Source organism: Amia ocellicauda, chromosome 2 (genome assembly GCF_036373705.1).
Source record: "Amia ocellicauda isolate fAmiCal2 chromosome 2, fAmiCal2.hap1, whole genome shotgun sequence".
In the NCBI taxonomy this organism is placed as follows: domain Eukaryota; kingdom Metazoa; phylum Chordata; class Actinopteri; order Amiiformes; family Amiidae; genus Amia; species Amia ocellicauda.
The window spans coordinates 43,202,415-43,346,593 of record NC_089851.1 but is presented as its reverse complement, the minus strand read 5'-3'; the positions used below and the strand labels follow the sequence as shown (position 1 = coordinate 43,346,593).

At 37.6% G+C, this 144,179-nt stretch overlaps 1 protein-coding gene across 1 annotated transcript; it reads left to right on the top strand.

Annotated features, from left to right (window-relative positions):
* Window positions 1-50,394: 50,394 nt before the first annotated feature.
* Window positions 50,395-108,818, top strand: LOC136771584 (cadherin-7). Its single transcript, XM_066723987.1, has 12 exons — window positions 50,395-50,778; window positions 74,688-75,073; window positions 76,191-76,485; window positions 78,102-78,221; window positions 89,378-89,545; window positions 91,279-91,466; window positions 94,506-94,759; window positions 96,589-96,725; window positions 98,918-99,039; window positions 100,013-100,130; window positions 100,696-100,947; window positions 103,270-108,818. Exons 2-12 carry the CDS (start codon window positions 74,867-74,869, stop codon window positions 103,758-103,760), a joined length of 2,352 nt encoding a protein of 783 aa, XP_066580084.1. The 5' UTR covers window positions 50,395-50,778; window positions 74,688-74,866; the 3' UTR covers window positions 103,761-108,818.
* Window positions 108,819-144,179: the final 35,361 nt, after the last annotated feature.

Here is a 144,179-nt window from a genome sequence, read left to right as displayed (position 1 = left end):
ATCACTTAGATCCTTTCCTCTTGACATCTTGATCCAAAATCGAGGTCAACTGGGCCTGCTCCGCATTTGTATACATGCCACAGAGCATGACAGGATGTTAATTGCTTAATTGCATCATGCAGTACACCTGTTTGAAGTCATCTGCATTTGTTATGTTCCTCCACTCATTTATTCAGGTTTTTCCTTTAATTTGTCACCCGTCTGTGTATATAAATATATATATATATATATATATATATATATATATATATATAGAGAGAGAGAGAGAGAGAGAGAGATAGATAGATAGATAGATATAAATAAATAAATATATTTTGAAGGTCAACATCAGTCAAGATGTGTGACTGAATAAGGAGTTGTGCATGTTTTTTTTCCTTTCTTTCTGTTTCTTTCTTTTAACCAGGTTTAACATTCTGCGGTGTAGTTATGTGGTTGACTCCCAGAGATTAATAAACTGACTGATACACTGTGTGTTCATAAAACAAACAACTAAAAATGTAAGTGTTATACCCAGTGTAAGATATTTCCTTAAAATACTTTACAAATAGAACAATAAAAAACGTGATGGAAAAAAGAGAGACCTGATGTTTTATTTTTAAAAGGTAAAGGTCACTAAATCAATGTCCATTTTAAGAATTCACAAGATTTTTATATCTGGAGCTGCTAGTGGCAGACGGGAGGATATTACTCCTCTGTCCCTGGAGGGAGTTCTAGACAATGATTGAGTTCAGGGTATTTTCCCTTCAGTGTCTGTATTTAATACTAGTGAACTGAGTACTCTGAGTAACATATACAAAAATAAATACATAGTTAAGGAATTAAACCCAATATAGATAAAGAGGATTATATTTATTTTATCCCCCCTTACCATAAGTAAGTAAATGCTACTTATAATAGGTTGGTCAATTCATACAAAAGTAAAAAATAAAATAAAGCTGTTATACACTTAAATGGTTAGATTATGCCTTAACTTAGATATGTGCAATACCAAAAAACTAAAATTGTGACTTTAACCCCAATAAATATGTATTTTTATATAAGCTTAACTTATAGGTAGAGCTATATCATATAAAGTAATATTTTTATAGTATATGTAAGAATGTTTTATAGCAGATGTCTTATAGCAGCTAATAAATGGCTTGGCAGATTATGATAACAGATTGATGTTGGCATGTAAATGTAGTGTTATAAAGTATGCCATTAAATTACGATAACATATTGTAGCAGGACATGCATTTTGTTTATATAATGTATAATAATATATAAAAATGTATGACACTATTAAAACATGTTAATATATTGTGTATAGTTGTTTATGATGGATACCTAAACTAGTGTTACCGACAATAGATTCATTCATTTGTATTTTTTCAGATATGGAATTTAATATTGAGAGATATTTGTGGGTTTTAATTCAGTGTGATAAGTTAATGTACACCAGATTTTATTTCTGTCACTGTTTTAAAAAAGTTAATTATATTGCATTTCATATTATGAATATTGTTTAAATTATGGAAAATATATTCATTCAATATTCATTAGATTCAGAAATTATTGTCAGAAACATGTTTAACAGTGTCTGCTGCAAGTGGAATTTTACCAAGACCCCAGTGACCCGGTCACTGTATGCTTTACAGACCATACAGACAGAGTACAATCCCAAAATACAATCAGACCATATTACTCATTAGCTTCAGGACAAGATGGCTTGCCACAGCGTCTACAACTATGCCATAAGCAATCAGCCTTCTTGTCTATTCTTAAATACATAAAACTGCAGTCGCTTCTGCAAGACTAACTTCTGTCCTAGATACCAAATGACTTTTTGACCCATTAACAAACTCAGGCTGATCAAAAGCAGACGTACGTTATAATATTTTCAATTCAAATCTGCTTGGTGTACATGTTTCTTATATGGAGTTCTTTTTATTGGACTATGTGTATAAATCTCTGTCAAACGATGGTCTGCCCTGAGTGTCCTGGCTCTTCAAAGGCCTTTGCAAATAAACTGACTGATGTTTCCTGACTCCGGATCTGAATCCATTTGTAAAAGAAAAATACTTCTACTTGGTTTTCTGAATAGTAGTGCAATGTTAGTGGTCATGGAAACACTATGTGAGAGGTTTTCCATGGGTAGAAGTAACACATGGGTGGCAAATAAATACCTGTCTTTAGGACTGGCATGTCAATTGTGATATGGCCAGTGGGTCAATATTATTATATCCAAACCTAAATAAATCTGGTCAAGATTGGATTTTATATGTGTTTCTATGAGTATAGAAGTGTGCATGCATGTGTCCACATCTAAGTCCACATAAACACATATTTGGCTGTCAAAAATGTTTGCTGGCAGTGATAAGCAGACTCCATGAAACTGTTATTGCTATGGTGTATCATGCTGTATAAAGCTTCCAAAATTCAAAAAATCATCAGTGCTCAACAATATATTTATTTAAAAGGCCACTTGCGAATCTGGTAAGCTGGTTATCGGGTATAAACATTTCCATTAAACATCATTGTCTCAAATCACCTGTAAATAACTTTCATGCTAGTAAAAATATGCTTTTACATAGATGGTAATTAAGAAGTCCACTCTCTGAACCAAAGCATACTGCCTGCCAGAACAGAAAAAAATAAAATACAATTAAGACTGAAATATAAATTAAGTGGTCACTCTGGAGAGAAAATATTGAAGTGTTAATCTTTAAGCACAATTAGAAGCTATGTACCCGTTAACGTCTATTGATTTAATTGTTCACAGACCACAACAGGGAGACTTTATGAAGCCTCTGCAAAAGCACAGGTTCTTTAATATGCAAATTTCCCTTTTCAAGCAGTTTAAATGGAAATTATTAGAAAAAGTAATACTGTATTATCTGTCAGTGGTAAAACAGAAATATCAAGGGGAAATAAATGAGTGAAAGCCACATGTGAGATCATATTTCATCACTGACTTTATTCGTGGCCATTGAATAAATGCAGTTCTTTATTTCAAATTGCTTAAAATGAGAATTAATGCATAGTTAATTCCAAGTATAGAAATCCCCATAAATTATATGCTGCAATTGACTAGGGGTGCAGCATCTATGCTCTAGTTCAAAACTTTGACAAAATAAAAATTATTCTGTGTGTGCCTCATACACTTAAATTGTTTAGTCATTGTAATAATGGACCTGTTTTGACCTTTGACCTTTAGGCAGTTTATAAACTGAAATTATTAAAAACTCCATTACCCTGCCGGTGATTTAATACAAATTGAATAATGCATGCATGTGTATTTCAAAGTAATGTTGTCGGGACATTAGTAATATATTTACCATTGAAATAACATTTAAAATATACAGCTTTTGCATGTGAGGCATCACTTTAGCCTAACAAAGAGATTTGTAGGCAAACAAAGGAACAAGATAGAACAGACACAAAGTCTTTAGTATCTGGCACCTGGTAGCTTTGTCATTGTGCATCATTCAGAGCCGAACACAGATGTTGGTGCAGATTACAGTATTTTTATAATATTTACACAATGGGTGCAGACGTTTGATGGAAAAACAGATCAATTACAATATACTTTGGAGTGATCATTTCATAAGGTCTGGGTATTATTTTATAACAAAAATGTATTGTCACACAAGTTACATGGCAACTGGTGTAACAAGAGAGTCAAAAAACAGTCATTAAAAATGAGGTAGCCTTGGAAGATTTATTTGAAAGTGAAACAAACCAGTTGGAAAATAATGCTATAAATGCAGAAGTGATATAGTTGCATTAAATTAATTATTAACCTGCAAATTATTTCTTGTTTTGGAAATTGCATTTTTTATTACTTGTAAAAACTACCAAAACCTTAAAGCAGGAGGCTTTTTTTTTTTTTTTTTAAATGTATACTGCAGGAAATATCAGGATATTTTCCAGATCTAGCAATCATCTCAGCTAGTTTGTATGCATTTAAACTTTACTAGAAACTACATCCCTGTGTAGGCTGGAGAATGCTTTTTCAAAGTCAATGGAATTAATGCATATTGTTCACAACTCTGCATTGCTGCCTTCTGTGAAGTAAGCTGTGATTAATGCAACTTGGTTTCCCCCCTGAAGCCAGCTTGTTTGTTCCTGGGGTTTTTGATGTATTGCTTGTGTGATATATTCCATTGGCATCCTTCAGAGGAGTCTGCAGTGGCGAGAAAAGCGACACTTTCTTTTCCTCAGTTGTCATTTGTTAGGTCTTTCTTATATGGTATCTGAGATCTATTTTCTGACAGTTGTTGCAGATTCAGTTCAAAGCAAAGCAAAAAAAAAGGCAAGGAATTTTTCTTTTCAAAATAAATAAATTAATATATTACAAAAGATATGAATACCACAGGGTGGCATAGCATTTCCTGTGTGGACTGAATGGAAGTCACCTATGAATGACCTTGACCTCCGCACCGAACAGCACTGCCAGTCTGACAGGGTTTGGATTGCGATTTGGCTCAAATACACAGGAGGTATTGGAGAAGGGCATCGATCTGGCTCATCACTTAGCAGAATGAGACAAACTCCTTCTGATTGAAATGCTAAATGCTGATTGATCACAAGATATTTCTTTCACACCACAGTTTGTTAAACAGGTCCCAGATCCTTCGATATGATGTCCTCTTACAATCCGTGCTCTGGAGCGATATATATATATATATATATATATATATATATATATATGAAAAGGGAAATGTATTCTAGTATAAAGTACACAATAAAGTCATGAATGTTGCCTTGGGATCCTCACATCCCAAGTGCATCTGATATGCATTGTTATATGTGTGAGGGAAGTTGTTGTTGTTTTCTTTCTGAATTACTTGGCTTTTGTTTTTTTTCATTCCATTATGCAGAAAAAATATCCTTAAACATGTGATTGGCTGCAAAGAATGTCATGTATGCACAATACATATAAATATATGAATATTTCTGAGTTGCCAGCTATAGAATAAAAATCATTCAAATAAAAGTTGAAAGCTATGATTGTACATCACAATTATGAAGGGAAGCTGGGCATAAATTGCAACCGAAACATTTATGGCATGAGAGGATAGAAGAGGAATGCTTCATGTATCCTTTGGTATGATGCAGCAGTTTAAAAATAAGTATGGCTAGGAGGTGCAAAGAAACATTAGTTTAGTGGTAATTAATTACCGTCCGTTCAAATATGGTAATATAAAGAAAACTTCTAAAAAAGTATCTGAGATGGTGCTGCCCACAAATAAATGAAGAAACACCATTGTTAAACCATGTTTAGCACAGAGAAGTGCATTGAAATTTCAGTATGCTTTTGACTCTAGCATCGTTTAATGGTCTTCTTTTTTATAGTACAAGAATATTGTACTTCCCCCTAAAATGACTGGTGCAGGGATGTATTAGAAGCAGAAAGGTATGAAAAGCAATTATATTTTAGCTGTTATCACATTATACTGGAACACTACAATAGGGCTGATCTTCTCTGGTCCAAGGAAAAGTAGCTTTCCATCTTCAAATTACCTACAACTGTAATTGTAAAGGTTAAAATTAGAATGTATATAGTATATTACTTAAAAGTACATATTACAACAGACCCCAATAACAACTCTTATAAGCATTGACTGTGGTAAACCAAAATAAAGTGTACAATCCATAGTAAGTCATGTCACGCTCAGTACATGTATGGTAAAAGCATGGAAAAATGCCAAGTCACCATAGGGATTCATACAAAGGACAGAGAGTTTACCACAATTGATCACTCTTGTACTAGTACGATGCCTTTACTTAACTGTATTTCTGCACTTTGTTTTGCACTTATGTCGCCCTGGATAAGGGCGTCTGACAAGAAATAATAATAAAAAATAATAAAAAAAAAAAAAAAAAAAATAATAATAATAATAATAATAATAATAATAATAATAATAATAGTGTGCTGCTGAAATCCTGAAAAGGAAAGTTTCTGTGGTTTGTGAGGGATTGACTAGTTCAGTTCCTCCCAAAGAGGGTATAAGTTGTTTAAATCACTTTTCGTCAGTAGAGGCCATGACATGTTACGCTCTCCTTGGCTGTTATGTAGGTTTTTCACCCCTGCTGCTGTGGATAAGCTTGTGTTTGGTGATCTGTGTGCCTTAGCTCCAAATATATACCAGTGCACAGAAAAGTGTTGCTAGTATCTAAAGAAAAAGGGTTCTGTGTCAGTATTGGTGTTGCGCAACCTGACTTGAATGTTTTTTTTTTTTTTAGAAGTTGTCTTTTCCTTATCGTTCATCATTATCTGAAACTGGTTCAAAAATACCTCCTAGTGTATTTTCTCAATATTGTTACAGTGAACACCCTTCTTGAATGTTCTGTTGAATTCACAAATGAAAATAAATAAATAAATCAACCCCTCCTATTTTAGTTTTAAACTATACCCTTCCTTCACATTGGTCTGTTCATGTTCTGTATAATTCATTGCTGGTTATAGAAGGAACATCCTCTTCTCACTTCTACTTTTTCGTCAAGGTAGTTCTATTTCTTAATTAAAGCCTTTAATTGTTAATTGAAATGCAGTATTTTTAAACAGATAGAGCATAGTATATGATAAACTTCCTATTAATCACTTACCTAATTGCTTCGTATCAAAGTTAACAGGACTATAATTAATTATCCATAATGGTTTTAATCTGAACACGTCTTAATTTAGATTGAGAGTTCTCCATGGTTAATTAGGCTATTCACAATTCATCAACAGAACTTTTTACAAGACTAACTTCCCAGCTCTGTTTTGGTTTGAAACCTTGGTTGTTTTTGCATCACAATGCAATGCGGTTAATATACTTGAGGAAATAAGACATTTTTATCATCCAGCTTGAAATCCAGAACAATTGTCCATCCGGCACATGTTTTTTTTATTTACCAGACGAGTTCTCTGGAGTGCCCCTGTGTCTCATGATGCTTGTGAACCAGAAGTTACATGATAATATGTTCTAAACCCTTGAGACTCGTATAATAAGAAAGCATATGTAACAGACAAACCTTTATATACAAAGCATATTGTACAGGAATTCAATAGAAGAACATTCAGAAAGCCACCTAAGCTAAATGGGAATAGTGGAAAATTGCTATACCACATTAACACAAAATCCTGAGAAGATATAATTTACTTTTTTCTTTTTAACCTGGCCCTTACGATATTGTAAGTTGCCACACTATTTATAAACCTTTTCACACCACAAACATAATGACAACATCTTATATTTGTAAGATTGGCTGTTGGTTGTTTTGCACACCTTAATACAGATGTATCACAAAATATTATAAATGCCATGTAATAACAGTGTATCCATAAAGCATCCAGTTATTTTAAATAACCACTCCATCCAGTACAAAGGTGGCCGGACACAGGATGCAAGGCAGGGTACACCCCCTACAGGACACCAGATCAATGCAGTATACACGCATACTCAATCTGTAAATCACTTTCTTGTGTGTGTGATTTTTGATTACAAAGTTAAGTGAATGGACAGTGCAAGGTAATAATATTCAACAAGTCCTTCCACATTTGTAATTTAGCATTACTGAGAAATCAGGGTAGGGATTTAATACACAAACTAAAATGTTGGTTTTAATTACTATGTTTGAATTCTTTTTTGTTAGTTTTTTCTTATTTTCGTTTTTTTCAAATGTGGAAAAAAAAACGTGGTTTGCAGCATGTGAAATTAACATCTGCAAATTCACTTATTTGCTATTGGAAGCTCAAAAACAAAGGGATAAGAAAACTTTGGTATCTACCTAGTGGTCTCTGCTACTTCATTCCATCAGACTTTGGAGTCTTAAGGAGAAACAGCAAAGGATTCTCAGGATGGCAGCAATTAATATAAGATCCAGCCTACCCTTAGATTATCAGCATAATTATGTCTTATTGGGTGTAAGCCTGACAAGATAATTCTGGCTTATTATGTTGGGTCAGTGATGCTTCACCCAGTCGCACTGATCTGAAAGGTATAAAAAGTGCATTTACAACAACTTTAGGGGTTGTTTGGTGTAATCATATTTAAAACCAAGTTGATGCACAAATACGAAACTCAGAGAGAGAAAAAAACTACTTTTCCACTGGCAAGGAGCTGTCATTTTTGTTTTGTGCAAATAGGGATGCTGGACATGTATGTGTCCTGAGTCATACTTCACTACAGGACTCCCTTGAGGTTAATTGATTTTCTGAATTAATTAATTTCACTAAAACAATCTTAAAGGTAGGGTATGCAATCTTTTCCAGAAACATTTTTTGTTATACTGGTTGAAAGTCTCTTCACATCCTGATAGCAATCAATAATTTAAGTGGTCTAAATGTAATATATATATATATATATATATATATATATATATATATATATATCTTCTGTGGAAGGGACAGGACTAAAAAAGGATCGACCAATCATTGCATTCGGTCCGAATGTAATGATAGGATGTCCTTCCTGTCTGTCAATCTATATTTGCATACCGCCGCGCAACTTGTTCGCGCAGACAATCACACGTCATCAGCGTGGGAACCTTGACGCTGTGCAGAGCGAGCGCCAGAATGGAAGGCGAGCTGCAGCTACTATTTTTTAAACACATAATAACCGTAAATAAGTTGTTTACGTTTGTTATTATTGTAATGTCTAACCTGTGAATGAGACATGAGGTAATCTGAAAGCGTTGCGATCGATTCCACCAACACGTCTCTCCTGGCGCTGAGACTCTGCGCTGTGTGTGCGCATGTGTGACAGAGGGGGGCGTGGCTTTGGAGACGCCTCTGAAGCGAGGGCGGCTCTATGCTTTTCAAAACTGCTGGCCTCTCAGGATTGCATACCCTAGCTTTAACTGAAGCGGTTTCACACACATCTGAGCTGCTGATCACTTGAACATATGTGGAGGACATAATGTACTGGATAAATCAAGAAGGGTGCCGGTACAACCGACAGCAATCTGTGGGGTTAATAGGTACCAACAGAACTGTCTATTAGAAATCAGGGTCTCACTGTCCTCAAACAAAGGCCTACTCACAGTGCAGAAAGCAGCAAGAGGAACACCATCTGAAAACACCAAGGGGACGGGGAAGTGAATCTGATCTCTGAAATCATGAGACCAAATGGAATTAAGAAAGCTCAATGTTTTATCACCTACTGCTGGATCATTTACATCCCAAAACAGTATTATGGCCAAATATAATACAAATGTACCAAATATATATCTGTACACTTCCATAACTTAATGGCAACCATTGTAATGTAAAGTTCATGATTGTGACTGGCTACAATTAACATCCTAAAAATAAATTAATTGCATTGATCTACAGGAGCTCCCCTGCAGAGGCCAGAGAATTGCAGTTTAATATCTTTGGTCCTCTCATCTAGAAGGCAGTATCCTTAATGCACATTATAACTGTCCATGATCATGTCTGACCCTTGGTGTACACATTCTGGTTCTGGGACCAGATGGGTTTGCACTACTTAATTATTTTGCATAGCACAAACGATGGCCAAAACTTGTTTTGTTCATCAACAGAGAAGATCAAGATCCAAGGAGAGCACAGTTACCGGGCAGCAAGCCATTTTTGATGTTGACATGACGACTTAGTGTCCCATGCTGTCCTTGCCCTTGTCACACGACTTTTTAAGCTTATACAGCTTGCGATGAGAGGTTGTCCTGTTATCATTAGCTAGAGGCTTGAGTTTAATGCAGTGTGGCTGCTGAGTTTGCAGCAGTGTTAATTACACTTTCCTAAGCATCTCATTTCCAGTAGCATTGCCCTTTTAAGAGCCTGCCCACCTCCTACCCATTGCATTACCCATTCAAGATGGCTGCTAAATTCAGATCTCTCCACTTGCACCCTTTCCAGGGTCACTTTGTGCATCTTTGCATGCTCAGCTCCCATGCTTTGCAGCTTCAGCTTAAATTGTATCGCCACACTTTTATATTACAGAAATGCACCAAAGTTTGGAAATCCTCCCAACTTCTCACATAAAGCCATGCACAATGATATTGAAGATTTGAGCTGCGTTGATTATCAAAAGCATTAATTTAATGTGTATTTACCTCTGTAAAAATAGTTATTAATTTATTAAAAAACACAGACATCAAAAAACATTATTCAGATCCATAACAAACCTCACTCCTTTTATTGTATGTGAATGCAGGCCGACCTGGTAATGACCAGGGTTCTGACACAGACTTCAGACCAAAGCAGTGTCAGACAGTACATTTTGTTTGTAGGGTTGTCACTTCGTTCAGAGACACCCAGATCTTCTTCCATTGTGCTAAACACACCCAAAGACAAGCCCTTGGAAAAACATGTTCAAAACAGTTCGATCTGAGCTACAGATACAGGGCTCGGCTTTTCTTAGAGCTATGGGGATATTGAGCTCTTTATTAGGAGTGCTTGTTTGTAACCTGGGTGAAGAAAAAGAGTAATTATATTAGCTAGAGTTTTAATTAATTTAGTTAGAAGTGGATTCATTGCCAAGCATATGCACACGAGGGCTGACCTCAATGAGATTAAATGTCTTTGGCATCTCTAAAACAATAGGCAGGTCAGTTCTCCTTTTCCTCTGCAGAGATAACAACATCTCTTCTCTCCCTTTGAGGGAGAGGGGTATTGCAGGGGTAAGTGCCCTGGTTCTTGCCTTTGGATATACAACTCTTATCTGCGCGTCTTATTCTAATGATTTATAAATTGAAGACATTGCTGGTGGCAGGGCCCCAAGGCATTTTCTTACAGTTGAAAAGTGTATTGTATTTGTACCCAGTTCATAAAACTGCAATAAAATCACACATAATATTTACAGGAGATTCTGGCTAAGCAGGAAGAAGTGAAAAAGGCGAGAGCAAAGACACCTCAGGGACAGCCAGCTCTACAGTTCACAAACAACATTATGTTCGAAGCAGGGTCATCTATCTCTTTCTAACTTCATGTAATTTGTACTATCATACAGGATGATCTGGCATTTCTGTACACGTGGGGATTTGCTTTGGGGAGCACAGGCTTCTCATTAAATACCCACTCAAAAAGACATGCTTTTGTTCTGTACACATTATTCTTCATTAGAGCGAGATAACTTTAAATGCTGGATTTTGTATCTCGGCATTTAGCCTGTTCATTATTTACCTGTATTCCCTTAATATTTCACAGTGTTTCATTCCAGTGAATTAAACTGCACTATCAGAGAATACTATATTAATAAGAAAACTAAGGGTGTGTAATTATTTCAAATTCTAATTGCATTGATTTTATTTCTACTTCGAAAGGGGTCTAATTTGGCACAGATTTAGCTTTGCTGCACGCAGGAACTGGAGGGTAGTTGGAGTTGTCAAGAGGTTCCAAATATAATCATGGCATTATCATCCTGCTTTAGCTCATTAAAAAGGGAACACTTGCTTTTCATATTATAACCAAATTATAACCAGACAGTATTGTTTTCCAAGCATTTCATTTTAATAAACGATTACACCTGATGGGAATTCAGGTAATTAACTACAATGACAATTAGATTTCGAAACACAAGACAAGCTCGAGTGAAAATAAAGTTGCTGCAGTAAGAGGCTCTGCAGAAGTGATTAAAATAAAAATATTAATTCAGCAATTAACGTTTTACCACAAATTTATCTTCCTTCCCATTTTCACCTCTGACTTTGCACAGCCTTTTCAGGTGTATGTTAACATATTCAATAAGACCTTCCTCAGATCATTTGATGCTGTCATGTCAGATCTTATTGTTTTGTTTTCTACTGCCTAATCTAGACTGATAGCTGTACCAGGGATAATTTTGTCATGGTATAATCAAGTCTTCTGTTTGATCAGTAGCACTTATATTATCTTCTAGTCAGATGAAGAAAACTGCTTTCTGCTTGAGCAAGTATCTTTTTATACCTGTCTTTTAAAAAGTAATTTCACTGGTCTGGACTGGATTGCTATACACTGAAATACAGTATATAGCTATCAATGCAATGCAATATAATACTGCAAATTCAGACTCACATTCTGCAATATATTTGCATGATTTATGACAAATGTGATTTCCATACTTACTATAGCATAGGTTGAGACCTGTGGATTCATTAAAGTAATTAAAAAACAAATAAACAATAAAAAAATGAGAAAACATTATGTCAGTAACCAAAATAAATAAACATTCCCATAATTTAAATAATTATTATATAAAACAAACTCTACAGGATCTCAATTTTAATAAGATAATTGAGTGTTTAATGTAAAGTTAGGGGCATCAGGAGCCTTTTAATATTACATTAAGGCAGGGGAAAATAAGGCGCATTTTATAGCTGAAAGTTATCCTCTAACCATGATCTGATTTTTAGTTTTGTCTTGATTAATACCTGTTGCCACATAAATCAATTACAAAACTCTGACAAATCTTTAAAATTAAACATATTTTGAAAAAAAAGTTCTTATTTTTCTAGAAATAAGGTTGGTTTGAGTTTTAGACTTGCTGAATAATTATTTAGGTATTAAATCCCCAAGTATCCAAAATAATTGGTACTTGGTTTGGATAAGTCAGATTTTTAAGGTCACAACCATAGATTCCTAACAACATGACTACACAGTTTTAATTTTAATGAGCTTTGATGAAAACATAAAAGTAAAAAATATAAGTCACACTGATGTTTATAATAGCTTTCAACATAGTGAATAGTTTTATTTATTTATTTTCTACAACTAAAACCTTAATGCCTAAAATAATGGTGTCAGATTTTACTTGTGTATTACACTACTGAGGAACAACTGAAAGCTTACTGAACTGCCTAACAAACAAACTGAAAAGAAAAAGTGTGACATGTGCATTTTACCTTGAATGGGATCCATTTGTTGTGGGGAAAATTCAGATAATAGCAGTACCAGGCAGTGGGTAATTAAAAGAAAAAAATGAAACGGGGAAAATTACGTCAGATACCCAATTAAATATATATATATATGAACTGCTTCAAAAACAAAATGAGCTACTCTTACAGTAGAAGTGGATTCCTTATGAATGCAAGTGAACAATAAGAAGGGTCTTTGATGTTGCTCTAAATAAAATTAAAAAAACTCAAGGAAAACCAGGCTTCAGGAAAACACATAATTATGGTCCTAATCTATTAAATGCCATGCTAATACAGCCAGCATTGCATGTCCATTCATTTGGATTTGTGTGTTTGTTTGTTTCTCTTTATATCCCTCTGATGATTTTGCTCTGAGCATGATGTTGACGGCAATGATAAGGAATGATCTCTTAGGGTTGTTGATTTTTAAACATGTACAAAGAGATATCAAAGAGTTTTTTTCATTTATTTTTTTCATTTAATTTTTTTAACAAATCATGAATATGGTCTGTGCTCTTCAGAAAACTTGCACTTTAGGGCTCCAAATGTGAAAAGGATTATGACACCAGGATGTCTTAGAAATACCGACTGTGAAGAGCTTTAAAGAAATCCAGAATGAACCTTTCCATATGAGTTTACCCTGGTTAATTTACCATAGGGTTTTTGTACTTTTAACATGGTTTTACATTGGTTTTCTATGTTTTTTTTTTTATTACTATGGTACACTACACTCTGTCATGAAAATAACAGGGGCCACAATATGCCACAGAAATATTGATCACAGTATTCCATGTTATGCCCAGGGTCCAGTGAAATGAAGTACAGTCAAGGAATGTTGAACCCATGGGAAAACACTGTAAAATAATAGCAAAACCATGACAAAAGTTTGTAAATGGCATAAGGGTTGTCAATGCTTTGAAATGGATGTTGTATGTATTAATATATGTACGTGTTTCTGGGCTGCTAAAGAGTGTACAGTGTGGTCAGGATCAATCGAACCAATTTGCGCAGTCTGGCCATTCGCAGTTTGTGAGAATTTCTAAACTCTTGAATTTTGTATCAGGTCACAGACAAACAGTCATAAAATACCTTTAATGAAAGGTTGCAAATGCAACCCCGGTTATCTGAAAAAGGAAGTACTGCACAAGGGGGAGGGGTTTCTGCGCACTTCTGTGGGAAACCTATAGAAATGTCACTGTATCAAAGCTGCCATTGGCCCATGTTGCTGTCACTCAGATGGGTCCCTTCCCACTTCCTGTTTGTATAAAAGGTGACACTTGCACAGGAACTTCTTTTTTTTTTTTTTTTTTTGCCGGGAGCCAGGACTGCTGCGCGACCTTGCAACCATTAGGCAGTGCTTCCTTTTTCAGATAACCGGGGTTGCATTCACAACCTATCGTTATCTTTCAAGTCGTGGCACTGCCCAAGGGGGAGGGGTTACTGTATAACAAAACTGTCGCAAGGGAGGAGGCAGCAAGCTGATAAGGGAACCACAGGGGCCCCTTGGGGCAACACCTGGGCTGCCCAGCAGTGAGGACCACAGTTACTCTCTTACTGGGAACTGTCTACAACCAGCATGTACAAAGCGGGGCTACAGAGGTAAACTCTTACAACAGTCATCCCCTGCTCAATGATCTCACAGCTAGAGTGGGTCACAGACCTGCTGACCAAGGAACTATATACACAGCGAGGCATAGTACTGCAAGGAGGGAAACACGGTTCAATATAGCTCCATCCAGGATGCGCTAACAAGGGGAAGACTGGAAAATAAAGGTCAGTAGCCCATGCCCAAAGGCTACTGGGGCTCGACTGAAGCCAACACCGGGTTCCCAATGGTAGGGACTGGTCTTGTCACATCCAACCTGTAGAACCATACAAATGTGAGCGGCGAGGCCCAAGCTGCAGCTGCACAAATGTCTGTCAAGATGGTGCCCTGGAAAACAGCCCACTATATGACAACACCTCGAGTTGAGTGGGCCACCAGGTGTCCAGTCCTACCAGGGTCCACAATCCAATGCGAGAGGCACTGCTTTCAAAGTGCCTGGCCCTGTGTCCGCACTCCATAAGACACAAACAATTGGTCAGGGTGCCGAATGTCCTTAGTGCGTTCTGTAAGAGAATTTGATATGCTTGGTTTTTCAGTCAATCTAAATAAATAGTTGAACTGAAAACTCATGGTCAATTGGTTTCTCTTTTAAGATTCTTTTTAGAGGGAAGATGCGGTCAAGTCACAGATGTGCAATAATCATTTATTTTGACAAAAATAGGAAACTAATATCATTCAATTATATTACTGAAAATAAGTAATATTAAGCTTCTGCTGGATTACAGTAAGAAACATATAATACCCATTTTCTCCTTTGTACTCTCACAGGGCAGCTTTAGGTCTGGTGTAGCATTATGATGGGTGTATTTTGATAAGAACATTTTAGCTCTGAGCTGAAGCACTGATCTAAAGAAGACCTCTCCCCCACAAAGTTATCAGATTTCCTTAAAGCGTGGGACTGGTTTACATCAAAGTGACAGTCTTGGGAGGATGGCACAGAGAATGGACCAAATAGCTTGGAATCCCTGTGGTGAGATGTCTGGGGAAAGGGGCCTGTAGGTAATAAAAACTATTTGAAGTGGACGAGAGCCGAAATCCCGACACAGAGCTACGAACCCGGGCCAACCGGCATTTCCAAAAGATGGCATGGATTGACATCAGTCATAAATCAAGCCCCCCTCCAATAGGACACTGGGGGCTGAAACCGAAATCCAATCAAGAACTCAAGAACCAATCATCTATTGATCTGACAGGCGTATAAAGGGTAGCGCATGGCATCTCTCTCTCTCTCTCTCTCTCTCTCTCTCTCTCTCTCTCTCTCACCTGAACCAGTAACTCGCTGCCACAGCTCAACCTGTAGCTCTGTTGCCTGAACAGGAACCAGAAACCAACCAAGTCTTAGCCGGCAACAGAAGAGTTAAACTGGGAGAAGGAGATTGAGCCGTACGAAGAATTCTTTTAAAGGACTTTATTAAATAAAGAACTTTACAGACTGCGCTGCCCGCCTGTGCCCACCTGATCAGTGGAGTTTTACAGCTGGACAATTGACTAAGTCGACTGTATTTTAAATAGCTATTGAGTCTTAAGAAACTCGACCCTTGGAACCAAACAGGGCCCTGTTTTCCTCAAAGACTTTGTCTTCAAATAAGTACGGTGAGAGACCCTGCTTACAAAGAAGATTTTGTGCACAACCTTGGAGCCTTCAAACCAGTGGAAAATCTGTTTGGAAAAGACTCTACTTTCGCGAAACCCCAACTTCCAGGTGCATCAACTGAGTGGAAGTTCTTGGACAAAGCCGAACCGAACTGCCTTTGTTCCAAACCACACGGACCTCGTGCCGTGTGCTGTTATCTGAGCCCGAAGCCAGAGAGGTCTCTCTGCGACGAAGTTCAGATAAGTTTAACAGTTTGGAGTTTGTGATTCATGACATTTGAGAAATCAATTAGAAATGTTAATCTGTGATTCATAACTCTAGAATGTGTACTATCATTTAGTTTTGCTTAAATATAAATGTGTGTTGCATTAAACTGTTTTGTTGATAATTTTAGGAATAAAATCTGACACCGAGAAATATCTTCTCATTCCTGTTTAACTGTTTAGTCTGAAACTGACACATGTTAATAGACATTAGATTATTGGTGGCCCTGCCTATCCTTAATCATTGAATAATAATCAGTTAAGGGAAATTGTGGTAACAAGTAATGATAGGATCTTTCTCGGCACCTAAACGTAAATGAGACTGATACATATATAACGAGAAGTTACCTGACATAAATACTAACCTGCGTAGTTATTTGATGTCCGACTAACAATACTAATGAGAGACTCACCTTCATCTTACTAAGCGGTATTGTAGTCAATGTGTTTATAACCTTTTTTGTTTAACGATTTGTGTGATATCATATGCGATCCCATGGTCTTTGATTTGGTCACGGAAGTGATTTGTCTTTGATTTGTTGATCTAGAGTTGAATTTTAATTAGTTTTTCCCTTTTGTATAATTAGTGTAGTGCTACATTTAGTCTTTGTTTTTGAATAAATTTGACAATTTATATCTTTGGAATTGGTGTCTGCGTCCAATTATTACAGAAATTGAGTTCTACAAGATTCCAGGATTCGTGATAAGGTGATACTATAAATTCACTTCTTTAATTTAAATGTATAAGTGTACCTTACGCTACACTGGTCAGCCAGGAAGCGGTGTGTCTCTCTCTGTGTCTCCTCTCCTGCTCTGTCTTGTGTTGTCTCGTTGACGAATGAATAAGTTAAGAGACTAAACTTCTCTTTGTTTTCCTTTTATAAGGTTTCCTTCCAACCAATCGCATTTTGCCACCACCATGATTTGGGTGCTTTATTCTAATGTAATTTAGAAGTGTGGGGGTCCTTTGGTCTTCTGGACATACAGATAAGGTTACCAGGGGCTACCAGAGGCTACCAGTGGCTACCAGTGAGCTTAGAAAAAAGGAAGGAAGTCTGTTTCCTCTACCAAACCAGATTGTATTTTTCTATGGGAAATTCTATACCTTCTAACAAATAATATTTTACAGTTCCGAATAGCACCTGAGGGCCACACAGGGCAGAGCAGGTGAAGCTGACTCTCTTGCGCCGAATAGCCATCCTGGAGCCATCTCCTGCAAAACGGACACATGGTGGGTGTATGGACAGGGCGTGTAACTCCCTACAGAGGTGATTGCAGAGGAGATTTCCAGCAAAAACACGTTAATGTCTTATGTGACACCTGCTTCAGATCAGCTGACTGCAGTGCCTCAGATGGGGCTTGGAAAAGTACATTCAGCACTAAATCAAGGCACCGTGCGGGCAGTGAAGGGACATATGAACATTAGAAAGTTTACAAATGAGAGGAGGCCATTCGACCCATCGTGCTCGTTTGGTGTCCAATACAAGGATCCAAAGATGACACAAAGAGTCTCATGTCTCGGGGACAGCAAAGAAGCAAAAGAGGAAGATCCTGCGCTGACGTCACGTTTTATAGAACAGGAAGTGGGACGGGACCTGTCTGAGTGAGGAGCGCAGTGGCCAATGGCAGCTTTGATAGATTGACTTTCGATCAGGTTCCCATGGAAGTGCGCAGAAACCCCTCCCCCTTGGGCAGTGCTTCCTTTTTCAGATAACCGGGGTTGCATTCGCAAAATCTATTCTTCTTGTGCTGACATTGCTTCCAGAGGAAGTTTGGAATTCGGTATTGATTGTTGCAACCGAGGGCTACACACTTTTGTGGGCCTGTGTGGTCTACCACTTCGCGGCTGAGCTGTTGTTGCTCCTAGACATTTCTACTTCACAATAACAGCACTTACAGTTGACTGGGGCAGCTCTATCAGGGCAGAAACTGACTTGTTGGAAAGGTGGCATCCTATGATGGTGTTGAAAGCCACTGAGGTCTTCAGTATGGCCCATTCACCTGCCAATGTTTGTCTATGGAGATTGCATGGCTGTGTGATTGATTTTATACATCTGTCAGCAATGGGTTTGGTTGAAATAGCCAATACTAATAGTACACTTAAAATAAGCTATATTAATTAATTGGAAACCATAATTTCACATAAATAACATTTGCAAATTGTAGGAAACAAAGGTATACCGTGTACAAAACCTTTCCCTTCCTTTTTTAGATCCAAAGTGGGATCCCTGGTTCTGCTCCTTTGCCATATTTATTATAGAAGAGTATAAGCACTGCAAGGAGAATTAAAGTCAGTAAAATTATTATGTTTCATAGCGATCAAGTGTAACACACTGCACACTCTGAAGGTCTGTACAGAACTGAAATGGCTGGTCTTACTGTGAGAACTGTGATTAATGGGGGGCCTCAGTAGGCTGTTTCAAATGATCCTATAGACTTATTGTACGGTGCGGAATATCGCAGTTAGGTGCAAAGATTTTTTAATTAGTTTTGATGAGCCAGTCCAAACTTCGTGACTGCACTGTATATGTTTAAACATACATGTATGACTGTATGTTTCTCCCTGATGCATCCCACAAAACAATTAAATCGCCAATTCTATGAGTATTGACACAATGTCATTGAGCATTCTTGCACTTTGCAATGTGCAGTCATTCACACATAATCAAAAAGTCTAGATGAAAACAGATAAATCGATAACATACACTGGTTTTGTTTTTAATTTGACCAGCTCTGCCAGTAGATTATTTTAGAAGTTTCTGACAGCCTTTAGGTTTTCTTTGGGAGGTAGGATGGTGGCGATAAGTAATACAAAAATAAAATCAGGTGAAATCAGGTGTCAACTTTCCATCATAATGGTGGGGTATTAGGGGCAGGGATCTCCCAGTCAAAAAAACTAAAAAACAATCAGCAAATCATAAACAAAAACAGCTGCCATTTAGTCGTTCTCATACCAGCTGTCACCCCCTGTCTTCTCAGTATTGAAGGGGACTTCATCTTTATGGATGACATCACTGAAGTGCATTGTTCAAAGCCGTTGAAGGAATTTGTACCCAAACGAACATGCCAAGGAATATAGGAAAAAAATCTGACAGCATACCCCATACATTGCTAAATTCAGGAGGTTTGAAAATAATCTTACTCTAGTTGTCTCCTACAGGTGTCAAGAAGGACCAAAGCACTATCAAGCAGTTCTTTCAACTTTTGGCACTACACACATTGTAAACTTGACAAAGAGAGCATTAAAGCAAAGTGATCCAAACACTTAAAAAATATATAATAAAATGTATACTAAATAAAAAGGGAAAATTACATTTCTTGTAACTGCATGTCTCCAGTTGTGATTTGCTTTTTGTGAACGGTGGCGTTACGCAATCTGATCTTTGGCATGTGTCAGTCTATAGAAGCCACAACACATTTTGAGCCAATACTAGTTGTTAAGTAACCTTAAAGGAAAGCTACAATGTGTGTGTGTGACTTCTTACTAATGGTTACAAAGGTGGCTATTGCAAAAAATGTTTTATAAACATTTATTGTGGTCTCATATGCTCAATAAATCAAAACTTTAATATAAATATACCTTTTTAATAAAATTTCAACAATATTCATGATAGAGACATAATAACTCCACCATGAGTCTCAGAAGAAATCCTAAATTATATAACAATCCGTATTTCTCCCTAATAGAATTAATAATTCCAGTTCGATACCCACGACCTTTCCAAATCCATATTTTTCTTGTGTTACGGGTCTTGTATGTTTTCATATGCAGGCATGACAGGAAAAGGTCATTTCACTTCGCCTATCAGCTTGGTTTAAGCACGTCACATAATACGGTTCGATTTATGCATTAAAAGGAGTGACAAATGGTCAGGTCTTAAAATTCTCTTGACAGATAAAAAGGTGCAGAATGACATTTACACTCCCTGTGCAAGCCAGAATGTGCTATTGGAGGTATTTTCACCACAGATAAACTTTTTAGTTATTTAGTTTACAGTTTTGCCAATTATATATATATATATGTGTGTGTGTGTGTGTGTGTGTGTGTGTGTGGAGCAGGGAGGCACAGTAATACAGTTTAAATTATTTACTAAAATTATATGACTTATTTTGCATATAGATTTGTTCTATGTTTAATGTAGCCAAATCTATGTAAAAAATGATTGTGCGTAGATAGCTCAGGAAAGAATATAAATATGATTTGGGCTCCCTAAAACATCACTGAGTACAAGTTATTGCTTATACACACAGTAAAACAGTCTGTCTGTTTTATAATGCCTCTATTTAAAAAAAGAAGACAAAGAAAGAAAGAAAAAAAATACACATTTAGAAAAAAAAAGCAGGAGGCAGATTTGAAAAGATTATAGAAAAGCAAAAATTTACAGTGATGGAAAATAAGCTTTTAAACATTTCAGGAGGCATTGGTAGTAAGGCATTTTTTTAATGAATTCAAAAAAAGTACCATGTCACTGAAGAATAATCCCCCAATCAAGTTTTAATAGTGTTTTATGATTTAAATATTCCTAACTATAATTTTGTGAAGTCCATTTCACTTTGATTAGGTTTTATTTGAATATACTGTATATAAAATGTATCAAGTTAACTTAATGGTTGCATTGCTTTGATGAATATTCCACTATGAATTTTGATCTAGTTTCCATTGTGAGATAAGAGGCAAAATGCTTCAGAATTCCAAATCAATGCACACACACACATGCATATATATATATATATACAATTTGCTTTAAACTTCCTTTAAATATGTCTTACTCATTATGTAAACTATTTAAACTAATTAATGGATAAATATACTACTAAATCATGCCAGCTAGCAGAACTTTTTAAAAGATACAATGAAACGGCACATCAAATATAGAGTTCACAACAATTCATATCTAGTAGTTGAACTGTGTGTTCTTTTCTTGCATTCCTTTTCTTTCATAATCTTAAAATCAGATATTTTACAAAATACTTTTCAAGATGAACTAAAAGCTGCTGAAAATAATTGTATTTAAATGTTCCTGAGCAATACGTATAAATAAAATCATTTTTGGCAAATCAAACAGATAGACGAGAGTTACATTACCTCCCATATATATATATATATATATATATATATAAATATAAATATACTTTAAGCTCTCCAATGTTACATATATGGTGTTGTCTTATTTCACAAATAATATCATGCATATAGATGTTTGAAGACATTTTTAGTTTACTACACAGTAGAAATTAATCAATGTTGCTGATGAAAACACCCAAGGTTGCACATTGATCGCTCTATCTGCTTTTGTATGTTTTAGCAAAAAACATTGTTCACTTGTTCACTACTGGTGGCTGTCAGGATTCTGCATTTAGCACTGATTAGTATGGCAAAGGGAACCTCAGCCTTTTCAGTTGCAGTCTCCGTAGGTCCACGCCCTTTCCCATAATAATTCTGATGATCTGTGACTGCGCCTTTGTTGTCTCTGTCCTAGAGAAGCCTGGCTTCTGTCAAATTATTTCTAAAGCACGTGCATTTATACAAAGATATGAGCAACTCATACACTCCCTTGAGTCACTGTGAGTTATCATGCAATGTTAAATGTTGTTGTTGTTGTTTTCTAAACTACCAAATAAAATTAAAACAAAGTATTAGGGAATAAAAATTAAGTAGATGTAGATTTTATTTTCTTTAATTTTTGATTGCATGTTCCTGATTGTTTTATTTATTACTGATTAAAGGTTGCCTTTGTATTGACTTCTGTCTTAAGATGCCTTTAATATGAAACCTCTTTTAATATTTTTGTACTTATGATCCTTGGCTGGTTTTACACTGCCATCACAATTATCATTTTTAAAAACTTTTGATTGTTTTCTGTAGCTCCTGTTTTAGATCTTTATTTTATTCATCGTTTTCTTGTTTGTTCTATATGTGGGGGGTTTAAAAGGGTTTAAAAATGTTTTAGTTCACTCTAATGGATGTAATTGTAAATTTTGTATTTACTTTCATCAAATCAATTCTTAATGAAATGCTATGCTGTGGGCTCTAACCCAGGCCCGACATTGGCTTCCAGCAAAGCTAATGCAGGAGCAATTTGCTTGTGACACAATAAACTCTGAAGACAATAAGAAACGACATTCCTGCTCATGAAAAACCTGTTTCCATAGGCTATGTAGCCCTTTCACAGCAAAATTAAAAACCTTCAAAGTAAGGGGAAGAAAAGAAAAAGGTTTTGTGACACTAAAGCTTCTATCGGGCAATCTTAACCAAACAGTAGCAGATGTCACTTGACATAAGCAAAAAAATAAGCTACTGTTACCCCTGCCTGCTTGTGTCTATTCAAAATCCTGCCTCCAAAAAAGACAAGGCACTTTTCTGCTTCAGCCAATCTGTGTATGAAAGGTTATGTGCTCTGAAGAATGAATTAAGGGGCCTGATCTTGCTCAGTCAATAGAAGGTTGGGATAATGATCTGTTTGTTGGGGCGGGGGGGGGGTGAGGTCACACTTCATGTTCACCCGAGCATCTGCTGATGATTACTAGAGCAAAGTGAAAAGATTTAAAGTCACCGCCAGGAAGGCCGCAAACTTCTTTAAATGCAAATCAAGCCCCCCGATCCCTGAACAAGTTGTTCTTTGGCAGCTTACAACGTAGCGTGGAAATAGATGTTACACTTATTTCGTAGATAAACAGTGCAACTGAAAGAAGGACAACATACTTCTGTTGTGATGGCATACATAGCTGCGCGGTATCCTTGCAGGGGGGTTAATCCTACAAACAAGAGATCTGCTCTGAAATATAGTTACATGTGTGTATGTCTGTAAAGTAATATCAAACAAATTACAAAAGAGGCAACCCCCGGAAATGTATTTGATAGTTAAAAATTCCAGATTTCGAAGTCTTGTAAACAGGATAGTCCACCTAGATTTCTGCAACATAGGATGGTAAAGCTCATTCAGAAAGTCTCAGCTTTAGTTTTGTCGTTGTTCTGTTCGTGCTGATTAATGGGGTTGAGCATATTCTCTGTAAAAGTATGAATGTACTACATGCAAGTATTTAACTAGGTGGTCACTGGATTCAGGTTCTTTTCATTCACGTCAGATATTGTTTTGCTACTATTGAAACATAAACACGAGAGATTTTAAAACAGATACTTAGGTAGTGCTACATTGCATATTTCGTCTTAATTGTTTATATGAAAAGCACTACAAAGAAAAAAAGAAGGCTGTGAGAACTTGCTGGTTTGTGTCCATAGTAGGAAAGTGGTGTGCATTTCTTTGGCTGTTTTTTATAGGGATTGCATTTGATCCCTTTAATTTAAAGCAACAAATAGTATTGCATATGGAGAAGATGTGTTGAGTTGTATGGCTTTTAATAGAATGACACTCATTAATAAAATAAAATAAAATAAAAAGTCACACATATCCTCCCCCAATAAAAACACACAATTGTGGGAGGTAATGTAACTCTCTTCTATCTGTTTGATTTGCCAAAAATGATTTTATTTATACGTATTGCTCAGGAACATTTAAATACAATTATTTTCAGCAGCTTATAGTTCATCTTGAAAAGTATTTTGTAAAATATCTGATTTTAAGATTATGAAAGAAAAGGAATGCAAGAAAAGAACACACAGTTCAACTACTAGATATGAATTGTTGTGAACTCTATATTTGATGTGCCGTTTCATTGTATCTTTTAAAAAGTTCTGCTAGCTGGCATGATTTAGTAGTATATTTACCCATTAATTAGTTTAAATAGTTTAAATAATGAGTAAGACATATTTAAAGGAAGTTTAAAGCAAATTGTATATATATATATACATATATATGCATGTGTGTGTGTGCATTGATTTGGAATTCTGAAGCATTTTGCCTCTTATCTCACAATGGAAACTAGATCAAAATTCATAGTGGAATATTCATCAAAGCAATGCACCCATTAAGTTAACTTGATAAATTATATATACAGTATATTCAAATAAAACCTAATCATATATATATATATATATATATATATATATATATACACACACACATTGTGACAGTGTGGGGGGTTGTATCCACACTGTTGGGGTTCTGTAAAGCGCGGCTCAGGAAACAGACAGGGAAATTAGTGCAAACGTGGTGATTTATTATAATACAGTGCTCTCGTACTCCAAACAAAAGACAAAACTAAAATATATATAATCATATACAGTGGGGGAAAAAACTATTTGATCCCCTGCTGATTTTGTACGTTTGCCCACTGACAAAGAAATGATCAGTCTATAATTTTAATGGTAGGTGTATTTTAACAGTGAGAGACAGAATAACAACAAAAAAATCCAGAAAAATACATTTAAAAAAAGTTATAAATTGATTTGCATGTTAATGAGGGAAATAAGTATTTGACCCCTTCGACTTAGTACTTGGTGGCAAAACCCTTGTTGGCAATCACAGAGGTCAGACGTTTCTTGTAGTTGGCCACCAGGTTTGCACACATCTCAGGAGGGATTTTGTCCCACTCCTCTTTGCAGATCCTCTCCAAGTCATTAAGGTTTCGAGGCTGATGTTTGGCAACTCGAACCTTCAGCTCCCTCCACAGATTTTCTATGGCATTAAGGTCTGGAGTCTGGAGGCCACTCCAGGACCTTAATGTGCTTCTTCTTGAGCCACTCCTTTGTTGCCTTGGCTGTGTGTTTTGGGTCATTGTCATGCTGGAATACCCATCCACGACCCATTTTCAATGCTCTGGCTGAGGGAAGGAGGTTCTCACCCAAGATTTGACGGTACATGGCCCCGTCCATCGTCCCTTTGATGCGGTGCAGTTGTCCTGTCCCCTTAGCAGAAAAACACCCCCAAAGCATAATGTTTCCACCTCCATGTTTGACGGTGGGGATGGTGTTCTTGGGGTCATTCCTCCTCCTCTAAACACGGCGAGTTGAGTTGATGCCAAAGAGCTCAATTTTGGTCTCATCTGACCACAACACTTTCACCCAGTTCTCCTCTGAATCATTCAGATGTTGGCAAACTTCAGACGGGCCTGTACATGTGCTTTCTTGAGCAGGGGAACCTTGCGGGCGCTGCAGGATTTCAGTCCTTCACAGCGTAGTGTGTTACCAATTGTTTTCTTGGTGACTATAGTCCCAGCTGCCTTGAGATCATTAACAAGATCCTCCCGTGTAGTTCTGGGCTGATCCCTCACCGTACTCATGATCATTGAAACTCCACGAGGTGAGATCTTGCATGGAGCCCCAGACCGAGGGAGACTGACAGTTATTTTGTGTTTCTTCCATTTGCGAATAATCGCACCAACTGTTGTCACCTTCTCACCAAGCTGCTTGGCGATGGTCTTGTAGCCCTTTAAGAGAGTGCTCCTAATCTCAGCTCGTTACCTGTATAAAAGACACCTGGGAGCCAGAAATCTTGCTGATTGATAGGGGATCAAATACTTATTTCCCTCATTAACATGCAAATCAATTTATAACTTTTTTGAAATGCGTTTTTCTGGATTTTTTTGTTGTTATTCTGTCTCTCACTGTTAAAATACACCTACCATTAAAATTATAGACTGATCATTTCGTTGTCATTGGGCAAACGTACAAAATCAGCAGGGGATCAACGACCATGTTGTTGTGGACACTGCACACCCTCTTATTGATTTTGGTGCATATTACTTAACCCATTCATGGTTTCATAATTCCATTTAGGAAAATTTTGTATTTCTGTGTGATTGCAATATAAAACTTTCCATATTTCAAAGTAGTATTAAACAATACCTTATTGACCTGAATATTAGACAGCTTTGAATTTAAACCAACCTCACATTTTTAAAGAAGATAATTAAAAAAAAATAAAGTACCCTATTATATCAGACAGATAAGACAACTTGAGCAATGTATGGGGGACAATACATGTTTTGTTAACTAACCATTAGGGCAGGGATAAGCATCCAATTTAAAGTGGCCTATTGATCCTTTGGCAGCCACACAGTGGGCCAATTGCATACACCTGCCCTTTGGGATTTCTAAATTATTAGAGAAAGACCTTCTCTAACCTGCCCTGACCCCAACCCACCAATCATGTTATTATTACTGCAGACTTATGTGCATGCTTATTTGGTACAAAAACATAATTAGCTGCTTTTGTGACAATGTCCCTCTCCACCCTTAAATGAGAAATTGACAGAGAAAACAGAAGTATGACTGGAAGGAGAAGTATTTGTGTATTTTACCATAATTTGTGAGAGCTAAACCTTTGCAATCCCCTACAATTGGATTTATAGCTGTGTAAATAGAAATTCAAAGTGATTTTTTTCATTTCCTGGCATCTTACGGGCCAGACAGCACAGTTCAGCAGCCTAGATTTGGCCTGGGGGCTGCCAGTTACTGACCACTGCATTAGGACATGTCATTGATATAACTGAATGATCCAGTAAAGCTCTGAAAGTTTTTTGTAATCCAAAAATCCAGATTTGTATTCCAATATGATACTTTTTTTTTTTTAGGCCCATGAAATTATATCCTCTGAGATTGAGTATTCAAAAGCAGCAGTTTTTTCTCATGCCAGTGTCTAAGGATGCTTTCGAATACACCAAAGTTTTTAGTAGCACAACAATTATTTGATGCTTCAGCTTCTCTGACAACCAGGATCTTTAGATTTGCATCATAACTTCTTAATCCTTTTGATATTTGACACTTCTTAGATCTACTGTTTAACCATTTTCCAAAGTACAGCTGTTCACTTATTCAATTAGCAACAGCCTTGACTTGACTCAGAGTTGTGTTTCTAAAGTTTGATTTTAATTAAAAACAAGAACAAATTGGTTTTATATTCAGGACAATAGAGTAATAATAATAATAATAAGAAGAAGAAGAAGAAGAAGAAGAAGAAGAAGAAGAAGAAGAACACAATTACAATAAACTATTGAAAAAGAAAACCTATTATTATATATTTTGTAATTTAAAAAAATAAATAAATTAATGTGTGTATCATTTTGTAGTTGGCAATGGGGAGACTATGTTTATGTTTAATGTACTTTTATTATAATACAATAAACAGGCATAGCACATGAGATCAACAGACATGTTACTGACTTGTTTCTTTAATCATTCCGTCTAGTATTCTCACATAATATGTATAAACATATAGATGTCTTGACAATGTGTAGAATGGGGATCCATTGTTTTACATGGAAGACATTAGGATAAAAGGAGCACTTTACAGGTAATAAAACATTTTTTGTGTTCAAAAACTGTATATGTTTTAAACTGGATCGTTTTTATCTTAAAACAATGGTAGAGTAACAAATCAAGCTTCCTTCTGGCTCTTCTTTGCCATAGCTAAAGATCAGAGATGTTACTGGGCTGTACACATGAAAACTAATTGCATATATAGATTCCCTTTACAAAGCAAGCCCATCAAAACCCCAATGCAAATAATGGAACAATTGTTCAGATTAGCAGTGCTCTGCCACTGTGACAGATACAATAATGTTCACAGTCAAGTAGTAGCAATCTCACATTATAGCAGCAAGCATATGATTGGACTGATTCATATCAGTTTTACTGAAAAATAAAAATAAAAAACAACAACATGCAGAACTCCAGTGATCCTTTATCTCTGTAAAATGTGTTTGCCAAACAAAAAGTGTGCGCTTCAAAAAGTGTCACAAAAAAGCAATTGAATATTCCATTCCTTTATCTAGTTCGCTCCACAAATTGAGAAATGGTCCAATGAACTGAACAAGGAACACAGAGAACATTTCCTCTAATCCAAAGTCCTTGTCAATAGTGAAGAGACTGATCATCAAGTTCAGCGCAGAGTGTCCAGTGTTGCTTATGCATACCTTGTGAAAAGATGATTTTTACATCCACATTAAAATCTTTGCTTATATTACCATTTTAAAATGATATGTTGCATCCAAAACATCTGTTTCCACATATTGGACCTGGATAACTCTGTAGATCCCTTTGAAGGGCAGGCAACTGATGGATATTGTGAGGCCTACTTTTGGAAGCATGTCTGATAGGTCTGCAGGCAAAGGCATTCTTCGTGGCCAACCTCTCATCAAGAAGTGAAAATATAAAGCAGCAGAACAGGCATGATGCCAGAACAATGAAGTAACAGAGTTAGAACAACCTAATCCATTCATTTATGAGCATACAAAAAAAATTGCAGGAAATCAAGAGGGAAAGGCATGCAACAGAGGCAGGAACATCATGGGTAATTCCCAAGTAGATGTGTTTCCATGTTAATCAAAGAAGCCCACATCCACCACGCACTATGCTTCACTTCTTCAAGTCAAGTCTTCCATTGCCTCTCCTAGGAATCAATCTCTTCTGTGCAAACACAGGTTTGATCTACAGGGTCCATGGGACTGAGTAAAGAATTTCTGAGAATTTCTGGCTATGACAAATGTACCAAAATACAAAATGCCGTGTGGAGCATTTACATGTAATTGTGGAATATTTGCTGGAGATGAATTGGAGTTTGAAAAAGTATAACAAATGATACACCGAGCACACATAAACAAACTGAAAGTCAACCTATAAATACACTCTATCTCTCTCATATATATTCTACTAATCAGCTTCAACAGACTTTAGAGAATTGGTCATCAGACTGCTTTGACTATAAAATTATTATTACCATGTTGCTTGGTTGGATTATATGCCAGGTTAATTGTGTCAATTTTGAAATGGCTTTGTCAGAGCCAGAAACCCTTAAACCCCCTGACCTACAGTTTATGGCTTGTTTTATAAGTGAAGGAAAAAGAGAAAAGTATGATGAAAGGAAGTATCACACGGATGCTTGTGAGCAAGTGTTTGTTCCGGCTGGATGCATTCTAACTACTTAATAAGAGAATGAAGACACAGAAGCAGTTATCTTTCAAATTAGAAGCACTGCCCAAGGGGGAGGGGGAGCGGTTTTCAGCACACATCGCTGGAAACTATTGAAGACATTTTTCTATCAAAGCTGCCATTGGCCCTTGTGCCCATCACTCAAACAGGACCCTTCCATTTCCTGTTTGTATAAAAGGTGACCTCTGCACAAAGATTTCCTCTTTTTGCCCTTCGCCTTGATTCGTCAAGACACATAAGCGAGCCTTCTTTGTTTGTCAATGCTAGAAATCTGCATTTTTCGGCTGGCTGGCAGTACATACTGTGTTTTCCTTCCACCGATTCGCTACAGTTGTGTGTTGTTGTGTTATTTTTATTTTATTTAAATTAGCCGCGCTGGTTTGTTCCATCTGCGCCATGGAAGATCATTGGCACCTCAGTTCATTTCGGCTTTCACATGACTGCTAGTCATTTAATATTAATATTATTATTATTATTATTCAGGCTAGTTCACTGTGTTGGTTTTTGTCCACAGGACTTTTTCCTCCACAGCGAGAGCTCACACAGCAGCAGTAATAGCCGAGGCCGGCCGCCTGGCCTAAGAGACCTCGCCCGCGAGAGGGGCTCCTCCGCCGGCTTGTGCCCGCAATACAGCCCGCGACTGCGGCTGTAGGAGACCTCGCTCTTCCTGTTTTCTGGATTGAGCTCTACTGTGCTCACTCATCCGTGTAGTGGTTCTGGTGTGTTAAGCCCCGCTTTGGCTGGTGGTTTTTCTACCGTGAGCCTTCCAGATTCCGAACAGTGTGGCGCCCAGTGTCCCCGGTACCCCCCCATCACACGTGGTGTGACTAGGCCTATACGGCCCGTGTGACACTTGCAGTGTGCAGTGCTTTGTTCAATGCACTTCGGCGGTGCTTGGTGTTACTCCTTGGGACCTCCCGTGTTGTTGCCACAAAAGAAAAGGCACAACTTGGTAGAAGTGTTCCCTGGTTTTTCAACCCAGCGCCCCAGTGCAGTAGCGTGTGGTCGGTGTGTAGTGCCCCTCCCCCACTGTGTTGCGTTGCGTCGCGAGAGCACCTCGGCTGCTGGTGTGCCTTAGGTACCCACGCAGACCGGAGCAAATCGCTGCGCGTGGGTACTGACGGAATGGAAAGACCCCGTTCCTCCTCCTGCCCCTGCCGCTGTGCCATGTGCTGCCACCGCACGTTACCCGCGTGGTGTGCCTCCTTTGTCAGGCCAGCAACTGCTGGCCGTGACAATTAGGGGACAGAGAGGGAGACCTGCGGAGTGGTGTTCCTGGGCCCCCTCCCCCTCCTCTTCCTCATTATCACTCTCATCTCCACAGAAACGCTTGTGCAGGGGTCCGAGCTCTATGGACAGGGGGCGAGATGCTGCCATCTTGGTTCTCAACACCAGGATGGACCAGATCTGCGTCCTACTTGCCCCCCTCCACCTGCCATTCCACCGTCAGTGTCTATTGAGTCTGAGGGGAGCCTGTCTGTCCACTCTGCGGAGGAGGACAGTCAGCAGGTGACCTGGGGAGATGATGTCATCTCCCTCAGCCCTCATGGGGGGTCTGATTTGGAGGCGGATCTGATGGAGGATGTGGCTTCCCCCCCTCCTCCTCCCACAGGTGAGGATCTCAGTCCCGGCTTCAGGCCGTGTTCTGGGTAGTCGTCCAGTGGGCTGTGGATTCCATCCAGATCCTCTTGCCAGTGGACCCCGCCCCCCAGCCCTCCAGGTTTGAGAGGGGGGAGCGGTCGCAGAGGCCCATGTGGGCCTTCCCACTACTGCCTGACCTCCTGGCGGAGCTTCACTACACCTGGGACCACCCTGCGATGGCCCCCGCCCAAGCATGGGCAGGCAAGGTCTACTGGTGGATTTCCCTAGGGTGAATTATACCATCTCGGCACTGGTGTTCTTAACCACTCTCTCTGCGAAGCCAAGGGACCTGTCCTGTCCTGGCAGTGCAGGGTGACAGAGGCAATGCTCCGCCGAGCATATGAGGCTGGAGCCCAGGCGGCCCGCCTCCGCAATACGGAGTCCCTGCTGGCACTCTACATCGCCCAGTTGGTGGAGGCCCCGGATGTGAGGCCCTCAGGGGCCCCACAGCCTACTAGGGAGTTGGCTGCGATGACAGACCTCCTAGTGATGGTCATGTGCCATGGGGCACGTGCAAATGGCCATTCCCTGCCAGACATTGTGGCAGCAAGCTGTCAACTCCGAGTCCCAGCAGGATTTGGACCGTCCATGGAGGGCATGCAAGCACACTTCCTCCAGGAGAGGGAGCAGTCGCTACAGCTCGATTGTAAGCCCAAGCAGCACCTCTGGGCCAAGCCCACAGGCAACCTACAGGGCCTAGAAGGACAGACCATAGGCTGCAGCAGCCCTGCCCTCCTGCTGACCTGCGCCAGCGATTCACGGGCAGGCAGGCGCCTACCCAGGCCCGCCGCAGTAGAGCCAGGTCAAACGCGAGAAACCAAAGCAAGAGGACGGGCAGCAGACCCTCAGCGGACAGACAACACAGCGGTGGTTGCCTACATCAACAGGCAGGGAGGTCACACTATATTGGCTAGTTCGTCATCTGCTTCTATGGACGCTGCGCTCCATCAGAGCAACCCACCTCCCGGGCAACTCCGACATGGCGGCAGACCTCCTCTCTCGGGGAGGCCCCCGGGTGTTGAAATGGCACCTCCACGCACTGGTGATTCAGCAGCTTTGGAACCACTACAGCAGGGCAGAGGTGGATCTCTTTGCTTCGGCAGAGTCCACACATTGTCCCCTATGGCTCTCCATTTGGGATCAGTCAGGGACCCTGAGGAATGACTCACTAGTCCACACATAGCTGCGCTGTCTCCTCTACACATTCCCACTGTTCCCTCTTCTCCCATTGGTTCTAAAGAAGATCAGGCAGGAAGGAGTGACAGTTCTGCTAGTAGCACCTCGTTGGCCCCACAGACTGTGGTTTGTGGACCTGGTTTCCCTCTTGGTCAGAGAGCCTGGCTTCTGAGTGGGATCGCCTGATGGCTTGGTGTCTGTTGGACGTGGTAGAGGCTACTATTCAGTTGGCGAGAGCTCCCTCTATGGGGTCGCAGTATTCCTACCACTGGCGGACTTTTCAAACTTGGTGTCAGGAGAAGTCTCATGACCCAGTTAATTGGCATATTGATGTCATTCTGCAATTCCTGCAGGAGCTGTTGGACCAAGACAAGTCCCCGTCCACGCTCAAGGTTTATTTGGCCGCCATCTCCGCATGTCATGTCAGGATTGATGGTGAGCCTCCTGGCTCTCATTTTTTGGTGGTGCAGTTTCTAAAAGGTGCGTGCAGGCTACCTGGGCTCCTTCTCTGCCCGCATGGTGCCTTGATGTAGTGCCTTGAGATGGTTCCAGGGTTACGCTTCGGCCTAATCCTGCATTCCTCACGAAAGTGCTGTCTCCTTTCCATATCAATAGGCCTACTGAGTTGATGGCTTTCCATCCTCCTTCCTTCTCTTTGGAGGAGGAGAGTAGGCTGCACCTGTTGTGCCCGGTGCAGGCTCTCAGGTGCTATTTGGAGTGCACCAAGGACATTCAGCGCTAGGACCAATTGTTTATGTTCTACAGAGCACGGACGTGGGGCCAGGCGCTTTCAAAGCAGCACCTCTCGAACTGGATTGTGGACACCATAACCACGGCCTACGAGTCAGCTGGAGACCCAGTGCCTGAACGCCTAGTGGCCCACTCGACTCGAGGTGTAGCCACGTCGTTGACCCTTTTTCAAGGCGCCCCACTGGCAGACATCTGTGCGACTGCGAGTTGGGTCACGCTGCACACCTTTGTTCAATTGTACAGGCTGGACGTGATGGGACCAGTTCCTTCTATTGGGAATCCGGTGTTGGCTTCAATTGAGCCTCAGTAGCCTATCAGGCACTGGCTCCTGGCTTTTCTATCCCTGTCTGCCCCTGTTGAGCATGCTTGGGAAAATCAACGCAGAACTGTTTTCCCTTCCTACAGGACTGTGACTTGTATATAGTTCATTCTATAGGCAGGAGTGCATGTGTTTTTTATACCTGTGCCCCGCCATTGTATGTAGTTCCTTTGTCAGCAGGCCTGTGGCCCCGCCCTAGCTATGCTAGCTGTGCTAAGGGCAGCTGCAGCAGTGTTCAGCGGGAGGCTTTTGAGTTTACTCTTGTGCCCCACTGTGTATGTAGTTCATTTATTATTCACATCAGTAGAGCGTCTGTTGCTGCTAGCTGCTGGTCGGCATTGTGTAACTTGCTCCTGTGTCCTGTGTGTGGTGCATGAGCCAGCTCCTGCACCCCACAGTGTATATAGTTCATTGGAATAGACAGACAGTTGAGCTTGTCCGCTCCTTGTTAAGTTGAGCGTGGATGACTGCTCCTGTTGTTAGCGAGGGCACGTTGTGCCTCACTATGCATATAGTTCCTTTGCCAGCAGTCTGTGGCCCCGCCCTAGCTATGATAGATATGCTGGCGGCCACTGCTGCTGTGTCCAGCAGAAGGCACTTGAGTTGGCTCTTGTTGCCCCACTATGTATATAATTCCATTATTTAATTGAATTATCCAGCAGTGGCTATCTAGTCTGGTTGAGCACAGGGTGTGAGACTGCACCCTGTGCTTATATGGTGTAGTCTTGGTATTGGCCTTGCTTCTAGCCCTGCTAGTAGAGCAGGAGGCCCCTATTAATAGGCTTCGCGGTAGGCACACGGATTCTTGTTGCCCAGTGGATACACCATTCGTTATTTCTTCACAGTTCAGCGTAACTGCGGTCTTCGCATCTGGGCAGCCTGGATGTGGCCCCAAGGAACCCTGTGGCTTCTATCATAGAGTTGGTACAGCTCCTAGTAGGTACACCTCGGCGCAAGCTCTCTTACCAGCTCACCTCCTCCCTTGCGACAGTTTCATTATACTGTAACCCCTCCCCCTTGGGCAGTGCTTCTGACTCAAAAGATAACGATAAGTTGCGTATGCAACCATGGTTATCTGAGAAAAGAATCACTGCCCAAGGGATGTAAGGTCATGCGGGAGTTCTAGCTCCCAGCAAAAAGAGGAAGTCTTTGTGCCGACTACACCTTTTATACAAACAGGAAATAGAAGGGTCCAGCGATGCATGCTGATAACCAGAATTCACAACCTATCATTATATTGGTTGAGGAATTGTTTGCCATCACTTTAAAAGTAATTAAACACTGTAGCGTAAGGTACGCTTATAAATTTCAATTAAAGAAGTGAATTTATAGTATCACCTTATCACGAATCCTGGAATCTTGTAGAACTCAATTTCTGTAATAATTGGACGCAGACACCAATTCCAAAGATATAAATTGTCAAATTTATTCAAAACAAAGACTAAATGTAGCACTACACTAATTATACAAAAGGGAAAAACGAATTAAAATTCAACTCTAGATCAACAAATCAAAGACAAATCAAAGACCATGGGAACGCATATGATAACACAAATCGTTAAACAAAAAAGGTTATAAACACATTGACTACAATACTGGTTAGTAAGACGAAGGTGAGTCTCTCATTAGTATTGTTAGTCAGACATTAAATAACTACGCAGGTTAGTATTTATGTCAGGTAACTTCTCGTTATATATATATCAGTCTCATTTACGTTTAGGTGCCGAGAAAGATTCTATCATTACTTGTCACCACAATTTCCCTTAACTGATTATTATTCAATGATTAAGGATAGGCAGGGCCACCAATAATCTAATGTTTATTAACTTGTGTCAATTTCAGACTAAACAGTTAAACAGGAATGAGAAGATATTTCTCGGCGTTTTATTTCTAAAATTATGCAACACACATTTATATTTAAGAAAACTAAATTATATTACACATTCTAGAGTTATGAATCACAGATTAACATTTCTAATTGATTTCTCAAATGTCATGAATCATGAACTCCAAACTGTTAAACTTATCTGAACTTCGTCACAGAGAGGCCTCTCTGGCTTCGGGCTCAGATAACAGCACACGGCACGAGGTCCGTGTGGTTTGGAACAAAGGCAGTCCGGTTCGGCTTTGTCCAATAACTTCCACTCAGTCGATGCACCTGGAAGTTGGGGTTTCGCGAAAGTAGAGTCGTTTCCAAACAGATTTTCCACTGGTTTGAAGGCTCCAAGGTTGTGCACAAAATCTTCTTTGTAAGCAGGGTTCCACCGTAGTTACTTGAAGACAAAGTCTTTGAGGAAAGCAGGGCCCTGTTTGTTCCAAGGGTCAAGTTTCTTAAGACTCAAATAGCTATTTAAATGACTGAACACTTTCGTATACAGTCGACTTAGTCAATTGTCCAGCTGTAAAACTCCACTGATCAGGTGGGTACAGGCGGGCAGCGCAGTCTGTAAAGTTCTTTATTTAATAAAGTCCTTTAAAAGAATTCTTCGTACGGCTCAATCTCCTTCTCCCAGTTTAACTCTTCTGTTGCCGGCAAAGACTTGGTTGGTTTCTGGTTCTGGTTCTGGCAACAGAGCTAAAGGTTGAGCTGGGGCAGCAAGTTACTGGTTCAGGTGAGAGAGAGCGAGAGAAAGACCGTCCGCTGTTCCTTATAGTCTGTCAGATCAATAGGTGGTTGGTTCCTGAGTTCTTGAGATTGGATTTCGGTTTCAGCCCCCAGTGTCCTATTGGAGGGGGGCTTGATTTATGACTGATGTCAATCCATGCCATCTTTTGGAAATGCCGGTTGGCCTGGGTTCGTAGCTCTATGTCGGGATTTCGGCTCTCATCCACTTCAAAGAGTTTTTATCACCTACAGGCCCCTTTCTCCAGATATCTCATAGCAGAATTCCAAACTATTTGGCCTCTTCTTGGTGCCATCCTCCCCAAAACTGTCACTTTGATGCAAACCAGTTCCAAGCTGATGAGCTAAGGAAATCTGATAAGACCTCTCCCCCCCCAAAGTTCTTTAGATCAGTGCTTCAGCTCAGAGCCCAACATGCTCTTCTCAAAATACACCCAACATAACGCTACAACACCAAACAAATTTGCTTCTGAGAAGTGTCCTTACTTTTATTGCAGTTTTACCCAGGCCCTGTTTCTGCCCTTGTTTAAACCATTATGACTTTTCTTTCACCTTAAAACACATTTTCAAGTTGAGCTAGTTCTATTTTTATTAGTATTTTTCAATATTTTGAAGCTTTCCTTCAGGCAGTGTGCTGGAGCCTCCCAGAGCAGTTCTGCTGAGTGTATTTAAATCAGTCTGCAGGATTTCATTGTTTTCCTCCATAAAATCCTCTATTACTTTGGCGGTATTGTGACTTACATTATGGTGTAATGGGGTGCTGTGACTTACCAGTCATTATGCCATTGAGTAGTTGTGTGACATTATAAGAAGCAAGAGAACCAATCAATATTACATTAATTTCCTCTTTGTCATTACATTTGCATTTCTTGCTTTTTTAGATAGAATATAAAGTCCACGTCACTGACAGTGAGGTCTTCCGCATTCAGCATCACATAATTACATCTAATAATGTAATTATTTGAACATTTCTTTAATTTGGTTTTTAATATATGGATATGTCTGTAGGGTTAGTGTTGCCTAGTGGTGAGGGAAAACAAATAAATATCTGTGATACTGGTTTGTGTGTGTGGAGAGCTTGTTATTAATCCCAGTGGGATGAAAATGATTGTAAACAAATACAAAATGTTATTCCAATAAACCATTCATTATTTTACCATCTAATGTACTGAGAGTTACTTTTATGCAGTGGCATTCATTTAAAATCCAAGCATATTGTGATGATGAGTCTGAGCACATAACTTAATACTTAAGATTAAATTAAGGGGCACTGCCTGTATCACATCCTGTCAGAATGGAGTTTCTTTCATAATGCACTGAAGGGGCATGTTCCAGTTAAACCAAATGAGTTTTAATGGTGGATTACTTTGCAGAATAAAAACAATTTATTTTCCACATGTATACCATGTCAATTGCATGCTCTTATCATTTCATTAAAACATATAGATCTATTTGGTTGATTTTAAGTATGATTCTAAAAACTGTATGGCTTCAGTTAAAAAAGCTCCAACAGAATAATGGTCTTAGATATCCCTCGTTGACAGAGAATATTTAATCACAATTCCATTTTTTAAGTGTTTCATTATCACTCTCTTTCACTGGAATGATTTGACTAGTGTAAGAGTGAAAAGCATGCTAGTCAGGCATTCACATATTGCCAGTTTTGTATCCTGACAACCTTGCATTTCCTCTTGTTGGTTATATAAATTATATGCCAGTTTTGACAGAATCACCATACATCATGTAAAAAAACCTACCTATTTAGATTACACCTGTAGGTCTTACATTCTCCATCTGTGACGTCTAGCCTATCAGCTTCTATCAGCATAATCACATACCTCAATTGCTGTAGTTTTCTGTATCATATTCTGCCTGTATTTTTACTTTAAACTGCTTTATTCCTATATGACTTTTGTTCCACAGACTCCATTTGTTATTGGATATGGGTTGCCAAGTATAAAGGCATTAGTCAAATACAATTAATAAATAAATAAACACAGATGAGTTTAATAATAATTGTTGATTAGCAAATATTTTATTGAAACAACTTGCTTGCTGTAACAGTTGAGGTTTTAGAAGCAATGTTTCCGACAGTGTAATTATAACAAAGAAAAGAGATTTGTAATGTAGCTTTTCAAAGTTATTCAGCTATTCTGGAGGAATCCTTAAAGACTCCAGCCACGAAGCTGCGTGACATTAATAAAAGTGTTATGCATGTGGTATAAGTTTCTTATTTATGCAGAGACATTAATTTTAAATTGAAGTTAGCTTTTATAACTTTAGTTTGAAATTAAGCATCTCCCAAAGAGCCCATATTTTATCCCTTAGAAAAGCCGGTTCCTAATAAAGTTCTCTGCCACACATTGTGAATACAGAGTCTCATTTAGTCCCGGTGCTTGATCTGCGATCAACTGAAATGAATTGAGATGGTCTATGTGTCTCTCAATTGCATGCAATTATGCAAAAATTCCAGCTCCAAACAACCCAGTCAGCTTGATGATAATTTCTGTTGATGCAGATAAACAGTCATCTGCATGTGGCTGTTTGATTACCGAGTGATGGACCCATTTAACTGTCTTCTTGACATTGTTCAGCCTTATTAAATGTGATACTTACAGGGAACTGTCTCCTTCAGGGATGGGGATTTCACAAAGTCTTTTTATAGAAGTAGTCTTCAGAAGGTAGCTTTCCCTTCAAGAAGACTCTGGCTGTACAGCTCTGTGAGGCTCACTATGAACACAGACGAGAGAGGATAGCATCTGCATTATTGCTGTTTTGTCAGAAGTGTTTAATCTTACAGGGCATGAGTATCTGTCTAAATGGAAAACAAAGGCTGTTTTCCCAGACAAGTTAAGTTTGTTCAGAACATCTTATAGAATTATACTTTTGCAAGACCAGTTAGTAGCTAATATGAAAAAACAACACATAGCAGAAACTGATATACAGTGCCTTGCGAAAGTATTCACCCCCCTTGGCATTTTTCCTATTTTGTTGCCTTACAACCTGGAATTAAATTGATTTTTTGAAGTGTTTGTATCATTTGATTTAAACAACATGCCTACCACTGAAGATGCAAAATAGTTTTTATTGTGAAACAAACAAGAAAAAAAAAAAAACAGAAAACTTGAGCGTGCATAACTATTCACCCCCCCAATGTCAATACTTTGTAGAGCCACCTTTTGCACCAATTACAGCTGCAAGTCTCTTGGGGTATGTCTCTATAAGCTTGGCACATCTAGCCACTGGGATTTTTGCCCATTGTTCAAGGCAAAACTGCTCCAGCTCCTTCAAGTAGGATGGGTTCCGCTGGTGTACAGCAATCTTTAAGTCATACAACAGATTCTCAATTGGATTGAGGTCTGGGCTTTGACTAGGCCATTCCGAGACATTTAAATGTTTCCCCTTAAACCACTCGAGTGTTGCTTTAGCAGTATGCTTAGGGTCATTGTCCTGCTGGAAGGTGAACCTCTGTAAGACTGAAACAGGTTTCCCTCAAGAATTTCCCAGTACTTAGTGCCATCCATCATTCCTTCAATTCTGACCAGTTTCCTAGTCCCTGCCGATGAAAAACATCCCCACAGCATGATGCTGCCACCAGGGGATGGGGGGATGGTGTTCTCGGGGTGATGAGAGGTGTTGGGTTTGCACCAGACATAGCATTTTCCTTGATGGCTAAAAAGCTCAGTTCTCATCCGAGTACCTTCTTCCATATGTTTGGGGAGTCTCCCACATGTCTTTTGGTGAACAGCAAACGTGTTTGCTTATTTTTTTCTTTAAGCAATGGCTTTCTTCTGACCACTCTTCTGTAAAGCCCAGCTTTGTGGAGTGTACAGCTTAAAGTGGTCCTATGGACAGATACTCCAGTCTCCGCTGTTGAGTTCTGCAGCTCCTTCATGGTTATCTTTGGTTTCTTTATTGCTATTCTGATTAATGCCCTCCTTGCCTGGTCCATGAGTTTTGGTGGGCAGCCCTCTCTTGGCAGGTTTGTTGTGGTGCCATATTCTTTCCATTTTTTTAATAATGGATTTAATGGTGCTCCATGGGATGTTCAAAGTTTTTAATATTTTTGTATAACCCAACCCTGATCTGTACTTCTCCACAACTTTGTCCCTGACCTGTCTGGAGAGCTCCTTGGTCTTCATGGTGCCCCTTGCACAGTGGTGTTGCAGACTCTGGGGCCTTTCAGAACAGGTGTATATATACTGAGATCATGTGACAGATCATGTGACACTTAGATTGCACACAGGTTGACTTTATTTCACTAATTATGTGACTTTGTGACTCAAAGGTAATTGGTTGTACCAGATCTTATTTAGGGGCTTCATAGCAAAGGGGGTGAATACATATGCACGCACCACTTTTCTGTTTAATTTTTTTTTTTTTCATTTAATTTCTCCAATTTCATCCCAAAGACAGGTTCCTTATGTTAATTAACTACTCTAAATTGCCCTCTGGTCATCTGTGTGTGTGCTGCCCTGTGATGGTCTGGTGTCCCTTCTATGGTGTACCCTGCCTTGTTCCCTGTGTTCGCCAGGTTACGCTCCTTAACAAGGGCATCTGCTAAGAAATAAATAGTAATAATAATAATAATAATAATAATAATAATAATAATAATAATAATAATAATAGTCACCCTGTAACCCTGTACTGGATGATGTGGTTACTGAATAATGTAATGTAATGTAAATTATGTTACAACCATTGGTCAGAACAGTGATTTTCTTTACTGTTAGTTTCCATATAAGTGTGAAGCATAGAAGACATCATCAGCCATCGTTGTCTTGTGTAAACATTCAGAGGTTTCTCTATCTTCCTTTGATCAGAGGCTAATACATTGTGAAACGTAACTAGCCAGTATTCCTCTTTGCAAGTACAAATAAATGAAGTAAAATTGTTGAGCATCTGTCAGTCACAACAATGTACCAGTGGCACAGAATTCTAAAGTCAGTTTCTGCTGTTTTGTCATTTTTAAATAGCACAATATTATCCTGTGATGATTTAAATATTTTTGAAAGCGAAACTCCCTGCGACATTTAATCCCACAGACTCAATATATAGCTGTACGTCTGACACAGCAACAGATTTGAAGGCCAGTGCTCATTAGATTGAATGTTTTCAAACAGCTCATCTAAAACAACAGTGGAACAAACGTGTACCTGGGTACCATAAATGAATGGGTTTACTTGCAGTAAATGAATACCTGTCCTGACGCATTGCAGACAAGCACCTGCTCATCAAAGGTGACTTATCCTGAATCCGTACCATGTTCAATGGCCTTTCGAGTCACTTCAGTAGACCCAGAATATTGATTTCCTATCTTTAAATGTTTCACATCACTTTTGCAAAAAAAAAAAAAAAAGTCTAATTAATTAAACATTTCAAATATATTTGATTCGTTGTCAGCTTCATTATGAAATATTCAAGAAACTGGATATCTGATGATGTATTTTAATTATTTAGACGCATGTCACATCAATTATTTGCAATATTTAAACAGCCCAAAAATCAATGCATTTTCTCAGGTCTGCACAGCGTTGTATCATCAATTCAAACAGGGCTTGAGTCAGTGCCTGCGCCCCAAGGCCCCCCTTGATGCTCACACACCAGGGGAAGCCTAGAGACTCTGTGGTGGCAGAAAGTTAACATGACCTCCAAAAACCTCCAAAGGTGTCCTGTCAATGTGCAAAGGTGTTTGGTCAATGGTATGTCAACTGGCTAGACATGGGAGCACTGAGAGCTTCTGATGCCGAATCTTGTACAAACATGTGCTGGCAGTGTCACATTCTATTAAGTTCATGCGCCTACATGCAGCCCGATATTCAACATGCTGATATCTTTTCCCAGTCTTATAGGTAACAGTATTGGTCTGGTCTCAGAATTAGACAAGCTTTTCAATTAGCATCTTTGCTACAGAGTCACTGACAACATTTCATTTTTGTTTTTTTGTTGTTCCTTTGCATTCCAATGTCTTTGATATTCCAATATATTTGATGTGCAGCGGCAACTACAGCCCCCCTTCACATCAGCTCCTTCTAAGTTTGTCTTCCTCTCACTCAATGCTTCCAAAATATTTAAATTGGCCTTTTTGTTAAGGACGACTGTGTAAAATGTTTAAATGCTACCGAAGGGTAATTTAGAAGGGAGAGCAATTAGGCAAAGTGCCAGCATTTGCTGTACATATTAATTCTCTCTAATTAAGTGCACATTCAAAATTTGTCCTGTCTTAAAGTCTTAAAGTGTCTGAAGGCAGGTGGCAGCCTTATTGACACCCTCTGAGTGTTTTACAAATCAGCAAAGAAACCGCTTCTTGTTTGGCAGCCCTGAATGCCCTCACATTCATGCAACATGTGGGCAATGCAGACATGTGATCAGAAAAAAAAAATCTAAGATAAAACAAAATGTCCAAATTAAATTTACTTGAATGGCAAGGACCATTCATTTTTTGTTCATTATAAAGGTGTGACATCAGCCTTTGTTAATTTACATTATCATCCTTTAGCAGACACCCTTATCTAGAGTAACTTCCATTTGTACCCATTTATACAGCTGGGTATTTTACTGGAGCAATCTAAGCGAAGTACCTTGCTCAAGGGTACAACAGCATTGCTCACCCAGGATTTGAACCCACAAGTCCAGAGCCCTAACCACTATTCCACAGTGCTGCCATGTCAGCTGTGTTACTGAATTTGAGTACTGTAATTTAGGTCATTTTGATGATGATGATTAATTTATCGTGGCCTGGATTAAAACAAAACTTCGTCCCACACACCCACAGCAAAAACCTAGTACAGAACTTGATTCTTGGATTTATTTTCTGGAATTATAATTTTCAGTTGGTGGATGGGTCAGTATTCTGATTTACAGCTGATGATTTCAAGCAAGTTGGGTGTGTGGTCAGACCTCTCCGGCCCACCTCAGGGTACCTGATCTACCCATCTCAGAGAGGGATGTCACCACAAAAAACTCATAAGCTATGACCCTGTTACAAGGGCACCACTGTTCTGGCATCACAGGATTGTCCACTGCTCCATTTACGATGGTTCGAATACAAGTAGGGTCTGACTGCACAGACTACAGATGCTTCGACACTATGATCTACATGCTGAAGGCACACCCAATATAAAATGTGAAGTGGAATCAATCCAACTGAAACAGAGAAAGTGCAACTGATGATTCTAGGGTTGCCTATGAAACTTGCTCCAGTGCGATTTGCCAATGTCATTCAAACTCCAGATCTCCGGCAACAAATATGTGCTCACTTTGTATAACTCTTCCTAACCAGATGCCAGATGCATCTTGTGCCCACGGCGTCCTGGGCAAGGTTATCGATTTTGTTCAGTGTGAAGCTTTTCTCCTTTAACCTTTAAAAAAAAAAAAAAAAACTTTGCCCAAGCAGTAAAAGGAAGACACCAGGACACTGACTTCTGCACCATTCATTAGTTTGCCCCCACATCTGAAGGTAAAGGGCGTTTTGGAATCAAACCTCCTTATCCATATTCATGTTCACGTTATCCCTTATGTCCTCGCCCACTACATTCTAACTGATAGCTCTGCAATTCATCTCATTGATCAGTTCAGGCCTGAGGACACACCTGCTGGTCAGTTGCTCCTCTCTGCATTTTTATAAGTAGAGGCTGCCTAAAATAAACACTTCTCATAATCTGCCATCATATCACAGCCTCCTTTCACAAATCTTAATGATCCCTTAACTTGGTACTTTTGCCTTTTGCCATTTCATATAAAACACATCAAGGAAATACAGAATACAAAACTTAGTAAGTGTAGTATACACAGCATCTGATCTAAAGTACATTTGGTCTGAAGATCTTCAATTTAAATGAATCCATCTGAAGTTGTCTATGTTTCATATGCTACAGACACATAGGAAATGTGGGAAATACATATTGTGACTGTGATGTCTTAATTAATCTAAGAATTCTGCTATGGGTGCAATTTCAAAGTAATGTATCTTCTCAATACAAATAGATAGAATAGTTTAACATAAAGCCACCACTGATTTTGTCAATACCCAGCTGTTCACAGGAAACAATCAAAATGTGTCCAGCAGGATCATCCTGCCTTGCCATGCTTTGGTGTGGGAATATTTGTACATTTCAGCTCTAAATGTTTCTTCCCTGTATTGTTAACACAGGTTTGCTTTCAAGCACTTGATTCTATCAGGGTTTGGGTTTTTAATATAGAGTAAGTGACTCTATATTATATGACACTCTATAGTCAAATACAAAATACAAGCTGCCTATCTGCCTGTCTTTACTGTGCAACAGAGTTTTTTCAGTCTGCCATATTGCGTGATAATAATTCAATTTTAATAACTCCAATAACTGATTTTTATACAATGGATTCTCACATATATATAGTACTGTGCAAAAGTTTTAGGCAGGTGTGAAAAAATGTAAGTAAGAATGATTTCAAAAATAGATATATTAATTATCAATTAACTAAATGCAAAGTGAGTGCACTGTACTCTGTTTGCTGAGTATTCTACTGTGGTTAGTCAGCTCTGGGGATCAGCTGAACCAATACTGCAGTCTATTGGTCATTGGGCCGACCCTCCAGCATTTACAATACAATAGGAGTCAATTGCTTAAGTGCAGGATCCACCCCCTTTCCAGAGAATTTTCTAGCCAATTACTGTGTGAAAACTACAGCAAGAAAAAATATAACACCTGAAAAAATAAATAAATAATAATAATAATAATATACACTCACCTAAAGGATTATTAGGAACACCATACTAATACTGTGTTTGACCCCCTTTCGCCTTCAGAACTGCGTTAATTCTACGTGGCATTGATTCAACAAGGTGCTGAAAGCATTCTTTAGAAATGTTGGCCCATATTGATAGGATAGCATCTTGCAGTTGATGGAGATTTGTGGGATGCACATCCAGGGCACGAAGCTCCCGTTCCACCACATCCCAAAGATGCTCTATTAGGTTGAGATCTGGTGACTGTGGGGGCCAGTTTAGTACAGTGAACTCATTGTCATGTTCAAGAAACCAATTTGAAATGATTCCACCTTTGTGACATGGTGCATTATCCTGCTGGAAGTAGCCATCACAGGATGGGTACATGGTGGTCATAAAGGGATGGACATGGTCAGAAACAATGCTCAGGTAGGCCGTGGCATTTAAACGATGCCCAATTGGCACTAAGGGGCCTAAAGTGTGACAAGAAAACATCCCCCACACCATTACACCACCACCACCAGCCTGCACAGTGGTAACAAGGCATGATGGATCCATGTTCTCATTCTGTTTACGCCAAATTCTGACTCTACCATCTGAATGTCTCAACAGAAATCGAGACTCATCAGACCAGGCAACATTTTTCCAGTCTTCAACTGTCCAATTTTGGTGAGCTTGTGCAAATTGTAGCCTCTTTTTCCTATTTGTAGTGGAGATGAGTGGTACCCGGTGGGGTCTTCTGCTGTTGTAGCCCATCCGCCTCAAGGTTGTACGTGTTGTGGCTTCACAAATGCTTTGCTGCATACCTCGGTTGTAACGAGTGGTTATTTCAGTCAAAGTTGCTCTTCTATCAGCTTGAATCAGTCGGCCCATTCTCCTCTGACCTCTAGCATCAACAAGGCATTTTCGCCCACAGGACTGCCGCATACTGGATGTTTTTCCCTTTTCACACCATTCTTTGTAAACCCTAGAAATGGTTGTGCGTGAAAATCCCAGTAACTGAGCAGATTGTGAAATACTCAGACCGGCCCGTCTGGCACCAACAACCATGCCACGCTCAAAATTGCTTAAATCACCTTTCTTTCCCATTCAGACATTCAGTTTGGAGTTCAGGAGATTGTCTTGACCCGGACCACACCCCTAAATGCATTGAAGCAACTGCCATGTGATTGGTTGGTTAGATCATTGCATTAATGAGAAATTGAACAGATGTTCCTAATAATCCTTTAGGTGAGTGTATATATACACACACAAATCTCAATTAAAATAAATAATTTGAAATCTCTTAATCATAGTAATAGTTATAATTACATTTTTAAATTTATATTACAATTAATATTAAGTGCATTTCTCAGAAAAACAAGATTTATTAAATAACATTTTCAAGTCAAGAACATACAAATGATCTGCAAAATGCAATGTAGATAACCCACCTTTATTTACTTGTAATATAGAACAGCTCTCTCCTAGTAACTGTCATGCTAGTCCTCCATCATTATAACAAGGGAAGCTTAATATGCCATCGGATACTGAGAGGCTTTAAATGTCAAAGCAGAAGTCCCAGCAAAGCAAACGTATTTACGTGATTGATATTCAGTCAAAGTAAAAGCGAGCCTTGAAATGTACAAACTTGTGGATAAAGAGACTGAACAAACATGTTTTCAGAGATCTTCTACACACTCCTCCCAAAAAGGTGAACACAGACATAAACAGAGGTGCATGTATGTCACTGTGTACCATCGGCATCTCTTAGTAATAGCCCCGGGTCTTTTGATCCAATTCTGATTATTTCCCATAACAGCATTTCAGCGCGATTATATTTATATACTGACGTGCGAAAACTTAATACGAAAACACCGCCAGCCCGCCGTCAGCACTTCCACGACCCGGCTCAAGCGGTTAAAACCTGAAGTGTAGCGACACCCCTGTTGTGTACTGTTCAGATTTTAAAAATGCCATGTTTTTGTTCCTGTTGATGGATGTACTTGGAAAAGGTGTGGTTGACTATTTAATATCATTGCCAATATGACTTTCAATTATGTTTTTTTTTTTATTATTATTTGTATTTTTATCATGCAGCTATTTTAAGTAGTGTTTAATTTTCCCTAAGCAGACATTCTGCTTTGGGATGTAAATGTACCCTGTACAGTTTTTGGCTTCCCTAACTTTCAATATATCTTAAATATAAAATCAAAATTAAAAATAAAAGAGGTGCTAAATAAATCAGTATGTATTTGTTATAAGCAGAACATTTGTAAAACATTTGGGTTACTTTAAAGGTGACATTTTTTATTTACTTTGGAGGGTAGGTTCCAATTAATCCCCCTATGACTTTTGAGTATCAAAGATCGCTGGGTAAATAAATGTGTTGCACTAAAACATGCAGCACCTCTTTGTGTTCTCTGTATGAAAGTCACTAATGACTACGAAAGCCATTACACATGAGAATGATGTCAAACATGGGCCTTAAACATGCATACTTATATTATGAGTTATATTGAATATTATTGAATGACATACGATTTCAAAACAGATGTTTATACAATCCTACAGTTATGGCAGTTGTAGTCTGTTTTTCAACTCTTTAATTTCACCCACCCCTTTTATCGATTAATGCATCACTTGTTTACACAAGTGCGTTCAAATTGTGCAGACTTTCTGCAGTCAGCGTGAAGGAACCTGTTTGCATGATCTAATATTCCAGTAATACACATTGGGAGGAATACTTACATATGCACCAGCATGTTATTGATTTGTTTAAAGGTCTATAAATCACTAGTGCTTATATAAACTGTACTCTACAATGTGTTAATGCAAGAGTTCAGTAATTTTATGCAAGGGAAAAATTACGTAGGCTTTGCTGAAATAAAGCCTAAAATCTTAAAAAAAAAAAGAAAAATCTGTTATCTGTCATGAGAGATAAGGCTACCTATCTACTCTGATTTTATTTAAGGTTAGATCCGGAGAGTATCTAATTCACTATTTTTTGTGTGTGTCATGGACACAAACATGCTGAACAAACTTCCCATGAGCCTCTGAAAGATAAGCATTGTTCCTCACAACTCTGATTACAGTATTTGTTTTACTGACTTTGTTTAACTCAAGAACTTGTGTTTGGGCCTTGAGTCAGAGTGTTTTAGCTTACCCTTTGTGAAAGTGACGAGTTTGTTAAAAGCGTCTTTGACTTTGAAAGTTGCAATACAAATATTATGTCACAATTTATAAGATTGGTAATTGGATCATTTGTGTTTTGATGTCAGCAACTGTAATCCACCTTCTTTTTTTTTTTAAACCTGGTCATGCAGTTATATTTTATTATATAAATGGTAATCCACACCTTCCTCTGAAAAGGGTAAGGTAAAAGAGAGTATCACAATGGTCTACAGGTGGAATCTAAACAGATTCATACTCACAGGCATCTCTCTCCACCACTGTGGGGTGAGAGAGAAGAGGGAGCGGGCCTGGCAATCGGGGACCTGAGGGGAAGCATGACAAATCAGACTGTTATTTTGTTACATTTGTGCTTTCTAATGAGGTTTGCACAGTATTCAAAAAGTGGCTGCATATTCTGGGGCTTTGCGTGTGATGCATGCCCTCAGTAGTTTTCAATAGTTTTGCTTGTGTCATTTTTCTCCTAAAGCACCAGCCACTTGCATACAAATATTGTCCCCAAAATAATGGATTGTAGCTTTCAAAAACACCTTTGCTTTGTTTTCTTTATTATGTGGGAATAACATAGACATGGAATAACATAGACAAGTACAATTATGCTATCTTATTAATGCTATAATCCTCAGCCTTCCTCAAAGGTCTGTCTCAAAGGGGAGGAAACTATGCCCTTGTGTAATGCCACAAAGGTAACATTGACATCTTGGTGAGGTAGAGGCTTTACAGACAAAGGAGGTCCACAACATAGCTCAAACACAAACACACACACACACACACACACACACACACAGACACACACACCGCAACAAGCAGGCAGACTGGAGACATGGAGTAAATGGGAGAAATAACCATCACTCAAGTATTTACAGTAATAATTCAACAGTAATGCAGTCAGTCCACAGTCCCAGTGTCCCTTTGTGCATACCTAAATGTCATTAGCAATTCCAAGTGCAGAACTCAGGCTAGGAATCCTGGGGGCGAATACCTCTCCTGGGGGTCCACCCACACACAGCGAGAGCCAGCCGGCCAGCCTTCATTGTTTGATGGGGGACCAATTCAATTCTGTATGTAGAGATAAAAATAATGAAGATTCAGAATTTAAGCCCAGAAGCTTGTTTTACTGATTTTGAGAGAGTGAAACTGAAAAATGCTATTTAGATTCCTCCCTGCCCCCACCCCGCATCTGCAGTTATTAATTGCTATGGCTGACGACCCCGACTGATATATGAAACCCTGACAGATAGAGACAAGATAAACACATCTTCTGAAATGTTCCCTTTCAGTCCATCTGCCTCTTTCTTGCTTTCAAGTCAGTTCATCCCATTACTGAAACTGTCCTTGTGTATTGTGGCTAATATTTCTCACAAATTAAAGTTACCGAACATTTACTAAACTGTCTGACCGTTCATGTGACTTTTTGTCCAGGTGTATGACTGGCAGTTTTGGTAATCATCCTGTGTTTGCTTTGTTGTTCTTCACATATCATAACCTTTCATAACTTCATGAATTTGACCTCATGTGGGATGAAAATATTAGCTTCCCACCATGTATTTGATTATATTAAACCAGGATTTCAAAGAGTTCTCCCACAAAGTCTGCTTGATTCCTTTCAATATACATACATGCATACATATATACATACATAATTTTGACACATCAATTTTATGTGACTCCATTTGTTCCCTCAAAGTAACAACACAGTCTAAAATGTGAGCATGATTACTCTTACATTATGACCTATTATTGCTTTTATTACAATATGATTTGTTTGACAAGCAAAATTGCATTTGTCATCATCTTTTTGGCACTGTATAATGTATTCTGGGTGGATTTAGCATGTTAAATCATTTCTAAGATAGTCCTATTTCTGTAAGAATCAACAAAAATATGTTGGCTACATAATTCTTGGATGTTTAATATACAATAAGAGGCTGATTTTTACCAGAGTTTTGGCTGCATGGTATACAAACTACATTTACAACACATCTGAATATCACAGCAGCCCACACTGTAAGACTATACATCTGATTTAAACCTGTACCAGCCATTCATGCTTTATTAATTTGTAAATCCCCAAGTGTAAATTGTTCTCAGATTGATGAAATACTTAAATGTACTATTAATATCGCCTTTAACATCTTGATCTTCAAAGATGTTTGCTGAAATGTGAGTTGCTCCTAATTTTCTGAGTTTTTGTAACATTTATAAAGCTGAACATGTATGGAAAAGGGACAGTCAATTATTTATTTTGAGTTTCAGAAAATGACATATGGCTTATCTTTTGTTGTAGAAACTAGAACAAACTTTGAACTGTGGAAAACAGCTTTGAAGGTTGTCCTGCAAAGAGAAATACCATGACGTGATGCGTTCATAACAAATCGTTGCTACAATCAAACACTTGAACATGAAATCTCCAGGAACACTATACTATCTGAAATGAATGCTGCAGTAGCGCACTAATGGGGCAGTAGCACCAGCCCCACAAAGAGATTTATGATGACTCCTACTGAAACAGGATAATAGAATCTATCTACACTGTGTATTAAAATGATTTATACATTTTACATATCTTCCAAAAAAGCACAGGCTCTGGGAAGTATGACAACAATTATCTTTAAGGGTAATAATTCCCTTACCAAAGTTGTAAACATGCACCTCTGTCACAGATCTCTTTATGTGTGTCCTTCGGCATTTCCCTTCAGAAACAGAAGAAAAGCCATGGCTGTAGGTCACAGTCAAAACTCATCTTCTTCATGTAACATTAGAAGCTGCTGTAAATTGATCGTTTGTCCCTTCTGACATAAATCAAAACAGAAATTGGGCCTCTTTTGCCTGCAAAATACTTTTTGCTAAAGATGGATTGCCTTCTCGCCACGCCAGCTAGATTTTAATAAGTACTTTATTGTTCTTGAGAAAAAAATAAACCATTTGTACTTCCATGCCTTGACTGTCTGCATTATAATGAAGGCCATGAATGTCCAACCGGGACTCTGGTGTGCTGCTGGACAAAAGTGCTTGTGTTTGTTCTTCCTTTGCTAGGAGTTCCACAAAAAGAACAAAAAAAAGAAAAGGAAATAAAGAAAAGGAAGCTTGCAGTGTTGAAGAATACAGTCACTTTTCTCAAAGCACATTTCTACTTTCATTGCCTAGCACTGGATGGATATGTACTGGACAGAAGTTTTATGAGAGCTATTCTTCTGAAAAAAGTCTGTCTCGACATTTTTACACCTCTCTGTACAAAAACGGGCAATCAAGCACAAAACAATATGTGGAAATGAAGGTAAGATGCTGATTTTGGTAAAGCAGTAAAAATAGAATTTCTCCTGCTTATTAAGTCAACTTGACACTTGTATTTGCTAATGAACATCACATTTAAATAGAATATATATAAGTCTTATTAATGAGAGATTAATATTGTAAGACACTTTTAATGTATTTTTGATAATGCAGAATTTGCTTTGTGCAGTATGTTTACATAGTTGTATTATATTGAACTCTTTATCTTTTAATATCAGTTTTAAATAAGGCCTACTCAAACAGTTTTTTTTTTTCTGTCAAAACTTGTAATGTGAGCTCTTGTTTTAGGATTTATAATAATCAAAATAGTCAATGGATTAGCTTTTTTTTTAATATATATATATATATATATATATATATATATATATATATATATATACATATTTCTAAAAACCTTAAAGCTGAATATCATTTTGGCTCACAGCTCTGAATCAGTGGAATGAGAAACTTAATTATCAATAACAACACAAAGAAACTACTTTCTGTTCCACAAGCCCTTATTTGATTCCTGTTTACTATTTCTGGACAAACTGCTTAAATCCACACAACACTGTTACAGCCTGACACTGACCACACACACAAAGCATGGTGAAGAAATATAAAAAAAGTATTGTTTCTGCAAAGGAGGGAATCTGCAGGGCAGTATGTGTAAAATTCATATAATACAATCAGGTGATGGTCAATGGTAAATCAGCATTCTTTTGAGAAGCTGCTGGGTTATAAAATACTTAAATATTACGAATAAGCCAATAGAAATTAAAAATGTATTATTTTGTCTTGCTGTTTCTCCAGTTTAATTTTAAAGTAGGCTTGACTTACTCAAGGCTACGAAAAAATGAAAATGATAAAAGTTAAAACATAGTGCTTTTTCAAGTAGTGAAGGAGTGAAGAGAGAAAAACCAAAAGACAGGAGAAAGACTGCAAGGGAAATTAGATTCCTTTTGAATTTGATGCACAGTTTAAGGTAACTTACAGGATTTTATTGAAGGTTAACCCAATCAGTCAACAGTAATAACTGATAACAAACTGTCTCAGGGGACAAAATATATGGGCTTTCTAGCAGAGATTATGCAGACTTGTCACTGAACTCCAGTCAAATGGCAATTTACTGAAAGCCACAAGACCCTGATGAACTGATGGAAGCTAACTTTAGAGATGGTCAGTCAGTCACTTAGGCCTTCTCAGGCACACACCTGTAAAGAGCAAGAGAGCTCTGAATCCAGTACGGTGAGGTCGGGATGCATCGAAACACAAAGGCAGAGACACGTGTTGAATCTTTAAAATAAGATAACAAAATTATTGCAGTAAGAACTTAGCAGTCCACAATATATCAACCTTAACTAGGTTGTTCTAAAGGTCACTTAGGCCTTTTTTAAACCACATTTGTCAACACAATCCTGATTCCTCAAGGTTGTATGAGGGAAAGGTGTTGCTGTAATTGAAATGTTTGATGTCTTGTACCGAACTGTATTGCACTTTGTATTGCATTTATGTTTTGTAAGTCGCCCTGGATAAGGGTGTCTGCCAAGAAATAAATAATAATAATAATAATAATAATAATAATAATAATAATAATAATAATAATAATAATATTAATAATAATACAAATCTTCCTATACATTTTTACTTAATTACTGTTATATGTTAAAAAAGGAACAGGCAATTGAATGTTTTGTGTTTGCAATTTTGTAACTGCAATGAAAAAGGCCAGTTACACATCAACAGAGCAAAATCAGTTCATCACAGTTCATCACAGAGCAAAATCAAAATTGTGATTATTTATGTCTACTCGCACATTTCATTTTGGTCCCACTGGAGGATATGGAGGATAACACAATATGAAGCACATCATAGCATGGTTGACATCTATTTGTTAAGAGACTTGCACCCCACGCTGAGCATGTTATGCCACACTTATCCTATCCAGGGTTGTCGGGCCGAACCTTGAAAGTGCTGAAAGGCTCTTTAAATGCACTGTACAACTGCAGGATCCAAGAGTGCTGTAACTGAATAGGGGTAGCTGGAACACCAGTACAAATAAAATAAGTGAAACATTGTAATTTTATGCTCTTACTCGGACAACCTTTAAGAGAATAAGCATGTGTATCCATTGCTTTAAATTAACACGGTACCTTGGAATTCAGGTTGATTGTACAGTTGTCAGAATCAAGGAGACAATGGCATAAGACAAACTAAATACCAAAGTTCAAACTGTCTCCCTATACATACAGAGAGGATTTTTGTAAAGGTTATTGATGTTTACTCATGTATAGTACCATTTTTTTTCCCTTCCACAACAATTGACTGCAACCTTCACTGTGCTTAGCTTTGTGGAAAGTGGATGGAGTAACTACAATGATGCAGCACAATCTATTACATGAATACACCCTTTATCCTACAATTAGTGTTAGTTATAATCTGTACAATACGACATTTTATAAGACCCGGTTGAAGTGCATGTTGAGTTATGTACCCGTGGTTGACTTTTATTTTTGCTATCACCTAATCATAATCTTAACTTCCTAATTTAGACAGGCAGTCATATTTTAATTATTGTGCACATACTTTTGTAATATTGTGCTTCAAATGATAAAACAAATAGGTTTCTATAACACTAGTTAAGGGAGTGATTTAAAAATAATGACAATGACTGTAAAAATGCAGAAAAGTCCACTGTTATAATACCATTATTTCGGTAACACTTTATAATAAAGTGATGTGATTCCTCATTAATTAATATATGCATATTACAGGATTAAAACATCAATACCTCATGGACATCATCTGAGTTCTGATGATTAGCACATGAACCCTAACCCTAACCCTGTTATACATGTGATTAACATCAGAACTCAGAAGTGCATTATAATCCTGTGGTATTCATATATTAATTCATGAGGAATCATACCACCTTATTATTAAGTGTGACCGAAATGTGCAAATTCTGATAAAAGTAACCTATTCATAATTGCTCTCTGTGAATTGCCCTTCAGTGACAAATTACACATATATTTCCAGTGTTTGTGTATATTTATATTAAGATAAAAAGTTATGCTATTTTTCAAATATCTGTAACTATTATTTTGTATTCAAACCTCTACTATGAAAACATACACAGTATCACCAAATTAAAATACACAAAAAAAGCAAACTGGAGCCTGCTTAATACAAAATAATTCATTATGAACTAAAAAATCTAATACAAACTTTGACAAGGATTCAAACTTTTGTTTTGCTTGACGATCAAAATCTGTTGTGACACAAAGACAGGTGTTGTTGTTTTCGTAAGGAGGCGGACACTGTTCTGTCTCAGAAAAGAGGATCGTTCATGGTGCGGAACTGTGAAACTCAATACCTATACAGGTCCCCCAATGACCAATTAACTCTCATTAGTCTTGAAATAATATCAAATAATTATTTTTAAAAAGTAAAATTATTTGATGAGATTTCATGACTGGTGTGCCTTTAGCTGCTACTACAACTGTAATAGAGAAGGAAAATAATTACACCTCCAAATGTTTGTTTGTAGTTATTGCAATCCTTCTGAAATATTTTAAGGTAATATACAGCTATCTGTTTAGTGCTGATCAATAGAAAACACAGAAAGGTAAGGTTAGGTGGTCGGCAGATATTATTATTATGTATTTACTTATTTATTTTGAATACTGGACTCATATTCATACAACTTTAATGACATGCTACATTTAAAACACCTTTTTAAAAAGATAAATACCCAATCATACAAAACATTAAACAAATCAGGCTGAAATTAGCATTCTGAAAGTGACCCTTCCCATCTTCCCATTGTTTTCCTTTTCTCATTAGAACATTGAAGAAGTTGGTGGTAAAAGTAATCATTGAGGTCCCTCAATAAAGCCTAGACCCTCTGTGCTCGGTGCTCCGTACATCCACATGCAGCCTCTAACCCTGTCAGGATGATCTCTATGGGAACATTAAGTCCTATAGACTGCTAAAGCAATGCCAAGCTCCTGGACTCAGTAACAACATCTTACAAACTTGAATGCGCTAACTGACTCATCACAACCAAGTAAGACCTGACCTTTCCCCTTGCAGGGTTATTTTGGAGGCTCAGTGGTAGATATGCTGGAGGTTTCCCAAAGATTAGGTCACAAGCATTTCCATGTGCCTTAGCTTCCCCAATACAAAAGATTCTACTATACTCCACTATTGAATACAGCAACACAGGACACTGCATAAACCTATTATGTAAAGATGCTGTAATGTTTTATTATAGAATAGCGCAGTAAGGCGATTGACCGTAGCCTGCAATGTCCTACTGTGTTTTGTTGTTGAATACTCACAACTAAATGCAGGAAATGGAATATATTTGTGGGAAATTTGACATAAACAACAATACAATGCCATGCCTTGTGAATTATTTGTGTTACTTTTAATACTCTATTAAGACTACAAGTAAACATAATAAGCACTTCACAGATCATTTTGCTTGTATGTCCTAGTAAGCTGCATTTTATAAAGCAAACACTTAGTAATGGATTCTTAACATAATACAGACTTCACCCCTGATTAGCAGAAAAAAAACAGAACTGTATTATTAAATAATATCAAATAAAATGTAATAACATTATATTATTTGGCCTGTATAGACTTCACACAGAAGACTCTTCCAAGTTTACGGCAGTAAAGTGACTGGAACTGGCTCACATGCTCAACAAGCTCGTTTAAAGCATCCACGTCTAGATACCGAACAAGGAGGTCCTTGACACAAGATGGCTCTGTTACAGATGTGTCCCAAAACAGGATGCTCACAACGTAAAGGCACCAAACCATTAGAGAGGTGCGTGGCAGAAATCCCCTCTCTCCAATTCATCACCCTCTGTGTCCCTTCACACACTACAGCCCAATTACCTCCCTGCACTAACAATGCAGCAGTCTTTAACCACCTGAGCACGGTGCCCACGCCACCACTCGCCCTTTCAGGTCGTTTTCTGACAGGGATCCTGACACAGATTCTTCACAGATTCACCCAGTGCCATTATAGTACAAATCAACAATCCTTAACAGGATTTCACCCAGGACAGTTGCACAGGATATGCACACATCTTTACATTGAAAACTCAACAACAAAATGACAAAACATATGTATCTTGAACTGCCAGCTACTTAAAATACACCACCCAGCCAACTGTTTCTGGCGCAATACAGGCTTAAACAGTGATATCATTGCCTCTCCAAATCGCCTGTGGCATTTTTCCGTTATTCTGCTGCACTTCTGGACACAACCATGATCGTAACTAACTGGTGCTTTAAGTGGATTATTTTTGTAGTCACTATTCACCCAGTGGCACAGTGGCATATAAACTGATTATATGTTCGCCTTCATGACAAAAAGATCAAAAGTGCAGTTATATAGTTATGCGTTCCATTAAAAGAGTAATATAAATAAACCTGCTTTCCCCAGATGTAGACAGATCTAAAATGTGGTCCTCAAATACATTTCTCAATTATGCCAGTATTTAATCAGTCCTGTACATATTTCAAGAAGAAACCATATTATAATGTATAATGGATTAAAAAAAGGGGGGGAAATCAGGGTTTGGGTTGGTATTGGTATATAAATATTCAGCAGCAGTGCTTAGATTTTTTTAAATGATAAGCAAAATACATAAAGATTGTATATGTATTTGTCAAGTAAAGTTACATTTCATAGGAAAGAAAGCAATGGATGAATATATCTTTAGCTGTTGACTCTAACAGATCATGCTTGATTAAAACGTGCTTTCTGAAAAAATGACTTGTTTTTCAAAAACAAAAATCATTTTCAAGAATAGAGAGTGCATTCAAGATTCAATATATTAATTTGCCAGAAATCAATTATCACAGCTGACAGGTCGGATAAGAGAAATCATACTCACAGAAGTGTTAATCTGGACCAAAACAGAGAAAAAGAGACTTCCCCTTACAACAACACAGTCTGAGACTTGTTTCATGAGTTTTGGGGCCCTATTATTAGTTTTCAGTTGATGCAGTTGACAGTTGAAAAGACGGGGCTTCATTTGCACACGATTCATTGAGCACTAATTGAAATGTCAATCCCCAAGGCAGACAAATATGAATATGTCCAGTTCACACAGACACACACAAGCATACACACAATCTGAAATAAACCAACCTAAAGAAACAAAGAGGGATTCCTTATTCTCAAACTTAGATGCAGAACATTATAATTTGCATACTCCTACCCTGGGGAAATTAAAGACACTTTTGTCTTTCAAAATGTGTTCATCAGACACATTATTACAGGGCATACATTTTAGTTGAGAAATCCAAGTGGGCAGTGCAGGACTGAACTACAATGCAGTGGAAGACATTCTTATGTGAAAGATACCTTCTTCAATGAGTCTTCATCCTAAATTAGCTCTGCTTCACTTCACCTTCAAATCATGTTAAACTTCTTTACGCAGTTTTTTTTTTTTTTGTTTGGATGCACCTCAATCACTGTTTCTTTCAGTGTGTTTATGACTTTCATCTTAGTGTGCTTAACTGTAGATTACATTGTTCTTTTTTAAAGACTCATACTAAAGCTATGCATGCTTCTGAATGCAAGGATTTTATATTGTGCATTACCTTACAATCCAAGCAACTGCTTCTGAGCATCATTTGTTGGGTATTAATTACTCCCACAGTGTGTTGGGGGACAAAACGAGCTCTCTCAGTGTATAATGTGTGTTGTAAGTCTGACTACAAAGTGCTTTCATATTGCTTTGGGGTTTATGGAAATGAAAGAGGGCAACTTTGAACCACCTTCATCTTGTTCCCAATGCCTGATGGAAACAAAGCATAAGAAGGTCTTCAAGGAACAATACAAAGATTTTTCTAAAAGGGGGTGGTGGGGGGGGATGTGAGAGGGAGATTTAGACAAAGAAAGGAGAGAGAGTCAAGGTGAAATAAGGGCTGAAAAAAATGGTAAAAAAAACTTAATGAACAGAAAACAGAAAGTTTCAGATTTTCCATTGCAAAACCACCACGCTGCAAATACCATTTCACTTTTATTAAGCTTGGAGGATTCTGATTTAAAACCAACATATTCCACCCACAAGACAAGAGCATTCTCATTGTGTGATTTTGGATATTTCTTCATAGTGACTTCAAGAGCCTTGCAAAAGTATTCAGACCCCTCACCAATTCTCTCATATTACTGAATTACAAATGATACACTGAAATTTTGTTCTGTTTGGTATTTATTTTAAACCACTGAAACTCAAAATCAATTATTGTACGGTGACATTGGTTTTATGTTGGAAAATATTTGTATTCAACCCCTGTGCTTTGGAAGCTCCCAGTTTACACAGCTAAAAGAAATGTATGGGCTCAAATTAGCGCCATAAGTAACAAATTCAAAAAAATATATATTGTAAACAAAACAAAAAAGTTGAGCAAAAAATGATGTTGAGATCAAAAATAAAACAATCAATAGCAAAAGACGCTGACACTGTCTTTGCTTGAGATGCTACAATCTTTGCTTTCACTGCCAGTTTCTTTGCTCTCGTTTCTTTTTTTTTTTTTTCGTTTTACGAGTTTTGGCTCTGTTTTGCCGTGAGGGCGGGATTTACAGGGAGGCATGGATCATGGGTCTCTATTGGTCCAGTAGGTTTGAGTGACGGTTCTTCCTAACTCAATCAGTGAGCAAAACTCAAAACACTATGTGTGGTGCAAACCTAACACTTTGGCAGGGACTTGGCATCTTGTTAAAGTTGAAGGAAGAATGGATGGAGCAAAATACAGGGAAATACTGTAAGAGAACGTGTTTCAGTCCGCTAGAAAAATTAAGCTTGAGAGGAAATTCACCTTACAGTCAAACAATCATCCCAAGCACAAGGCCAAAGCAACACTGGAATCATTCAAAAAACAAAAGGTGAATGTCCTACAGTGGCCCAGTCACAGTCCTGATCTCATTGAGCATATGTGTCACTGTTTGAAAATTGCATCATCCAAACAACCTGAACAACCTGGAGCAAATCTGCCAAGAAGAATGTGTCAAAATCACTTGGACACTGTGTATAGCTGGTACATACCTACCCTAAAATACTTAAAGCTGTTATTGCAGCGAAAGGTGGCTCTACCAAATAATAATGTGTTGGGGTTGAATACTTATGCAAGCAACATATTTCCCTTTTTGGTAACACTTTACAACAATGGGCATTAATTCCTCATGAATTCTGATAGTACAACACAGGTAAAACACAATTGCTTTTAAAAAAAGTATTAATTAATTATGATTAATTTATTAAGGGTATTTCTTTCTCCAGTATGTTCCTCATGAATTCATGCCTACTTGGTTTTCATAACAAATAGTGTTAATCACATGTACAAATCAGGACTGGCTATATGAATAAAAGTGCCCTTTCAAGCAAACAAAATATAGGGATTCATCACAATTTTGAATTTTAAAATTGATTTTTTCTTGCAAATATCACCAAGTTTGTTTTCTTGTAAAGAAAACTGCTTATGTGAATTCATTTTTTATTTTTTTTTACTTTTGATTAAAAAAATATATAACTGGTATATACACTCACCTAAAGGATTATTAGGAACACCATACTAATACTGTGTTTGACCCCCTTTCGCCTTCAGAACTGCCTTAATTCTACGTGGCATTGATTCAACATGGTGCTGAAAGCATTCTTTAAAAATGTTGGCCCATATTGATAGGATAGCATCTTGCAGTTGATGGAGATTTGTGGGATGCACATCCAGGGCACGAAGCTCCCGTTCCACCACATCCCAAAGATGCTCTATTGGGTTGAGATCTGGTGACTGTGGGGGCCAGTTTTGTACAGTGAACTCATTGTCATGTTCAAGAAACCAATTTGAAATGATTCGACCTTTGTGACATGGTGCATTATCCTGCTGGAAGTAGCCATCAGAGGATGGGTACATGGTGGTCATAAAGGGATGGACATGGTCAGAAACAATGCTCAGGTAGGCCGTGGCATTTAAACGATGCCCAATTGGCACTAAGGGGCCTAAAGTGTGCCAAGAAAACATCCCCCACACCATTACACCACCACCACCAGCCTGCACAGTGGTAACAAGGCATGATGGATCCATGTTCTCATTCTGTTTACGCCAAATTCTGACTCTACCATCTGAATGTCTCAACAGAAATCGAGACTCATCAGACCAGGCAACATTTTTCCAGTCTTCAACTGTCCAATTTTGGTGAGCTTGTGCAAATTGTAGCCTCTTTTTCCTATTTGTAGTGGAGATGAGTGGTACCCGGTGGGGTCTTCTGCTGTTGTAGCCCATCCGCCTCAAGGTTGTACGTGTTGTGGCTTCACAAATGCTTTGCTGCATACCTCGGTTGTAACGAGTGGTTATTTCAGTCAAAGTTGCTCTTCTATCAGCTTGAATCAGTCGGCCCATTCTCCTCTGACCTCTAGCATCAACAAGGCATTTTCGCCCACAGGACTGCCGCATACTGGATGTTTTTCCCTTTTCACACCATTCTTTGTAAACCCTAGAAATGGTTGTGCGCGAAAATCCCAGTAACTGAGCAGATTGTGAAATACTCAGACCGGCCCGTCTGGCACCAATAACCATGCCACGCTCAAAATTGCTTAAATCACCTTTCTTTCCCATTTTGACATTCAGTTTGGAGTTCAGGAGATTGTCTTGACCAGGACCACACCCCTAAATGCATTTAAGCAACTGCCATGTGATTGGTTGGTTAGATAATTGCATTAATGAGAAATTGAACAGGTGTTCCTAATAATCCTTTAGGTGAGTGTATACAGTATATAATATATAGTGTGAGCAGGCAATGGGCTCTACGATCTTCATGGTAAAATATCAGTAAAATATACCGTTTAATATATTGTTTAATAATATTGTAATCATAGTGAGTTCCGGATTCATGGGTCAGCCCCGTGTGGAAACAAGGGTGGCTCCGTGATTGTGGGAGCCTGTCATGCGGGGCGAGTGGATATATACGGGTGCCCGGTTCCTGCCAGCAGAAGTAGGAAAGAAGTGATAAAGAGAAGTGATGCTGCATAGAAGTTGTTGCTCTGTATAATAAAGCCTGTTGCGGGACCCCAATTCCTCTATCGTTACAATATTTACATGTATGTATATATGTATGTGTATATATATATATATATATATATATATATGCGCTAACATTTTTAAAATCCTTTTATACCCTTAAAGCATAGCATGAAACACCTGTACGCACATATTTCAACATAAATTACTGCCCATAGACTAAGGACTTTACTATAGTTATTTGATCATGCAGTGTTCTTTAAGAAATAACATGAATAATTCACGACTTTAAAATAATTGGCTGTGATTGTTTTTTAAATAAGCATTATTCTTTACAAGAAAACATAACTTGGCATAATGCTGATTTTTGCAAGAAAAAATATATTTTAAACTTAAAAATTGTGATGAATCCATACATTTTGTTTTCTTTTATTCATATAGTCAGTCCTGATTTTTACATGTAATTAACACCATTTGTTATGAAAACCAATTAGGCATGAATTCATGAGGAACATACTGGAGAAAGAAATACCCTTAATAACCTTGAATCATAATTAATGAATACCTTAATTTATGAAAAGGAATTCAATATGAATAAAAGCCTTTAAATCATTATTGAATTCACATACTTGAATTAAAAAATAATTTCATCTGAGTTCACAAGAATCCCATAATGTATTCATGTGTTTTTCCTGCGTTGTACTGTCAGAGTGTTACCCTTTTGGAGTAATTGAGTTTTTTTTTCAATTATTTCTCAACATAAAACCAATGTACCTAACAATAATTGATTTTGAGTTCCAGTGGTTTTAAATAAAATATCATACAGAATGAAATTACAATGTATCATTTGTAATTCAGTAATATGAGAGAACTGGTCAGGGGTCTGAATACTTTTGCAAGGTACTGTAAATACATGCAAAACGTAACACTGTGAAAAGTTGGCCTTCCCTGCTATGAACTTATTACCAAACACATAAAACAGTATTGTACACTGCTGTCTGGTAGTCTTTCCTACTGAAGAAAACCAATGTGAGTCCAGCCTTCCAGTTAAACTTAGGTGATCAAGGCAATTGATTATTACCTTGACATACATCAGTGAAACTCTGTGGTAGGCTGGGACCTGTACAGTGTAAAAGTGAAAGAAAAAAAAAGTGAATCGCCAAACTTACATGTGTATCTTTGGCTCCCAGAGACCAACAAAGTATATTATTATTATTATTATTATTATTATTATTATTATTATTATTATTATTATTATTATTATTATTATTATTTCTTGGCAGACACCCTTATCCAGGGCAACTTACAACATAAGTGCAAAACAAAGTGCAAAAATACAGTGAAGTAAAGGCATCAAACATTACAAATTCAATTTACATAAAACATAGCAATTCAAAATATAATACATTTTACAACTTCTAATTTACAATTTACACAGTCAAGTACAGTAAGTGAGGTCATACATCCTGGACAGTAAAAGCTAAGTGCTGTCAAGATGTAGGGTCACAGTCAAGGGCTACGGGAAAGGGAGCAAGGAGGAAACAAATTAAAAAGGCAAGAAGCATAGTAACAATCTGTGAAGTGCTATCTAACGGGGATTAAAAGGACTAATATTACAAGTACTGTCTGAAAAGATGTGTCTTGAGTAAGCGCCGGAAGGAGGTCAAGGACTCTGCTGTTTTGACTTCGGTAGGAAGGTCGTTCCACCATTTAGGGGCCAGGGATGATAAGGAGCGGCTCTGGAGGAAGGAGAATTGAGAGGAGGTAGAGTTAGTCTTCTGGCGCTGGAGGAGTGCAGTGGTCTGGAAAGAATGTATGGAGAGACAAGGGTCTGAAGGTAGCTTGGTGCAGTGTGGTCGAGACAGCGGTAGGTGAGGGTCAATGTCTTGAACTAAATGTGTGCCGGTATCAGGAGCCAGTGGAGGGAGCGGAGCAGTGGAGTAGCGTGTGCGAATCGGGGCAGAGAGAATATCAGACGAGCCGCAGAGTTCTGGATGAGCTGAAAGTATAGTTATGAGGCAGGTTTTATATATATATATATGTCTATCTATCTATCTTAATTAGAAGTAAATAGTGAGATAAAAGCATTATGTAATACAAATAAGGACATTGGTTTACTTAAGATTAACATTGTGAGGCAATATTTGATAAAACACTGTTTGGGTGCCAGAGTATCAGGCCTTTATTCTAATTTGAGCACTAAGGCCTTGTAGCAAATTAATGAAGTGGTTTGTTTCGATAGTTATAGTTACTGAACCAGTTTGTAATACTACTAATAATAATAGGAAGATGAAGAATAATTAAATTGAGCTGTAGTCTGATTTTACAATATTGAATGCTTGAATAAGTACCATCATTCATAAAACATGAATACATGTTGCCATTCACAAAAGATGAACGGCTTCCATACTAAGGGCTCATCAATGAAAAAAAAAGCATAACTTTCTTCACATCTTTCTGAGAGAAGAGAAATCCTGTGGGGAATGGTAAGGATGAAATATATGATGCCGTGTACTATGGTTTTGATAGCAATTTAAATTGATGGGCACTTTACAGTTGTTTGAGCCCATGTTGTATTAAGTGAGCTAGTTAAAGGATACATCAATATCACACTTAACAAATATAGTCCTTATGCATGCTCCCACAGCCAGGCAAATGTCAGTCAGTCCATGTTCTCACCCCACATTGTGATACATTTCTTTTGGTCTATGTAATGTTTCTGTTTGTTTTGTGGCTTTTATTGTAGTTCCACTATAGACAGGAAATAACCAATCTGACATACATGACTTCAGGAAGATTAAGGTCCTACTAGCTCTCCACAAGAAGCAGATATTTTATATATCTAATTCACACATCCATTTCAAATGCAGTTTACTATCATGGATGTGCTTGTGGGAGTTTCATGAGGTTGGCCTGGTTTCTTGAAGAGGGTAGAATTGCTCTGCAGGTCAAATGCTGACAACTAGGGAGTTATGGGAAGGAGATGTTACTAAGAGGCTGTGAGCCTGTTACCTAGACACACTAAAGCAGCTGTGATGTTAATGTTGAACAGTGATGGAATATATACCTGAAGATTGAAGTGGTATATGGCTTCATGGTCATTGGCATTGATCTGAACATAAATGGTAAGTCCTAGTCTATGTTACACTGGTGTTGTAATTTAGCCTAGTAAACTGCAATTCATCACTTAAAACTCAGCATTGGGCATGGCTGAAACTCACATGTAAATCCAGCCATTGATCCCTGTTTTCAAGTACTTTGGTACCATCTCTTAGTCACTCTTCAATGTTTTTAGGTCATCTTGCTCAAATTAGTATAGACACAATGGAAAAATAGAATATATTATAGCTAAATTACATGATTTTGAGTTGTTGAGAGAATTGATTTACAAGTTGAATATTTCCAGTATTTTATTTGCCATAAGAAACATGAGACTGGCCTTCAAAATCTATGATCTTTGCTTGGGAAATGTTTGCGGTGGTGATTCTCTAATTATTCAATATATATTTTTTGGGGGGGCAGGGTTTAAAGCAGTGACAACATGCATATCTACAAGATTCACGTACATTTCTGACAAGGAAGATACCGTAGAATAACAAAGTCAACAAAATAAATCAAAGGCAAAGCATTTTTTTGTTTCTCCGGGAAGAAAACATATGGTTATCATGAGAAGATACTCCATTCCTATTAAAAATCCATTATTGTGTTTCCCATTTTTTCATGTGCAATGTAAAGGAAATGTTAAAGAACAGTGACAATTATGAAAGAAAAAGAAATCTGGCAAAAGAGAAGAGAGAGAAATGTATAAAGAACAAAGAGCAGCTGCTTTCATTACATGAACATTGGTATCCAAGCTCTTTTTTTTTTTTTTACTGGTATTTCAGGAATTGGAATTTAGTTTGTAAGAAGAACCCAATTCCAGCTCATGACAATCTTAGCTGTTTTCTGTCTCCTAATGTCTTGTTTCCATCTGTCACCAACCCTCTGTTGCACAATATGAGTTCAGCTTGGTTTTGCCTTCAGTCCTGTATCAAATATAGCCATCTGCTTCTGTATTTGCTAGTGCACAGAGGGTTCTGTGTTTTACCTGTAGTATGAAATGGGTCACACTCAGTACGGTCAGAGCCCTGATAGAAGGTTGTCTCATGGACAGTTGGGATTTTTAAGCACCCTTCAGCATACACATACACACACAAGCCTGTGCCTTGAGCAAACACGTAAATGGCTGCTTCCAGATTAAACGTGCTTTAAAGTATATCAAAACTGATTAATAACCTAAAATGGTTTAGCAGTCTTTAAAGCCACTAATTCTCTTTCCCTGCCCTTGCTGCTAAGATAAATAGCTGCTGTTTCAATTTTATAACAAACAATGAATACCCACTATGTCATAATGGAAATCTTGGAAGCTTGTGTCTTTTTTAACATTTCCAGAGAGACCACAATTCAATAAATACCATATTAGTCAGCCTGGTTCTTAGTGTAATGCCTGTGGAATGTTTTGCTGCGACACATGTCTTGAATGCTACAATGGAATTTTTTGTTTTTATTATTGCTGTATTTATGGGTGGTTTATATTCAACTGGACACTGACTTTTAGAAAAAATAAAAAAATAAAATAAGAATCTGCCATTGGCTGGTCTTCTTTGCATTGCAGTGTTCAGACTGTTCCAGTACTTTTAAGAAATATGATCATGTAAACAGACTAGTCATGGCATCTTTTTTTCCTTGAGCTTGTCCCACCTTTGTGATATGGCATTATTACAATATATAGATAATACAAGCATTAACCATACTACTCATTCAGTAAGTACACAGATGTCCAACATGTCAATATACGTGATGGTAGAGGGAACTGCTGATGGCGTGTGATAGTAAAGTATATAAATGCACACTTGTGTTCAGAATCACATGGTCAATCATAGCTAAATAAAACTAAGAAAGACAGAATCCAGATTGTGAAAATAAACTCCTCCAAACTGTGTTACTGAGGACACATTTCTGGTTAAAGTGATATAACCCTTCAGTACAGACTTAAGCCTCCCGTGTTGGGAAACCCAGTCTTTTGGCGTAGCGGGCTTTACACTTTACTGGAAATGCGTTCTAGACCATTTAAAAAAAGCCTGTACCCGAAAGAGCGAGAGTGTGTGACATCACAGCAGGACATTCACCGATGTAAGCAATTGGCGTAAAATGGCAGATGAAGTGAAAGCGATGTTACTGGTTTGAATGTTTCATGTGAAAATTTTGATTCATTATCATGCACAGCAATGATATAATTGGAATAATAATAATGGATACAATATACTTATACTTTTCATGTATTTCATCATTATTAATGATAATAATACTTAATTTGTTCATACAGACAGTCATATGTTAACGTTGTTTACTTTCTGTTTGTTAATATTAATGTCTTGTTTTTTGTCATTCAGCGACCAGATTAATTTTATCAAAGGTGTACGGATAACTTACATGTTCATTTATTTAAATTTTTCAGCTAATTTTAAATCCCATTCTATCTCAAAATGTCCTGGGATTGTGGGGCCAGGTGGCAACCCTACAGAGAAGCACATCACAGAAAAAGGTGCATTCTTCCAGCTCTGGAATTCTGTACGAAATAGCTAGTCTCTTGTTTCTTTAAATGTAGGGCCTTAATAACGCAGAGATGCAGTAGTTACGTTCCTGGATGCAACCATATATTACATACCTATTTACCAGGGTATCTCTCCCATGGGTGCGTTATTATTATATTTTGTTAACGAGTTTTCGTTAGCGCTAATGCGAGAGGCAGTGAGCTTGTCCTCATTTGACATCATGCATAAATTAGCAACAGCTTCAAGTGAGCTGGACTTTTCACAGAGGTGGCAACTATGTACTTGTTTTTTATACACTTAGCATGAAAACCTACACATAACCTACACAGATAGTTGTTTTGACCTACCAACAGTACTATAAAAGTGAATTCTGAAAAAAGTGAAAAATGATGACACCCCACCTTTAACAGTGGTGTATGGTGTGTAGATAACTGGAAAAAACCTAATTTAAATGCATGAAACTCTGAGGCACTGACAAAAAATGTGAAAGAAGTTCAAGGGGGTGTAGAATTTCTCTATATATTTATATTTACAATAATTTGTTTATATTATAGTTATACATATGTATATACATCTCTCTCTCTCTCTATATATATATATATATATATATATATATATATATATATATATATATATATGTGTGTGTGAAAATGTATAACCATAATATACACAAATAATTGTAAATGTAAATATAATTATATTTGTACAGTTGTTGTTATAATATTTGAACAAAGTACATGTTCAAAACCAACACATGATTTATTTTAATGTTTAATTGATACATTAACACATATTTGTGAATGAATGTATTACACAATTTTTTTAGCACATTAACATAGACTATAATTGATTACCTAGTAGGCTACTGTATGAGTTTGTGAAAGGGAATCTTGTTAATTTCTCAGTTAAAAAATATAAAAAGAGAGATGTAAAGGGCATGCTTTGAAGTAACACATTATTTGATTATAGAAAAAATTTATTTTACAATCCATGTACAGATATATATTTCCCAGCATTTTAAGATTTAAGGTTTTATCAAGTACCCTTCCTGCACCATTCACCTTTAGTAGCTTTAATACTTATAAAGCCAAAAAAAAGCAATAATGGGATCTGCTGTGCTGTCTGCTTTTTAACACATACTACTTCTACCGTTATTAGAGCAACTAATCATAACAATAATAAGAATAACATCATACATTATATTATTAATTATTCTTACTATCTTCTGCTTCATGGCAGTATGAATAGTTTTGAGTGCATCTTATACAGATGGGTTTAGCTTACACTTTCATCGTCTCTGTCCAGAGTAACACCTCATGTAAACTCCTGTTCATTAGCTGAACGATATCCTTTATAGCGCAACATCTCTCAGCGTGTTCCATAATATTTAAATAAACACTCAAATTATTTTATTATTAATGAGGTTGTTTGCATTTGAAAGACACAATTATTTTTAAAAAAAGGAGGCAAAACTGTTGTGACCACAAATGCGCAAGAAATGTCTCTAAGGTTTTTGCCAAAAAAACATTTTGCCTGTGTTTTGTGTCACCCTGGACAAGGGCATCTGCTAATAAATAAATAATAATAATAAGTCATGAATGTTAATCACAGGGGACCTTGCGTTTAACTGAAATAACTCAATGTAGTAGTCATGGCAAGACAAATAATGTATCTGTTCCTTAGCTGCGAAAGTGATGTCAGCATTAGGACTCCAAAGCACATGCAAAAACACAAAAACAAATCATTAAATGTATTGATGGATTATTAACAAAAGCTGCAATATTCTTCATAAGCCAGTCTGAAATGTGCAATTGTAATAGTGTAGCAATCTAGTCATATTGCACTGGAATGAGAGAAAGCAAAGCATGTTGATTATTTGAGCTTTTGTGACAAACAAAGTAACTTGAATAGGAACTATTCATTGATGCTTAATTTTGTCCTTAATGTTAACCATTTGTAAGGCTATGCTGTACCATAGAAAGGCAGACAATATTTTGTTGTTGTTGTTTATTTTTGTTGTAAACAAGGTAATCACCTTCCTTGCAAACCCCCTTCAAATTATTAGCAGTTTTTATTAGTTTGTCACAATCTCCATTTCAATATCATTTAAAAGTTTAAACAAAACTTTATGCATTAAATATTCCAATCACTTACGTGGCACAATAAATGCCTTCAATAAAATGTGCCTTTACGATTCTTTAAAATGAATAAAGACATCAAAATGAGAAGAGAAAAGGGAAGAAAAAATAGAAGAAAAAACAGTTTGATAATTGCCTGTATCTGGGAGCCAGCGTGTCCAGATGCACTTATCTCACAGATTTGCTCACAATGGAGTCTTCAGCAAACAATTACCGCCTTGCTTTAATGTTTTGTATGCCTTGAAGGAGCTGTCAAAATAAATGGACAAGATTGTCTCTGTCATGAAAATAATAAAGCAAACATTAGACAGAATTTAAAGTATGCTGAAGTCACACACACATTATATATATATATATATATATATATATATATATATATAATATGTGAACACAGGCAAACACAAGCATGCACATACACATCAGTGTACCCTGGCAGAGACTGACCCCGGTATACACTGTCAGACTGACAGTGTGCTAATGTTAATAACACAGAAGACATTCACAACAAAAAAGATAAGAGCATGTGAGTCTTCTGAAAGGCGAAGCTCACAAAAGGATAATTGTGCCATCAGTTAAATTGACAGTCGAAATCTGGGCCTTTCAGCCCATATTTCCCCGTGTCTTTTTCGATAAAATGTCAAATTGCTAAGGACACAGTATCAGATGGGTCTGTTAAATTCTATTGACTGGGAAGCAGCATACTATGACTATTGTAAAGGTTTATTTCCTTCACTGGTTTGTACTTGGCTTTTTAAGCCAGTTATTACCCTGCTGGGAGAGGAGAGGGACAGGGGGAAGAAAATGCATTAACTATTCATTCTTAAAATCATTCACTGGGACCACCAGTACTTCTACCCTTCAGGCATTCTTTGAGTTCTTCCAGGAATAAATGGAACCAAAGACAAACTTAAGGCTTTAATGTATTCAATAAGATTCATACTGTATCGTCCCTTGGGCAAATGTGAGGATTCATTAATTTTTTTTTTTCACCCTAGGATAGAAACAAGGGCACAACAAAAAAATGATTTGTTATTTTACTTTTAATTTGTTTTTGTTGAAAATATCTTTCAGATGGATGTAGACAAGTACTTTCCCACCTTGCTGACTGGGTATAACTAATTTCACATTTTGAATACCTTTCATGGAATAATTAAGTAATTTCACTTTAAAAACATTTTGTATGACTAAAGAAAAGAAAACAATTTTTCAGATATATATTTGTTTACATTGCAGCATTCATTGCCTGACACATGAATTACAAATTCCCTAAAACCTTTTTTCTAGCCTTGCCAAAGTTTCCTCAGACGTGGTTATTTTACAATTTGTTAATTTATCTATTATTCTAAACATTTAAATGAGAGAAACCCCAAGGCTAAAATGCCCAGCTTCAACAGCAATATAATGAATTGCAATTTGTTCAAAACGGCAGACGAAATCACTAGTTTTTAGCAAGCATGCATAAAATGATATGAGATAGGGACAATATTGCTACATTGAATTCATTAACTGTTTAGCACCACAGCAATGGGCTTTCAAAGTATCCACAAGACTGCCTTTGTTTAAGAGACGCTGAGAAAGGGAATGTCATACTATCAAAGGTATGACAACAATGTCCAATGTCCAAAGCTATTCAGAAAGGCCTACATTTCTTGTGGTCTTATTTTATGTCAGTGTTGCAAAGAGAAAACTTTACTTATTTGTATTTTATATATATATAATATACACTGGGGGAAAAAAGTATTTGATCCCCTGCTGATTTTGTATGTTTGCCCACTGACAAAGAAATGATCAGTCTATCATTTTAATGTTAGGTGTATTTTAACAGTGAGAGACAGAAAAACAAAACAAAAATCCAGAAAAACGCATTTCAAGAAAGTTATAAATTGATTTGCATGTTAAATAAGTATTTGATCCCCTATCAATCAGCAAGATTTCTGGCTCCCAGGTGCCTTCTATACAGGTAACGAGCTGAGATTAGGAGCACTCTCTTAAAGGGCTACAAGACCATCGCCAAGCAGCTTGGTGAGAAGATGACAACAGTTGGTGCGATTATTCGCAAATGGAAGAAACACAAAATAACTGTCAGTCTCCCTCGGTCTGGGGCTCCATGCAAGATCTCACCTCGTGGAGTTTCAATGATCATGAGAACGGTGAGGAATCAGCCCAGAACTACACGGGAGGATCTTGTTAATGATCTCAAGGCAGCTGGGACCATTGTCACCAAGAAAACAATTGGTAACACACTATGCCGTGAAGGACTGAAATCCTGCAGCACCTGCAAGGTCCCCCTGCTCAAGAAAGCGCATGTACAGGCCCGTCTGAAGTTTGCCAATGAACATCTGAATGATTCAGAGGAGAACTGGGTGAAAGTGCTGTGGTCAGATGAGAACAAAATCAAGCTCTTTGGCATCAACTCAACTTGCCGTGTTTGGAGGAGGAGGAATGACCCCAAGAACACCATCCCCACCGTCAAACATGGAGGTGGAAACATTATGCTTTGGGGGTGTTTTTCTGCTAAGGGGACAGGACAACTGCACTGCATCAAAGGGATGATGGACAGGGCCATGTACCGTCAAATCTTGGGTGAGAACCTCCTTCCCTCAGCCAGGGCATTGAAAATGGGTCGTGGATGGGTATTCCAGCATGACAATGACCCAAAACACACAGCCAAGGCAACAAAGGAGTGGCTCAAGAAGAAGCACATTAAGGTCCTGGAGTGGCCTAGCCAGTCTCCAGACCTTAATCCCATAGAAAATCTGTGGAGGGAGCTGAAGGTTCGAGTTGCCAAACGTCAGCCTCGAAACCTTAATAACTTGGAGAGGATCTGCAAAGAGGAGTGGGACAAAATCCCTCCTGAGATGTGTGCAAACCTGGTGGCCAACTACAAGAAACGTCTGACCTCTGTGATTGCCAACAAGGGTTTTGCCACCAAGTACTAAGTTGAAGGGGTCAAATACTTATTTCCCTCATTAACATGCAAATCAATTTATAACTTTCTTGAAATGCGTTTTTCTGGATTTTTGTTTTGTTTTTCTGTCTCTCACTGTTAAAATACACCTACCATTAACATTATAGACTGATCATTTCTTTGTCAGTGGGCAAACATAAAAAATCAGCAGGGGATCAAATATTTTTTTCCCCCACTGTATATTATATATATATAAATATTCTGGTAACTTTTCCAATAAATAAATACATTTTACCAGAATTTGTATCTAATACAAATCGATAGATTTTCTTACATGTTTCTTAAATGGGGTTATATCTGAGATCTCTTCCAACACTTACCTACTTAGACATTAATGTGACTGCATCACGCACTGTGCAAGTGCTAGCTGAAAAACATGATGTGTAACTGACAATACAAGCAATAAGGGGAGAGTGACTGATTGTCTAGTTTGGTTGCTAGGTGGGAGCCCTTTATCATCACAGTGAAAAAGAAAAGACAGATTAACTTTTGCCAAAAAAAAGAAAAAACTCCAGCAGCTTTTTTCTTCAAAATGTAACTGAGTAATGCAATTGTAAGAGTAAAGATTGGGAATAAGGCATCTGAAGAGATCAAACAGGAGAATCTGTAGTCCACTTTGTTGTAGTGTAGGAAACAGCATTTAATTGTACCACAAACATATTGAAGCACTTATATAGGCTGATGGGAACATAAAGAAAACTAGATTCTACAGTCACCAGTTGCCTTTGCCGAAGAAAAGCATGGAACGAGGTGTTTTTCCAAGGAGATGGTTGTGTAAGATAAATTGATTTCAAGTTGTTATCAAGGCATATGATCCCCAAAATAAAATTAACAAACAAAATAGTAACAAAAACACAATCATGTTTTGCTTGTTTGTTCCTGACATACTGCTTTAACATATCCTGGATGATGATGATATGAGCAAATCCAGTATAGTTGTGTGAGCTTATACTGTTGCCTTCAGATTCCTTCACATCCCTCTTGAATTGAAACTAAATGTTTATCACTCTTGATCACTCTTGTGCCAGAAAAGTCAATTTGCATCAGCAGGTGGTGACTGGTTTAATGGCTTAAATGTAACCTGGTGTATTTTGGAATCTATACATCCTTGATTTCGGAAAAAAAGAGCATATGCACAGATTTGCACTATTCAATTTCAGGGCCAGATTAAATCAAAACTTTGACCCACCCGCTAATAGAAAACTACAGAATTGTACTGAGTTGCGGCTTCATTTTTAGTAAGATGACACTTTCTTCTGATCATAAATGTAACCGCTATGATGAACAGGTTTGTAGTTTCTATTAGCGGGTGGGTCAAAGTTTTGATTTAATCCGGCCCTCAGTCTGAAATAGTGCATCACATAAGACATATGCTACAGTCTGAGAAAATGGTGGAAGACATTGGTCAGCTATGGCAGGGACCTGTTTGTTGACCTCCCATCCCAGCCACTTTGCCTATTGACCTGGGAACTTGTGGGGCTTCTCACTGACACTGATTTGAGGTACGAGGTGGGCTGAGGTTGAAAATGTCAGTCTGAAACTTTATAAACCATATTCAACGCTGGCTGCCAGCATGTCTGAGGGTGTTTGAATGTCATTAATTATGAGATGGACTGCTGCCTTCTGATAGTTTTCTGTTCTTTCGCATTGTCTAAGCTCTGAAACAATTAATTAAACATCAATCACAGTCACAGCAACGTTGACACTGAAATCCTCTTATCTTAACAACAACAACATCAAAATAGAATCAGAAATCACTCTCTAGACTCTCACTCTTTTTTGTTTTTGCAACTTTGAATCTGAAGCAGCAAAACTCAGGCCGTAGATGATGGCCAGAGGACAGACAGCTCCCACAGGAGTTCCTCTGACTCTAACTGGATGTCAAGAACATTCACTCTGATCCATCGCCATTCGTACTTGGAGGGAGAGGGGCAGCCTGGATTGGAACTTGCAATCCCAAGGCTGTAGCTCAAGTTAGAGATGTTTACCTGACCGATCACCCTTTACATCTTAACCACTTTTGTACTTAATTAAGATATTTTATATTTATATTATTTTTGACATACATTAATGCATTATACAGAATAGATTATCTCATACTTATAACACTGTGATGAATGAAGCAACATCAAAAGGCCAACCTGTTAGAATTGAGTATTTTAAGTAACTGGAAACGTTCTTGTACACATTTTAAACCATAGATTTTTGTTCTAGTTTTTAAGTCTGTTGTACGATATTCAGATACTATTCCTAATAATACAAACACTACTGCTACTATGAATAATTATAGTTTTATCTAGAATATGGCTGTATTCATTTGAGCCACAAAAAAAGTGTATTGCAAGTTACAATGAAATTGATCTATATTTTCAATACCTCTTCCCTGAGAGCTTGTAAGAGAATTTAAATTAAGGCTTCATTTAATAATGTGTGGACAGTTTTGTAGATTTGTATTGAAAAAAAGCTTCCTCTTTCAAACAACCATCACTGCCACAACAACCATGAAATATCATGTTCAAATGCTGCCATGCAGGCAGAAGCAATCCTGGGCAATCAGCCAGTTATCCAGTTAGACAGACATTTAAGGTGAACTGATTTACAAGCCATTTGAACACTTGTGAAATGAGTTGGGTCTCCTCTTCCAGAGATAATGGCTATGAGTTTCAGATCCATTTTATTAACAGCTGATCAGCCTCCTGAAAAGGTACAGTTGAAGGTTTGGATTATAAATTTGGTTGTAAAAGAGGACAAGAGTGACCTACAGGGATATTGTTGAAGATTTTTGCTCAGGAGAAATACTTGCTTTGGCTTTGAATAAATACATACATACATATATTAAACATTTCTAAAAGTTTTCAGGTATAAATCGAAGTTCATCACTCAACCACAAATTAAATAAATCACTAAATCATTCAAATTAAATTGCCACAGAAATAAAGTTGCAACAAAGAAGACGGGGAAAAAATATCTGGTTCCAAGTTTTTGCTAAGAATGCAACCATGTATAATTTTGTTTGTCTAATATTACATATTTACAACTTATATTTAATAACTTTATCATATATGTTCATGTATATGTATATGTGTGTGTGTGTTTCTGTGCCTTTTTACATAATTTTTGGGGTGCTTTTGAATTATTTTAATTTATATTTGATCTGCTTTCCCAGGGGGATGGACAGCTCCTGGCATGGGAACACATGACCGAAAATGTTCAGCAGCTCTTGAGAGATTAACACATTATCAACGTGTTGCTTTCATACAGACAAATGTTTTAATAGAGCAGTGGCATTTGTGCTGTTTGTACTTTTTATCGACTGGAAGGAGATACCGCCCACAAAAGTGAACAATGCACTGTTCTGCTTGGTTGCCCGCGCTAATTGCTTTCTCCATGATGGGCTTCTGTAAAGCACATGAAACGAAAGCTAGGCAATGTCTGAAAATCCCAAACCCAAATAAAGATCAATATGTTTCCCATCGTCGCCTCAGACGTGGTTGGATTTGGAAACAATTCTTTGTCCCTGAGGAAGACCCAACTCCGCGGAATATTGGGCAGGTACAGAAACATTTAGTTAATATTCAGACACTCGAGGTGTACTGAGCAGCATTTCAAGATAAATAAATATACATATCTCTAAGCACTCGTTTTCTCATCTTTCTGTTGTTACATTAGGTGTTTTTTGTTTGCTTATTTTCTCACCTTAGGGAGCTCAAATTTAAATTAGTAAGAAATATGCAAATATCTTAGGGTTGAAGTGGTTATGTTCCGTTGCTTCCAGTAGTCTATATGATGTCACTCTCAGGGGACAGCCCACTCCGTTTTTAACCCTGACTATGACTACATAGTGTGTAGAAGGAGAGAGACAGTTGTTTTTTTCGGGGGAGGGGAGTGAAAAACTTGGTGTGAGTGATGTCATACGGACTACTAGAACACACTAAATGAGAGACATCTTCAGACATTTGACAATCCTTCATTGTGAAAAGTTGAGTTTCAGAACATGGTATAGCAACTAAATCATACACAGGGCTAGACCAAATCAAAATGTTGACACACCTGCCATTCAGAAAGAAATTAGAATGGGGATTAAATCAAAAATGTAACCCGCCTGCTAATTGTAAATTATAACCCAGAAGTTGACAACAGGTTTTATGTGCAGAAGAAAGAAGCCTCTGACAAAGATAAAAGCCACCACTGAATTCAGGCCTGTAATTTGCGATTAGCTGGTGGGTCAAGCTTTTGAATTAATTCCAACCTAGGCCTCATCCAGAAGCTTGGTAGGGTAGGTTAGGCTTTTAATTATATATTTTACTTAATTAGTGCAGTATACTTAGAATTACAGATATGCAGGAAATGATATTTTCTGTCTCAAATTTGAATGATATGTAATATATTAAGTATTTGCATGGTCTGTTCTAAAACTAGAGAAATTACCAAAGCTAAACACAATAATTCCATTGAACATGAATATGAATATCTTTTCTATGCCTCACATCAGTACAGATTATCAGATCATTACATTGCAAAAGACTTAACCAGAACATTTATACCTTTGTACATCTGATTTGTATAACAAGGAGACATTGCATGATATGCTATGATAGAAAAAGCCATACACATTTTAATATTGCATTTCTTTGCTTGTCTTTTCCTTCTAAATCTTTTTTTGTTGCAGCTCAAATCTGATTTTGACAAAGGAAACTTTTCTATAATGTACATTTTATCTGGAGAAGGTGCAGGAGACGTCTTTAGAATTGACGAAGACTCGGGTGAAATTTACACAATGAAGAAGTTAGACCGAGAGAAGAAAGCTTTCTACATTTTGCGAGCACAAGCCATTGACAGACGCTCCATGCAGCCTGTAGAACCTGAGTCAGAGTTTATTATCAAAGTTCAAGACATCAATGATAATGTTCCAGAGTTCCAAAACAAACCCTACGTGGCTTCTGTACCAGAAATGTGTCCGACTGGTAAGTTTTTTCACACCTACAGTTTATAAGAATGTCAGTTTTCCTCACTAACTGAAATTCGGGAGGACGACAACCCCAATCGTCACACCTGATTTCAGACTTCCCAAGCATAAGTATCCAGCAACAAACACACTTTCCCAGCATTCGTTACTTTATATCCCTCCTCTCTTCCAGCTCATTGGCCCATTCCACCCAGTGGGGGCAGGGTTCCAATGGCCTCATGACCAGGCCATATGGCTAGCCAAATTATCATTTAGAGATATCTTAAATTAATTTAAAGATATCTTCAAATATTTCAAGATATCTCTAAATCATTTAAAGATATCTGCAAATCAAATATAGATATCTGCAAATAATTTAAAAGTACATTTAGAGATATCTATGATTTAGAGATATCTTGAAATCATTTAGAGATATCTGCAAATGACTTCCTGTTAACTTCATTCATTTCTATGTAACTGAATGAGGAAACAGAAAGTGATAATATCAGCCAAAATACAGTAAGTCATTTGCAGATATCTCTAAATGATTTGCAGATATCTCTAAACATCTATTGGGGTTGTCCAAACTCCTATTATTTCCAATAGCATTTTATTTTTTGTACATGTGCTGTACATATTCTGTAAAATGTATTTATTTTAGTTTATTAGTAGAAAACTGAAAATAAATCATAAATCTATTGGAGTAGTGATTTGAAAATATTGCTAATTTAAAATGAGTGGCTATAACAGATATATCGCAGCAGGTTTCCACAAATTGTGATTGTGTTTTTAAGTTGTATTCCTTTCTGGGAGTGCCTAGAAGATTAATTTAATAAAAGTAAATAAATAAAATAAATAATTCCACCAAATACCTTTGTTTCAGGCAATTTAATCTGTTAAATCGGCATGTCTGTGTTGTCTGGTATTTACTGAAATGTAATAGATGCACATTTAAGTTAAAACAATAAATGCATACATTAATACAAATGTGTTTTTACAACACTAGGGCAAGACACAACAAATAAGACTGTCATAAAAGTCAGTACCTCCAGTAGTGTATTGGAAGACAAAACGTTATCAGATGTATTAAAAAAGCAGAATACTTGAAAAGTAATGTCAGCTTTCTCTGCCCTTTCCTTCAGTTGATGTGCTTTGCAGTTACATACAGCCTCCTGTGTCGTAACTGTTACTTACTCTTCTAGGAAGAAAACAGATACCATGAAATGAGTGGTCTTAGCATGTAATTAATGTGTTTAGCTGTATTAATGTTTCTACATTTACCAACATTGTTATTAATATATGCAATACCATCTTTTCCAACTGACAGATCTAGCCAATTGTTTGTGTGTGTGTGAGATTCTTTTGTTAGTTTTATTTGGTTGTGTTCTAAATGAGACATTTCCATTAGCACTGCGATTTGCAAGACATCCAGTGAGAGGATGATCTCAGCAGGAGAGCAATAGCTGTCACGCACACCTGGACCTTCCCTATTGGATGGAACAGCACAGTGAAAGCTCACAACGGCTGCAACCAGCCGTTAGACAACACGCCTATAGAATAATTATTTATTTTGTAAATGGTAATGCCTGATTAAGCTGATGCCTCTTCGGCGTCCCTCTTTTCTGTTTGACACAGGGACCACAGTCATGCAAGTGACAGCCACAGATGCTGACGATCCCTCTTATGGGAACAGTGCCAGACTGATCTATAGCATCCTGCAGGGTCAGCCATACTTCTCTGTGGAGCCCAAGACAGGTATCCTAATCATTTTGATTAACATAACATTTCTGTATTTATAATTAGTGTATAACCACCATTTTAAGAATTAAAGTTTTGATGAGAAGTGGATCATGTACATTTTGTTAAAGGATTGCTAAGGTGCATCTGTAATGGGGCTCATCGTGTACATAAGCTCCTTATGGTGACGTAACCCCTCTGTGAAATCAGTAGTGTATAAACATCCCGTGTTGCATGCTGGAATACCTCATTGTGCTCAAATTCATACAATTCCTAAAGCCTCAAATAACCAATCAGGAAAGACTATGGTTACATCTGATTTTGCAGGGGTGAGGTTTTTGATCTGAGGTATTTCAGGACATTATGAAATATATCTTTATATTTTTAGTTTTATCAAATATGTTTTACCCATTTTCTTCTCGTATTTGTGTACACTTTTACATTATATTAGAATTGTACAATGTGATCCCATCCCAAGTCTCTTGCCTGTTTGATTCAGTACAATTATATAACAGATATTTCATTCCGAACAAATATGGGACTAACTTTATCTCATGAGAACGTGGACGAATATTTGAAACACACAACTGGATTCATTACTTTTGATGTGACTTTTTATTTTAGTACTCACTGGGATGCAGAGACTTTTCTGTTTCTCTTGTATTTAACTCCACCGTACCATATTGCAAGTTATAGGTAGTTAGGATATGACAGTGGCGAGGTTTTTGAACACGGTATTTTTGGAAACAAATATATAATTTGTAATTCATCCCCCCCAAAAAATTTGAGCAAAATAATGTTTTGAGAGCTGCCAAAACATTATTTTGTTTCAAATCTTTATTATAAATGATGCATACTATCTTATAAAGGTTTATTGACCTATCTATTTATTGAACTATTAAATGTATTAATAGTTGCTAACTATTTTATAAACCATTTACCAATAATTTATTAATGACACTATACTATAAAGTGTTACCCTTGAACTTATATTTAACTTCACATAATAGCTGTGTATGCTTTATGTGGAGCAACATATGTTGACATGTTTTGTTTTTCAACATAATTCTGTCATAATATAGTTTTTTTAATACATTCAACTTAGGTTCATTTTTAAGTGTGTTTCTTTAATCAGTCAAATTCAATACACAAATATTGAGTAACAATAATCAAATAGTTTAATTAAACATTTAAATCAATATTAGGCCTAAGTCTTTTTATATATTTTAATGTCCTCATTAATAGATTTAGTGATGTTAGTAGTGTGGAGTAGTGGTTAGGGCGCTTTGGAGTCTGGAGTAGAGAGTCGTGGGTTCAATCCCAGCTGGGGGATGCTGCTGTTGTACCCTTGAGCAAGGTACTTTAACAAAATTGCTCCAGTAAATGCCCAGATGGAAGAAGAAAAAAAAATTGATGTATTGTAACAATTGTAAGTCACCCTGGATAAGGGTGTCTCCTACCATATTGAGTAGTATTATTTTAAAATGCTTTTTTTCAGTGTTCAGATACTTGGGGGAAAAAAAGTGGATTTGAGTGTTATGATAAAAAAAAAATTATTCTGTAAAATATTTAATTAGCAATGAAAGAAAGAAAAAAAATGAAAAGAATAAATCAAGAAGGCCTGTGCTGTTTTTGTCTCTTTACAGGCATAAACTTATTCCCTCCTCTTAGGCCGTGTCTACACCAGAGTTAATTTTGGCACCTACTTTAGAATTAGTTTTAGTCTTACGCTTTTGACTAAAATGCTTATCAGTTTTTGTCACATTTTATTCAATGTATTTTTTTTTTTTTTTCATTATCACCATTATGCATTATGTTTGATTCCAGATGTTTACGTTAATTAGTGGTTGGATGCAAAACATATTGATTTAATGGTCACAAATGACTGTAATTCAATTTTTTTTTAAGTTTGAAGTCTGTCTTGAAAGTGTGTGTAATAAGAATAGAGTTACAAGAATAGTATGGAAGGATATAGTGGACTTTCTTCAAATGCAAATGTAATCCCACAATTGCATTTTAATTTTCCATGTATGCATGTGTTATTTAGGTCAAAATGCAAATACAATCATCCCATTTTTATTCTTATATTCCAATATGCACATTCGCTGACAATATTAACATTTCAAATGTCTTTTTAATTAACATTTCATTTCCAAAGACTTGCCCCGCTGATTCACAAAATATTGCATGTTTAAAGTGATATTGAAAGCATAAGCATATTGTTAAGCAGTACTGTAGCCAAGCGTGAATTGCTTACAGGCTTCCTGTACTTTAACCAATTAGATCTTAACTTTACTAATTACAAGACCTGCACTTACCAGTCCTATATACAAAAGAACAGGCATTTAACTTCACACAATCTGTATCAACTGCACGTTAAGCCCAATACAGTAAACCACATCAAACGCATTCAACATTTAGCAAAACACACACTTGGGTACAAACGGGTCACATTGTGTTGTGCAGATTTCCACAGTTTTTCGTTTAGTCATATTTTAATCAACTAAAATTAGAAAACTTTTTTTTTGTTATCATCATAGTTATTGTCACTAAAAATAGGTTGTTGACGAATATTTTTATTCAAAGTTTAAGTTGACGAAATTAACACTGGTCTAAACCACACAACTGATCTTGAGAACCATACATGTTTATGATTTTACATTTAGTTGGGATTGCTGCATCCACATGTAGTCCGGTTACAGTTCCTCACAGCGTAATGCTTCATTGTATAGAATCCCACCATGCACGTTTATTTACAGATATTAATAAATGGCTTAATTTTCGGTATCAGAACACATTGCTCTCCTGTCCACAAAGTAATACTGCTACAACAATTTGTTTATAATTTAATGTAGGCCAGTTTGCTACTGTGTTGTATGCATATTATGCACCAAATATAATTTATCATTTTGGACACGATCCAAAATTAGATTGGTATTACGTGATGCGATGACCAATTAAGACCCTTACTTTAGTGGTCCCTTAAACATACGGTCTTAATTTTGAATTTTAGACACAGGGTTACAGCAGCCTAAAAGGGAAGCTTGCACGATAAACATATATTATGGTTTTATGTGTTTTTACATGTTTTTACAGTGTTTTAGTAAGATACATACCATTCTTCCAAATCGAGTTTATCATATATGCAATTTTTAAAAATGTAAAATGTAACATTAACCAAATAATGGCTTATGTAAAATACCAGCATGTGTGCTATCTCAGTTCGTTATCTTTAAAATTGGAAGCACTGCCCATGGGGGAGGGGATTTTTAGCTTGAACAGGTCCCTTCCTGCTTTTTGTTCGTATATAAGGTGATGCACACACAGGTACGTTTGCCTCTTTGCCTTGCATAATCCAGGCATAAACTAGATCATGAGGGGCTCCTCCCCCGTCTTGCACCTGCACTACATCCCGTGGCTGTTGGAGATCTTGCTCTGACTGCTTGCTGGGTTTGAGTTCTGGTGCACTTCCTCATCCGTGGCAGCAGTCCCTGTGTGTCAGTCCCCACTTCAGCTGGTGGCCTTTCTACCCTCGGGCCCTCCAAACTCTAAACAGCACAGGGCCCGGTGTCCCCCATACCCCTGGCACACACGGTGCGACTAGGCCTGCGCGGCCAATGCAGCACTTGCCTGCCAGCACGGTGTTTGGTGTGCAGCACTTTTGTTCAGCGCACTTCAGCTGTGCTCAGCGTTGCTCCTTGGTACCTCCCTTGATGTTGCTGCGGCACGACCCGGTTGCTGTGTTCCCTGGTCCAACCCAGAACCCCGGTGCAGTAACGGTGCGGTATATCGGTGTGCAGTTTCCGCCCTTGTTGGGTTAGTGTACTGTTGCTGGGTAGAGATGCACTTACAGCGTCCAGTCCCGTTAGGCGCTCCACCTGTCTTGAGGGTGCCCCGGCTGCTGGTGTGCACTCCATTTAGGAGCACCCGGCGACGGCCCCCGCCAGAACCCAGGTGTGAGAGTGGCGGGCCTGGTGGACTTTCTGCGAGTTCATTGCGGCACTGTTCTCCTTGCCCCCCTCTCTTCGCGGTGGCACGGGACCTGTCCTGCCCTAACAGGCAGTACCAGGTCACCAAGGCGATGCTCTGCAGGGCTTATGAAGTTGTCTCCTTCTTGTACGCGTTCCCACCATTCCCCCTTCTCCCGTTGGTCCTTCAGAAGACTGGGCGAGAACGAGTGTACATTCTGCTGATAGCGCCCAGGTGGCCTTGCAGACTAAGGTTTGCGGACCTGTTTTTTCTTGGACAGAGAGCCCTGGCAGCTTCCCCTACAAGCTGACTTGTTGTCCCAGGTACAGGGCACACTTTGGCACCCCAACCCAGGCCTGCTCCAGCTCTGGGCCTTGTCTGTCAGAAGTGGAATTGGCCACTATTCAGTCGGCGAGACCCCATCCATGAGGTCGCAGTATTCCTACCACTGGTGGATGTTTCAAACTTGGTGTCAAGAGGGAGGTCAACTGCCTACTATCAGAGTTGTTTTACAATTTCTGCAAGAGCTGTTGTACCAGGGCAAGTCCTCGTCCATGCTCAAAGTGTATCTGGCAGCCATTTCCACATGTCACGTATGGATCGATGCCGAGCCCCCCGGGTCTCATTTTCTGGCTGCGCAGTTCCTGAAGGGGACACGGCTATAGCCTACTCATGTCCCTTCACTGCCCGCATGGTGCCTTGATGTAGTGCTGGACGCACTTGCCAAGGCCCCATTTGAACCATTGCAATAAGCTGACTTCAAGCTTGTGTCGCTAAACACTGTGTTTTTGCTAGCAATCAAGTCTGCTAAATGTATGAGCGTATTGCACACCTTGTCTGTACACCCTTCATGTGTCCGTTTTCTAGGGTTAAACTCAGTGCTGTCTACATTCCATGTAAACAGGCCTGCTGAGTTGATGGCTTTCCATCTTCCTCCCTTTGTGCTTTGTGATCCACTGCTTTGTTTGTTATGGTTAGTACAGTTGTTTCTGTGGCCCCGCTCCTAGCGGTGCTGGTGGAGCAAGAGGCCACTGTTACTGTGTTGCGCAGAGGGTACAAGAATTGTTCTGTTGCACTGTGCTGTATTATTCTGTACAAGTAGATGGGGGGCCCTTCTCCTAGCTGCGCTAGAGGAGCAGGAGGCCATTGCTACTATGTTTAAGTGGAGGGCACTGGAGCTAACCCTGTTGCCCTGCTTTGTACATGCTTGTTTGCATTACTGTTCCCAGTATAGCTTGACTGCAGTTTTTGCTCTGGGCAGTCCAGATGTGGCCCTAAGGGGTCCCTGTGGCTTCTATCTAGAGTTGGTCAAGGCTCTAGCAGGTATGCCTTGGGGCAGGCTCTCATCACCTTGCTGCCTCCTCCCTTGGCTATAAAGTAACCCCTCCCCCTTGGTCAGTGCTTCTGATTCGAAAGATAATGACAAGTTGCAAATGCAACACCGGTTATCTGATAAAGGAAGCACTGCCCAAGGGTTTGCAAGGTTCCAAGGGAATTCAAGTCTCCCGGCAAAAGAGGAAGTTCCTGTGCGTGCATCACCTTATATACAAACAGGAAGCAGGAAAGGACGCGTTTGAGTGACTAACACAGGGGCCAAAAGGCAGCTTTGATAGAAAGATGTCTTCAATGACGTTCCAATGGAAACAAGCTAAAACCACTCCCCGTTGGGGATAACCAGGATTGCATTCACAACCTATCAATCTAATGTGTCATGTCATAACTTCCCGGATAGCATGGAATCACCAGAATTGTCTTCCCCAGGGCAAATATTATCAAACTAATAACTAATAGCATTTCATGGGCTTACTCCTAGTAATTATAGTTTCCATAGACAACATGAAGTGTCACTATTGCCCCGTTTCCACTGATGGACGTGTGTTTTGTGGCCGGTTAACTTGCTGGTGCTGGACGTGTCCATAAGCGTCCGTCCCCACTGAAACACGATTCGCTTTCAGAATTGGAGGAGTGTGTTTGACTTGAGACACAGGGAGGAGATCAGAGACATTGTATCGGAAGATATAATCTCAAGTACCATGTGCGATCACAAAGAAATTTCAGTTTTATTAACAGCATGGAGTGAAATCCACGTACAGAAACAATGACTGCTTACAGTTAATATCCGAGTGCATTAAACACTTGGATTTCACAGGACCGGTGCAGTGCCCTGACTAGTTAAAATAAACTGAAGGATAATAATCGGAGCGGTAGCAGCCGATATTCTTAATATTGTATGATAACTGGCCGGTGTTTCAGGCTGTTGTGTGAATGGTGTGCAGGACAATCCAGAGACAGTCAGTGTGAAGGCGATCACGATTTAATTAACGTGTTCATTTACAAGTTAAATTAATGAATACATTAATACAGCAGATGTGGGGTTCCCTCTAAAACATTAAGGACTGGTAAAACAAATGCATCCATAAACGCCATGACTGAAACGTGCACACTTTAGTTCAATTATAACCGGCTGTATTGTAGCTGGATGATTAATCGTGAAACGTGTGTATTTTGTTCCAACTGTAACTTGCCCGGGTTAAGGACGTCTGATAAGTAAATTATAAATAATACAGCAAAAAATATTGTTTGCAGCTACAAATCTGTAGTAAGTAATAAATTAAGGGAGTCACGCTGTGCCGTTTAAAATACATATATACTAGCACAAATGATGACAATAATAATAACAATACATATTCGCTATAGTATTATTGTTGCACATGGAACCGTATTCTTATGTGAACATGCTTGTCTGAATATAATGTTGTCTCTACACGTTTAGCTCTTCCTAACATCTCTGAACAGAAACGTGTATTTATTACGCTGTTTACAATCATGTAAAGCACAAATAATAAAACAGACACAAAAGTCCTCTCCACGTCAGGCTGTGTCGCGCGTAGTGTTGTTCTCTATCTGAAACACAAACCAAACCCACAGTTGCTGCTCCTCCATCAGAGGGACGGACTTCACAGCGGCCTGGTTTTGCAAAAAAAGCTCTGGGACGCGTCTGAGGACGGCATGGCACGACATAACACTTAAGCCAGTGGAACCAAGGCATATGTCCACAGCTACAGTAAAAAATCTCAAGACTGCGTTATTCTTTTTGTTTTTACTTTCCAACAAAATAAGAGATTAATCAGCAGGGGCAACTGCAAGTAAGCAATCCAACATTCCACATGGAAATAAAGAATGGCAATCTGCAGCAATCACTTTGATCAACTATGCTGGTTTGTTTGAATTAACTAATAAACTAATCTATATATAAAGAAAATTACATTTTGTAGCCGCACTCTCACTTATTAGTTATTTAGACCAGACTTTTATATTATTACAGTTTCATTTTATTGAATAACTCACACTCACAACGTGTTTCGACACTGCTGTGTCTTCATCAGGTAGCCTTTATTATATTTAAATACATATTTATTATTAGTATTAATTATTTCTTAGCAGTCACCCTTATCCAGGGCGACTTACAAAACATAAGAACATTTTAAAAGTGCAATAGTCTAGAATTACAGAACAAAGCATAGTAAAATTTACATGTTCAAAATTACATGAGTGCATTAGAAAATATACACGTCCTAGATTTGTGAGCTAATAATTGCAGACAAGATGTAAAGTCATAGTTAATAGCTCAAGGGAGGGCGACATAGGGGCAAACAATATAAATAACATGAGTACTAGCAATGTAAAAGCAAAGTAATATATATGTGTTTGCAAGGTAAATAGTAACTTTCCCGTTCCAGTACAATATGCATAAACTAATTTATTTTGTCTTTTGCAATAACAAGGGTAATTTAAAATAAACACTGTCCTAATACTGAAACCTAAGGTGACTGCCCCACCTACAAAAAATATATAAAACAAATTATCATAATTATTTAGTCATCATAATTAATCATACTTATTGCTTGTAGATATTAATGCTTCTTGTTCAAACTGAAATGAAAAAAATATCTTCTGTAGGTACACAAACATTATAATATGAATTAATATTATTATTTTCTAACATATATATATATATATATATATATATATATATATCCACATAAACATGGTGTATGTGAAAACACCCACATACACTATAAAACTGAAAGCAAGCAAATCAAAAAAGTATGCAATAACCATTTTATAGTATTCTTTAAGTATGTATATTTTTTGAAGACCCCAATCAGCACCAAGGAGCTTTCTCTAATGCTGTTGTGACACACAGATGATTTTTTTTTTAGACTTTTGGAGTCTCTCAAAAGTATTTACACTCAGTGTACTATAAAATGGTTACTGCATTTTTGTATTGTTTCGCTTGCTCACTTTAAGGTTTTTACTATATAACCACACTTACATTTGTTATTATTTATAATGCGGAAATTGAGTGTACTATAAATATACAAAAAAAATGTACCTAGATATTATTTTGTTGTCTGCTTTTGTTCTGTTTGTGTATCTACAGGAGTGAAGGTTTAAATAAAATAAAAAAATGTTACTTTTATGATCTCAATCTGGAAGAGTGGTATGTATCTTAAATATAAACTATAGTAACACATAACAACATATAAAACTGATTTTAGAAATGGTGGGACATCACCTTCAAGTTTAAAATGTTTTGACAGAGCGATATGACTGAAATATTTATTTTCTTAAATTAACAGAGTGTTTATAATTTAAAATTGTACTGCAGGACACTGATGTATGTGTCAGCTTCTTAAAAAAAATATTAAAAAATCTGCAGTTCTGGTACCATTTTCAAGACTCAATTTACAGTAATGGCACTTCCTGGGGACTGCAGGAGTTCACAACATGTCAAATTTCCAAATACCACTGAGGAGCACTCTTGGTTTTGACAAATTACTGTCTGGCACACTAGTCTTTTATAATAAGGCAACTTACCTCAAATAAAGAAGGAAAACATCCAGAAAGAGACAAATAATACACACTGGTTGAACAGAGGCATTTGACTTTGTGGTTTGCCTGCATTCTACAAGTAACACTGGGACAGAAAATAAATAAATAAGTCTGAATACAAAATGTGACATAAATGCTGGGTTAGAGGGTGCAAAGTTACATTAGAATCCAATTTACAGCAAATATTATACTTGACACATTCTTTCAAATAATGATGTGTATTGTATTGTCCTTATCCTGAGAGACTTGTATAAGAAAACAAAATAATTTGGTAGCAAAACACAGTTTGATGACTCACATTATTACATTTAAATTAATTTATATCGTGGGATGATCCCTGTTGCAATATATACAGGTTCTGTTATGATGTAGAAACCCCAAAGGCATTTTTTTATCATCTCCGGTGAAATTCACCTACAGCATTCAATTGAACATTGGGGATTATGATTATTACTGGCAAAAAAAAAACACAGTGGAATCACCTCACATTTTTGTAATGAAATCTTGTACTTTATTCCCCTTTTATTTAATCTAATTTTATATATATATTGATGGGAACTGAAGATGTCAACTCATGGTAACTATTTAGTACTCTTACCTTATTGCATAGCAAACATAATAGAAATACGAGGGGTCTTTTAATGAAAAAGTAACAGAAAAAATTAAATCATATACCAAAGTGCATATATCATATAGCAGAACAAATAATGAATATCTCAAAGGTGATATATCATATAGCAGAAATGTTTTTTTCTGATTTCAATATGTCTGTTTCAGTTAACCTTAGTTGCCAATGACATACAGAGGATTTTGTACTATAACTGGTGATTTAGGAAACATTTATTAAAGCACAGCTATTAGACAATACTTTATGTAACATCTGGTGGTGGTATAGCTAAACGAACTAGGTAAACATCTATCAGACTATTTTTTTCCATGCTCAGGTCGATAATGTTTCTTTCTCAATATGTTGTGAACATTTGCAGGTGTGTTATGTCAGGTTTACATGACTTGGAATTGAACAATTAATCATTTGAGGAAACAGTGGTTGTTGCATTTGTTTTTAATGTCCCAAAACTCATTATTTCAATACAGGGTTTGTCCCTATGAATTGAGGTCAAAACAAATTTGGCTTTTGAGTTTACCTCCTTAAAAATGTAAGCCATTTATCCACTTGCTTATATGTTCTGAATGTTTCCTCTCACAATGGAAGCTGAATGACAAACAGAACCTAATTTTGATTTTGTATTTTCATCTGGAGGCCTGCAGGGTTTCTTAATTACTGTGTCAGGTTGTATGTTGGAGTGGGCAAAATGAGAAGCCTCTTACAAAGAAACAACACACTGCCAAACCCAGAACGAGACAGAAGCAACATTATATGGTATCTGGGCCATGTCTGCCACACCAGAGTGGATGTATACCATTGATTAGAAAGTGTGGGAGGAAAAGAAGATTTCCACAGCACTGCCAAAGTAGTTCATGATCCTGGGGCCGTGTCAGCCAAAAGGAGCAGCTTACGAAAGTACGCTGATGTTTTGGATGCGGCAGATCCTGTATCCACACACAGATTCCGCTTTGAAGTGAAGGATCTCTTTGACACTGCAGAGATTGACATATAATGAATCAATCTGTAACATGTCAATGAGACTACCAGCAGTGATTCACCCTTACTCACCTATGCTAAGGTCTGCAAATTCTGATGTAATTGCATTTGGCACCTTGCACGGCACGTCTACATCTACTTAACGTCATTTGCTAGTCCATCTTTAGACAGCTACATTGCACTCAACAGATTTGTTTCATTACTTTGTGGAGCGCAGCATTCCTTGAAGAAATCTGGTGCTACTGTTAATGCTCTAACATTCCCCAGACAATATATAATAATAATAATAATAAGAAGAAAATATAATTATGGTATCAACTTTGACATTCCTTTTAAAGACTGTTAAATGAACATCTGTCTTTGAAGAGATGCAAGGCCTTTATTATTATTATTATTATTATTATTATTATTATTATTATTATTATTATTATTATTATTATTATTGTCACAATGGCTATAGTAAGGCAGTATAATAAAGGCAAGGGAAAACTGGAGAGATCCTTTGATTAAGACTTCTGGGGTGAGATCCCTGTAGCTGTAAAGGAATCCATGAGGAATGATCAAGGAGCATCCTGAGTCGTGTCCAAGGAGGTTGCCAACCGTAAACATTAAAATGTATATCTGTTAATTGATGGGTGTGCTTATTTAGCCCCTGTCCAGCAGGTGTGCGCTTCTTAGATAATTGTGCAATGCCCGTGTCACTTAGGCATCATCGTGACGTCTTGGCCGGACTTGGACAGAGAAGCCAAGGAGCAACACCTTGTCATTGTCCAGGTGAAAGATATGGTGGGCCAGATGGGTGGATTCTCTTCAACAGCCACAGTCACCATCAACCTGTCTGATGTCAATGACAACGGCCCCAAATTTCAGCACAGTAAGTACCAGTAGCCGACTGACTGTATACATAAACTTTCACTATGTAGCTTCAAATTCTGAGTTGCAAAATCCTGCTCTAAGCATACATTAATTTCTGGACTCCTGTTGTGTCTAGCCGTAACATTAACTTGTTGCTTTGGGATAGATGTGTGTGAAGGGAATACATGAATAAGTAAATACCATCATTAAATATTACCCAGAATCTTGGAGGGGTTTACATTTCCATAATATATATATATATATATATATATATATATATATATATATATATATATATATTAGAGAGAGAGAGAGAGAGAGAGAGAGAGAGAGAGAGAGAGAGAGAGATAGAGTTGCTAAGCTATTGCATTGTAAAGCAACTGGAAAATACAAAATTCATACATGAGAGGACATTAATCAATGACCTTTAGAAAAACTAAACTTTAAAGAGATAAGCTTATTGTAATAAATGGTAAGTAAGGAATCAATCCCAGGAAAATTAAAGCACTTTATATTCTGTGTACTAATGCCATCCATGCTGAGAACTGAGATTCAAAATATATGTTTCTTTGTCCCAATTATCACATATTATATGAAGGAAAACATAAATAATTAACTTTGCATTATTGTCCTCTGTTAGTACAGCTTGAGATGGCAATGACACTCATCTACCACTTCTATGCAAATTGTGTTTGTATTTGCCCAGACACCACAAGTGCTTCTGCAGTGGTCTGTGTATAAATAAATACAAAAAAAAGCAGGGGGTGTCACATAGCATTCACCATAGCATTCACCGTAGCTTTACATAGCTTTTTGTGTAAACAGAAAACAAATGCTAATCAGTAAGCTTTCCTAAAACACATTCAACATGTTGCATATCCCTGTAGTTATGCATAAACTATTTTGCAAGCTGGTTACTGTAAACTGAGAAAACGTGTAATGATACCGGTCTAACTGCAATCGACTGTTATTTCTTACCCTGCTTTTCACTTTAACCAAACCTCTCTCTCAGCATTAATGAGCAAGCCAAGTTGGATCTAGTAAACACTTTCCTACATGTGAGACACTTTTGTCTTCTAATGCTTTTGCAGGTACTGACCTCCGTAATCAGGAACAAACATGAAAAAAAAAAAAAAAAAAAAAGTCAAGCCTATGCCATAGCTGGGCTGGGAATGGGTTTAGGCCAGCCGAGGAAAAACTCGGTTTGCCAAACACATCGACTCCCGTGTCTGCTCAGCACCTGCCAGGTCAGGGTGTTAGTTGTTCCATCAGCATCAAACTTTCAGACTGCTGTGATACAGGTGGGCTGTAAACAGGGGTGGTGCAGCCATTAAACAAGCTAGAGAGTTGCCTAGGGCGCTCAGAAATTGCAGGGTGCCAACAAATGAGTAAACTCTAAAACAGAACTGTCACAGAAAGCTAGCATTACTTTATCAGCTGCCTCATGCATATCATAAAGCTCCACAGCAATAGTCACAGACTTGTTTAACAATTGAAAACTTGTAGTGACTGCGCAGAGGCTGGGGTTGCTGAATCTGACAAATATTACAGTCATGACCAGTTGCCTGGGGGGGTGGTGGGGTGCCTGGGGAGCCAATTACCCATGTGCTGGCCCTGATTGTAAGCATCCTGGGCTTGCAATGTGAAAAGCAGGGTATGGCTCTGACAACGTATTGGAGGACCCACCCCTTCTGACGCAGAACGAGAATGAGTCGACGATGCTAATTGAGCTTTCGCCGAACATTTCCGTAGAGCTTTTCTCCTTTTCCATTCCTGAGTCTGCGTCAGTGGGCACCACCGTGGGCCGGATTATGGCCGATGACAGTGATGTGGGTCTGAACGCAAAGATGAATTACACCATAGAGGAAGTGGAGAGCACGGGTGTGTTTGCGATCATCACTGATGCCAGCACTCAGGAAGGAGTGATTATTCTTCAACAGGTGAGACTCATCACTACTGAGGTTTCCAGCTATTGTCGAGAGGTGTATTGTGTGTCTATAAAGTGTGGCTGATTCCACAAAGAGATCCCCAAAGAGCAGAAAAAAATATATTTGTTAGCAAACAAAAGCAGCCAAGGATCTTGTCCAATTGTTTTTCTTTTATTTTTTTATAATCCCCAATTTCCTTACCCTATCCCCTCAATGCACCTACAGTTTTAAAGGCAGGCTTTAAAACATTTATAAAATGTGCTACAGTGGGAGGCTACTTCAGTAACGCCTCAAGATAGAGCCCTATTTTCAACAATTCAATCATTTGTCTGTCTTATTTATCTTATTTATGTACTCTGTTCTTTTCACTGAAGACAGTTGAAGTTTGGTTTACTACAGTTCAATACATTCATCTCAAAATAGCTGAATGTCATGGTGTCTGTCTGGCACAACATTAAGCACGAAACTGACAGAAAACAAATAATGATTCTCCTAGATATTGCTTTATTTCTATAGTACTTTAGAACAATGTTTCAGATTAGTTACTTACATTTTTCAGGTAAATAGCAATTATTAACTGTATACTATCTGATATTAAAAACGAATCATGCCACATATAGTAATAGTAATAATGAAAATAACAATAATCTAATACAAATAAATGTCATTGCCCTTTTCAGTCTTATTCAAATACGCAACATTGACCACTGAAGATTTGGTTATGTGCCTTGTAAAGACATATCACTTTTCAATAGATACAGTAACTAATAATAAATATATGAAGAGCTGAAGGTAAATTACTCAGTGCTTTTGATCACATCCATTTGAAATTGATGCCTTGTTAAAAAAGAGAGAACTCTGCTTCACATCTTACTGACTTTGTGATGCTACTGAATCTGCTCACACAATGTTCAGCTCTTATGTATAAGACAACGGTACTGCATCTTATGCTTGTCATTGGCTTTAACACATGGCACAAAGCACATCTTCCAAATTGCATTAGAGAGAGGGCAATATGGAGTCAGTGGCAACTTTCTGCTCCATAAGAGGGCACTAATAACCTTTTCTATACTCTTTCAGCTTCAAAGCAGAGCCTTAGGCACTTCTTGAAATCAGGGCTACCAGAGTCCTGTCTGCACCTGTCTGAGTAAAAAACGGAATAACTGTATTCAATTTAGTCAAATACCAAAATAGCTTTAGCAGTTCTCCTACAGTGGTCTAGTGGGAATAGATAACCTGTGTCAGTTGTGTAGTAAGAGGTTTTTTATAACCAAAATGGTCTATTTCTGGGTCTGCTGATGAGTGGAAGTGGAAATCACCCCTAATTTGATTTTATTCTTGATGCATGTCTGACTTAAGGTATGCAGCTTTTTTAAAATTAAAATAGCAGAATTATTGAAATTACCCTGCGTGAGGTAGTTTGTGAATGCACATAGTACACTGGACAGCCGTGGTAAGCAGGGCTACAAGGTGTTCTGTGACCCTATTGAAGTAATCACAGTACAGAAGCAGTTATGACAGTCTGGGCACGAACATCTATTTGTATAGGTATACATAAATTGACTCCGAGAGAAGAGTTTTCCATCAGATCTTTAGTCATAACCTCTGGCAGTATTTTCTGTAAAGTTTTCTAACTGGTTCTTATTATTTATGTTTGACTATCCATGCAGCTGAATGTGAAAAAGTGGTTTGAGTATTGTATTTTTTGGTAACACTCATGAATTAATATATGAATACCATAGGATTTAAACATCAACAGATCATGAACATCATCTGAGTTCTGATGTTGAGCACATGAAAACCTCATTTACCCTAACCCTGTTATACATGTGAACTCAGATGAAGTGCATGACATATTCATGTGTTTATCCTGTGGTATTCATATATCACTGTACCTTATTGTTCTTTTTTTGCACTCTGATCATATTTCATTAATATGTTCCAAATTGTGAAGCTTTTACTTTTAATTAGCTGACCCTGATCTACTGTGTCATTGCTCGATTCATTGAGAAGAAAAGGAGGCCAGATGCGTCATTGTCACTGAAATGATCACAGTACATATTCCATAAAGAATAATTTAGCAAGTAACCCGTATGCATTAGGAAAGTTATAATGGCAGAGTCTTCTTCTTAGCAGCACTCTGGTTGAAAATAATGTTTCTTGTGCAGATACTTAACTGTATACTGCACGCATCATACCTACTGCTAAATATTTCAGTAATAACATTTTATTATCAGGTGCTATGGCTACATCTTGTTCTGGGCGTCTATATTTTATAGGAGCCAGTATGGGTCAGTGGATTTATTGAGAAATACTAATGAACAAGTGTAGTGAGGAGGCCTGCAGTTGCGAAAGGGTATTTCAAAACTGCAAAATTCTTAATCAGACTTTCAAAGTTGTCACAGTCTCTTCAGAGAGCAAAAGGGGTTATTAGAAGACATGGTTAGCACAATGACATTTCATAAGACTAATAGAACAAAGTCTGTCTTAAGGCAAAGCTCACGATAGAAATAGGGAAGTATTTTACTCCCTTATTATGAAATAAATACATTCCAGAAAACATGTGAAACTGTAACAGAAAGTTGAGGGGACATGTTTGCATGTTTAAAATAACATTTAATTAGATGTTTTACAATGTTTTTATGAGAACAAGATTAGAAAAACATAAACAAGTAGGATAAAAATTAACATTACATATCTGGTAAATAATTTGTGGGAGAAATAGGGAGAGAATATTTAAGGATTAAATGTGGGGTCAGAAGAGTTAGTGCTAGTGTGCTGCATTAACTACAGGGACAGAACACTTGATGGACAGTAGGCTTCACTACTTTGAGAATTTGTATGAATGTGTACTTGGTCAAGTTATTAAATATATTAAAATATATTACTCTCAAATAATAAAAAGTAAATTGTTTGATAGTTGGGGTAGCGCTGATTAGAGAACTATCAGTTATAATTCTGGTGTTCTGATGATTTCTGTAAAGTGCCAAATAAATTATAAAAAATTATAATAATATTTTTGTTATTGTGGTTGTTGTTGTTCACTTTTAGCCTTTGGACTATGAAAGTAAAAGGAGGTTTGTCATATCGGTTGAAGCGATAAACAGCTACATAGACACACGGTTTCTCAGCTTCAACCAGTTCAGAGACAAAACCATTGTGAAAGTAATGGTGGTGGATGTAGATGAGCCGCCCATATTTAATCCCCATGAGTATGTGTGGGATGTCCTGGAAAATGCAGCCGTTGGAGCGGAAGTTGGCAGGGTGTCTGCAGCGGACAGAGATGCAGCCAGTAATCCCATTAGGTAAGGCTAACTTTTACTCTACTTCCAATAAACACAGACTCCTACCCTGGCAACGTGTTCAGAAGTGTGTTTTCTCTATAAACACCTCAAATCAGCACGAGATGTGCTTCAGTATACAGTAATTGAGGTTGCTTTATGAAATGTTAGCCTCGGGGGAGTGAAAATGATTTATTTTAAACTGTGTCAGCAGCTTTGTGCATCCAGTTACCTTTTAACTTTGCCAGGTGCCCCAGTGCTTCGTTATATTTATCCCATATTACTTTAGCGTGAAATGAAACCCACTGAATAAAACATGCCCGCTGTATATATTGGCTTTTTCCATCTGCCGTGTGAGCTTTATCATAAAACAGCGACCTGGGGGGTTAAAACTGCATTAATGGTATTAAATAACAAATGAAGATTAAAAAATAAGATATATATATATATATGGCATGCTTCCCTCCATCCTACATATCGTTGTTAGCCATAAGTAATTCACAAAGCCATGAACCATTTAACTGCTTAGTTGAATTATGACTGATATAAATCCCTCTTTTCACATGGTAACTACAACATAAATGACCCAGCTTCACGAGAATCATTGAACTGATACATTTGCATTGAAATGCCCTGGCAACATTGCAGGTCGTCTGAAATGGTATGATTACTCTGACAGTATTACAGAATCACATGGGCAGGAAATGCCTGCATATTACTATAAAATACAACTAGATTTTTAATTTCATCCCCATTAGTTTCCTTTGACCTTCAAACTAAAAACAAATGCTTTTAGTGCTAGATTTCTTTAATATTCTGCATACATTTTAAGATTAAACTAATCTAGATTTATTTTATGAATTTAATACATTTTTAATGCAAAATATTTGTCCTTATGTGGGACACTACTTTAAAATATTTTGTCTAAATCCAACACAACACAAGCATATTGTGTCAAAATAAAGTGACTTCTACTTTTACTACCCTCTGGATTTGGCATTCAGTAACTTTACCAGGTCCCAGGGAAAGAGAGTATAAACTGCAGGTGTGTGGTAGCAAGCAGTTTCTGCACATTGTAGAAAACTGATTTTAAAGGTGTACATAAATTAAATCAAATGTTTGTAATATAATACACCCCATTGAGCAAAACAATAAATATTCTTGCATGAACTGTTACATATGTTCAGACCATATGGGACAGACGTATTTTTAATATATTAGAGTCTGTAATCTGTATGTTTGTTTTATAGGTTGAAAATATATGGTGAGGTTAACTTCTACAATAGACTGACCCACAATAAATTGATTGTTTTCCAACTCGATGATCAACACCACCTTCTGTGAGGGAGCTCTGCAATGTGTTACGCTTTTAATATTCATAAGACATAATCTGATAATTTCCCTATAAGAAAAAACACTTCTGTGCACTTTAGTATTAATATAAAACTACCACAGGAATGTAAGGGAACGTGCTTGCCACAGGCATATTTTGTTAAGAAAATAATTTATCTGCACTTTTACACTGTATAATTTTACCACAGTCTACTACAGTAAACTTTTTATAAGAGGTTGGCATATTTCAAACTGATTCTTAGCTATTTTGCCACAAACAAATTAACATAGGGCCATTGGTGAGGAATGGGACCCAATCTTTATATCAACTACTTGGTGTATTCTTCAAGCCACAGAAGACCATTTGCTGCCAGCTACGGAAGAAATATAGAGCATGATTAGACCCTGGGAAGCATGTTTAATAATGGTGTGAAATCCATGCGCTAGCCTTTGAAATATCATTGTATGCTACTGAATGGTTCCTGAAATATTGCATTGTCTCTCGCCGTCGTTTCTTTCAGGTATTACATTAATAGAGGCAGTGATATGAAGAAAATGTTCAAAATAGATCTGCACAATGGAACAATTACTATTGCAAAATCCTTGGACTGGGAGACAGCGCGGTGGCACATTTTAACTGTTTCAGCCAGAGAAACAAGTAGGTGAAATCAATAAAATGACAAGATCCTTGCTCTGTTTTTATTTTTGCTCTGAAAAATAATAATCCTAAAATAATTATATGTCACTGATCTACCTCTCTATAAATTGGTTACCTGTTAATTACCTGCTCTGCTACTTTGTAAATAAGATAAACATTGAGTGCAAAATCTCTCCAATAAGTTATGTTTTTGATGTCAACAAACATAATCTGATCAGTGACACTGAAATGTATGCTAATATTGTTCAGAGGTATTAAATCTGTTATGTCTTAGCTACAAAAATGCTCTTTATTTTGGTTAGTTATATTTATTTATTTATTTCACTAGATTCTGTATTCTCTACAGACTTTCACCTACCTGCCAATTGCAAATTACAAACTTGCGCCTAGTCGTGGCTTAATCTGTTGTCAGTAATCACTTTCTACTCCTTGTGAATGAAAATGCACTGAAAATGGATTGAGTTGGTACCCCCGCTGCATGCTTTTGGTAGCATGTGTATGTGGTACTTGGCGAGATGGAGAGACCCCACTCCTCCTCTCCTGCTTAGGGGTGTTGGACCTGTGCCTCTCCGGGCTTAGAGCTTGAGGCGGATCTCATGGAGGAGGAGCAGGTTTCAGCCACCCCTCCCCCTGCATTGAGTGATGACACTCCCCCTGCTCCTGCAGGACAGGACTGGCAGTGCTGGGCTGTGATCCAAAGTGCCGTGGATTGTCTCCAGATCCCCTGGCCCTGTGATCCCGCTCTGCCATGCTCCTGGTTCGAGAGAGGTCACCGCTCGCAGCAGCCCACACGGGCTCTCCCACTGCTTCCGGACCTCCTTGAAGAGCTGAGAGCGACCTGGGACCACCCAGCAATGGCTCCCGCCCAGGAACAGGCAGGGGAGGCTTATGCCAGGAACCAGAGTGTGGCCTGGTCGACTTCCTCCGGGTTAACTCCACTATCGCTGCGCTGGTCTCCTTACCTTCGTGGAACCTCACGACCTGGCTTGCCACAACAGGCAGTGACGTGAAACGGAGACCCTGCTTCAAAGGGCTTACGAGGCAGGAGCCCAGGCGGCTCGCCTCCATAACAAGGAAAGCCTGCTGGCCCTTTGAAGGAGCTGACACATCACCAGCCCCTCCCCCTATTGTAGAGATAGCGGCCGCGGTTGACCTGCTGGTCGGGGCAAGGGACAATTGTTTGTGTTTTATGGAGACACAGGGCCAGGCGCTTTCAAAGCAGTGCCTCTCGCATTGAATTGTGGACACTATTACCATGGCCTATGAGTCCACTGGGATCCCGGTGCCTGATCACCTGGTGGCCTATTCAACTCGAGGCATTGCCACATCATGAGCCCTATTCCAGGGCACCCCCTTGGCAGTCATTTGTGTGGCTGCAGCTTGGGATTTGCCACTTACATTTGTCAGGTTCTACAGGTTGGACATGACAGGACAGGTCCCTTCCATTGGGAGCCCACTGTTGGCTTTAGCCCAGGTGTGGTCCCAAGGGGCCCCTGTGGCTCCTGTCTGAAGTTGTGTTGGGTCAGTCAGGCCAGGCTCCCTTATCAGCTCATTGGCTCCTCCCTTGCGACAGTTTTGTTATACAGTAACCCCTCCCCCTTGGGCAGTGCTTCCGACTTGAAAGATAACGATAGGTTGCGTATGCAACCCTGGTTATCTGAAAAAGGAAGCACTGCCCAAGGGTTGCAAGGTCACACGGGAGTCCTAGCTACCAGCAAATGAGGAAGTTCCTGTGCAGGCATCATCTTTTATAAAAAACAGGAAGTGGTTAAGGACCTGTTTGAGTGACGGGCACATGGGCCAGTGGAAGCTTTGATACAGTGACATTTCAAGTGTGCAGAAACCCCTCCCCCTTGGGCAGTGCTTTCATTTTCAGATAACCGGGGTTGCATACGCAACCTGTCATTTTGATTTGATACTGCTTCATTGGTGATATCTGGACAAGACTGATATACTAAAAATTAATCTTGTACATTTCACTTAACATTCAATTAAAAAAACTATAATATGCAGCACTTCACAGTACTTAGATATTTTTTTGGTGCTGTCATTTTTTTTTCAAAGAGCAAAAATGTGACAGCTTAGTTGACAGACACCTATTTCTAACTAGGTCAAGCAAAGAAACATGATATTGGCAATTTAAATGTATAACTGTGTATCCAATGATTAATTTGCCATTTTTCTTTTTGCAGGTCAAAATTATCTGTCTTCTGAAGCACTTGTCACCATTAAAGTTACTGATGTAAATGATAATGCACCCCAATTGTCCAGATCTTATTCACCACATATATGTGAAGGTGTGCAATCCGGAGAGGTACGTATTTCATAATCCTTAAAAACATGATAGAAATGAGAGGGAGTCAAAATTAGGTTTTCTATCAGTCCAGAGATACTGCATTATGATTTTGAAATTTGCAATTTACATTATTTGTTACTACCATAGTTAAGTAATATTTCTATTAAAACAAATAGTTCCTTCTTAAAAGCATTGTTCAGATGTTTCCCAATGATCCTGAGAAGTTCACATAATAATTCCATTTCATTTCATTTTTCACCTTTTTCAAACTAAGTGCGGAATGAAGTAACCTGTTGACAATAGAGCAATATACACTGAATCAAGTCGCTCAGCAGAACTAGACTGATCTGCATCACAATTCAATAAGTACATTACAGGGGCCCTGAAGCAGTCCTGTTCAGGCGTGCCAACCACATGCACATAAGCTGAACAATCATCACGCAGAGGCAAGAGCACCGTGTCAAGTTGTCAAAATTAAATACTAACAAAATCTTTGTCAAACGACTGCTATTACTGTCACCATGGGCGGTAGGCAGCCAGTCATCACCAGTATCATGGTGGTACTCAGGATACGTGTCAGTCTTGACAGCCACGGCCACCACTGTCCAGAATTGCATATTTATTAATGAGAGCTGCTCACAGTGAAAAGTTTGCTGCACAACTCACACTTAACAAATCGTTTCTCTAAGGGCACTGCACCCTTTAGTGCTGTGTTAAAGTAATGATTTGACTATTTGAAAAGTGGTTGCAGAAGGGGGTGCGGGCAGAGGGTGTATATACTGATTGGGGTTGGATTGACACTTTATCATTGAATCCAACCACTGCATTGGGGCCACATTGATTTATCAACCCTGTGGGGTGTAATTAGGGAAAGGATGATAACAAGGCATCTGCCCACTTCCATACACCCACGTCTCTTAAGGTCTCCCACATGCCCTGTAAACAGCTTGCTACACTTAACCAAACCGCTCTCTGTCTATAATTGTTCCAGCTCATAGAAGTGTTAAGCGCCACAGATGCAGATGAGGCAATAGATGGCCATCATCTCTATTTCTCTCTGGTTCCCGAAAAACGCATCAACCCCAATTTCACATTGAGGGATAATCAAGGTACAGGAAAAATATATATTTTTTATAATAATAAATCTATCCATCTATCCATCCATTTTCATTAACCACGTCATCCAGTACAGGGTCAGAGTGAGCCGGAACCTTGGATTGGTTGCTCAATGTGTTTATAAAATAAAATAAAATAAATGTAAAATATATCCCGTGAATATACTAGTTGTGGTATATGAAAAATATTAGGGCCATCATCTACCACATGTCAGAATTGTCTTTGTAAGTGCCATGTAGTGAACCTATTTGCAACACAGTGGCAGAAGAAAGTTATAAAGTTATGTCTGTTTCTCACAACTTTGCCAACTTTGCTTCTTTCATAAACATTTGAGACTGTTATCTTGTGTAGCTCATTCAACTGGCATCACCCATTTGTGCAGCTGCACCTTTTCCATTTTCTTTTGTGTGTTTATTTGTTTTACTCATCAGACAATATAACGCCTCTATCTTCCCATGACCAATCATGCGATTATTGTTCTCTTAACAGCCACTTGCCTGTATGCATGTGTGAGGATACGGGCGATTACTTACTCACTTATGCTTTTCAATATTTCAGATAACACTGCGGGCGTGCTCACAAGAAGGAGCAGTTTTAGCAGGAAGGATCGCTCTTTTTATTACCTGCCCATTGTTGTTGCTGACAGTGGCACTCCAGCCCTCACTAGCACCACGACTCTCACCATCAAAGTCTGCAGTTGCTACCCAGATGGAAATTGTAGATCTGGCGGTGTGGAGGCTTTCGCCCTGTCTGTTGGTCTTAGTGTCAAGACCCTGATTGCAATTGCATCCTGCCTGCTAATAATAATAGGTAAGTACTCCAGAACACTGTATGGATACCTCAGTTTGTTTTCTGAAATTGTGTGGTCCCTGCATTTTCTGCTCTGTGGTGTATAGTTGATCTTTTCCAGCATGCATTTTATGTAATTTAAGAGGCCTTATTTTATTTAATTCACTAATCAGTTAAACAAACAAAATGAGTCAACATGAGCTCATAGACCAGCCAGATGTATTTGTTTATTTTGACTAAACATGATAATAATTGCAGAACAAAATTATGAACAAAATAAAATCATAGTGTGCATATATAATATATATATATATATATATATATATATATATATATATATGTACAGACTGGTGACAAATTAAAGAAAAAACCTGACAAAAACTGTGGAGGAACATAATGAATGCAGATGCCTCCAAAGAGGTGTACTGCATGATACAATTAAGCAATTAAGGTGCTATCATGCTCTGTGGCATGTATGCAAATGCTGAGCAGGCCCAGTTGACCTCGATTTTGGATCAAGATGGCAAGAGGAAAGGATCTAAGTGACTTTGAAAGAGGGGTCATTATTGGGGCACGAATGGCAGGAGCTTCAGTCACAAAGATGCTCAAATGGCTAGTGTTCTGGACAAGTGGGCGAGGGCATGTATGGTGACACCAAGAGAACGGTACAGGCCTGACTGCTTGACCCCTACAGTGAGGGGGTCCAGAGGCTCTGTTATGCTGTGGGGGACATTTTCCTGTAATGGTTTGGGTCCACTTGTTTCCTTAGAGGGAAGGGTCACTGCAAATCATTACAGAGTTATTCTGAGTGATCACCTTTATCCAATGGCGACACATTTCTATCCTGATGGGAATGGTCTCTTACAGGATGACAATGCCCCCATCCACAGGGCATGAGGGCTCTCTGAATGGTCTGATGAGTATGAAAATGATGTGAATCATATGCTATGGCCTTCACAGTCACCAGATCTCAACTTAATTGGACACATTGGGAGATTTTGGAGCGACGTGTTATACAGCGCTCTACACCACCATCATCAAAACACCAAATGAGGGAATATCTTTTGGAAGAATGGTGTTCATCCCTCCAGTAGAGTCCAGAGACTCGTAGAATCTGTGCCAAGAGCATTGAAGCTGTTCTGGTGGCTCGTGGTGCCCAATACCTTACTGACACACTTTATGTTGTTTTTTCCTTTAATTTGTCACCCATCTATATATTAAATACATATGTAATTAACTACCACAGTTACCTTATGTTAAAATGACTGAGTTACATAGCACTCAAATGCTATGTTCTTCTGTTCTAAAACTATGTACAAATCTTTGTAGCAGTCCTTCATAAACACACTGTAAGAACAGTATTTATTGTCAGGTATTCACAAGACATATTGCAAAAGCTTATTGAATGTCCAATTAATATATTTAGTAAAGCTATACATTCATATTAACACAATTTTCTGATAAAATACAAACTTTTTTTGTCCAGATGTGCCCAAATGATTATTCACGCAGAAATATATGTGTGTTTAGGATAGTTAGAATTGTAACATTTATTATCCCATCTGATTTCAGATTACTCAATACATCTTTTCATATTTGGGCCCACTTACCTTTCATTCACCTCCAAACATTATAGTTTCATGTATCATGATGGAAGCAAATCCTCTTTATTTCTCCCTGGCGCAAACTAATGATACATTGGTACACATTTGACTATGACATCTCTTGTACAAGGAGGTGTTTTTTTAGTTTAAATTGTTATCTCCAGTTTTATTTATTTTTTATCTTTAATACCCTTCCAGTTTAGAGATCACTTAGCTGTTGGTCCACTGTATGCATAACTATGACTCTTGTGCTTAATGCAGAGGGGACTGTAGGCTTCCTGTCTATATATGGTTGAATATTGTCAAAACTGCATCTGGTTTAAACGATTATGCTGGAAGATGCACATGATTAAATTTTGCCTGAGTGGACATTAAATTGCTTTTGCTTAATAGGATTAAATGACAATAGTAAAAGTCCTAACCAAATAATAGACTGCCTGAATAACAGTTGTAGACCAATCTATTCATGTGTATGTTTCTGAAGCCATTCTTACCACTAAATGCAGTGCATTCCTTTTACATAACATGCAAAAGATTAACCTGTACTGCTCTGCTTTTATAAATTTTAAGATCATTGTTACGGGAGACCATTAAGTAATGTTTGCTGCTTGGAGGATGGTGTGGTAAGCACAGTTCAAACATTATTTAGTCTCCTGGCTCACTCAGAAAGAGGTTTAAGCATTGTGTGTGTGTTTTTTAATCAAACGCAGTTGAAGCCCCTAACAATTTTGTGTTGCAGTCCTTCCATTACTAATACTGGCAGTGAGGAGGCACAAGAAGAAGCAGCCAAGGGGAGAGAGATGGGAGGAGGTGGCAGAAAACGTTATGTGTTACACCGACAAGGGCAATTGGGAGGAGGAGTCGAAAGCTTTTGACCCCGTCACTCTGAGAACCAACACAAAGAGGCAGGATCGGAAAACCCGAAAAGAGCAGCTGGTCGCCAGCATCCGTATGTCCCTGAGGCGTTCATTTTGGATCGGTCCCGAGGACGATGTTTTCAGGCAGTTTATTTTGGAGAGGCTGTTTGAAGCTGACACTGATCCTTGCGGTCCTCCTTTTGATTGTTTACAGACGTTTGCCTTTGAAGGGACAGGTTCATTGGCTGGGTCACTTAGTTCTCTGGAATCGTGTGCCTCCGAACAGAACTATGATTACCTTAGTGAATTGGGGCCGTTGTTCAAAAGACTGGCACACATGTATGTAAGTGGTGAGGAGGAAACAGATTTTTAGATTGCAGGATCTTGACAGAAAACAAATACCAGTAATGGGGTCCTTCTCTGGCAAACCCAGAGATCAAATGGGAATTATGTACACATTTCACATTATCATCTCTGATTGAGGGTGTCTTTCTGGTGAAAGTTCAGATTTCAGATTTCAGCTTGGGTGCCCAGTTGTAACCATCTCTGACGTTCTTGGCATGCTACATTACTTTTTTCCCTTTGTGTCTGCTAAGCTTCTATTGTGAATCTAAATTTTACAGGGTAAATTCATTTTCAAGCCCCAATTGTGATACAAAAGCTCTTTTGGACCGCAAGCTTTGGCTCAATTACAAGACAAGAAACAAGGATGATACTGTAAAATGTGGGGATTCCATCTCCAGAACAGGCATTGTGAAATCTGTAATGTTGCAATAGTTGTTATGCCCATTTTGAATGTTCTTTTGGCAGTGCTAAGACATGATCCATTGGAGGGAGAATGAGGTCAGAAATCGGTCACTATACTATAATTTCCATTCTCATCTTCAGAGCTCTGTTTCTTCAACACAAAATTAAAGATTTCTCCAATACAGTCCATAGCACAAATATGATTTAGTTTCCTAAACATCTGCTACCAAAGGCAAGATTGTGGCATAATGTACCTTTTGAATTAAAGGTCCCAGCCACTAACCTTGGGGAAAAAAAAAGTATTGGAATAACTAGCACAGATAAATACAGGGGGTAGATATTACAGTGAGGAGTACAGTGAATGTTTGTGAACTGACCCAAAGCATGTCAGACACAATTGTTTAAACACCTAAAACATCTAAGACCAGTGCAATTTAATCATTTTCAAATTGATAAAGACAAATTATGTTTCTGACCAGTCTTCAGGTTTGCTTTCGAGTGAAATTAAAGGTCATTATTTTTTAATGTGATCAGAATTATTTTTAATGGGAAATAAAAGGCAATAAAATGGGTGTGCAGAACATCTGAAACTTTGACCTTCCATAACTTCTGAACCACTGGAACAATCAAGTTGTAATGTATGGTTTCCCTTTAAAAGATCACCTAGTATTTGGGGTTTCATTCAAATCATAGATGGTGCTTTGTTTGGTGTGCTGGTTTGTAATGGAATAACTGATTATCAAAGACGGGTCCTTCACATCTTCTTTGGTGATATTTAAATGGGTTTGTAGAGTTTTCCAAGTAAAGGTATCTACCTCCTCCTATGTGAATTGTAACAACGCAGAGTCATTTTTGCTTTCTTAACAGATTTAACATTTCACCTATTCTGTTATTACAGCACATAATGGTGTTATGTAAATGCTATATTAATGGGGCTTTATCAAATGTCGGTTGTGTTTCATTCATGTCAGTTTTGAACTGCAAATTTCCAAAATCCTAGAAAAAGCAATGTAAAATCATTCCTTTGAGATTGCTGGTCAATGAAGCAAAGAAATTAAGAGACCTTTAGGCAAAAAAAAAAAAAAATCCATGCTTTATCTAAACTTTGGCAAACCTTATGGCAATGTTTAGCATGGTCACAGAAAAACCTCACTGTTGTAAGCAAAGGAAGATAACTGTTATAGTAAGGCAACTATGAGGCAGAACCGCTTTAATTTTGCATTGACCTATTGCATGTATTTGGTTCCCCTCTAAAAACCCATGAGGTCTTATTTGAAACTTTAAAGGAAAAGATTGGGAAAGCTTCTGAAAGTGAATTTCTGATGACAATAATAATATGCACTTAATTTGCATATCTACAAGGAAACAAGTTACGTTTTTATTTACTTGGTAGCCCAGATGGATTTGATATGGATATATAAAATTTGAGCCTATTGTATAAATGCTACATTAATTGAATTTATTTCTATACTTAAATATAATAATAATATTAATAACTTTAATATATTCCTACAATATTGTCATAGGGACATACTCACATCTGCAATGGTGTCCTAATGCTTTCAAAATCTTACATTGGCAGCCAAATTGTATCAGTGGAACTAAAACTGCATTGAACTGCATTGACTTGAAGGAATCAGCCGTGTTTCTTGAATGTGTATCAAAAGGCTTTTCTCTAACCACACTGTGTAATGCTTTTGCAAGTTTGCTATTCCAGCTTTTGCTGTTTCTAACATGTGAAGAGTATGCATTATTTAGCCAAAATCAAGTGATTTGTTCCTTTTATACTTCATTAAAATGTATGGCACTGCTGGACTTCATTGGAAATCAGAGTTTCAGGTAATGGTGACATCGAAACATTTTTTATGTAACTAAAAGCTGCTGATATAAACAAGCCATAAAAGTGTGAAAAAGGGTAAATAACTGAACCCAATCAAGCATGAATATGAATATGTAACCGGGCTGACAGCATTTCATGAGGACGTCACTGTGATATCATAGTGTTGTCATGTTCCTAGGCTTAGAAGAGTATTAAGAGCCAGAACTTTTTTTTGGCCTAGTGGGTTGCTTGTATCTATGTGCGTTGGGTGGTTTCAGGTCTCCCTACCCATACAGAACAAATATAAATGTTTAATATGTGGTAGAAATGTTTGACCCTTGTAACTGCCATGTTACAAAATTGGTCCCTTTTTTAGTACATTTCAAATAAATGGGACCTGTTCTAAATACATTTCAGTCTATAATCCATATATTCAGTTGAAAATATATCATAAAAATTAACTGAATTTATCAAAAAATATATATATATGGATCATAGACTAAACTTTAAAATACAACTCGTATATATAAAATATATAAAGAAAAATAAACATCACACATCCCTATCATATTTTACAATATCATATATTATTATATATTTATTCTGTATGGGTGAGACAGGAGTTTGGCTCCACGTGAGGTCTGATCCACACACACGGGACTGGCCTTGATTAGCCATCTAAGGATTGTCTACTATGTGTAGCTATACAGCTTAGACATGTTAGAGGAGCACCCCAGAGGCTGAACACACTGCAAATGCAAATGAAAGACATATATAAATTACATATTTGTTCTGCAGTGTATTTATGTATGTTATATCTGGCCTTGAAATGTATTTGTGTTTTATTATTCACTCTGCCCCTTATCGCAGGACCACTTTGATGTTAGGAGATGATGGGTTAAGTTTTACATTGATTCCTCACACCTTCCTGTGCTATGATTTCCTCAAGGACACTTGCACAATGATCTAGCGAGGTCAGATTTAGTCTGCTCTCTTGGATCTGGTTGTGCCCCAGTGCATTGTTGGCAGCCTAGAGGGAATGTAGACAACCAATTCCTTGACTAGTGATGCAGTTGCACACATCTGACATGTAAAAGCAGAGGGGATGTCATCACTTTGCCCATGACTATACAGTGAATCTGCAAGACTCTGCCAGCTATGCTTCAGACTGAAGGCTTATGTAATGCTAATATGGCCTTTAAATTAGAATTAATATTAGCATTGGAATGAACAAAAAGAACAAAAACAAATTGAAAATAGCATGACAAACACCCCACCTTGTAAGTCCCCACTGTGTGTGTGCGTTTGTGTTTTTTCTTGCCTTAGGCATTCTGTGTGTTTAAGTGTGTACCTATCACAAAGAACTAATCTTGCTTTCAACGCAAAAACTCACAGCGTGCTAATCCAATACTCCACTGCCTAATTAAACAATTTTCAAACGGATCAATCATCGTTACTACTAATTATAGCAAATGTAAAATCAAAAAAGAAAAACACAGCCTTTGGGCTACAAAAAGAACGTGGGTGTTATTATCATAAAAAAATTAAAACTTAACACATGAAATGACACACTGCCAAGTTTGTGCGCTACAACTGTTGACACAGAGTCAAGGGGGAAGGAAATCTTTGGAACCCCTATGTTGCTCAAAGTTTGCATTTTTTCTTCCTTTCTTTTGATAACAGGTGTTTACGTCACATGGTTGATTTTCAAAGAAAAATACATTCTCCTCTGCCTTTTTTGAAATTTCAGTGTAATCATTTAGAGGCACAAATCTAGGGAAAATGTATGTGTGAATCATTTTATCTAAATTAAGGGAGGAGTAATTTTAGTAATCTTTATTTGGGATTAGAAAAAATAAAGCATAGCTTCCGCTTGAAAAGAAAGTTTAAAAAGTCAGTTCGAATTGTGCTTTTTACTCCTTCTGCTTAATAAATTAAATAAATAAATCAAAATAAAAGTTAACGTGTGTTTGAAATAAGGTCTTTGAGATTTGTGTCTTCTATAAATTGATATAGCCTATTGTTCAAAAATGTATTCAGTACAATTTTCCAAAACAATACAATGAATAATAAACTTCACAGTAGAAGAGATGGGCAAAAATAAAGAAAATTAGAAGATCCAATTTAACAACCTCAGGACTTAAAACTTTAAGGTCTGTGCTAATAAAGTTGCATTTCTTTTCTTTTCAAAGTGGTGTCTAGACATTTTTCGGAGCCACCTCTGTTCCTCTATGAAATATGTCCAGTCCCTCTTGGTCCATCTGTGATCAAGGATGCAAGCTAAGAGACATTGCCTATTGTAAAGATGTTTAATACAAAGCATTTTTATTTACAGTTACAGTTGGCTTCTCCTTGTACAAGCTGACATTGTAAAGATTGTTTAATAAGGTGTGGGGCCTTGCAAATAGTCCACAAGGGAACACATTTGTTGTTTATGACATTTCAGGTTATTGAAGCAGGAATTCCCACTATGATATCCCAGACAGGAGATTTTCTGTTTCTTTTTGTGTGGTTCTTTTTATATATTTATGTACACAAACAATGGTATGTTTACCACAAGAATATCTCCATTGCGAAGTGAATATATGTCTTGTTTCACAAGCGCAGTTTGGAATGTGAGGAGAAGTGTAAATAAGGCAGAACTACATCGGTACCAAAAAACATTCGTACTACTAGTGTTGGTTATTTTGTTAATTTGTTTTAAGTAAAAACATCAGATGTTATCAGTACTCCAACAAACAAATATATGTATATACAGTGTATATATACAGCTCTAGAAAAAATTAAGAGACCACTCCAGTTCAGAAATCAATGTTAAGCGGCCTCCTCATTTTTTCCAGAGCTGTATATACATATATATATATATATATATATATATATATATGCCTATAGCTGTTTATGTTTCATATCCTATCAGAGTATAATGCTGTTAGTATTCTGTTAATATTAAATCATATGCATCATCTTTTTGGTAGTGAATATATATATATATATTATAGATATGGACAATTTTAATTGATGTTCTACTTGTAAAGATCAGGGATGTCTCAATTAGAAAGATTCAGCACTCAATATCTCTCAATAGAGCTTCAGCACTCAATATCTCATAATAATATGATCACATAAAGGTCCAAGCTTGTTCTGAATGCCAGTGCAAAATAAATAAATACATACTAAACAAATATGTAATTTATTAAAGTATGTGTACATTAAACTACACATTTTATTTACTACAAATATGTCAAAAGTATGAACAGATATATACATTTTTATATCAGGCTGTATATGACCTACTGGTATTACTGCTTCTTTGTTGTCTTTCTTCTTTTATTAACAGAAACGTGACCAGAAAAAATGTAATCCGAAAAATGTATTACGTACAGAAGACTCGGAAGAAATATTCAGTTTGTGGTTTTGTGCAAAATAATTTCCTGCCAGTCATCAAATCATCCCAAGGGAAAAAATCTAGAAGCTCCAGTCCACATTGGTGCATTTTATAGTGTACACTCCAGTATATACCAGACATATGTTTATACTCTCTTTGTACATTTCCTATTTCAGAGATTATATGTATAGATATATGCAGAGGTATTTGTCAAACATATTCAGTGTCATGATACTATATAATGTTATGTAAAGATGTCACAAGCAGTACATTTTTGTTTTTATTTTTTGTACATGGATATTGTTTTAATTGTCTATTTTAATACACCAATTCAACCTATGTATTAATATGTCTATATGCTCTTGTGTTGTTATTTTAATACTGACTCCCATAGAACACCTTTGGGAAGAATTGGAATAGCTAATTGGGGAGAGGACTAAGACAACTGCTTCTCATGTGGCATGTGGAACTGCTTTAGGACAAATGGCATACCTTAGCCAACTGTATTGACCCAGCCAACTATTCAAATGATTGCAGCAACCCTATTTCTTACATTTTGACAAGCCCTCTTGTTGATCATTGTCACCTGACTTGATAATATACTGTATTAAGAGTGTAAGAAAAAGTTGGACTTAAGACATGAGAGATGAGACTTATTGTCCATAAATAATTGAATTTGTATTTACTGTGCTAAACTGATATTTACCTCATACTGTATATATTTGAAAAATGCAGAGAAAGTGGTGTTTGAGTTTATGTTTTTAATAAATCACTTGGGATTGAACTGTAAATTTAATTTATTCCAGTCTGAGGCAAATTACACATATGGGGATACCAACTCTCTTTTCTATTTGCTTTAATGCCATTTTAAGACAGCTAATCAGGACAACAGATACAATTATCAATGAAATATATATCTTGGATGTTTGAAAAGGACACCTTTTCATTAACACTGATACTATTCCTTACAACTGAAACAGAACAATTACTATTTATTATTAATATTATCATTATTATTCATATCATTGATAGTAATGTTACTTACGTTGGCTGATGCCTTTGTTTGAGGCAACCCACATTAAACATAGAACTGCCAAAACATACCAAAGAAATTATTCGCATAATATTAAATCTCCGAAAGGTAAGAACTAATTTCTGCAGTAAAGTCATAAACTTACACAGCACCATATTCAGTAACTATACCAGTAAGAGAACAGAGTGCCTCTATAAAACCTAATGCAGTTGAGATACATGTGAATTTTGTTATACTCAGAAGAACATCAGAGGGAGGTATTGAGAATTGTATCCTATCTATGCAATTGTGCTGTTAAAACCTGGTGGTTTTTTTGTTTTCCTGTTCCCTCCTGAGGCTTGGAACAGTCTTAAAAAGACAATAAGGAAACTCTCTATCCACTCATCCTCACCTGCAGCTTTCAGCAGAGATGTTAATTGAAGAAGAGATTAAGTCACCCTTTACCAATCCAGGTTGGTTTACTGTATCCTTGGAGCCTTTGGGCAGTTCAAGGGCCTATGAGAGTTCACCTCATCTTGACTTCTTTGACATGGAATATTCTTGGAAGATTTATTGCATCCCTGAATGTCCCTCCTGGAGCCATATTCAAGTTGCTCGTTGCGCTTAGAAGTCTGGAGAAAAAAATAGATGAACTCATATGAACACTTACAAATTGTCTCTTGTGTTTTAAAGTGGGGTGACCCCAAAATATATAGAGAGACTGTTTCTTATACCTTGGGTAGGCCAGAAAATGCCAGTCTCCTTTTTTTCTCTCAAACTGGAGGCATTTCATGTTTATGTGCTAATTGTTGTTGACCATTTTCATCTACAAGTAAAAAATATACATCAGCCTACTGAGTTCATTAAAGTGAAGTAACCCTTTTAAGACTGTTGTTTGTTAATGTGTGCATGTTTCTTGTAGAAAGTAAACTTCTTTCAGCTTTGCTAATGATCTGCTGTTCATGAGAATTTTGCATTGCATTGCAAGTCAACATTAATACTTACACTATTAGCATTGCAGCATTCTAGCTGTTCATTAACCACATGAGGTCTACCACAGAGACTAAAGAGGTTTGAAGCTAAATATTAAGAGCATAACTTAAATATTTAGCAATGGGATTTAAAAATTGATCTCTATAATCAAATATTTAACCACATATCTATGTGATACAACCTACAAAACGGTTCTAGTACCAGGTTCATTTACAATATAATATTTTACATTGCACTACTTTGGAATCAATAATACTTTGTGAACACCAGACTTGGAAATAGAACCAAAAACCACAATCAGAAACTATAAAAGTTTCCTAATAATACAAAATACATCAATCTGTCTTTTAAAAACACATTTTTCTTTTGTTATTCCACTTGTTTTTGCCTGTTTTCTCCTTTATTCTGTTTGTAATGTCCTGCTTATGTGAAATTAAAATTAAAGCCACCCAAAGCTGAATATGTCATTGCATCGACAACTTGCAAAGAACATTTCCCAATTTCCGAAAAATGTATCGATTTTTATTCAAGTGGAATTTTAAATAAGCCTTAATTAAATATTTAAAATAACAGACTGGCTGTCTAAAAAATGAATGTAAGAGCTTCCTTGGTTTGAGGTATTTTTTCAAAGTTGAAAATATAAATTAAGTTCTTAAGGAATCTGAACCTGACATTTTGACCATTTCTGTAAAAAACTGATAAATCCAGAAGATAATGTAGAGAACAACTGTAGAGAATTTGCACTGAGTTAAAAGATATAATAGAAAATTAACTGTATATGTTTTAGTTTTACCCTGAACTTTTTCAGTGTCTGCTACTGAGCGTTGTCTAAATAATAAAATACACAATGTATATTCTACTGCTGTGAAGGATACACTGTTGGAATGTATTGACATTACTATGGTGAATGAAGGCTATTGTATTGAAGCTGCTGTCAGCTGGCATATTATTTACGGCTTGATGGCCACTGAAGGTCCAAATGGGAGTCATGCTTCTCTCTATAATTGCATGTCTGTGTGCTCCTGTTGTGCATTTGATGCAACTCATTTAATTCAATTGTCTCTATCACCCCTGACAGTTGCAAAGTACAACTATTCTAAATTAAAGTTGCATGCTGGTCACGTAAATTAAAAAAATAACACTAACAAAACCGTGTTCCTTATCAAATGCAATGTCAAGAATCCTACTATTAATTTAACAATTAATTTTTTTAAGTTTGAAAATGAGAACACATTAATAAAAGAGATTTCTTTATAGTGTTAGTTAAATATCATTACACAAGATATTAGGGTTCCCTCTTAACCCAAACATAGCTTCAGCTTTTGTTGTAAAATCTCTGGAAAAATGAAAAGGAAATGTCAAGAATAGTTCACTTATAATTCACAGTGGCAGACCTAATTTAATTTAATATTGTACTTTCCTTTCGTCCAAACTGTGTTCTGAATACTATTATGAAATAGCAGGCCTTTTCTCCCTCTGACTTGAAAAGTTTCATTAATAAAGAACAGATTACCTTTGGTTGCTGTCACAGTACAGAATGTGCTAAAGGATTGATAGGTTTGCATAAAATTCCCCTTCTTAGAACTCAGTAACTGTATTTTTACAATTTTAAAATTTCATGTGTATTATTATTAATAGAAATAAATAATAATAATAATATTATTAATAATAATATGTTATGAAATAAATCTAAATGTTTTCTGTTGATTTATTTTCTACAAGCACCTCAGAGGTTTGAATTTCTAACACAATATTCACACTTTTCCTGTCCCCTGGCTTGTCTAGTAAACAGGTAAATTATTACTTTCTTACCCTTTCAGATATTGGTGTATATATGATTTTATCATGTAAAAATCACAAATAAATAATTCCACCAGCTGGGGCTCCCAGGTGGCATATCTGGAAGAAGCACTCAGCCAGAGAGTGTGTGTCCTATAATCAGCGTAAGCTGCTCTCTAGTCCATCCCCTGCCATTGGTGGCTTTGTCTGGGAGTTCCCAGGGGGCTCTGCACCATTGGTCAAGCACTGCTGGAGGAGGGTGGATAGAAGTTACCCGTGGGACAAAACTGGGGCTTCTGAACACAAATAGACTTGTTTTTTGGCTTCCTTAGTAGTTGATTCAGTTCACTATCACAAGTTACTTGGTTGTTGTAACAATATAATAACAGTATAATAATACTTTAATAATATGTATTACAATTCTAGTGCATTGGGCTAGACGGGATCTGTATGAAAACACACACGGGCATTTATATTGTCACACAGCTTTTAAAAATGAATCTACAAACTATTAATAAGGAAATCTTATTTATTCAAAAACATTTGGATGTTAGTGTTAGACATATATGCATATACATATTAAAATTGGTGACTTAAATAAATAGTGCCCAAGGCCTTAGCTATTATTCTTGTTTGTGTTGTTTTTCCTTACAAACTGCAATTTGCACTCACACATGTTGTGTATAAAATCTTTCATTTTAAGCTGCAGTATTTAAATAAGGGAAAAGCAAATCAAATCAAAAATGTTCAATGGAGACAAGAGAGGGATCTTCAGTGTCTTTTGTGATGTTATAATTAAAGTTCATTACTAACAAATACCCAAGTCCTCATTGTTTGACTAAATGCCACACCATCTAATAGACTCATTTATTCAATCGCAGCACTGGAACAGCAGAAATAAACAAGGTATTTCAACATAAGAGAATGCAGTATGAGTTGAACATTCAGGGAAAAACGTTGATGGGACAGATCTTTTATCTGTGTCTCTCAAGCTCTAGTTTTGGCCCATAATTCTATTTAGGAAAAGAAAACAAATTATACCTTTTTAATTAAATGAATACATGATTTGCATTCTCTTGGAAATAGCCACCAATTATTATTATTTGTATCCTTTAAACTAATTTTAGCTAGATCAAGAAAAACAAACACAAGCTAATCACATAATACATAAGCATATGCAGTCTAACACAGTCGTCCCCATATTTCTATGAAATGCATTCCTGGTAAAGGTGACATGTTATCAGCCTTCGGGTAGGGACCAAGCATAACTCACAGACAGCTGTTGATATTCACATCCTGGGACATGAATACAGGACAAGGCCAGTTAAAATGCTGTAATGTCTTGTTCTTTTTTCTGGATAGGCACACTTACTCAAGAGTAGTTCAAAAACTAAGACTGCCAAGCGTCTGTGGAGAAAGCTAAGGATAGGGGGCACACAAAGGCCTTAGATCAGCACCCAGAGTTATGATACTCTTAAGTTCTCTGTCTGATCCAGGTGAAGACCGGCACTACATTATAAGAATGATCACTTTGGAACAGGTGCATTGATTGATTATGCTTTTATTTTTCGACATTCTCTTATCTTCAATCCTGCAGGTTGCTGGGATTGTCTTATTTAAAAGGTAAATTTGTAAGGATTACATCTTACATGTCTCCCAATGGATGCTGAGTAAAGTCCTTCAGAAACATATATTTATTGCAGGGCATTACTAGAGACTGGAATATTTTTTTTTAATTTTCTTTTATTAATGTTTAGCTATGAATTTCATGGAAAAAAATAATAAATAAATAACCAGGGAATTAATTATATTGTATGCACAGCTCGGGGCTACAGAGTCAGTCACTCTGGGATATAAACTAAGGAAAAATGGAAAACGTAGGCGAGAACTGTTGAGTAAAAGATTAATTTGCTGTTACTTATTGTTTCTATGCAAATTAAGACAGTGTGGCATAGTGTGCAGAATTACTTTGATAACCCGCTACAGAGCTTAAACAACAGCCAAGGTTGAAGTTCCTTCCTCGATTTTTATTCCACAAATCATATTTGTGCAGCAAGTCATGTTTTAAGGATCTTCGTATCCTTACATTGTCCTGGATTCCCCTTGACCACAAAACTAAAAGATTTAGTCCTAGGTTCAATTAAAACCTCAACCCACGAGACAATTGTGAATTCCAGCTCTTGACACTTGATGGCAGTTTTTTGTTTGCCACAGGCTTTTTTGTTCTGTTTCAATGTCTCCCCAGTGGAAATCCCCCATATTGAATTAGGTTTTGACTTAATCAAGGACTTAAACTCCCCAAGAAGAGAGATTCAACCCCCACAGTTGAATACAGTATGTATTTGAATTATGTATGAAGTAAGCACAATCTCATTTTCAGATGTACTTCCACCACTGTTGGCAGTAAATGTTAATGTGTGGCAGAATTATTATATGTGTGTGTTTGTGTTCATTTCCCCGCACAGTCCACCTGGTTATGGTGACATAAAACAGGCTCCTCACATAAAGTAGTAGAAGCAACTGGTTGATTTGTGTCTGAGACATGGGACGTGTGTATATGTATAAATCAGTCAAAGTGTGCATATGATTAGGGAAGACAAAAACCTGGGAAATAGTGGTAATATCTGGGGATATGTGCCCATTAATGCAAAGTGCAAATAAAAGCTCTTCTTACCAAAGGAAGTAGTCAGAAATGGTAAATTAAAGTCTTGTTTTTTATGACTGTGCTGTGTTCTTCAATTTGAAACCCACCTGAACAGTATCAGATATCACAGTGGACTACTGTTGTTTGATATATTTTGATCAGCTCATTATTTTCTTTGCTGTTCAGACACTGATTATTTCCTGGGCTCATTTAAAAGGACTTCCAAACCAACTCATCAGAAGCTGATTCCAATTCACTGAAATACACTGAGACATTTTTCATTAAGTGCTTTTTCAACATTACCTTCTGGGCAATATTTTACAATATTTTCATAATAATGGCTCTATGATTTCAACATATTCTGAAGAAAAAAACAGCAACATATTCCTGATTCTCTTTTCATTGTTTCCTTCAATGTTCAGCCTCTTCGGATAGCTTTTAATTTACCTTGTGCTGGCAAGGTATCTGCAAGATATTCCCAGCACTATGCTTTATTTTTTCAATCCTAAACTCTAATTTCCTGTTTTGCATGTAAATGTTGCAAATACATTAATATATTTTAATTTTTTATCCTGAAGTGTTATTAATTTAAGGTACTGCAACTGTGATTTTTTAATCCCGTGGCCCTTTTTTTGGAAGATTTTTTAGAAAGGCTCAGAATATATTAATCGGCACCACCAATCCCACAGTTTTCTTTAAGATTGCATCAGTGTACCCCATATTTGTTTGGGTGCTGTGTGGATTGATGGCATATGATTTGAGATTAATTTGATTTATTTCAGTGTAGCTCATGCAGTCATCCCTTGCAGCCAATCCCCTGTTCAGATCTGAACCTTCGTAACAGCCACACCTCTGAGTTCCCGATCCACAACCTCAGCAGCACAAAGACAAAGAGTGACAAAGACCTGTTTTGTTTTCCAGGGTTGGAATGCTCTACCACAGGGGTGTCCAATTGTTTTTCTCAAAGGGCCAGATGTGAAAGTTTGAGTATTTTAATGCGCCACATACAAATCAAAGCAAAATAATTACTTGTGATATTAAAGTGCAATATCTTGAATGTAATGTAAATAAAACATTTTTGTTAAGAAAACCTGCTCACAGATATAATAACATTATACACTGTGTTTGAGCTAGGGTGAACTGAGTATGAAATCATAAACAGTATAAATAAACAGTTTGGGAGGCCTACATACAAAAAAAAAAAAAAGTTGTTTCCATATTGTTATGCCACATCACAGTGACAAACTAGTAATGCAATTAAGTGCCTACTAATCACAGCATCACAATCATCATAGCACACTACAAAAACGAACAACAGCAGAAAAAAAAATAAAAAACAATCCTCCCTATAGCCTGATCAAGTCATTAGATTTGTCTTGGGGGAACTGACCCACTGGTGTCAAAACTAATGTGAGCAGTGAGCTGTGACTTGGTGCCAAGTATGTCATTATAGTCAGGTGAAAGGTTGGTCATTGTCACTCACAGAATATCACATAGATGGGAGTAAGTCAAGTTGGTTCTCAGGCGACTTTTGTTCCGAGTCACAATGGAGAATGTCTGCTCACAAATGTACATCAAGCCAAACAAACTGAGCTTCCTCTTTGTATGGGGTCTTAAATGAGGGAACCTGGTCTGGTCCAGACTGTGGTAGAACTCTGAGATAGGGAGCTGTTGTTGACCCAACTTCTTGCTTTTCCCACAAAGGCAGAATTCTTCATGAATTAATATATGAATACCATAGGATTTAAACATCAATACATCATGAACATCTGAGTTCTGATGTTGAGCACATGAAACCCGTGCTTACCTTACCTAACCCTAACTCTTACTTTAACCCTAAAACCTAACCCTAACCTAACTCAGATGAAATGCATAACATATTCACGTGTTTATCCTGTGGTATTCATATATTAATTCATGAGGAATCACGGAACCTTATTGTAAAGTGTAACCCTTTTGTTATATGGCATCTAGCATAGTTTCAGTTAAACTATAACAATATATTTGAACCCCCATTTAGTCTCCAAAGAACAAGGATAGATTCTACATATCTATTTAAATGTCTGTAGAAAAGAACTTAGGCCTGGTGTTCCCTAGGATTGAACATAGGTCCGGTTGCTAGTATTGACAGGAATAGGGAACTCGTAAGTATTCTCCACATAGCATCCCATAATATTAATATTTTAAGTCTAAATTGAAGTCTGCTTTTCATTTCTCTGACATTTACAAATGGAGCTATACATGTTTGTAAGTGACACCATTGCAGATGGTTGAATGTTTTACAATTAATACAACTCCAGCACCTTGATTGTACACTACCCCTTCAGTATTGTTAGGAAAATGACAATACTCATGTGACATAGTACATAAGGGGTAAATGAATGTTTAAATTAAACATTTACAAACTACAAACTTGTTGATCTGTTATTCTGAACAGGGTTATTATCCAGGGCTTTTGCAAGTTAAATAGTGTACGAATAAAAGTATACAGTTCACCATAAGTCAAACATTTGATTCATAACTATTGAGTATATGTCACTGCCTAGTGGGTTATAGGGCAACATGCTACGCGACCATGCCACCTCTTTTGTTTAACGATAGAGGATCTTGTTAAACACACACTCTCTCTCCGTGGGCAGACTCAATGGGACCCCAAGACACCACCATATGGACAGGTAAGTTTTAACAATAATAATGTTTTTTTACACAATTGCTAAAAAAGGGCACGACGACTGTACTTTAGCAGGGAACACAGTATAAGGGGACTTGAGTGATTGTATAAAATCTATACTAAAACTGCCTTTAATAAAAGGTGCACATAAAACAGTAAAAATCCAGATAAACCTTTTTCCTTCATTAAAGTCTATGGGAAATCTTGATATGAAAATGTTAAGTTGAAATACCACTAACATTGAAATTTGCAGAAGTTGTTGGGTGAAAAAAGCACAAGAAATTAAGGAATAATGTGCATTTGAAGGAACCAAGCCTATGCAGAAAAGCTTAGAGAATTTTTTTATCACAAAATACACGTAAAAGGGCCATTTCTCCATTATAAGGACCACTAGCATGTGGGACCACTCAAATGAAAGCATACAAACTACAGAATCAGTTTCTGTATTGTTGATCATGATTAGACACACTATATTGCAACACTACCACTTTTTGTTCCAAGATAAATAATAGCATACTCATAAATTATTAATTATTACATTTTTGGATATGAAAAACAAATCTTTGTTAACTTTACAACTAATCTTTACAATTTTCACTTAAAGTACTAGTCAAAATACAAATTTTAAGACAAACTGGGTGAAAATACAAATTTAAGAAGTTATGATCATTCTCGAACCCAAGTAATTGTTTTCACCTAATTTGCAAGTCAATATCTCCACACGTTAAACCTTAATAACCTTGGTCTCATTTGAAAGCCCCAAATTTCTAGTTTCCAGGGATACAAAACCATTGAAAACAATGGGGCTGAGTGTAATGGGTTAAATAAAATAAAATAAAAAATATTAAATAATTAAATAATAATTAAAATAATAATAGTTAAATAAATACATTATTTTTTTATTTCTGCTTCCTGTCTGAATCATAATGAATGCACACCACAGTTGTTCCTCCCACCAATCTTTCAACATTTCAAATGAAGCTTGTATTGCTACCATAATATGAATTATTAAATGCACAGTTCTACTCTTGTGCTTTTTTTTTCATCTGTTTGAAAAGATCTGAAGCACAGTCCATCACCTCTTATCTCCTTGCACCTATTCTCACACCACCTGTAGTCTGCATATTAACCAGCTGGTACTTTAATAGGGCCGCCTCCACTGTTCCCTTACTGAGTACTGCTGGCTGACTATCCTGAGGACTGACACAGGTGATCTTGCCTGGAAAAATAACACAATTATACTGTACCATTTTTCATTTAACTGTTTCAAAAAAATTCCTCTCATTTTTCTTCTTGTTGCATGCATCCTGAAAAGCTTTTATATGAATTGGGTTCTGAATGCTGTGCGCTTGCAGGATGTCAGTTTGCAGTTGCATAGACATCGTGCTTTTGTCCTTGCTCTCTGTCAGAGGACTCTCCGTCATCACTCTTCATGTGTATCATAGTTTGAAGGATGGTGTTGTCACTCTTATGCTGGTGAACAGGGTGCAATGTTGTGATAATTCATGATTTACTGTAATATTTGTAATGATCAATGCCTGCATAATAACGTATTTTAAATATTTGTTTTAGTATCTGATAGATCAAGTTAAAAGTTAAGCTCAATATCAAAAGTATTTGCCCTCCTGCAAGCACAGCACATACCAACCAATTTCCTTTAACAATATGCAACAAAATAATATGATGAATATAATAATAATAATAATAATAATAATAATAATAATAATAATAATAATAATAATACATGCTTATATAGTGTTTTCATCAGGAAACAACACCCATTCACACCTAAACGAAGGTGTCTGTGAAAAATTAGTAAGGGTTATGTCTTTATGCGTGTGTGTTAAGTTCACCTTAACTCACATAGAAGGGGAATCAATATGTTTTTAACCCGCAGCCCAGTGCAGTTTTTGCTGGAGTCATGTTTGCAGTTTGCTCACTTTAGCAGAACATATTAATCACAACTGCTTATTGTGTTTTTCCCATCCATGTGCTACACTGTATGTACTTCATTCCTGGGCTCGAAAGGCCTCTTGAAACTATTACCCTTGTAAAACAAAAAAAAGGACCACAGCACTGTATGTATTGCACTTGCCATCCCAACCAGCCTGAGCTAAACCCCTATAGAGAGGTGCAGAGAGCTCAGTCTGTCAGGGCATTTGCCAATTTGAATGCAGTCAGTGCTGCGTGGATTAAGGAAGGAGGGAGAATGTAATAGGACAGATGCTGATAACATATCCATGTTTCCAAAAAAACATCCACATGCTTGAAAAGAGGCCAATGAAGGACACAGTGTAAGAAGTAATGTGGATTCATACTCTATTCATCAAATTGCTGTATATTTGTTGGAAAGAGACAAAATATTGTTTGGATAAAAGGCTGCAGTCTTTTGTCTAATAGGTACATTTCTGATGTTTTCAAATTGCAAGTATTCTTATTTTTTATTTCATATACATTTTAAGAATGTTGGTCACCAAAGTAATGTCAGGGATGTCAGTTTCTCATTCAATAATATATAATTTTTCCAAGTACTTACTGACTAGTCTTAGAAGAAGAATGCCAGGAGCAATCCAATATGCTATAAGATTTTTAGTTTGCAAACTTAATAAATCATAGAGTCTGTAACACCTAAATAAATGAATAAATAAATACAAATATCGTCACATCAATTTTCCCATACCGTACTTAATCAATATTGCCAACTTTGTGACAACAAAACTATAATATACTTAGGATGAAAAAGGGCCATTATAAACTTCCTTTCTAAGTAACTGCATGGATAGCCCACAACAAAAAGTTTGATAGTAGCATTTGCTTGGAAAATAAGGTAAATCTAAGTACAGGTTGAATTTTCTGTTGTTCAGGCACCTTGTATGAGAAAAAAATAAAAAAGAGGTGAAGCACTTTGAATTACAGGCAACGTTTCTGCTCCGACTACCATTCAGCATGCACATATCGAGAAGGATGTGCATTCATGGCAAAAAATGCTATCAACGCCTCTAGTAGGAGTAGTACATCATTAATAACAGAAAGACCTTTGAAGAACCTGCATTAATGTCTAATTAGGTTTGGTAACCTTTAGGTAACTCCAGCGTTTGAATACTAAGCAGATTGAGAGATGTTGTATTGCATGTGAACAATCTACTCAACATGTTGGGGAGTGCTCTGACATTACAAAGTGTTGTCCCTGTTTGTAAAAAGGGCATGGTATTAAAATTGCAAAACATCAAGATCCTCAACTGCATTAGCCACACAACTATATCTGAGGTAATTGTCTACACTCTGGAACAGCATAAGAAGTGCTGTGGTTATCAAAAGTTAACTAGAATAACTAAAACTCAAAATGGAAACAATACACAAATAAAACATGAGCACAAGTCAAGTGGTTATTCAGTGGTGTTATTCCACAGGTAAGGAAAGCATTTAATTCAACACCAACATCACATCAAATAATACTTCTGAAGTCTTGACCAGTAGCCGGGTTGACATTTAAACATACTGAAATAATTTGGGCTGGCTGCCCTTCATTTTTATGACTTGCCATATATTTCAGTTAGCATTATCAACTGCCAGTCATACACATATATCTTCCTCCTACTTACAATGCTTTACTTTTTTTTTTATAAACCCACAATGTTTATTGGTGTCTTCTGTGTGAAAATGTGGATAGTGACAGTTGCACCACAGTAAATACCTGTGTTATTTTTATCAGGAGTTGTTAATAAAATTGTATTTTTACTTGTTCTTAACCTACCCTTCCTGTGCCCAGCATCCTTTGTTGCTGGGATTGGTATCCGTCCTCAAAAGATGAACCTATGCACAACAGGGTAATGTAAAATATAAAGCAAAATAAATAATTATTTCAGAAAAATCATCCTGAGAAACAAACAATTGAGCCATGGGCAGGGCTCCTATTTGTTGATCCTGAGAAACGTGACTCCAGCAGGCTTGCCAATGGATTCTTATTGACACGTGGGAAGAAGATTGTTACATTCCTGAAAACAACGGCCCTGAAGTCAAGTTACACAACCTTCCCGATCACCCCCCCACAAGAACCACTATTCCTTTCTGCAGTGGTTTATTTTTATATTTCTATTTATTTGCACAGTTCCCTTTTTTCTTCTCATTTGGATCAACTGTTTTGTCAAAGTACATTTTTTCCCTTTGCATTTCATATTCTTTTACACATTACAAAACACATTTGTTTCTCATTATTACATGTGAGCTGGTCCATGTCTTTCACTTTGCCCTGTTGAACCTTGTGGTTGTGGACAAACAGAAGCAGGAGGGAACATCAGCTTGAAACCATGCCCAGGGTAGCAGGTGCATCAATGGCATTTGTGCAATAGTCTAAAAACCACCTTCCTAATCTTTGCATCTCATTGACATCAGCCCACCTGTACCCTCACCCTAAAACCAGCCCTTCAATATCATCTTATGCCCATAGGTGGGTGGATATTCCTTTTTTGCTGTAGGAGAAGTACACAGTGAACAAATCATGTCATTGTGTATAGATTCTTCCTTTTAAGGATACCCAGATGCTTTTAGTTTTTGGAGGCAGGAAATAGCAGCAGTCTGTCAGGCCTGATCTACAGCCATTTATTGATCAACACTGGCCCAGGATAGGAGGTCACAGCTGGACAGTATTACTATGTATTTATTGATTTGGCTTATGCCTTTATCCAAGGCAACTTACAAGGGTAATGGTGATCAAAATACAATGTGTTATACATGGTGACAGCTACAGACCTATTAGAACTGTCAAAGTCATAGGTGTGCATGAGTTTACCCTGTGTGGGATGGAAATAAATTGCAAACCAATGCATGAGAAAGGCAGCAAGTGGGATTGCAGGGATTGCAGAGTTCCGGTAAGTTACAGCTAGGAGGTTTAGCTTTGGGATCCACAAGTTTCAATATTGAAATTGTGTGGAGGGTTCCAGACATTGTACATTGTCTTGACATAATATGCTGTGCTTTACACATGTTACCACATTGTATGGACAAGCCAATAACATTTGCTTACTTTTCATCTGAACTCACTAGTGAGTATTTGTCTCTCAGGGATCGATTCGATGTAATTGTTGCCGTACTACGATACTTCACATTAAGCATTTCAAATTAAAAGAAGAAAAAGTGGTCCTGATCAAGTGAAAAATACAACCTAAATATAAATATATATTATATATATATATATATATATATATATATATATAAATACCAAAGTAAATAATACAATAATATTTGTAAATAATATAGTGAAAGCAATAAGAATGTGATAGTGATAAACAAAAGCATAGTGATGATATACGTCTTAGTCAGCGTCAAATTGTTTAAGTTTGCTCCTTTGTCCCCCGCTCCTTTTATTGGCTGCTAAATTTAGTTACCTTGCAGCCATTTCAGTGTGTGTCAGGTTATGGTTTCATAATATTTTAGAAATTCTATCTTTTAACTTGAGGTTTTTTGAGTTGGAGAGTATTAACAATTGTCAGTGTATAACTGAAGATTAAAACAATATATATATTAAAAGAGTGCTCCTAATCTCAGCTCGTTACCTGTATAAAAGACACCTGGGAGCCAGAAATCTTGCTGACTGATAGGGGATCAAATACTTATTTCCCTCATTAACATGCAAATCAATTTATAACTTTTTTGAAATGCGTTTTTCTGGATTTTTTATTTTGTTATTCTGTCTGTCACTGTTAAAATACACCTACCATTAAAATTATAGACTGATCATTTCTTTGTCAGTGGGCAAACGTACAAAATCAGCAGGGGATCAAATACTTTTTTCCCTCACTGTATACACTCACCTAAAGGATTATTAGGAACACCTGTTCAATTTCTCATTAATGCAATGATCTAACCAACCAATCACATGGCAGTTGCTTCAATGCATTTAGGGGTGTGGTCCTGGTCAAGACAATCTCCTGAACTCCAAACTGAATGTCTGAATGGGAAAGAAAGGTGATTTAAGCAATTTTGAGCGTGGCATGGTTGTTGGTGCCAGACGGGCCGGTCTGAGTATTTCACAATCTGCTCAGTTACTGGGATTTTCACGCACAACCATTTCTAGGGTTTACAAAGAATGGTGTGAAAAGGGAAAAACATCCAGTATGCGGCAGTCCTGTGGGCGAAAATGCCTTGTTGATGCTAGAGGTCAGAGGAGAATGGGCCGACTGATTCAAGCTGATAGAAGAGCAACTTTGACTGAAATAACCACTCGTTACAACCGAGGTATGCAGCAAAGCATTTGTGAAGCCACAACACGTACAACCTTGAGGCGGATGGGCTACAACAGCAGAAGACCCCACCGGGTACCACTCATCTCCACTACAAATAGGAAAAAGAGGCTACAATTTGCACAAGCTCAACAAAATTGGACAGTTGAAGAGTGGAAAAACGTTGCCTGGTCTGATGAGTCTCGATTTCTGTTGAGACATTCAGATGGTAGAGTCAGAATTTGGCATAAACAGAATGAGAACATGGATCCATCATGCCTTGTTACCACTGTGCAGGCTGGTGGTGGTGGTGTAATGGTGTGGGGGATGTTTTCTTGGCACACTTTAGGCCCCTTAGTGCCAATTGGGCATCGTTTAAATGCCACGGCCTACCTGAGCATTGTTTCTGACCATGTCCATCCCTTTATGACCACCATGTACCCATCCTCTGATGGCTACTTCCAGCAGGATAATGCACCATGTCACAAAGGTGGAATCATTTCAAATTGGTTTCTTGAACATGACAATGAGTTCACTGTACTAAACTGGCCCCCACAGTCACCAGATCTCAACCCAATAGAGCATCTTTGGGATGTGGTGGAACGGGAGCTTTGTGCCCTGGATGTGCATCCCACAAATCTCCATCAACTGCAAGATGCTATCCTATCAATATGGGTCAACATTTTTTAAAGAATGCTTTCAGCACCTTGTTGAATCATTGCCACGTAGAATTAAGGCAGTTCTGAAGGCGAAAGGGGGTCAAACACAGTATTAGTATGGTGTTCCTAATAATCCTTTAGGTGAGTGTATATATATATACTTAACTGTGATATTATATTGAATGGGCAGTTTGGAAAACACGGTTTTCTAAATGCTAAACGCTCACTAAATTAAAGTGAGTCTACACGCTTGCTTTTGAACAATGTGTAATTTAAATGTACTGGATGTTGATTACATGACCAAAGTTGGCGTCCATAAGTCTAAGGCCTGATCTTAAGAATTAAAGTAAATCCTTTCCCAATGTGGCTTTTGATTTCAGGTAGGATTCATTCAAGTTAATCCCATAGGAAGGGGAAGCTATCTTTAAAAGGCTTTGAAAGCAGGACATTCAGAAGAATGATGAATAAGCTTTATTATTGTCATACATTTTTTTAATGCATTGAAGGTAAAGCAACCTTTAATCCAAAATGTGTGTTATTGCTTTTATTCGTATTACTCATTAAATTAGCTCAGGTAACAAACATATATACCTACCAGTGTCTGAAATGATAATTATTATATTTAGGCCTTCTGTATATGTTAAAAATACCATGGGCGTATTACTAACCTGCAGGACATGTAAAAAAAAATAATCTGTCTAGTAATAGTTTATTTAGTTTAATTTAAACTTGAACATTTGCTCTGTAATAGAAACAAGCACATTAAAAGAGAAAAGGCTATATAACCTACTGCTTATCCAATCCTGGCTGGTCAATAAGTCCTTGCAAAATCATAAAATACGCTTTATGCATATCAGAAGCATTCTGACTAGAATAACAGAATTTCAATTATTTTAATTAGTATTAATCCCTGGTCCTGACAATTCAGCTGATTGCTGCTAATATTTGTTTGCCTTATCTTACAGAGCAAACTGAATTGTGCGAAAAAAATGTAAACGTACCATGAGATCGCTGTACTTCACAGCAGAGGAAATACAAATTGTGTTCAGTAGCCAGGACCATGGTTGGGAGGATAAGAAACAAAAAACGTTTTGAAAGTCAGAAACTGGAAACAGAATCACACAATCAAACTCCAAGCATATAATATATATGTATTGCTGAAAAAGATTATATGAAATATGCATGGAGAACAAACCACCAATCTTCTACAATAAAACACATCAGCAGTGATTAGCATGTGTAAACAGGCAACAATGATGATTACCTATTTCTTCAAGCTTAATTACATAGGTTTTCATTCAGTCCAGCATTTGAAAAGATTACTGAACTGCAGTCCAAATGGTATGCACAGATAACATTTCCAAAGCGTCATTTTGGCTTCAAATTCTTCCCATCTCTCTGTATCCTACATTTGTAGCAAAACACAAAAAAACAATATCTAATCCTACAAATTAGTCACCCTCAGATGTTGTGGCATTGTGCAAAAGATAAAGCTTTACATTTGACTCTATTCCAGTATGAGAAAGGGAATTCCCACAGAACCCAAGTCCAAATCCCCTTCTGAGATCTCTGCCAGAAAGAATTCTGCAAAAAGCTAAAGTCCTAAATACTCTTACACAAAGCACCATTTAAAACCATAACTGTTAACCAGGACTTTTGTATTTGAAAAAATCATTTAGTTTGCTTTGATGACAATAATAAGAGTACAGTTTTAAAGGATTGAGCATTTTATGCTTTTAATAATAAGAGAACAATGTGTTTTTAGTTTCTCACACTTTTCGCATTGCAGATGTTTATGATATTGCTATGGAATTCAGTTCAGTTATTTCTTAAAAATTGGTACAGACAAAGTGTGTTTTGAGTATTTGCCATTCAATTCCTGCTGTGTTCCCGTACCCCCTACAGTTTGAGCATTATGTGTATTCACCCAGACTGTGACAATCATAAAAGTGTACACATTAACTGTTCATGAGAGCTTCATACACACAACCAACATCCTGCCTTTTACAGTTTCGTCCAAGCTTGCAAAGTTTCTATTTATTTCCTTTTGCAGAATAATTCAAAATGTGAACAATACAGATTCTAAAGTATAAAGCAAATCTATCTTAATTGATGCAATATTCTTTGTCCACATAGATCTGTTGTGTTATAAATTGCAGTGGACTAATTCTGCTGTACTGTGACTACTTGTTCTTACCCTGCATAGAGACTTGGGAAAATCAGAGAAGAGGTTAGCTAATGTCACCATGGTTTAGTTTCCATGCATTCTATTTTTACTCAAGACATTTAACTCCAGCCAAATTGAGAATGACACTGCACATCCTTGCGTTTCCATGGAACATGTTCTTATTTCAAATTGTGTTCACACAGTCATACCAAAAGAAAAGGAAAAAGTATTTACCTGTATTTAAATTAGTCAATATATAAGGCCAAATTGAAGCTTGTGTGATATTTTGCAGAAATGTCCAGTTGGGGGAATTGGCTTGGGAGTATTAATTGGGAATCTCTGTTTACATATGTTTCTTAAATTATTTTCCAATCACTGTCAGATTAATGAGCTGGTTACATAGTTAACAGTAAAACAATGTGTGTATTTATAACAGCACTGTGTGGTACAGCGGGGGAAATGTGAACTATCAAGTTCAAGATCTGCTACTGAAAAAACAACAACAGCAACAAACAAACATTGGAATCATTTACACTATCTGCCAACAATGGTAATTATGATAAATACGAAATACCTTTGTATCATACCAGATTTATGATTTTTTTAAATAAATAAAAAATACTGGTCTTAGAAATATGTTTTTCAAGAGCTTAGCTGCCACACACATCAGTCAGAATATTAAATTCAAATTGTGATATTAATGATTGAAACAAGGATTTGTTTTCACTCCCCCAAAATAAATACTATCATTAAACACTGTAATTCTTTGACACAGACTTCAGAAACGTACTGATGAACTCTGGTTCGGTTATTACTGTTCTTAAACACTAAACAGGCCTCTGAATTAAACTTACACCAAACAACAAAAATATTTAAAAAATATAGCAGTATTTGGAGAAAAATAAATCAGGAATTGTGATTTGGATTGTTTTCTAGATGTGTTTGTCTTTAGCTAGTGTTTGTGTTTAGAGAGATACCTGGCAGTATGGCATCTGTACATAATTTATTTGCATTCTGTATTGTAAAAAGTAAGTTACAGAATCGATAAGTTGTTTATATTCACCTTACTGTCATTTTGTAATAATTAACACACACAAATTATGTATGCCATTGAAACAAATTACTGACCTTTGATTTCTACAGACGTCTATGTGCCTACTACACTACTGACATGATAGAATAATGTGAATTTACAGTGGCTATAGGAAATATTCAGCCAAATATTCAATCTTCACATTGTGTTATGTTACAACCTGAAATTGTGATGTATTTAAATGGGATTTGTTTCTCTTTGATTTACACAGCCTACTCAACACTTTGAAGAGGCAAGATTATTTTTATTTTGATACAACAGTTAATGAAGAAAACAACTAATGAAATGTCTTGGTTGGTGAGTCAATACTTGGTAGAACCATCTTTACAGCTGTGAGTATTTTGGAGTAAGTCTCTACCAGGTTTGCACATCTGGATTGTGCACATTGGTGCGGCCAGGCTTACAAGGCCCAAGTGGCACTTGTCCATCAGCACTCTGGTGTTTGATGTATGGCGCTTGTTCGGTACACCTCGGCGGTGCTCGGCACTTGTTCCCTGGTACCTCCCGCGTCAGTGTTGTGACACGACCCGATGACATGTGCCATGGTATGGCCCAGTGCACCGCTCCCTACAGACATGTGAGTGAGAGGTTTTTTCTTATTCTTAAAATACATATTGCTGTAATTTAAGTTAATTATTGTCTGTTCCGGAAAACAGTATTGATAGTGGCGACAGTACTGACTGTGTACTCCAGCTACACTGTGCAGTTTACTTTCACTTTCATTTTCGCTTTGCTGTATTATGTATTGTTATGAAAGTCACTTAATACATTATATATACTATTGTTAGACTAGCCGCTGTGGAGTTGCCTTCCCAGGTTCATCCACCACATGAGAGCAAGCAGCAGCAGTGAATCTGAGGCCTGGCTGCCTGGCCTGGCCTAACACGTCACCCAGTGTAAAATAATAAAACCCTGGCATGCACGGTATGGTTAACCCTTGTGTAATCTTAACATTCTGTATACTCCCCTTGTCCTAAGGGTAAAAAATGACCCGCCTTCACTAAACCCCTAAAATAAAGCAGCTTAATTGAATTTTAAACCCCAAATCAATTTTCCATGAAGAAACAACCTGCCATTCATCACAAACTTTGTGAATATCTGGGTTTTCCCTCTTCACAGTGCAGAAAGACTGCATTTAATCAGTGGAGATCACTCATTTTTATTACAACACAATTGTCATAATTGTTCTCTTTACTAAAGTAGAGGTTTATTATTATTATTATTATTGCCGAAGGTACTGCATAGGTGTAAACATTATTGTTTTAGCAAAAGATAGCATATGTATAGCCTAAGAAAGTAGCAGAAATGTGCAGAAAGTATTTTTGAATGCATTTTATTGAATGGAAACAATAACAGTCTTTAACTTTTTTGGCAACATTGTGATATATTCTTATATACTGTACAATGAGGAATTCAACTACAAAATACTAGTCTTCTCCCATTTTTTGAACCATTGCCCCCACCCACAAGGTGTATAAACAACAACAATAAATAAGAATAAAATAAGATAATAGATACAAAACAAAAACATGAAGAACATAAATCAATCAACTCTAATTAGTACATGTAGGACAGTATGCAAGTGTGTGTGCATGGACTTTGCAGATGTATTTCTCACATGTGCAGCACATAGTATTTGTTTTACAGTCCTTCTTTGGGGGGTAGAATTGCCATCTCCCCCAGCCATACTTTGCTGGCTTGCTGGGCATATACTGCCGGAAAGGACCTTTTGACAAAAGAGATTACTAATTACTATCAGTGTCACAGAAAACAATCACATAAATCAATGATATTACAGCAATACATAACAAAATTAACAGTGAAAATCACTTACATTACAGATATGAAAATAAAAATGTACCTCTGAATGGAACCAGATTCTCATCCACTATTACTGTTGCCCAGGGTTGTAGAGGTATGGCAGACGCTCCACCCACTTCTCCCAGACCTCTCTTATGGCCGCCAGTTTGTCTCTCACATGTCTTGCAGGTCTTGACTCACAGTTATCAAATCGTAGCATTCTTGAGAAAGTGTGAAAGATTTTCAGTGTGTGTGTGTGTGTGTGTGTGTGTGTGTGTGTGTGTGTGTGTGTGTGTGTGTGTGTCTTTGTGGTTTTTGTGGTGTGTAAATGATTTTATAACTGCCGGGTCAAAAAGGACCCTAAGACAATCTTTGTACCCTGATGGTGTACAGCTCTCATGGAAATATGAACAAAGGTGATGTTTCACGTTTTCTAATGTTGGGGTCACTCTAGGAAAAGTCATCAAATTTGAATCTGCTGTTAAACATGGTGGCAGGTCATTTTTGACCCTTAAGACAACAACAAGGGTTAAGCCTGTGGGCCCACACGGTGCTTGTACTTCTGCAATCTGGTGTTTGGATACACTCCTGCATTGTTGGTATAGCACGACCTAGTTGTAGCGCTCCCTAGTTCAACACAGCCCCCTGGTGCAGCAATGGTCGTGTGCAGTTGTGTTGCAGGGTGGAGACGTGCTTATCGGCACCGCTGCGGTGCAACCCCAAGGTACCCCTGCGACCTCTATCTAGAGCTGGTTCAGCGGGGCCCCCCTTAGCAGGTACGCCTTGGGGCAGGCTTCCTTATTAGCTCACTGCCTCCAAAGGTGGTGATCATTATATAATAAAAAAAATAATCATTTTGAATTTCATGTTGTAACACCACTGTCACGTTTCCCTCGGGGAGCTCAGGAACAGGGGACCCAAGTGCAGTGCTGGATCACGGGATGGTCGGACAGGCGTGGGTCGGGTACTGGCAAAGCAGGGCAAACAAGGGCTGGGCGAAGACGTGGTCGTGGGAATAGGCGATGGTAAGGCGATCGGGCGAACAGAGCAGGCAAAGGCGAGACGGAGTCGTGGTTGTGAAGTCAGGCAGGAGGTCAAGGGAACAAGGCAGATACGGGGCTCGAGAGAACAAAGGCTCGGAGGTACAAGACTGGAACTGGAACAGGCACAGGGACAAGGCTAGGTATTGCAGATGGAACTGACAAAACTTTGCCACGACTGAGGGAAGTGAGGGGATTATAAAGGGAGCAGAAACCAGGCTTGGGAGGTGCAGGGCGAATGGGAACAGAGGGTGGAAGCACGAGTGCACAAGGTTGACCGGAATGTTGATAGACTCATTGCTGAGAGAGTGCTAGGAAAAGGCAGGGAAATGGCAGCCCCTAGTGGGGATAGAGGGGGAGTGCTAGGGGACCATGACAACCACAAAATGTGTCAAAGCCCAGGGGGCTGAATACTTTCTATAGCCACTGTAATAAGACTGCATTTCCTAACCCAAACACAGTTAGAAATGCATGCTGAAATCCTAGAGATCAAGGTCCGTGATCTTGAGGCTCAGCTTGAGGTTGATCTGCACTGTATTTGTGATATGGAAGAATTAGTCAATCAGCCCATGAGAGAGATGGTGTTCGCCAAAACCTAGGAGAGTTGAGACCTTAGAGCAGGACAGCGTAGAGAACTGTTGGGTTACAGTAGGTTGTAACCGCAGAAAATAGCATGCACACAGATTAGAAGAGACATCCCACGAGCTAGAAATGCCCAACAGGTTACAACTGCTGGACACCGAGTTGCACAGTGACAGCTCAGAGGGTGATGGCAGAACAGGGAGGTAGTTATAGTAGGAGACTCGATTCTTAGAGGTGCAGATCACACAGTGTGTTCTAGTGATAAGGAGACCCACATGGTATCTTGCCTGCCTGGTGCTCAGGTTGCAGATCTCCCTAAACTAGTAGACGGGCTACTGGCCAAAGCCGGGGGGAATCCACTGGTCATGATCCACATTGGAACCAATGACATAGGAAAAGGTAGGACAGAGGTTCTGCAAGACAAATTTATAGAGTAAGGAATTAAACTAAAGAGCAGAACCTCCACGGTAGTTTTCTCCAAAATACTTCCAGTACCACGTGCCAGGCCAGGGAGACAGGCTGAGATTAGAAAGTTTACCACATGGTTGAAATCTTGGTGTAGGGAAGAGGGCTTTAGATTTATGGAGCATTGGTCTTTCTTCTGGGATAGATGGGACCTGCACAAACCGGACAGTCTACATCTAAACAGAAGGGGGGCTAATGCATTGGGAGAGTGTATGTGCAGAGTAATTGAGAATCTTTTAAACTAGGGACCAGGGGGGCAGGGAGCTCTGACAATGGGAGATGTTCCACTAAGGAAAGAAAACCAAGGGAAACTGCTACTAGGAAAGTCCTGAAATGTTTGTACCTCAATGCCAGGAGTATAGTATGTTAGACTTAGAAGCCACAGTGCTTGCATGTGACTATGATGTTGTAGGAGTGACAGAAACATGGCTTACAGAAAATGATGGGGATGAATACAGGTTAAAAGGATACACACAGTTTAGGATGGACAGGCAAAATCGAAGAGGTGGTGCGGTAGCATTATATGTCAGAAATGACACTGAGGCAGAAGAACTAAAATTAGATCCTAGTAACAAAACATAATCTTTGTGGGATAAACTTTTGAACAAAAGAACCGGAGGATTAGTGGTAGGAGTGTGTTACAGACCACCCAACTCAGATATTCAGAAAGATGTTACATTGTACAGTGTAATCAGGACTGAATGTAGAAAGGATATATTGGGGGATTTCAATTTCCCAAACATAGACTGGAAAAGCCCAGTTGGGACTACAGAAGCAGAAATAGAAATGGTTGAGATGGTAAATGACTGCTTTCTAACTCAATTTGTCAGGGAACCAACCAGAGAGAGCATGCATTGACTTGATCTTTTCAAATGACCAAGATACAGTCAGAGGGACACTAGTTAGAGAACCAATGGCAAACTGTGATCACAATATGGTTAGCTTTGAGGCATTCTTTAAAAAAAACAAGTATCAAGTCTAAAACAATGGTCTCCAATTTTAGAAAAGCAAACCTTGAAGGTATAAGGCAGCACTTAGAAGAGATAGACTGGAGCACACTGGATAGAGATTCAGTTGAAAATGGATGGTTATATTTTAAGAATATACTACATGAGGCTCTGGAGAAATTTGAACCAAAACTTAGCAAATTGGCCAAAATGGTTTAATAGAGTTACGCAAAAAAATATCAAGAGAAAGAAAATGTTGTATAGCCCATACAAAAGGGATGGAGATGAGATTCAAGGAGATGTTAAGAAAGGGATCAGGAAAGCAAAGAGGGAAATAGAAAGAAACATACAGTGAGGGAAAAAAGTATTTGATCCCCTGCTGATTTTGTAAGTTAGCCCACTGACAAAGAAATGATCAGTCTATAATTTTAATGGTAGGTGTATTTTAGCTCTTGGAGCTAAAACTAATGCAAAGAGTTTTTTTAATACTACAACAGCAAGAGTTCAATAAAGGAGGAAGTGAAACAAATAAAGGGCAAAATTATCTTTTGAAATGAACAAAATGTGGCAAATGTTCTAAATGAGTATTTCACAGAGGTTTTTACCAAAAAAAAAAACGGATAACATGCCACAGGTTAACAATCAGTCCAGGCAAATCTTAAGAGAGATCAGGATAAATGAGGAGGAGGTACTAAAGGGACTAGCATGATTAAAAGCAAACAAATCACCTGGGCCAGATGGTATATTTCCAACAGTACTTAAAGAAATGAGGGAAATTATTTATAGGCCACTAACTCAAGTATTCCAAATGACACTTAGAACAGGGGATGTGCCAACTGACTGGAAGACAGCAAATGTCATAGAAATCCAGAAGAAAGGGGACAAAATAGAGCCAGGAAATTACAGACCAATCAGTCTCACCTGCATCACCTGTAAAATGTTGGGAAAAAATATTAGACAGAAAATAGAGGAGCATCTTAATGAAAACCATATTCCTGGAGATAGTCAACATGGGTTTAGATGAGGCAGATCATGTCTTACTAATTTATTCAAATTTTTTGAACATGCAACTGCAGCTATAGATCATGTGGAAGCATATGATATGATATACTTAGATTTTCATTTTTTTTTTGTCAAGGTTCCACACCAAAGACCGATTCTGAAATTGGAAGCTGTTGTAAGTAGATGGATTATGAACTGGTTGATGTATAGGAAACAGAGGGTGTCGATTAGAGAAGTTGCTTCTAACTGGAGTGAGGTTGTTAGTGGAGTTCCACAGGGATCAGTACTAGGACCTTTACTTTTTCTAATCTATAATCTGGACTCTGGGATAGTTAGCAAACTTGTCAAATTTGCAGATGATTCTAAAATAGGTGGCTCAGCAGACACAGGTTATTCAAAGAGACTTGGATAATATTCAGTTGTGGCAAATGAAATTCAATGTGGACAAGTGCAAGGTAATACATGCAGGTAACAAAAATGTCCACTATAATTACACTATGGGAGGAATAGAACTAGATGAAGTAACGCATGAGAAAGACCTAGGAGTCTATGTGGACTCTTCACGTTCTGCATCCGAACAATGTGGGGAAGCAATAAAAAAGGCAAACAGAATGCTAGCATATATTGTCAAAAGTGTAGAATTGAGAACAAGGGCAGTAATGTTCAGACTGTACAATGCACTAGTTAGAGCTCATCTGGATACTGTATACAGTTTTGGGCTCCACACTTCAAGAAAGGTTCGCTGCTCTAGAAGCAGTTCAGAGGAGAGTAACCAGACTTATTCCAGGTCTAAAGGGAATGTCCTACTGAGAGACTGAGGGAACTGAACCTTTTCACCCTGGAACAGAGGAGACTACGTGGGGAATTGATTCAAGTCTTCAAAATAATGAATGGCATCGACCACATCAAACCAGATCAGCAGGGACACACGTACCCGGGGATACAGATGGAAATTGGGCTGCAAGGCATTCAAGATGGAAAACAGGTGACACTTCTACGCACAGAGAGTTGTCACAATCTGAAACAAACTACCCAACAATGTAGTTGAAGCTGAAAATTTGGGAACATTTAAAAATAGACTGGATGGGGTCCTTGGATCATTTAGTTATTAATGGACACCAAACGAGTACGATGGGTCAAATGGCCTCTCGTTTGTAAACATTCTTATGTTCTTATGTTCTAGAATGAAAGTTAATTTTGAAAATAAATAAATGGATGAATTGATGAATGGATGAATTAGTGAATGAATCTGAAAAAGAAATCCGGCCACAGTTGGGATACTTCCTCCTATGTATTTCTGTTCGCTGTCAGGCTTTGTGACAACTTTCCAATACCCTCTTTTCAGATCTTTTTAACTAAATACAAATAAGCCATAGCAGACATTCAAGAGTTTTGTCATCATGTGGAATACCAATTGCCTGCAGGTGTGCTAGATTTGCATTTAAACCTAAGTAGTCTACAGAAACTCAGGCCTCACCAGCCTTATTTTATTTATTGCAGCAGAAGGAGCAGCCCACAGAGACTGAGAAAGGTTGAATAAAAGCATGTTTAAGCATATCACTACTTCGATGACTTGGCAGCTCCCTGGAGAAACTCAGCATCCTCTCTCTCCTGTTCGGAAAACATGATGCTGGTGATGATATTATCGCATTACTGCAGTTTGTCTCAGGCTGTCGCTACATACTGTAATATTTCCTCAGACATGAAGCTTGGCTGGCTAAATCATATCTTTCATGTTGCCTTAATCTCAGGTGATCCTTGTTGGTATGCACTTCTAGACACCAAAAAACAGCCCTGAGTTATAAAACAAATCTACCAAAATCTACATCTCATGAAGCCCAATAGCACCACCACTGTACTGAGATGGTTCGAAGGTTTCTAATAATTAATTACAGTGGCGGGCTTTGTGTATGTCTTTACCTCTCAGTTTAGAACAGTGTTCCATATGTCTGTCACTTTGATATACAGCTAATATCAACACCTTGGTTAATGGGAGACTGTCAATATGATGTAGGGCTGATATTAAACATTATTTAATACATTATTTTAGGTTATCACATTAGATACCAGGAATTGCAGGTTAATTGCATTTAATAGAAACTATAATCCCCTGCTTTGTGAAGTCAGGGAGACACAGTTAAGCAGCGGGATCCTTCCTATACAAAGTGTACACTGGGTACACATACCTTCATCACCTAATTTGACAAATAAAAGAAAGTGACTTTGCTGGAAGTTGCAGTGCCTATAGAAATTCTACACCCCCTTTCAAAATGTTCACATAGCCTGGAACTATAATGCAGTAAAATATATACAGATGGACGACAAATTATAGGAAAACCCAACATAAAGTGTGTCAGTAAGGTGTTGGGCACCATGAACCACCAGAACAGCTTCAATGCTCTTGGCATAGATTCTACGAGTCTCTGACCTCTACTGGAGGGATGAACACCATTCTTCCAAAAGATATTCCCTCATTTGGTGTTTTGATGATGGTGGTGGAGAGCGCTGTCTAACACGTCGGTCCAAAATCTCCCATAGGTGTTCAATTGGGTTGAGATCTGGTGACTGTGAAGGTCATAGCATATGATTCACATCATTTTCATACTCAAACCATTCAGTGAGCCCTCGTGCCCTGTGGATGGGGGCATTGTCATCCTGGAAGAGACCACTCCCATCAGGATAGAAATGTTTCACCATAGGATAAAGGTGATAACTTTGTGATGATTTGCAGTGACCCTTCCCTCTAAGGGGACAAGGCCTGTACCATTCTCTTGGTGTACACCACACATGCACCTGCCCACTGTTGAGAATATGGTAAAGGATGACAAATCTGACCATATCACTTTTTTGCACATCTCTGTAGACCAGAGCCTATGGTTCTTGCACCACTGAACCCTCTTTGTCTTCGTAATGAGGGGTTTATGCACTGCAAACCTACTATAATATCCCTCTCTGTGTTGTTCTCGACAGACTGTTCTTGCTGACACAGTCTGTTCACGTCCTGGATTGACATTCTTAGTCACCTGGGAAAGAGCTGCTCTTCTGTTTTTCCTTACATATCGCAGTAATGCACAAGCATCACGGTCAGTGAATGTATGCTTTCAACCACAATTTTCAACCCTATGTACTGATGTCTTTCCCATAGATCTAAATGCAGACATAACTTTAGTCACTGTTCCTATTGAAACACTAGCCAGTCTTTGTGACTGAAGCTCCTGCCATTCCTGCCCCAATAATGACCCCTCTTTCAAAGTCACTTAGATCCTTTCCTCTTGCCATCTTGATCCAAAATCAATGTCAACTTGGCCTGCTCAGCATTTTTATACATGCCACAGAGCATGATAGGATGTTAATTGCTTCATTGTATTATGCAGTACACCTGTTTGGAGGCATCTGCATTCGTTATGTTCCTCCACTCATTTATTCAGGTTTTTCCTTTAATTTGTCACCCATCAATATTTGTAATTTATCTACATATCTGGCCCCACAACTTCCAAGTGAAAACTATAGAAATCTGAAGAAAATTAATTTTAAATAAAAAACTGAAATAGCTTTTTTGGATAAGTATCCACTCCCCTAGTAATAGCAAATCTTAAATTAGTTCAGGTGTAACCTCCATGTGTGCTGTAGTGATTCACATGATTTCAGGATCCACAGGATTTCAGTTCCTGTAGGTTCCCTCTGCTGGGTATTGCATTTTCACACTCAGGAGATTCTTTTGCCATGTGGCAAAACATTTTGTGGTCTGACAAAACTAAAATGGAACTTTCTGGCCTAAATGCAAAGTGTTTTGTTTGTCAGAAACCAAACACAGTGCATCACCCAAAGAACACCATCCCTACTGTGAAGCATGGTGGTGGCAGCATCATGTTATGGGCATGTTTCTCATCAGCAGGGACTGGGGCTCTTGTCAGGATAGAAGGGAAAATGAATGATGCAAAGTACAGAAAAGCCCTTGAGGAAAACCTGCTGCCCTCTGCAAGAAAGCTGAAAGTTCACCATTCAGCATGACAATTACCTGAAGCACACTGGAGTTGCTAAGGAAATGTACTTGAAAGCCCTAGTCCCTGCTGATGAGGAACATCCCCATAACATGATGCTGCCACCACCATGCTTCACAGTCAGATCCCAGACCTAAATCCAATTGAAAAGGTGTGGCATGACTTCAAGATTTCTGTCCATCAGTGCTCCCCAAGGAACTTGACAGAGCTTGAACAGTTTTGTAAAGGAGAATGGTAAAAAAAAATCTATAAAGTTTGTAGAGACCTACGCCAATAGACTCAAAGCTGTAATTGCTGTCAATGGTGTTTCCAAGAAATATTAACTTGAGGTGGAGGGTGGAGACTTATCTAATTATCATATTTTGATTTTGTATTTTTAATATATAATCTAATTCACAATTTAAAAATCCCCTTAACAGTGGGACTATGGTGAGTATATAAGTGGAACAAAATCCTCATTTAAATGCATTAAACCTTGAGGCACTGACACAACAAAAACAACTCTTTATAGGCACTATATAAACATAGTTCTAATTTGTTGTAATATTTTAAAACGGTCTCAAAATGTCCTTTACTTACATGTAAACATTGGTAAATATTAACAACTGTAAATGCAATAAAAAATCTCATATACCTAAGTACATACACCAGTAAGATCCACAGCAGTTTTCAGCATCAGCCTACATCCACCTACTAATCAAACATTTCTAGACCACTAGCTGATGGATAGTTTCTAATGGTTGCATGCAAGCATCCTCTGGCTAACACAAAGCTGCCATCACTGTGAATTTGGGTCCATGTTTTAATTTAGTATAATTCTTTCAACAAGCAAACAATGATTTCTGTGTCACTTTATATGACATGACATGGGATGTACTTACAGTGTATTTACCATGCAGCTATGCTGTAGTTATGCATTGTTAATAACTATGTGTAAATAAGTAGTTGCTCAGTACTTACACCCAATAATTACTCAATCTGTGGTTGGAATTCCAATGGATGCAGCAAAATTTATTTTACATTGTTTTTGTCATAGCATTAAGAATAATAATTTGACCTGAGAAATGCATGCATTGACAGCATCCCCCCAATATTGACAGTGTCCCCACCAGTTCTGAAATGTTAGATGTAGTTACTGAGTACTCACTATGTTAATACATTGTAATTAGGGAGACCTACTGTAAAGTTTTACCTTTTAAAGTTATTGTGTAGAATAAATGAACTTTGTATATTTATACATAGTGTAACCTACACAATTATACTGCCTGTACTGTTGGTGGGTTTCACCTTTCTGATGAATGTGGTATTATATGGCATAAACATGGGATGGGGAGACAAATCTAGCATACATTTTTCTGAAGAAAAATTACTAACAAAATTGTATTGAATAATAAAGGGATACCGCAACTGAGCAATTTACTGTATTATGTTACTTGTGTGGTTGACCCAATGTTTGCATCTTATTTTAGGCCAAAGTAATTTTCTTCATCAGTAGAGGTTAAAAGAACATGTACAAGTCAGGCCCATTGTGGTTACAAACCATATTTCTGCCCTGTTGGTCTTTCTTTGTTTCCAATCTGTTGAAAAATACAGTTCAGAGATGGCAATTTTACAATTTACATAACTTTAAAAACCCAACAGCAAAAACATAGGATGGTAATCACAGGTTAAAACACCTCTTCATGGTCTGAAGTGGGAAACCATAGATAATTAATCATTCTAAACCCAGTCAAGTAATTGTTTATGCAGCTCTGAGGAACACGTACACTGCCACACATAATTAAAAGCATGCATGTTAGCAGGTTTTTACCCCAATTGTCTATTGAACCAGGTAACCAGCAAGCTGACAGGTAAAAACTGAAAATAAGAGACATTTATTAAACTATATATATATATATACACTCACCTAAAGGATTATTAGGAACACCTGTTCAATTTCTCATTAATGCAATTATCTAACCAACCAATCACATGGCAGTTGCTTCAATGCATTTAGGGGTGTGGTCCTGGTCAAGACAATCTCCTGAACTCCAAACTGAATGTCTGAATGGGAAAGAAAGGTGATTTAAGTAATTTTGAGCGTGGCATGGTTGTTGGTGCCAGACGGGCCGGTCTGAGTATTTCACAATCTGCTCAGTTACTGGGATTTTCACGCACAACCATTTCTAGGGTTTACAAAGAATGGTGTGAAAAGGGAAAAACATCCAGTATGCAGCAGTCCTGTGGGCGAAAATGCCTTGTTGATGCTAGAGGTCAGAGGAGAATGGGCAGACTGATTCAAGCTGATAGAAGAGCAACTTTGACTGAAATAACCACTCGTTACAACCGAGGTATGCAGCAAAGCATTTGTGAAGCCACAACACGTACAACCTTGAGGCGGATGGGCTACAACAGCAGAAGACCCCACCAGGTACCACTCATCTCCACTACAAATAGGAAAACGAGGCTACAATTTGCACAAGCTCACCAAAATTGGACAGTTGAAGACTGGAAAAATGTTGCCTGGTCTGATGAGTCTCGATTTCTGTTGAGACATTCAGATGGTAGAGTCAGAATTTGGCGTAAACAGAATGAGAACATGGATCCATCATGCCTTGTTACCACTGTGCAGGCTGGTGGTGGTGGTGTAATGGTGGGGGGGATGTTTTCTTGGCACACTTTAGGCCCCTTAGTGCCAATTGGGCATCGTTTAAATGCCACGGCCTACCTGAGCATTGTTTCTGACCATGTCCATCCCTTTATGACCACCATGTACCCATCCTCTGATGGCTACTTCCAGCAGGATAATGCACCATGTCACAAAGGTTGAATCATTTCAAATTGGTTTCTTGAACATGACAATGAGTTCACTGTACTAAACTGGCCCCCACAGTCACCAGATCTCAACCCAATAGAGCATCTTTGGGATGTGGTGGAACGGGAGCTTCGTGCCCTGGATGTGCATCCCACAAATCTCCATCAACTGCAAGATGCTATCCTATCAATATGGGCCAACATTTCTAAAGAATGCTTTCAGCACCTTGTTGAATCAATGCCACGTAGAATTAAGGCAGTTCTGAAGGCGAAAGGGGGTCAAACACAGTATTAGTATGGTGTTCCTAATAATCCTTTAGGTGAGTGTATATATATATATCATGGATTATAGTGTAGTGTGTGTCTGAAAGTAACTTGTTATGTTCAATTGTATCAGTAAGCAGTCCATTATTTATAATAGCCTACAACAAGTCCACATTTCTCAGAAGGGAGCAAGACACATAATGATCCTTTAGTTTAAGAAAACCACTACAAAGATAATGGCTCCCTATTTCTAAACATTGTACAATATCATTATTACTGCATATCTGTTTGATTGACAATGCTTCCGGTGATTTAAATGTAACAGGGGAAACAATAAATAAACACTGTGAAAACACAGAAAACCTTAAACCAGCCTTTCACAATATGTTTCAACGCGAGACATATTGCAATGCCAATCCAGTGTTCATTTTCATTTCCTCAGGGCTCAACTGCAGGAGTTTTCCTCTTTGGATACATTGCAATTGCTGAGTGGAGGGGGGTCAAAATAAATGTTAGGAACAATTACATTCACTAAATAAACATTGACTATATATATATATATATATATTAGAGTATTTTGAATTTACAATGGGTTCCACTTTTTCTCAGTTCCCTTTATGAAGCTCTTTGTAAGTACCCATGGCATTCTGGCCTTTATAATATGCTAATAGGTATTTTTCAAAGGTGACCCATGATAGTTTCCCATGCAGTGACTTGGCATCAATCAGATAGATTGAAACCGTAAAGGAAAACTTGCAGACAGCCACTCCTATGCATCTTCACACAACGATTACAGCTGCTTGGGAATTGTGGGAAACATTACTTCAGTGATTTTGCAGTCACTTGCTCACAGCATGAACTTCTTTCTGGGGCTGCTGGTCCTATAGATGGAATATTTAAAACAGGGCAGCTTTGATTCAGCCTTCAGTCTCTGCCTCAACTAGTAAAATGAAGAAGGTATATATATATATATATATATATATATATATATATATATATATATATATACAAACACACACACACACACACATACGCAGACATAGACATTTAAATATAGTTTGTGGAATTACTAAAATGATCAGAAAAGTTTACCTCTTGTAAAAGGAAAAACGTTTTAGACAGCAATGAACTGAAGCGTAATGCAAGATGTGTTCGTCCTCATTTAAAACCAATTTTTCTGCCGCAGAGACAAAATTAGTTTGAGGGTAGGCTATAGCTTAATATTCTTGTATAGACTTCAGATTACTTAGCCTTTGATGGACTTGGAATTTAAAACCAATTTTCTTTCAGTAATGAGAAGCTACATTAGAAGCTGCCCACTAATTGAGAGAAGGAGGGTGGTGGTGGGTGTGTGTGTGTGTGTGTGTGTAGAACGGCAATTCTGTAGAGAGACTGTGAAACGAAGCACATGGCTGATTCCAGTTACATTAGCACATTAATTACAAGGCAGGTGTTAGCAGACTGTGTTAATGGGCTGAGCAAAAGGTCAGGAAGGTTTAGCTGTCATTGTCCTCATCAGATTCTGTGCTATTTCACAGTTACTTCTGATTTAAATACATCAGCATCTGATTAATGAGCCAATGGGCAGAACAATTGGATACTTGATACTACAGTTTGGGGAGCAGCAGCAAACCAACCCCCCCTGATATCGATAGACGCACGAGGAGCTGTAGTGTTTTGCACCAGTCAGTACATCAGTACATGAGTTCATAAACAGGGTCAGAGGTGTTTCAGCAGAACACAGATGGGCCTTTGTGTAGGGTTTGAACTTTTGACATGCGAGAGAAGATTTCAAATACATTTTTACATGATCGACTGTCTGGCTAAAACTGTCAATTTTTCTTCATCTTGAGGCAATCAAATCATGAGTGGAAGGCAGTTATTAGAATGCATTTCAATATTATAACATTTTATGTAATACCAAGCAGACTGTGCCCAGCAAATGTATATTAAAATGTTCCTCCTGAGTGGGATATGAAAATACACATCTAATTTGAAATAACTAAGGTTGATATACAGAAAATTCAAACTAACCAACAAAATGTAGTAGTAGAAGTAGCTGTAATAATAATAATAATAATAATAATAATAATAATAATAATAATAATAATAATAATAATTATTATATTATCACTGTTCCACAAAAACTTTGCAAAAAAGGTACAATATCTAAAAATGAATTAATGATCTGTTTTTAAACCATATTGAGCTGTTTTAATAACCAAACAAACATTTATTTAAGCTTTGAAATCTGCAAAGATTTAGTTGAAAAAGACCTACGTATTTTATTTTATTTCAACTAAAATTTTAAGATTGGTAGTGTTACTATCCCATTGCATAGAATTAGTAGGATCTTTCAATGTATTCAGTGCCTTAAATATGATTTGGAACATTTATGTGCATGGCAGGTTTATATGTAATTCACCAGAAAGAAAGAGTTCTTTTCATAATTGATTACTTATGTTATTTTTTTGTTTAAAATTAGAAAAAGGGATTTTTCATTAACTGTTCTGAATGGCATAGGCATGAAGCTTAAGCATTGCCCTCTCTCTTCAATGGAAAAATTGCATAATTAATTTCATTCAAAAGCCTCAGATTAAAGAGTTTATCTTTTCCAAGGAGCAGAAGTCTTCCACATTACAGACATGATTATCAACAAATGAACGGTGATCACTTTTGAAAGGAACTATTTTACCGTGCTGTTTGAAACT

What these genes read in the sequence shown, in the direction of transcription:
- LOC136771584 (XM_066723987.1), top strand. Translation starts at nt 74,867, where the DNA reads ATGCACTGTTCTGCTTGGTTGCCCGCGCTAATTGCTTTCTCCATGATG. An exon ending in ACCAGAAATGTGTCCGACTG is followed by an intron (nt 76,486 to 78,101) that starts GTAAGTTTTTTC and finishes TGTTTGACACAG; the next exon opens with GGACCACAGTCATGCAAGTG. An exon ending in GAGTGATTATTCTTCAACAG is followed by an intron (nt 91,467 to 94,505) that starts GTGAGACTCATC and finishes GTTCACTTTTAG; the next exon opens with CCTTTGGACTATGAAAGTAA.